This window comes from Saccopteryx leptura, chromosome 5, assembly GCF_036850995.1.
Source record: "Saccopteryx leptura isolate mSacLep1 chromosome 5, mSacLep1_pri_phased_curated, whole genome shotgun sequence".
Lineage (NCBI taxonomy): Eukaryota > Metazoa > Chordata > Mammalia > Chiroptera > Emballonuridae > Saccopteryx > Saccopteryx leptura.
Genome location: NC_089507.1, coordinates 107,533,259 through 107,674,531, shown reverse-complemented (window position 1 = coordinate 107,674,531; position 141,273 = coordinate 107,533,259). Strand labels below are relative to the sequence as shown.

At 38.1% G+C, this 141,273-nt stretch overlaps 1 protein-coding gene and 1 pseudogene across 1 annotated transcript; one reads left to right on the top strand and one right to left on the bottom strand.

Moving 5' to 3' along the window:
* Positions 1-14,281: 14,281 nt before the first annotated feature.
* LOC136405504 (bifunctional methylenetetrahydrofolate dehydrogenase/cyclohydrolase, mitochondrial pseudogene) lies at positions 14,282-15,567 on the top strand (annotated as a pseudogene).
* A 17,339-nt stretch (positions 15,568-32,906) lies between these two features.
* Positions 32,907-124,977, bottom strand: MRC1 (mannose receptor C-type 1). Its single transcript, XM_066384201.1, has 30 exons — positions 124,662-124,977; positions 111,694-112,095; positions 107,719-107,892; positions 103,138-103,302; positions 95,430-95,543; positions 92,340-92,486; positions 87,935-88,120; positions 83,627-83,784; positions 82,608-82,718; positions 75,457-75,572; positions 73,321-73,469; positions 71,173-71,372; positions 68,403-68,530; positions 68,011-68,098; positions 65,997-66,141; positions 64,397-64,438; positions 62,944-63,107; positions 61,845-61,912; positions 59,633-59,733; positions 58,526-58,668; positions 57,623-57,737; positions 54,553-54,719; positions 52,391-52,493; positions 47,781-48,013; positions 44,585-44,750; positions 43,213-43,362; positions 36,611-36,724; positions 35,717-35,881; positions 34,412-34,453; positions 32,907-33,571 (listed from the first exon to the last, which is right to left on the bottom strand). Exons 1-30 carry the CDS (start codon positions 124,720-124,722, stop codon positions 33,321-33,323), a joined length of 4,368 nt encoding a protein of 1,455 aa, XP_066240298.1. The 5' UTR covers positions 124,723-124,977; the 3' UTR covers positions 32,907-33,320.
* Positions 124,978-141,273: the final 16,296 nt, after the last annotated feature.

Below are 141,273 nucleotides of genomic sequence, written 5' to 3'. Positions count from 1 at the left end.
TCATGCAGGAGGGGGAGAGAGTTCCTCAAGGGGGTCGGTGAAGGAGGAAAGATCAGGAGTGGAGGGTTTAGCGAGGTTTCTCTGGTTAAAAGGACCTGTGCCATAGAGCAGGCGGCACAGAGATTAGGACGGGAGCACAAATACTTGAAGCCCTGAATGTAAGGGATCTCTGACCATTTCCCAGTTCTCTGGCAATAATTCTGTAAATTGGTGAGGTTGTTAAAGACGAAAGTCCCTTCAGGAAGCCACCTGGTCTGGTTATCCAGTGGGTACTGTGGCCAGGCCACAGTGCAGAAGATCAGTATCTTCTTTTTTAGGGAGGGATCTATGTTTGAGAGGTTTTGGATAAGGCACCCTAGGGGTGTTTTTGAGTCAGGTTTAGCCTTGGGGTGATTGGAGATGAGCATTGGCATCTCACAACTCAATCTCTGGCCACTGGACAGTCAGGCAGAGTGGGAGTGTCCAGGACATCTCCATGGGTACACACACACTCAGAAAGGGTAGGAAGTCCCTGACGTAGCTGCGATTATGGAGAGGGAGTCTCAGAGTCAGAAAAAACTGAGGGGAGGCTGGAGGCAGGGGACTTACCGCACCATATGCTGAAGGGGGTGGGAGGTTGGAGGTCCCTGGTCTTCCTCGGAAGGGAAGGGGAGAAGAGTGGCCCTTGCAGGCTCAAACTCCTCCCGGGTTTTGGCACCAAATGTAAGGTATTTTCTGCTGAGGAAGAAAGAAGGACATAGCCACCAAGTGTGGACAAGCAAAAGCTTTATTTAGAGTGCTCCCAGGTGAGGTTCACTTGCCCGCAAGACAGGGGCCAGGGAAGTTGTGCAGCTTCTCCCGCCCGGGAGTAATTTATAGTGTTGTTAGAGTGGTGGTGGGGGTGATAGATTGTGGTGGAATTTCATTGGCTGACAGACAGTTGTCTTTTTTCAAAATGTTTCTGGGCCATTTCTTTTGATGGTCATGGGCGTGGGTGGTTCCTCATGAGACCTTCCCCCATTGTAAACCAACCTTACAGATGGTAATGAAACAATGGAGCCAAGAACTGGTGGGCCATTACATTTAATCCTAGCTCACACTCAACGGGCAAGAAATACACACAGTGGGAAAACACTTCCCTTTCCATTCAGGGCTCCCAAAGCCACTGACTGATCCGACTTTCCTAGAATCAAAGGTTTCTACCTCGCCAGCCTTATTCACCTCTGTTCCCCATTTCCTTCTCTCTGCACAAACTCTGCAAAAACTGGCTTCTCCTTCAGCACTTTGCCATCTTGACTGCCTTTCCTATACAATGCTAATTTCAGGAACTGAGAGAGAGAGCAAGCCCCTGGTCTACCCCATTTTATAGTGTATAAATCAAAACCTTTAAGCCAATATACAAATAAGGAAGTCTCTGATACAAAGCCACCTATTTGAGGCATAATTGAGATTCCTCATAGGAGTGCACCACTTCACATCATGCAATAGTCAAGGATGTGGGGAAAAGCTTAGTTTTAAAAAAATCTTAGTATTAAAAGGGTGGGAAAGGCTTAGTCTTAAAACTAAGCTTTAGGCTATAATGACTTTGCCAGCTTACAGCCTGTCTCTCACACCCAATGCAAACTATAAGTGAGCAAATGTATATATCATATTTACAAACTTATTTGACTGACGTGGAGTTTAGATTTTGGGGGGCAGAGGTGTGGGGAATAGACTGTAAACTGACAGACTGCCCAAACCCCCACCTCACTTGCCTGATTAAGTTGCAAAGGCTGTTAAGCTGTGGTGCTGGATTTTTTACACTACACCCTATGTTCTCCGAAAAGATTGGAGGCAAGTTTCTTCTATCCTTTGTTTGGTGTAAAGTTAAGATGATATGTATGGTAGGGGTTTTCTACACTCAACACAATTAAGAGTAAAAAGAGAGAAATTCTTCAAGGTATTGATGAGGAAATGAGAGTTTGCTTTTCAAATATATGCCAAACATTGAAGAAATTGCTAGGATACATCAGGCACATGTTTCTCATAAACACAAGAATGAAAAACCTTAACACATTTGCACTGGGACCTGCTGAATTTACTAAATCTTACTAAAAATGTATCTATATATAAAAAAAGATAACTTTTTGTCATTTTAAAATTTTTAACCCCTCTTTATTACAAATTCTAAAAAGTATAACTCAAAAAATGTAACATAAAAATGTTTTTTTAATGTCAGAATAAATTTAATTTTGTCGTATTTATTTCATTTAATTATCATAAAAGCACGCTTGGACTTTATATTTTTTCCTTTAATATTTGACTTAATTATTATAACATATTTTTCAGAAATTTGTATATAGTGTACCTACAATTAATTATAGGATTTTATTTTATTTTTTTTATTTTTTGTATTTTTCCGAAGCTGGAAACGGGGAAACAGTCAGACAGACTCCCGCATGCGCCCGACCGGGATCCACCTGGCACACCCATCAGGGGGCAACGCTCTGCCCACCAGGGGGCAATGCTCTGCCCATCCGGGGTGTCGCTCTGTTGCGACCAGAGCCACTCTAGCGCCTGAGGCAGAGGCCACAGAGCCATCCCCAGTGCCCGGGCCATCTTTGCTCCAATGGAGCCTCGCTGCAGGAGGGGAAGAGAGAGACAGAGAGGAAGGAGAGGGGGAGGGGTAGAGAAGCAGATGGGCGCTTCTCCTGTGTGCCCTGGCCGGGAATCGAACCCGGGACTTCTGCACGCCAGGCCGACGCTCTACCACTGAGCCAACCAGCCAGGGCCAATTATAGGATTTTAAATGCACTCCGCTTCAAAAAGTTTGAGAACCATTGTATTAGAGTCTTGCAATGGCGGATGAGCAAGTAGTCAGGGAAAACCATTTCCCCTTTTCTCTCCAAACTTTCCAGCAAAACTGGCTGGGGTGGGGGATGGGGGAGAAATCCCTTTCCTGCCAAACAATTGCCCTTCCCAAGCAGGCAGGAAGTCTGCAATTTGCAATCTGCCACCCTTAGGGCAAGCACCCACAGCCTTACATGGACTGTACACACATGGTGCTGCCCTGTGCTCATGCTCCAATCAGAAAAAGTGCAAGAAAGCAAACTTGTTACATACTTGTTTGTCCAAAATTCTACCCCTTTAAGGTTGCTTGCTTCACAATCTATACCACAGGTATCTTCCTCAATGATCCCCGTGTGAGGTGTGAAGTACATTACACAAACAAAAGGACTATAGCAACAGCACAAGTTACACAATTACCATAATCACAAAGGTGCCCTTCACAATGTCTTCCTGAGCACTCTGCCCAAGGGTGCTAACTGGAGGCTCATCTCTAGCCCCCTACCTCATGGTAGGTGGAAAGGCTTATATAGTCCAGGGCTGTGTCAATGGAAACCTTAAAGTGTCCTTGGTGTGTCTCTGCCACTGGATGAGAGCAGCTTCCTGGGGCAGGAGGGTCTCCACCAGAGGTGGAGCTTCTCAATCAGGGTCTCTCATATTGTCCAAAAGCAGCATGTCCATCCAACAAGGGAGCTCGTGCCTCCCTCTCGTTGCAGTCCAAGAGTCCATTATACTGCTCAATAATCAGTCAATGGTAGACAGCCCAGCTGTCTGTGCAAATCACCAAGGTAAAGGTCCATTACAGGCAGCTAGGCATACAGCTTTTTATTAATGGACTTCAGCATCTTTCCATAAGCATTCTGTCTGTTAACACAATCCCCATCCCAACCCCTCAGCAAGCTCACAGGGTCTGGCGGGGTCAAACACATTCAAAGCCTGTGCCTCCTTGACAGTTCTCTTTGCTGCTGCTACAAAAGAGCACCTATTATCTTCTAATGCCAACACCTATTGCACATTAGAAGGAGACCAGTAAATTGTCAATTTCACATGTGGCCTCAGGCCTCCCCCCTCATCCCTGTGGCATGGCAGTTCTGAAAGAGAAGTGTGTGGTAATAACGGTCAATTTCTTCATCTCTGTTCCAGAGAGCATGATACCATCCACCCCCTATGTCCCACAACTGCAGCAACCAGGCTACCAGGGGCTCAGAGAGTTTCTGCCTGAATTGTGACCCCCACCTCCATCAGCTCTACCTGGGTTTTTACCTCCTGGATGACCAAGTGGACAACTGTGGAGCTAGAGGTGGCCAGGCTCTGAGTCTGCAGATGGCAGTTTCAGCCTGAGCCTCCTCATCCTCAGAAGAGGAGTTGGAAATGCCTGCTTCCCCTGACTCAAAGCCACTCCACGAGCATGGATGCTGCTGCTCCTTTACTGACCATTTCAGCTCCTGCAGGGGCCTGAAGCTGAGACTTGAGCTGTTGAAACTGCAGTTGTTTCTCCACCAAATGTTGGTGCCAATGTTCGGCTTCCAGAGCAAACTGCAACTCGCAAACCCGTAATTCCTTCTCCAGAGATTGCTCCAGTTCCAGGCACTGTTGGTGCTCAGCCTGCATCTCACACTGCGGCTCTCGAACCTGGTCAGCCTCCCTCTCCAGTGCTTGCTCCAGTTCATACCATTGCTGGTTCTAAGCCTATAGCCTGACTTGCAATTCTCTGAACTGCAGCTTTCACTGGAGCTTTTGATCTCGGGCAGCTTCTCGCACAGAACTCTCAGTTTCCTCTCTCAGGGCTGTTAAAAACAGCCAGCTGACAGTCTCTAAAAGGAGAGCCAAGAGGAACCATATGCGGGAGAGCGACAACTACTCCTCTACTCCACCACTCAAGGGTGGTGGTGGCTCCATACACCAATATGATCCAAATCCTGCTGGTTGCACCAGATGTAAGGCCAGTAGCCATGGCCATGTAGGTTCACATAGAATTCGGGCAGATGGTAAAGGAACTGTGGAGCCAGAGGATGGTGGGCCATTTCATTTGTTAGTCTTGCAACAGCATACAAGCAAGCAGGCAGGGAAAACTGTTTCCTTCTCTTTCGCCCGGACTCTCTAGCAAAACAAGCCAGGGGTAGGAGGACTCTTTCCCTGGAAAACAATGCAAACAATAGCCCCTCCTAAGCAGGCAGGAAATCAACAATTTGCAATCTGCTGCTCTAAGGGCAAGAACCCACAGCCTTACATAGACTGTACACACATAGTGCTACTCCATGCTCATGCACCAATTAGGCAATGTGCAAGCAAGCAAACCTAACACACTTGTTACACATTTGTTTGCCCAACAGATAGGCTCTTTGGAACCTTATTTGTTTTATAAGGTGCAGAGATTTAATGTGGTTATAAATTCATAAAGAGATATCTTCAACTGAGAAGAAAAGTATTTGTTGGAGGAATAAAGCCTTTCCTGGGAAGTGAGTGGATATGAATGGGGAACCTTAATTAGCTGTGTGTGTTGTGATCACAGGGTCTGTGGTAGAACTGATTACATAGAGCCCTTCAGGCTCTGTGAAACAAGCTCTCGATAAATTATTAGTGAATAAATGACTGAAATAACAAAGTGGTAAATTTTATAGGAGGTAAGAGAAGCTAAAATGCAAACTTTCAAAGTGAACAGAGTACACGTAAATGGCACATTGTACAGTGGTGCCTTCAGTTGCGAGTTTAACTCATTTTGTAACCAAGCTCATAAGTCAGTCAACTCGTATATCAAACAAGTTTTTCCCATTTAAAATATCTGAAATAGATTTAATCCATTCCATCTCCAAACCATCCTAAATTATGAAAAAAGACATGTTTTTAATTAAGAAACACACAGTATACTTTACCAATGCATAACAAAATATATGAAATAAAAGAAAAAAGTGTTATTTAGTACTGTATTCTTACTTGGAGACAGACAAGTGTGGCTAACGAAGGTGAAAGGCAGAGGAGGAGGGAGGGAGGAAGGGATGCAGGCACTGTAGACACGTAAACTAAAACTGCACTTTCTTAACACTAAACATAAACTAAAAATGCATTTTATTTACTTTAAACAAAACTAAAACTGCACTTTCTTTACTTAAAATAAAACCATAAAAACTTAATTGTAAAAAAATGCATTTTCTTAACTTTAAACTTAACCTAAGCTTAACATTATATATTTTTTTATTTAATCATCACCTGTTTTTGCCTTTTTGGCTGCACTTTCAGCACTTTCACTTGCAGGACTTTTGAATAAAAATCTATCCAAAGAGGTTTGCTTTTGCCTGCTTTTTGAAATGTTACAGAAATGTGACAAACAAGCGTCATTAAAAAGTGCTGAAGCACGACCAGTTGAAACTTTTTCTAGGTGTTTCTTTTCAATGAAACTTGAAAGCTTCTCCTACATTGCCAGCATGTCTTTAATTTCACTTGTAGAAATCACTTCCTCCGACTCTACCTCCTCCTCACTATTAATCTCTTGCAGAAGCTCCGTATGTTGCATCATCTGTAGCTACTTCAACTCCTCAGTTGAGAGTTCCTCCTCATGTTCCTTGATGAGCTCATTTACATCACCCTCATCTACCTCTGGACCCATTGACTTTCCGAGAGACACAATCTCCTCCAATGCTTCTACCTCAGTCTTGGTCTCTCCTTCAAACCCTTTGAAGTCCCTGTCAGCAACAACATCAGGCCATAATTTTTTCCATGCCAAGTTCAAGGTTCTTCTTGTAGCTTCTTTCCATGCTAAATCAATAATGCGTAAACATATCACGATGTTGTAGTGATCTTTCCAAAACTCTCGAAGGGTTAGAATTGTATTCTTAGTCACCTCAAAGCAGCGGCAGAACAAGTGCTTTGTGTAAAGCTTTTTAAAGTTGCACATGACCTGCTGCTCCATAGGTTGCAAGATTGAAGTCATGTTGGGTGGGAGGTAGAGGACTTTCACGAATTTGGACTCATTGAGAATGTCATCTTCAAGACCAGGTGGGTGGGCTGGAGCATTATCAAGGATTAGTAATGCTTTCATCAGGAGTTTATTTTCTTGAAGATATTTTTTCACTGCAGGACCAAAGACGAGATTTACCCATTCAATAAAAAACTGCTACGTAACCCATGCCCTAGCATTGGCGAGCCACTTAACCTGCAGTTTTTCTTTAAGAATCTTGTGAGTCTTAAAGGCTCAAGGATTTTTGGAATGATACACTAGCAGTGGCTTTACTTTACAGTCACCGCTAGCTTTTGCACACAATGCAAGGGTCAGACGGTCCTTTATGGGTTTATGGCCTGGCAGCTTCTTCTCCTTTGTGGTGATGAAAGTCCTCCAAGGCATTGTTTTCCCCAAAACAATCCTGTTTTGTCACAGTTGAACACTTGTTGGGGGATGTAACCTTCCTTTGTGATAAGTGCAGCAAAACGTGTGATGTAATCCTCAGCTGCCTTAACATCAGCACTCGCAGCTTCACCATGCCTCACCACCGAGTGGATGCCAGATCTCTCTTTGAAATTTTCAAACCAGCTGTGACTTGCCTTAAATGTATCTTCTGCTGCCTCTTGAGGTTGACGGTTCTTTCTTCTTCAAGTCACCTAAGTAATATGTGCCTTTTCACATATTATACAGTCTCTGTCACTATATCTCCTGCCATCTCTTTCTCTTTCACCCACACCAGCAGAAGTTTCTCCATTTCTTCATGAATATTTGTCTTTAATTGGGACAGAATTGTAGTTCCTTTTGCTGGATTTGCACTTTAGATGGCATCCTTTTGTTTAAGGATGGTACAAATTGTAGATGTATTGCAGTTGTACAGCCTTGCCAGTTCAATCACTCGTACACCACGCTCATGTTTTTCTATTATTTCTTGCTTTACTTCTATTGACATCATTCTCTTCTTCTTCTCACCACTGTCCTTTACACTAACTTTCTTTGGCCCCATGATAGCACACAAAAAAAGTTAGTAAAAAATGCAAAAATGATGCAAGAACAAGTACAGCACAAGAGATTCGACTTGATTCTGTGGGTAACATGTGAGAAAGAACAAGATGCTGGTGTTGTGCTGCCGATACTGGACCATGTGCCAATGCGCCAACTAGTGGCAGCTTCCCAAATCACGACTCGTATCTTGGAATTTCACTCAGATCTCGAACAAAAATATGGATCGAGTCATAGCTCGTATCTTAAAAAGAAAAAATTGTATGTTGGTCTGCTCGTATCTCAAGGTACCACTGTACATAGAAACACAAAGTGACTCTGCAAAATTGAACAAATGGATAGAAACTTCTAAGTTTAATTCCATAGCTGGTGAATAGGAAGGCATGTGGCTACTGTTGAGGAGACAGAAGAAATAAGAAGAGAAAAAAGTTGGGATAATTAGTTCCCTCCATCACTAATTGGATATAAAAATTGGGAACAAGAGGGTGAGATAATTTTAAAAGAATGCTGGTAATGTTACTGGTGGAAATAGAGTTCTTTTATGGAGTCACAGAAAAAGCTTTCTGCAGGACCCACATTTAGAGATTAGGCTTTCACAGTAAGATTTATTTGGGGTTAAAAGAGAAGGCTGTCCATAGGTGTCTCATTTCCATCTGTTCTGCCTGGGAAAAAGTCTAGTCTTCTCTGCATTAAGGCTGATGAAAGACAAAGTCCAGATATTCTGCACTAGGGTCTTTAGCCCATATCAAAGTTTAGTTCAGTCCAGGTACTGGTCAAAGCCTATACCTGGGAGACTTCTTGGTTGCAGGACCAGAGGTGGCTGCCAGCCAGTGCAGCCTGTCTGCTGCTAGGAGAAATAGAAAGTGAATGAATGGGGCAAGTTCCTTTCCAAGCAGGAAGAGAGAGAGAGAGAGAAAGAGAGAGAGAGCTTTGTTAAGCCTGTGTTTTTTATCTGTGGACTGGGAAGGAATAGCTTTTCTTTAAACCAATTAATCTATTTCTTAAAATTTTGTGGGATTCTCATAGTTCTTCCTACTAACCAGTTAGATCCTTCTTCTATGCTAGATTGACAGACCCATATAGCCACCATCTAGGCTTGCACTGCAAATGCCTGAAAGAAGAAGCACAGAAACACCTCCTCCATACCCTGGGGAGCTGGAAAAGTGGGTTCTTCCTCCTTCTTTGCAAGAAGGAGGGAGTGTCAATCTCCTGGGTTATTTGGAAATATAAATGCTACAGCTTCCTGTAAGTAAGCTTTTTCATTTTTGTAAAATTTTATGTCTAATTCCCTTTCCTTATTAATATCTAGCTATCAACCTGTGTCAACATTCCCCTCTGAGGCCCCTGGGCCATTTATAATCCTACAAGGGTAAATGGATGAAGGTCTCATCGTCTACAGGTACTTCTCGCTTTTGAGGGGCATAGTCCTGCCTATTCTTGGGCTCAGAGGCTCTCATTATCTGCTAAAGAAAGAAGGGAGTAAAAAGGGAGAGAGATTTTGCAAAGTCCCGGTCATTCTGGTGCTGTCCTTAGAAGGCAGGATACATGATTGTCTAGTGGATGATGCTGCTGGACTAGCTGGCATCCTTATTGCATTCTAGAGGTGACAAATTTGACAAGATTAAAAGACATGGTCTAAAAAGGAGAAAAAATATAGCAGTAATACTGACATAAATGCTCCCAGAAATTTTCTGACTTCTTTTTAATTCCATATCATGGAGTAGTTGGATTTATCTGAATTGTCAAGGGAAGGGCCTTGGTCTATTTCTCTTGGTTCTGTAGTGAGCTTAACTGGAGTTAGAGTTCAGAATGGACAGTCCAACAGAAGAGTGAGGAGTTGATCAAGACGTTTCAGCTGCAGATCCAGTGAGGAGGGAACAAGCTCAGGACCTTGTTTCTAGAAATAAACATTCACTTGCTGGCCCAGCTTCAATTAACAGGTCCTGAAACCAGCCATCCCTGCCCAAATCCCACTATATTACTTGCCCAGATGCCACAGAACTGGATCTTGACTTGCTCTGACCGATACTCACAGGACTGTGCCTCTGCTCAGACTTTCGGACATTTTTCCTATTGGCCTGTGCTGATGTCCAGCCTAGAAGTCTCATATTTCCTGGTCTCTGATTTCCTATGGCTATAGATTTACCCATAACAGGGCCCCAGAGAGTTATTGTCCCCAAGAATACTTGAACATCATTCATTAGTCTCAGGGGCTCCCAACACCTCCATCACCTTGTAGCAAGCCCCAAGCCTCCCAAAGTGAATTTCCTCTTATTGTCACAAACCAGTGCCAACTCTGTTTGCCCCCAAGGCTTGTTCTACCCTCACAGTCAAACCTACAATTCTGCCACCAACTGGGTTTTTATTCCTATTTCAGGGTGAGACAGCAGTATGAAAGTGTAGGGAGAAGCCTCGGATATAGGCTCAAAGCCACGAAGGGCTGGTCGGCAGATGACAAAAAACAGGAGTAAGAAGGAAACAAAACATTTAGCTGAATATGGTAACTCTGTATTCTTTGCTTGCCTTTGAGTTGTTGCACTGATTCCAAGCACCCAACTTGCCTGCTTCCCCAGCAAGCCTGAAATCAGCCCTTCTTAAACATTGTTATATTTGTAATCCAAATCAATTTTACATATTAACTCACCAGTTGTGTAAAGTAAGAGCTAGTTTACTCCTGATTAATACTCACAAGGTAGCCAGCACCTAGGTGGGAGCAGTCTCATGGGATGCTATATCCCTGATATGCAGACACTTACTTGTTCTATCACAGGAAGATAAGTGGCCAGAAGACAGGTCAGAAGAATGTAGGGAATCACCCATCTAACCTTGAACCCTTTATGACTTGAATTGGGAAACTTTAGTTGAAAAGCCCTGAGTAGGAGAAACAAAGATGGCTATGGAGTAGGCAGACATTCCAACTGACACCTCCCAGGACCAAATTGAATTACAACTTAATTTAATAACAATCATCTTGAAAAACCAATTTTGGACTAAACTAAGAGGAGTCTATAACCAAGGATCACTGAAGAAGCCACACCAAGACTGGTAGGAAGGGTAAAGACAGGGAAAGGGCTGCCCTGCTCCCAGGAGTGAGTGGCGGCTGAGGGTCTGGAGGGACTCTCACTGAGGGGAGATTCACCCTGAGAGGTGTGGGTGCTCAGCCCCAGGCCCAGAGACCTAACCTAGAGCCCCAGAGCCTAGAAGAGGTGCCCAGACAGCATTTAGCTATGAAAAGAGTCAGGTTTCTGTCTGCGAGAAAGAGACAAAGCTCTCAGAGACACAGGCTCTGTCTTAAAGGGCCAGTGAAAAAAAAAATCTCCACTTACCCAGGGCTCTGGAGGGGGAGAGCTGAGAGGACAGGAGTTGTATGAGGAGACTGTAAAGTTGGAGGCCCAGGGAGAGACACTGTGGGGGATGGCCACCGGAACCCCTGTGCTGAGTCATTTTCTAGTACTGCAGTCGCCATCTTTCTTAGGTGGAACAATTCCCTCTGAGTGGCATCAGCCTGGGGAAAAGCAGCTGCTCCGCCCCCGAGAGTCTGTCCTACCCCAATCATGGAGACAGATTGTTTTGAGAGGCCAGAAAGCAGCGGGCACGTCAGTGACTCAGTTTTCTGGTGTTGAGACCAAAGCTCTCCCCCCATACTCTGTCATATCTATGACTGGTGTTTCTACCTCACAGGAGACAGAGTTGAAACTGTCTGGAGAATGGGCAGACCACATTTCTGTGACTCAGAGGCAACAACCACCAGGCTCCTGAGGCTACCCCCTACTGAGGTCTGTAAAAAAGGTCTGGACAGACTAACACCTGGAGCCAAGAGGTGGAGCCACACCCACCATCCTTCCTGATCCCTGAATTGCCAAAGGATCTAGACTCTAGCAGAAGTTTTTTTTTTATTATTAATTTTAATGAGGTGACATTGATCAATCAGGGTACATAGGTTCAGAAAAAACATCTCCAGGTTAAAAAACAACAACATTTCCAGGTTATTTTGACGTTTGATTATGTTGCATACCCATCACCCAAAGTCAAATTGTCTTCCTTCACCTTCTATCTAGTTTTCTTTGTGCCCCTCCCTTCCCCCATCCCTCTCCCCCCACCCCTTGGTAACCACCACGCTCTTGTCCATGTCCCTGAGTCTCATTTGTATGTCTCACTTATGTACGGAATCATATAGTTCTTAGTTTTTTCTGATTTATTTATTTCACTCAGTATAATGTTGTCAGGGTTCATTCACGTTGTAAATGATCCGATGCAGTGGATGAGGTGGGAATGTAAAGTAGTATAACCATTATGGAAAAAAGTATGGTGGTTCCTCTAGCAGAGGTTTTTTTAGTGGCTGAATCCAACAAGCAGCCAGCAGAGGCTAAAGGAGGCGGAACTCAGGGAAACTTGGCCATTTGAACACACCTCCCCTCAGGCCCAGTGTGGGTAAAAGGCAGCCTAGGAGTGCATCTTGGTATTTCCATGTACACCTGGGCCCAGCAGAGGCAGCCACAAACTCTTAATTGCTTGTAGCTCCAAGAAGGTAGATGAAGGCCAGTCATGGGCATTGTCTTCCACTAATCTGCACCAGGTTCCTGCCAGGGAGGCCCAGGGCTGGCACATCTAGGGACCAGCCACAGAAAGCATCAGTTCAGGACCTAATACCCTTGCTAGAGTGGTATCCTAAAAAAGGGCTCCTCACACCTGGCCCAGCTGAGGCAAGTTCCACTCTCTGTGATCAGCACCGCAAAGCAGCTCGTGTGCATTGGATAGGGTGAAACTTCACAGTCAGACAGCCTGGGCAGTGGATATTTTGTCGTTCTAGGCTAGATTCCATAGGGGGGAGGGAGAGAGGTTTGGAGCATGAACATTTAACGTGTGGGTCCCTATGAATCTCTTGTTGGACTAGGTCAAAGGGCTTAGCCACCTTTGGGAGGGGCACAGTCAGCCCCAGAAGAGGACTTTCTCAGTCTTTCTCCCTGAGAACAGGGTCTCACCAGCAGAAAGAACTGAATGTGACTGTTGGCCACATTTGGTCTGAACTTGCTGCTCACCTTGTTGAGGAGAAATAAAATTTGAGTAGCCAGCAGTGGCTGAGGGATCAAGCTCTGAAGTAGGGGCCACATTCCCCATACTGAGCTCCTGACCAAGAGATCCCTGAAGTATAGGGTCCCACAAACATTGTATTTACAACTTCAGCTGCCCTAACCCACCAAGCATGCAACCTGTAGAGGGGTTGGTTGGGTGAGGCCAATCTGAGCCCACACTAGAGTTTTACTACAGAAGACTCTGTGGGAAGACCAGGCAGCTGCAAGAGGAAGAGGAGTAGCTGAAAAGTTGAGACAAATCTTAAAAACTTGGGGCTCTTACAGAGCTGTTGTCATCTCTAAGCAGAGGAAGCTAATCCTTAACAAAGGTTGGCTTCTCCCACACTACCAAGGCACAGAAAACTCAGACACAAATGGCAAAAACTGCAGTAGCTGCAGCCTGGTAGCCCACAGTGGGTTACAAAAAACAGCTGACACCAATCCAAGAAAAACTAGAGCCAACACTACTGGTAGTAGGTGGCATACAGCACCAACCCTAGACTCAACTACCTATACAAGCAGCACATCCAAAGTTGGAGTCTAGCAGGCACCAGACACCGTGGAGAATAAATACGTAAAACATGAGAGACATTGCACAGTGTGTAATACATATGACCAAGGTTGACCCTTAGAACTAGCTAGCCTGAAGGGATAACCATATACACGAAAGGACCAATACTCACATACAACAAAAGGAAAAATAGTACCCTCAAGAAGCATTCCTAGAACAAAGAAAACAAGTGGCCTGGAGGATGGTACCACTGAGTTCATCTTCTTCATAAAGACCACACAAAAATTTCAAAGTCAGACAGTGCTACCTAATATACAGACAAAATGGGCAGACAAAGAAATGTGACCTAAATGAATCAACAAGAGAAATCCCTAGAAAAAGAAATGAATGAGATAGAAGTAACCAAACTACCAGATACAGAGTTTAAAACAATAATTTTTAGGATGCTCAAGGATCTTAGAGCAACAATAGATGGACATAATGAGCACCTAAATAAAGAGATAGAAAGCACTAAAAAGGACATTAAAATCATAAAAAAGAAACAGACATAAATGACAAATACAATATCAGAAAGGAAGACTGCACTAGAAGGAATCAACAGCAGTCTTGATGAAGCAAAGGATCAAATCAACAATTTAGAGGACAAGATAAACGGAAGCAGAGCAGCAAAAAAAAAAAGAGGCTCAAAAAGTCTGAGGAAAATTTAAGAGAACTCTGTGACAAAATGAAGAGAAACAAACATCCGCATTATAGGGGTTCCTGAAGGAGAAGAGAATGAACAAAAGATAGAAAACTTGTTTCACGAACTCATAGCTGAAAACTTTCCTAAGGTAATGAAGGGAAAAGTCACACAAGTTCAAGAAGCACAGAGAGTTCCATTAAAGAGGAACTCAAGGAGGCCTACACCAAGACATATTATAATTAAAGTGCCAAAGTTGATCTACAATGGTGCAGGCCATGGCTTCCTCTTTCCTCATGTCCATGTTTGCCACCCTGCTTCTCTGGCCTGCACAGCACCACTGCTTCCGACATCATCCCCTCCACTTCTCGGCAGTTCGAAATGAAGCTGTTGTCATTACTGGAAGGAAGCTTGCCCAGCAGACCAAGGAGGAAGTGCGGCAGGAGGTAGAAGAATGGGTGGCTTCGGGCAACAAACGGCCATACCTGAGTGTGGTTCTGGTTGGCGAGAATCCTGCAAGTCACTCCTATGTCCTCAACAAAACCAGGGCCACTGCAGATGTGGGAATCAACAGTGAGACAATTGTGAAACCAGCTTCAATTTCAGAGGAAGAATTGTTGAATTTAATCAATAAACTAAATAATGATAATAATGTAGATGGCCTCCTTGTTCAGCTGCCTCTTCCAGAGCACATTGATGAGAGAAAGATCTGCAATGCTGTTTCTCCAGACAAGGATGTTGACGGCTTCCACGTAATTAATGTGGGGTGAATGTGTTTGGACCAGTATTCCATGTTACCAGCTACCCCATGGGGCGTGTGGGAAATAATTCAGCGAACTGGCATCACGACCCTAGGGAAGAATGTGGTTGTAGCTGGAAGGTCAAAAAATGTTGGAATGCCCATTGCAATGTTACTACACACAGACAGGGCACATGAACGTCCTGGAGGTGATGCCACTGTTACAATATCTCATCGGTACACTCCCAAGGAGCAGCTGAAGAAACACACAATTCTTGCAGACATTGTGATCTCTGCTGCAGGCATCCCAAATTTGATCACAGCAGATATGATCAAGGAAGGAGCAGCTATCATTGATGTGGGAATAAATAGAATTCAGGATCCTATCACTGCCAAACTCAAGTTGGTTGGAGATGTGGATTTTGAAGGCGTCCAGAAGAAAGCCAGTTATATCACTCCAGTCCCTGGGGGTGTTGGGCCCATGACAGTAGCAATGCTCATGAAGAATACCATTATTGCTGCAAAAACAGTGTTGAGGCTTGAAGAGTGAGAAGTCTTGAAGTCTAAAGAGCTTGGAGTGGCAACTAATTAATATGTCTTTATCATGAATAGTACTCCAGGTCAGTTCAAGAGGCAAAACAGGCCAATAGAAATGCAATATTTTTATTTATTCTACTGAATTGGTTTTAAATGATGCTTTGTAATTATTGAGAGCTTAGATAGTGGGTTTTAGGGCACATAACTCTGTAGTATCTCACCAGGGAGCACCCCATTATCATGCTGGGTCATGTGACCTAGCCATAAGTGAAGCCATAAACCTAGTGATTACCATGGGAACATTGTCACATTGAAAATGGCTGCTTAACTTTGTCAGAACACTTCAGCTACAATTTACCTTTTCTAGGATTGCATTTCCCAAGTGCTACTCCAATAAAAGTTGCTACTCACTTTAGGTTCCAACCTTTTGAGTTCAACTGGTCAAACCAAAGGAAAAATGTTTCTAGAGAAAATTAGGGTAAAGGTTAAAAGGAAGAAGTACTAGTAATTGAGTAGAAAAATTTACCCTAATTTTATACATACTGACTGATAACCAGAAAAAAAGCTGCACATAAATAGCATCCTGTCATTTTATATCTTAGTCATTGGGGAAATGTCTGCGGTTGTTCCATGTGCTGTTAGCCCTGTTTTATGTGTGTTACCATTCATGAGGTCTCCCCATTTTAGTTTTCTGGGATAAAAAGGCTTATTTTATAAATAATTCATGTGTATTGTCATATTTGGTCTTTCCTATATCCTTAAACTTCATTGTTAAATGTCTGTACTATTGGGGTGTCTGTATGAGATCTTGAAACCTATTTTTGAAAAATGAAACTTGGGCTTGATCATTGTTAGGGCAGCTTGTTTAAGTATGCCACTTACTTTTCCACCAAAGAATTGTCAGCAGCTGCCTGCTTCTTTCTGATGTACCTATTGGCTTTCCCCAGTAGGTTTCTGAGAGCTGCGTTAATATTTAATTTAATCAGACTTTCTGATTAAGGATTTTTTAAAATAAAACACTTCTGACTGGTATGTATTTTAATTTTTTTTTTTAAAAATATAAAGTGCCAAAGTTAAGAGACAAAGAAAGAATACTAAAAGCTACAAGAGAAAATCAGTTAATTACTTACAGAGGAGCTCCCATCAGAATGACATCTGACTTCTCAACAGAAACACTTAACGGTCAGAAGGGATTGGCAGGAAATATTTAAGGTGATATAACACAAGAACCTACAACCAAGACTTCTTTATCTAGTAAGGCTATTGTTTGAAATCGAAGGAGAAATAAAAAGCTCCCCAGACACACACACACATACACACACACACACACACAAAAAAAAAACCCTCAAGGAATTCATTGTAACCAAACCAGCACTGAAAAAAATGTTAAGAAGCCTGTTGTAAAGAAAGCAAAAGAAAAAATAATTGAGAAAAAGAGGATTGTTGATTTAAAGAATAAAATGGCAATAAACAACTACATATCAGTAATAACCTTAAATGTACATGGATTAAGTGCTCCAATCAATAAACATAGGGTAGCTGCATGGATAAAAAAACAGGACCCATACATATGCTGTCTACAAGAGACACACCTCAGAACAAAAGATACACATAGACTGAAAGTGAAGGGATGGAAAAAAATAGTTCACACAAATGGAAATGGAAAAAAAAATCTGTGGTAGCAACACTTATATCTGAAAAAATAACCTTTAAAACAAAGGCTATAATAAAGGATAAAGAAGGTCACCACATAGGCCCTGGACAGTTGGCTCAGCAATAGAGCATCGGCCCAGCCTGTGGATGCCCCGGGTTTAATTCCTGGTCAGGGCACACAGGAGAAGCACCCTTCTGCTTCTCCATCCTTCCCTCTCTATCTCTCTCTTCCCCAACTGTAGTCAAGGCTACATTGGAGCAGAGTTGGTCTGGGCACTGAGGACAGCTCTATGGCCTCCACCTCAGGTGCTAGAATGGCTTCAGCCCCAGATGGGCAGAGCATCGCTCCCTAGTGGGCATGCCAGATGGATCCTGGTCAGGCTCATGTGGGAGTCTGTCTGTCTGACTGCCTACCCCCACTTCTAACCTCAGAAAAATACAAAAAAAAAAAAAAAGAAAAGAAAAGAGTTACCACATAATGATAAAGGGATCAATCCAACAAGGGGATATAACCATTGTAAATATCTATGTGCTTAGTATGGGAGCACTTAAATATATAAAGCAGATTTTGATGGATATAAAGGGTGAGATCAATGGCAATATTATAATAGTAGAAAATTTTGATACCCCACAAACATCAATGTATAGATCCTCAAGAAAGAAAATTAACAAAGAAACAATGGCCTTAAATAACACACTAGATCAACTGAATTTAATAGATATCTTCAGAACCTTTCACCCTAAAGCAGCAGAATATACATTCTTTTCAAGTGCTCACAGTACATTCTCTAGGATAGACTACATGTTAGGACACAAAACAAGTCTCAATAAATTTAAGAAGATTGAAATCATATCAAGCATCTTCTCTGATCACAATGGCATAAAACTAGAAATCAACTACAATAGAAAAACTGAAAAACATTCAAACACTTGGAGGCTAAAAAACACTTGGAGCTAAATAATATTAAATAACGAATGGGTTAACAATGAGATCAAGGAAGATATAAAAAACTTCCTTGAAACAAATGAAAATGAACATACAACAACTCAAAACTTATGGGACACAGCAAAAGCAGTCCTGAGAGAAAAGTTCATAGCATTGCAGCCATACCTTAAGAAGCAAAAAAAAGCTCAAATAAACAATTTAACCCTCCATCTATAAGAACTGGAAAAAGAACAACAAATAAAGCCCAGAAGAAGTACAGGAAGAAAATAATAAAAATTGGAGTGGAAATAAATGACATAGAGGATGAAAAAAAATACAGAAGATCAATAAAACCAACAGCTGGTTCTTTGAAAAGGTAAACAAGATTTATAAACCTTTAACCAGATTTCGTCAAGAAAAAAAGAGAGAGGACTCAAAAAAATAAAATTAGAAATGAAAGTAGAGAAGTAACAACTGACACCGCAGAAATACAAAGGATTGTAAGAAAATACTATGAAGATCTGTATGCCAAAAAATTGGACAAGTGAGGTGAAATGGATAAATTCCTAGAAACATATAATCTTCCAAAACTCAATCTGGAAGAATCAGAAACCTAAACAGACTGATTACAATAAATGAGATAGGAACAGTTATCAAAAAACTCCCAGCAAACAAAAGTCCTGGACCAGATGGCATCACAGGCAAATTTTACCAAATATTCAAAAAAGAACTAATACCTATCCTTCTCAAGCTATTTCAAAAAATTCAAGAGGAGGGAAAACTTCCAAGCTCCTTTTATGAGGCAAGCATAATCCTCATTCCAAAACCAGGAAAAGACAGTACAAAGACAGAAAACTATAGGTCAATATTCCTGATGAACTTAGATGCTAAAATTTTCAACAAAATATTAGCAAACTGGATCCAACAATACATAAAAAAAAATCATGTATCATGATCAAGTGAGATTTATTCTGGGGAGGCAAGGCTGGTACACTATTTGCAAATCAATCAATGTGATTCATCAGGAAGGAGAAAAATCACATAATATCAACAGATGCAGAAAAAGCATTTGATAAAATCCAGCACCGATTTATGATCAAAACTCTCAACAAAGTGAGAATATAGGAAACATATTTCAACATGATAATGGCCATCTATGACAAACCCACAGACGATATCATACTCAATGGGCAAAAATTAAAAGTACTCCCCTTAAGATCAAGAACAAAGCAGGAGTGTTCCTTTTCACCACTCTAATTTGACATAGTTCTGGAAGTCCTAGCCACAGAAATCAAACAAGAAGAAGAAATAAAAGGCATCCAAATTGGAAAAGAAGAAGTGAAACTATCACTATTTGCTGATGACATGATACTGTACATAGAAAACCCTAAAATCTCAAAAAACTACTAGACCTGATAAATGAATTTGGCAAGATGGCAGGATATAAAATTAATATTCAGATATCAGTGGCATTTTTATACACCAACAACAAAAACTTTAATCCAATATACAAAATAGGGACGTCTCTAATACAAAGTCACTTATCTGGGGCATGATGGGATTGCACCACCCCACATCAAAAAGGGTGGGAAAGGTTTAGTCCTAAAACCAAGCCCAAGGCTACAAGGATCCTGCCTGCCCACAGCCTCCCCCCCAACACACATTAATATCACCTGGGCAATGGCTTCCATGTGGGCAGCACCATCTTTAACAAAGTGAGCATAATATATTTTATCTGCCCAACAATCTCACATATATGTGGAATCTAATGAACAAAGTGAACTTAGGAATGGAATTGAAGCAGAGGCAGGGTCACAGGAACTATATGGACAGCAGAGGGAAGGAGGATGAGGGGATGGGATCAGAGAAGGTAAAGGGATTAGTGAAATTATATATACATAACAGAGATATAGAAAACAGGACAGCAAATCCTACAGGGAAGGAGGGAGGGAGTTAGGGGGAGGGGGGGTAAAAGTGATATAAAGAGGGACACAGCAGTGGGGTGAGGGAGTTATATTCAGTGGGACACTTGAATCCATGCAATTATAATAAATTAAAATTTAATAAAAAGGCCTTAGTGAATGTAATGCCGGTGGCTAAGGCCAGGCATGTCCACATTGGATGCAGGCAGACGGTAGAGAAACTGCGGAGCTGGAAAGCGTTGGGGCCGTTCCATTTAATGAAGTCTCACAACGGTGGACAAGCACACAGGCAGGGGAAAACCTCTTTTCAGGCACACAAACAGCAAGAGTGGCCCCTCACTGTGGTGGACAGGCAATCCCCCATCTACAATCCTCCTGAGCGCAACCACCACCACCCACAGCCTTATACAGGCCATACGCACGCACGTGGTGCTGCCACACACTCACATACCAATCAGGCAAAGGGCTTGCAGCGGTAAACCCCCGAGCAAGCCTAACACAGCTGTCCCACAGTGAATGTCTCTTGGATGCAAACACCAAGAAGCTGTGTGAGTGAGTGAGCTTTGTGCAGACACAGAGGAATGCGTGTGAGTGGGCTTTAGAAAGTTAGCCTAGAGATTCTGGATTGCCCCTTCCTTTGTGCTTGTTAATTAGCAAAAGAAAAATTAGTCCTTTCGCCACCTCAGCAAAAAGTCTTTTTTTTTTAAATTAATTTTAATGGGGTGACATTGATAAATCAGGGTACACATGTTCAGAGAAAACATCTCTAGGTTATTTTGACATTTGATTATGCTGCATTCCCATCACCCAAAGTCCAGTTGTCTTTTGTCACCTTCTAACTGGTTTTCTTTGTGCCCCTCCCCTCCCCCAACCCCCTCCTTCTCCTCCCCCCCCACCCCATAACCCCCACACTCTTGTCCATGTCTCTTAGTCTCATTTAGTCATTCTTTCCCTTTATCACCTGATCTCCCTCCCTTGTAATCTTGTTACCTCTGTTCTGCTTCTGATAATAAAAGCTGAGGGAGACAGAGAATCAGGAGGTCACTCTTTGACTCCCTTGGCAGGCCTTCCCCTTTTTCTCTTTACATCAGTTTATGTCTTGAGTAAGTTTTTTCCATGCGACACTGGTAGTTCCCAGCAGGCTGAAGTAGTACAGAGGGAGGGGAACACTGACCAAACTGTCCTTCATTCAGTTTTGACTCTTTGCCTTTTGGTGTGGCCTGAGTTACAAACATCCTCATGTCAATAGAGTGATGTATTTACATATGTAACCTGCCTTCGAAGAACTTAAAGGGGCCCACCAGAAAACATGAAATACAAGATGGTGGCAACTGAAGAAGCGTCGGAAACAAGGGTAGAGTCATCTTTACGTAGTTCGGGGCCACCTGCCCTCTACGGTTTTGCAGGTTAAGCACCACACAAATCTGGTGATTGCCATTCACTTCTATAATCATCACAGATTTATGTATTGATTTTAATGACAATGTATTAAATTATATTATTAATTGATGTTCCAGAAAATATCCTGAAGAAAGGAGGCTTTGGGCTGGTGGCTCTGCCTCCTGCCTATGCCTGTGGGACCATCTCTGGCAGCAATATGAGGTTCTACAGTTCTGAGCCACCTCTGGGCCTAGCTTCTACCCATGTGTTTCTTCCCTCTCTTCCAAGATACTAACCTCTCTAAATAAGGGTTATAAAATATGTATTAACATTTTTGTGTGTCTTTTATGCTCAGGGGTGGTGCTAAGCAACTTTACGTATATTTTCTCATGTAATATCAGTTGAACCTATGGAACATCTCACTCTATATTTCAGAAGTACCCTGGGTCACACAGAGAGGTGACCCTGGAAATCCCAGCCAGTGAACATCAAAGTTGGTGCTTATTACTACTAAGGAGCTGTCGTTTGCTTGGATCCCATGTTTTCATTTGTAAGTTCAAGCCTCCTTTTACAATGCAGCCCAGGGGGATACAGAGAAATCTGCCAAGAGCCCATCAGCAAGGACATAATCTGCTACATTTTGTCTTTTGCTTTTTCCCAAAACTTCATCAGCCTAAAAATTTTCAGAGAGAAGAAAATTTCTGAAAAATGTAGAACTTTAAAACAAACAGAACTTCAGGCTACCCTCCTCCATGCTACTTATCAACAAGCTACTCACCAGACGTTTGAAACAAATGCTGCTCCTTCTCTAAATGATTTCTTAGAAGAGGCACAGTGTTCCCCTACAGAGGCAGCTCCTCCAGGCAAGGGCGGAGCTACTGACTCCCTGACATCTACTGATTCCGTGACACGGCCAACATCCCTGGATGTCCAACAATTAGAAAATGTCAATTGTTTTGAATTTTGACCTTTAGGTTGTGTGATTTGGAAGCTGATAGTAAAAATAATTTTTAAAAAATATTTGATGTGCAACTTTCAGACAATATTTTTCTTTTTATTAAAGCCATAAATGGTCACTAACTTAACTGCAGAAAATATCTAAGTATTAAAAAAAAAAGTGAACTCTCCACCAGAGGAAACAGATATTAATATCTATTGTATTATAGCATCTCTTGTTTTCTTTTTTCTAATCATTTGGGTCACTTTATATGCATTACTTTGAAGCTCATTGTTTTTACTCATATTGTCAGTCTTCCTAGAGATGGGTCTGTTATGAGTCATTTCAAAAATTCACCTTCCTGTTTGGTTTCAATAATCCTCATTATAGTTTGCTTTCCATGTCATTGATTTCTACTGTTTTTTGTTATTTTTCTCCCTTCATTTTTCTTCTTGCCTTGGTTCTTTCTGTGGTAGACTTTGTTAGATTTTACCCGACAGTCATTCCTCCTTATTCCATTCATTTGGGGTAGCCAAGTGCCCAACGAAAAACCCTTACTTTTGCACCCTCATTAAAAGTGAGCTTCATGTGGCACAGTTCTGAGACCCAAGTGAGGGGAAGTTTTCAGGAGACATCAAGAAAGGCCTCCTACCTGGAAAGTAGAGGTGACACCACATGTGGCCCCACTGAGGTAAGCAGCAAGAGAACAAGGTGCCTCCCCACTCAGGTTGAGGAGCAGGCAGACAGAAGAAGGAGCTGACAGTGTCATCCAAGGGACGACAGGAGTCCTGGCTGCCTGTGCTTAGAGCTTAGATTGAGTGAAATCAATATATTCCTGTCTTTTTTTTTTGTCCAGTTTTCTGTTCATTCACACCAAATGCAAACACTTGTATACCTTGAGACAGCAATGATATGTCTTGTAATCTTCACACATATTAAAGGTCATCCTAACAGTCCCCATGGTCTGCTTTTGTTCACCATCTCTGCTTTCCTACTCTGCATGTGGAGCTCTGAATCTTTGAGAAGACTGGTGTCTCAATTTTAGGCACTCCTCTCAAGTCTTGTCACCCTAGAGTACCACAGACGGTGAAATTTCTTTCTCTCTCTTCTCTCAGGGATGCTTCCTTCCCTCCTCTCATGATCTGGGGCTCCTGGCATATGTCTTGAAAGAAAGTTGGCTCGTGTCTTTCTAGACCGGAGAAGGCTTTGATGTCCTACAGTTCTGCCTTCTTGTGCCAAGGCCCTGACACAGTGGACCACTGAAATCTTAACTTCTGTTCCAGAATAAGGCAAGAAATACAGAGGTTTGGGTTTTTTTGTTTGTTTGTTTCATTTTTGTTTTAATAAATAATCCCAGAATAATGTTAGAATGTTAATGAAAGTTATCCTTACTGTTTATTAAACAGTTTTCTTAACAGTATATTTTCCAGAAAACATTTTACTTCATCAAATGACAACTTAATTCAGCCAGCACATGTTTCCAACCTGCTATGGACAAGTTATGGTCATAGCTTTTATGAAATACACAGGCCTATGGTGTGAACGCTCTGCTCTCCCAGGCACTTGGTCTAAGCGGACACCCCAGCTCATCCCAAACAAGCCCAACACAAAAGTGGTTGAAGATGTGTTCTGTGTGTTCTGATTGTGAAGAAAGGGTATTCGTTTTTAGTGGACAAAATCCAGTGAGAAAAATAACTCAATCCTTTTAATTAAACTTTGAAAAGCCAAAAGGAAAATAAAAAGATCATCTCAACAAGGGGTTTGTAAAGACTGGGAGTCAAGGAATCCGGCCGCCCCACCTTTAGCAGTGGCTTTCATCTCTGGCACGCTGTGCCGTGTGGCCTTCACGCCTTTTCCTCACCACTGTTCTGAGACACTCCCCAAGCCTCCAGTGAGCCATTTTCTAACCTTGCTCTCAGTTTTCTCAACTATGAAGTAAGGATAACAACAGAAACTTGCCTATTTGGAGTTGTTGTGAGGAGTGACAGAAATTCAACAGTAATGGTTTTTATACAGTACACAGGAAGTGCTTGGTGAGGGATGAGCCTGACATATATTTTCATGGCATCATACTCAGGTATTTATTTAGCATCTTCCTCTGTTACTATATGTTAGTGACATAGTGATGAATGGGCCATGATCACTGCCCACAATCACACATGTCAGAGGAAGAAAGCCTGGCAAACAGTCCACCAGAATGCAACAGAGTAAGTACTGTGATAAGAGGATGAACAGCATGTGCTACGTGAGTCCCCGTTCACATGTTGGAGCTGTGAGGGCTGATGGCATGCATCTTCAGCATCTTTGTAAGCTCAGCCAACACGGTATGTACTGAGAGTGTCTTCAAACCTAGATTTATTTTTCTGTCATCAATAACTTGCATAGTATTAATACATAGTATTAATACCTTGTTGAAAGTTGTAAGGTTTTGATGGTCTCCATGGGAAATCGGGTGTAGCCTTCACCTGCATGGTCAGTATGGGGGGTACATTTGCTGTAACTCTTCATGCCCGTGTAGTGATCACTGATGCCTTAGACATGAATCCTTAGGGGTGATGGTGTTGATCATCCCTGTGATAGTGGTTTTGGCCTCTAAGCTCAACCAAATAATTGTTGTTCTGCTTTCTGTGCTAACTATGAAATAGCCTGCTTGCATCTTCAGGATGACATCTTTTGCAGACGTATCAAATTTTGTGATGTTATGAGCGGTATGTTCAGAAGAACAGAGTGTGTGTATCTAACCACTTACCGTTGGCTAGGTGCCAGCAACAGCTTTTGAGTTTGTAACTAACTTGGTTTCAATTTTCTGTTTTGGTTTTTCACAGAATTTTACAACTTGACACTGCGATCAATAACAGTTACAGTGGAAAAGAAAATGCCATTAGTAGAATAGAACAGAATTAGAGCTTAAAAATGCATCAATTATAGTTGTTGATAGCTACCCAGGTGTTGTATCTATATAGTCATTGAAATACCACATTTTTTTACTATTTTTTCTATGACTTCCTTAGGGTTGATGGCAACTATCAACTTTCCCTTGGTTGGTTGATAATGGGAATTGTCAGAGGTGGAATGACTGTGGCTATTTCCACCAAGAACACATTCTCATTCCCTTTAGAATTTTTTTCGGTTTTTGTCTCAGCCTATGTGATATATGTTGGCAGAGATGCCCTCTTGGCTACATCATTGTTTCTCATGAGAGAGAGAATGTTTTATAAGTGGCTCTTTGATACCCTGAGGCTTGGCACTGGGGAATACACTTGGTTGAAGGTAGTCCAAAAGAACGCAGTGGCTTGGATTCTCTGAAGATCGACCTCAGGAAGGGTTACCTGATACTGCCTGGCTTCCCCACATTTATTCCCCTGCTCTTCTCTGCCTCACAGAAACTTTAGAGCAGTGAGATTTTGCTGATTTTCAAGGGAGAAATCTGGCTTTTGAATAAGAAGAAAGAGGAATCAAAACAAGCATAATGACTAGACACATCTTGAGGGATGTTTAGAGGAAAGCTGTAGCTCCAGAGGTCTGCTGGCTGAGACCCGAGAAGACTGGGCAGACTCTGTTGCTTGGCAGTGACTTGAGTCTGTGTCAGCTACTCAGGTAAAGGTCCTAAACTGTGTCTGCTTCCATCATGCTCTGCAGGGTTGGTTTTGGGGTCCACACTGGGTGAGGAGTGGCCCTGGGGATAGTTAAAGAAAGAGCCCCAGCACCTGCTTTGTGATGCACACACCAGAGGTGCTTGAGACCAACACAGACGCATCAGCCAGACTGCAGTCTGTAGATGGAGTGCAGAGTGCATTCCTAGCTGCTGCGGCTGATGCAATGCTGTGAGAACACTCCAGCACCTGAAACCCTCCTGGGAGTACCCAGGAAGGGATCTCGCCTGCTATAAGAAAGTGACTCAGCACCAACCACTCAGCTCCCTGATCTTTTCAGCCATTGGCTATGAAGGACACGTTGTAACATCCTATTGACTAAGCCCATGTATATAAGCTAGTTTACTTCCTGAATAAAGTGGATCTGCGTCACTGAACCTGGTCCCCGGTGTCGGGTCTTTGCTAGTCCGTTGTCCTCACCCCCGGCAGGACTTGTCCACAACTGGTGCCCAACGTGGGGCAGGGACCTAACCGTCATCCAAGGGACAGGTGAGTGACCCTCTGCAATGGGAAACCTTCTCCCCCACTCTCAAGCCCCGCAGGCTCGAGCCCTGCACACCCTATTGCAGAGTAGGCGAGTTAAAGTTTGTGAAAAGGATCTTTGTACCTACTGGGAGATCCTCTCAGGTTTCAACCCTTGGCTCTGGGATGCGCCTCTCTGGGACCCAGATACTTGGGCCCAAGCTTTCTGGAGTGTCCGTTTGGCCGAGGTACATGGGGGACAAACCTTCCCTCTCGGCCTCATTCTTGCCCTGCTAGCGATACATGCCTGCCTGACCATTGCTCCTGCTGGGGACCCTCCACCAGTGCCAAGGATATTGCAGGCTGCCCCTCTCTCTGAGGAGCCCCTACCTCCCTATTTGCCCCCCTCCACTGAGGAGGAAAGTAGTTTAGCCTTCGAGTTTGACAAAACCGCAGCTGAGCGCGCAGAAACTGCACCATCAGCTCTGCTGCCAGAAAAAGGGGAAGTCACTACTTCCACATTCCCTGCCAAGGCCCAATGCCCCACCCCAGCCTCTCAGACACCATTTTCTATCCCAGCTTTAACTCCAACACGTGTTCCTGCTGCAGACCCATGGGCCAACCTATACAACCCCATGTGTCATACGGTAACCATAATCAGAATAATCAGGCCTTTTTCTTTCTTTCTCTCTGTCTTGTCTATTTTTCTGTATCTCTCATTCTCTCTCCCCCCATCCCTCTCTCTGAAATGACACTGGAAGGACCCAGCCATGGCACAGTGGCAGGGATCACACCGTCTTCTAACACAAGGGAGAGGTTATGCTTGTGTTTTTCAGCCAATTTGGATCCCAGGAACCCCCCAACCTGCTTGATAGGGTTTCTTGGGCACCCACTAAGTGGTTCAGTCTTCACCCATCCAAAGCAACAGCCCTGGCCTTCTCCACACCGACTACGCCTGAGGGGAGGAGGTCCTTAGTGCTCCATAAGAACACCTTGAAGCTGGCATGAGCACCCCATCACCTGGGGGGGTGTGGGGGCTTTGGCAGGACGGGCCTAGAGAATTGCCGCTGATGGGCCCCCAGGCCCTGGTGCTCTGTTCTTGCTTATGTGTGCTATAGTAACTGCTGACTCCCAGACGCAGGCGGTGGCAGCCTGGGGCTCAAGCCTGGCAGCGCGAGCTGGTATTTTCAGTTCATCTTTGGAGGATGAGGAGAATTGGGCCAGAGTTGTGATTCACAGACTCCAGAAAGTAAAGGTGGCAGCTGCAGCGGGAGGATGAACGGAAGCCAGGCTTGCATCGCTGAGTGGCTGCTGGAATGGCAGGGAGTGCCTGCTAAGCCGCTGGTGGGTTCGCTGACATTTTGGGATCTAGGGGTGGATGCCACCATGCTCTCCAGAGCAGAGATGGAAATGCTGACTGCCATTGCCATGTGCTTCTCTTTGGGACAATGTAAGACCTGCCAGGATGGCAGGGATGAGGGGGGTGGCTGGGGCCTCATGTGCATGGACTGATTTCCTGGACTACAACCCAAGTGAGCACTGGCTCCTTTGTTAGATGGACTTATGGATTTTGGACAATGTGAAATACCCTAATGGAGTTGGGGGGCAGCCTTGCTGGAAGCTTATTCTATGGCTAGAAAGAAGGTCAAGGACATTTTGCGCTTTTGGCAAAGTACTCAGAGACTGGTGAAGTGTACCTCTGTAATTGTTGAAATTGTATAATTTGTCATGTTGTTGTAATTTGTGTAATGTGCCTTGGAACCATATGCAGTATGCAGCTCACAGCAAGCCAACTGTTCTGTGTTTGGACGCTGGGACCTTTGTGGGTAGGGGGCATGCATGGACCTTTGTCCATTTTTTACAATCAAAATGGAACTGTGTTTAACAGCACCTAGAAGGTCTCTGTAACACAATGGGAGGGAAATGACATACCGATCCCTAGGAGGAATCCCCTGTTTAAGACCCTCATTCTATTTCCTAACTAGTCAAACATTACAGAAGCTTGCCTCATTGTTTAATCTAGCTAATCTATTAGCATATAGTATAATAGGTATTATAGTTGTTTTAGTTCTACCAGGGTTCTGTTGCATAATGCATAGCATTCAAAAGCTACAACAACAGCAAGCTGTCATTCATCAAGTCCAATTGGCCTTAATTAAAAGGGAAGGGGGAGATGTGGGTGGAGTGCAGAGTGCATTCCTAGCAGCTGTGGCTGATACAATGCTGTGAGAATACTCCAGCTCCCAGTACCCTCTTGGGCATACCCAGAAAGGGAGCTTGCCTGCTATAAGGAAGTGGATCAGCACCAACCACGCAGCTCCCTGATCTTTTCAGCCATTGGCTATGAAGGACACACTGTAACATCCTATTGGCTGAACACATGTATATAAACTAGTTTACTTCCTGGATAAAGTGTATCTGCATCACTGAACCTGGTCCCTGGAGTTGGGTCTTTGCGTCTCCATCGTGTTCACCCCCAGCAGGATTTGTCCACAGCAGTCAACATGGGGAGGTGGCTCACAGGAAAGGTAAGGGTCTGGCAGAGTACACAGAATATGGAAACAGACTCTTCTGACCAACACAACTCATATGGTATCTATCTCAGGTTACAACCTCTTGACACATGACAGCACAGACACCCAAGAGAAGCCTAGGCACATCTGGAGAATAATCAGGCCTTTTTAATTATGAGACCCAAATCAATAATAAAAAACATGTGGAGCCTGCAGGAGGTTATCCCATCTCTCAACCTAGTTTCTCCTAGAGAGACTCAACACTTGCCAGATGGACAGTCATATTCAGAAAAGCAGGTTTCTGAGGCGATTGATCTCAGACCCTCCCTTCTCTCCCACCAGAAGCTTCAAGCCCCCCACCAGCTAAAGAGCCAGCACCTCTAAGTTTTGGAATAAACCCCGAGGGTAGCACATGGCAGTCAGCAGAACATACTTTGGGACCATCTGGAATTCATTTGAATATGTGCCACTGTGCCTGGTATATGGTAGGTACTTAATCAGTTTCCCTACTACCTTTATAACCAAGTTTGATTCTTGATTTCCAGAAAGTTGAGGAAATGTGAGACAATTATTTTTGAAGTATTTATTACAATCTTTCTCAAATAAGGTGATGAGGTTTCTTCTGCTCTTTCACTTCTCAAGAGAATAAAACTGAATTACAGAGTTAGGAGGGTCATGAGCATTAGAAGGTTTCCATTTGCTCCCTTTTATGAAATGAGCCAACTCTAACCCAGAGAAACTGACATTTTTATGAGATGGACGTCTCTACGGAGACAAACCATTTTCTGTTATGACCCACAGCATGGAGAAATGGGTTCTTTTTCACAAAGATCTAGGGTTATTCCCAGAACCATATAATTTCAGACCTTCCCCCTCCTGGAGTAAAATTTCTATTCTAAGATTACATAAGAGAAGCAAATCTTCAACTCACACATACGTATTAATGGTGATTATAAAGAGGATGTAGGAACAGTACAACATTGGAAGACTGTCTAGTCCATTCAGGATGCGAAACAAAATGCCACAGACATTATAAACAGTAGGACTTTGTCATATTTCTGGAGGCTGGGAAGTCCAACTCAAGGAGTCAGCAGATTCAGTGTGTGGTGAGGACTCATTTACTTGGTTTATAGACAGCCGTCTTCTCCCTGTGTCCTCACATAGTGGAAGGGGTGAAGGAGCTCTCTGGGGTGCTTTTTATAATGACTCCAATCCTACTCATGAAGGTTCCATTGCCCTGACCTGGTCACCTCCCAAAGGCCCCTCTGGCTAAGACCATCACACTGGGGGCATAGGTCTTGACATAGAAATTTGAGGGATCACAAACATTCAGTGCATAGCAGAATACAAGGGAGACCAGGAAAGAAGTGCATAACTATATTTGAGCCTCTACAGTTCCTGGTTAATTAAGAGACAGAATGGAAAAACTGCAGCTTTCATTAACGCCCTTGCTATTTGACTATACTGCTTTTACCCCATGAATTATGTAAGATTTCTAACAGCTTTGAGGAAATGCTATCTTAATGCAAACTGATTCCAAAACAGAGCACTCATCAAGTCAGAGCCTGGCTGACTCTCCCAGGCTGCTTGTTGAAATGTGCTTCCCAGGACTCTGACTGAGCTCTGCTTAATCAGAATCAGAACCTTGAGCCCTAAAGACTCTGTGTTTTCAATAAGCTCTCCATGTGGCTCTCAGTCCTCATCAAAGTTTGAGAATCTGTGACAAAACCCCAATTCAGGAGCAAGCCCAGAAAGTCTTGAACTTTTTTGCCCTTAAAGAAAAAAGGATTAAGTTAATAAAAAGGAGAGCCTGCTTGCTCTGCACAGTTGTTTGAATCTCCTAGAGAACTCTGTGGACAGGGGCTCTAATCAAACCCATAAGGAGAAAGCTGTGATAGGAAAGGTTTGCACTCAACCCATAGAGCTAGTTGAAAGAGATCAATAATCTTTGCCAAAACCTAGTAGTGCAGGGCTGCCATGAATAACTTTAATATTTTAAAGCCCCCACAGTGCAGCCAGGACCTCCAGCCAATTCAGGGAGACTTTCCAATGTCAGTGTCAACTGAAGTCGTGAAGATACTCTCAGTTTACACTGCAACTTAGTTTACGTTGCAAGAGAAAAAAGAAAAGTGAGTCATATAAACATACTAGAAAAAGATAAACAATTTTAGCTGATTTGACACAAAATAGCAACCTCACCAAAAAAATCGTAATATTGCATTATAAAAAGTGTCAACAAACTAATTAGTGAGTATTATCTAATTCAATAGTACTTAATTCATTGCACATACAAAAACAAAAACAAAAAAACTCAGTGTCTTGAAGTATTAGTAATTGTATGTGAATGAAATTTAATAAAAGTTTTTCCATATTTCATCATAATCTTAAAAATTTGCACCATATTATCAATAACGAGTTATATAGTTGAATGGACCTCTTCTAAACTATCAAAGATGTTTTTAAAAGTCTGATTAATCATGATATAAAGATTACATTATCCTTCTATTCCCTTTATAAAAAATAATCATAAAACCATTGCCATCTAAAGGTAAAGGGGGTATGATATTGAGTCACAGTGCCCAGATATTTGGTCAAGGATTATTCTGGGTGTTTTGAAGGTAGATGAGATTAACATTTTAATTAGCGGACACTGAGTAAAGTAAATTACCCACCAGACAAGTGTGAGTGAGTGTGGGGCAGCTGTGTTGGGCTTGCTTGCTGGTTTCCCGGCTGCAAGCACTTTGCCTGATTGGTGCACAAATGTGTGGCAGCGCCACGTGTGCATAGCCTATGTAAGGCTATGGGTGCTTGTGCTCGGAGGATTGTGGATGGGGGTGCCTGCCCGCCACTGTGAGGGGCCATCGGGCCATTCTTGTTGTTTGTCTGCCTGAGAAACGGTTCCCCCTGCCTGTGTGCTTGTCTGCCACTGTGAGACTCTATTAAACGAAATGGCCCAACCCTTTCTGGCTCCACAGTTTCTCTACCATCTGCCCGAATCCAATGTGAACCTGCCTGGCCTCGGCCACTGGCATTACAGTGAGCCTCATCTAACCAGTTGAAGACCTTTAATAGAACAAAAAACCAGAAGAATTTTGACAAAGACGGCCTTTGGGCTCAAACTGCAGCACTTCTCTGAGTCTTCTCCCTGCTGTCCTATCTTGTATATTTTGTACTTACCAAGTCTTCACAATAGCATGAGCCAAGTTTTTAAAAATAAATAGATGCATAGATAAATTATACAGATGATAGATAGATAGATAGATAGATAGATAGATAGATAGATAGATAGATAGACAGACAAACAGATGAACCATCCCTTGGGAAAGGTGCAGGGTAAGCAGGCAATATGGTACATATGTGAGGTGTGAAACCACCCAGGGCCTGACCTGTGGTGGAGCAGTGGATAAAGCATCAACCTGGAACGCTAAGGTCACAGGTTTGAAGCCTCTGGTTTCCCTGGTCAAGGCACATACAGGAGTTGATGCTTCTTGCCCCTCCCGCCTTCTCTCTGTCTCTGCACCCTCACTCAAAAATGAATAATTAAAAAAGAGAAACCGCCAACATATTTCACAATGTACATGAAACTTTTACAAGACAAAATTTTTAAACAAAAAGGATTTGTTAAAGTGAGAATAAGATATTTAGAGATCTAATTTCTAATAACAGTTCTTTGTTGAATTCTAAACTGGGTCAATGTTATAAGGGAAGATCTGGGGAAACTATGCTAGTCATTATGATAAAATTCATTTTATACTTAGTGTTTTAGCAACCTATCTGTTCCAAAGAGATGAAGAGTTTAACTTAAAGAATTCCTCTACTAATAATATTATTTATTTTAAGAGTAAACAAATGTAAAGAAAATGGATAAATAAATTTCATTTTTTTAAAATTTACACTTACCAAAATCACAAAAATACAAATCTATTAAAAATATACCTTGTATTTGATGTTTATGTCACATTATCTAAGTACATCTAGGTATGTAAATTTACATTTTTATTTCACATCTTTGCATTTCTGATATACATATAACAGGACAGTGAACATCTTTGCAATATTCAACCTTAAATCCCTGCTTCAGGGAAACAAAATTCTCAGTTGCCTCATTCTTTCTACACATGTACGAATACAACTCTAAATAACAAGAGTGAAAATCAAGGTTGGTAAAAAAAAAAAAGTGACTAAATTTTTGTACCATCTGAGTTTATTTCTACTTAATATTTAAATAATTACCAAATTATTATTCAATAGGTAACATTTCTTTGGGAGCTCCTTAAACTTTTAAAGAAGCTTACTTAGTTGTTTCTGGGTTTCTTAAAATCTTCATGCAGCTGACAATAGTTACACACCAATGATTGTGCTATGTATTCACCTAAGATATATTTTTTAAAATGGTAGTCAATATTATCTATCTCTTGTGAAAATATCTTGCCAGGCTAAAAAATGAGAAATTATTTCTTCAATTAGGCAAAGGAAAAGGACAGCCCAGTGCAACACAGTCCTAATTTTAAACAAAATAATCAGATTGAATGAAAGACGTTAGCATTTTAGTTATAATCTTATGAATTTCAAATATACCTAAATTACATTGTAATACTAGATGACTGCTTGTTCATTATGTTCAATGTTGCCCATGAGAACTTTTGTATCACTAATTCCTGCATTTGACCTACTGTTAAAATAGAGAGTGTTTTCAAAAGTATTCTCTTGAGGTAAATGCATACGTCTCTTCTTATAAAACAAATATGCAGCCGTGCCCGCACCCATTGCAATTAGAAGGATCACAACGACGATCCCTCCTGCCACACCAGAGGACGATTTAGTAGGGGTCATCTTCCTTGACTGAGCTAGAGATAAACAAAACCATTAGGGACAAGGAGAGAGATGGAGGGTCGAATGCTATGGACAATAATATAACTTCTTTTTTTGAAAAATTAAAATGCATAAATATTCATTCCAGTAACATTCGTCAAACAGAATTGCAGGGCATGAAAACAGAATAGAGGATTATTTTAGATTATTTTTCACTTGCAAAACTACTATTTCATTTATCTATTGTAGCATAGAGCTACATAGAGAATCAATGTTTTAAAATAGTTATACCTATTTCAAAATAATTTAAGGCTGCCTACCATACATTATATTAAGATAAGTAGAATAGTAATAGTAATAATGATGACAATAAAAAGCAAGTATTAGGAAAAAGAGAAAACAGTTGTAGAAACCAGGGTTCGTGAGTGTAATTAGTTCACAAATAGCACCTATGAGGTTAATAAGGGAGTTAGTTGCTGGAAGCCATAAATCTCACTGAGTTTTTTTAGCAGCCAACCAAATGAGTGAAATAAGATGGTAAGTTATGCATAAAATTAAAATTAAAGCTATTGCTGACAAAAGAAAAAACCTTTTGGGAGAAATTTCTTCTCTGTGTTCTTATAAGGCAACTCTTTGTAACAAAGCAGTCAATGTCTTTAAAAACATAAATAGTAAAACCACCAGCCTGATTCTAAAGCCTGCTTTTCTAGAGCATAAATCAAGGGAGACAGATAACATAATGGCAAAGGCTAGTTAGTAGCTCAAGCAATTCTACTGAGAGTATAGTGGGCATAGGAAGGGATCATGATGGTTTTCTAAACAAACTATATTGTTACATTACGAATAAGAAACTTGAAATTGTATAATGGTCTTACCTCTTGTTGTCATTAATGTGTGGGTAGGGGCAGCATCAACAACTGTAAAATAATAAATGTATTAAATATTTATTAAAGTTCAAAATAATTGCATATAGATAATATTACTTGATTCACAGATACATCGAATCCTCCATGTTTGGATTATGTAATATGATATGTTATATAATATAGATGTTAGGTAGATAGATTTGATATACAAATAGATCTATCTATCTATCTACTCTATAACAGCACTCTACAGTTGTCTGCTGAATTTGAATATATCAGAATATTTGAAAATAGAAGGGTGGGCAAATGTAGGTTTACAGTTATAATACAAATGAATAATACAATAATTAATAAAAATAATACAAAAATAAACTGTTTTGTGTACTCACAACTACTGTAAACTTATTTTTGCTCTTCCTTTTATACAATTCTCCAACTTTCATTTGAACCATTGAAACTCACCCTCAAAAATCTAACCACTCTACCCATAAATAATACATTTTAGTCTAGCAGTTTTGAAACTGTCCCATGAAAGCCTCTTGTATTACAAGGCATTTAAATGAAAGTGAAATAAGATCCCAACACTGAACCAAAGGGTATGTGATATCTTCAAACAGAGTTTTAAAAGACTAAAGAACTACAAAATTCTAATATAATAAAATATACAGGGGTAGCGTATTAATTTATCTAATTCATTTATTTAAATATGTTATCTAATTAATAGTGTTATCTATAGAAGAGGAGATATGTGAAGTGGAATGCATAAAAATATCATTGAAGTTCAGATAGTAACACATCGTGGGTAAATAACACTATTAATTCACCCAATCCTCCATATTCTTCCATAGTCTGCCACTCAATCTAAGAAGGAGGCTTAATTGGTCTTAAAAGACTTATTCCTTACATCTTACATGACTTATTCTTACATGGTTTATTGAATAAATTCTGATTCCCTTCCAGAACCTGCCCCTTCTAGTCTGCCAAGGTGACTGTCCACCCCTTTATTCTCATGCCATAGGCTTTGTAGGCCGGCTCTCCACACTGCAATTTCACAAATCCGTATGAACAGAAATCCCTTTATAAATAGATTGATAAATCAAAACTACTACATTAGATAAGCATCCAGGGAGTGTTTTGTGCTCACATAGAGCTGCAGACAGCAACTGATTACTGTAGTAGACTGAATTTTTCACTTACGCAAGAAGACCTTGCAAGGAATCTGTAATCACATTACAATCCCACACCTGACACCTTAATATTAGAAAGCAATGGAGGCCTGTAAACATACATACCACAGGGCAAATCCTTACTTACTTTTTGGTCGTTTACAAATATATCCTTTGTAGGAAGAACAGTGGATATTATTCCAAAGTCCAGAAGATGCAGCTAAAGCTACACATTCATTTCGTTCACCAGAGGGGTCTCCTGAGTTCCAGTTGACATAGGACACTGGATTTTGGTTTATCCATAGCCACTTTCCTGATTATCAAATATAGCCAATAAAAACACAAATTAAAATAATCTATCTTAAAATAAGTTCAACTCATTTATTTAAAACTTCTAAGCATATTATTTTATGCTACAATCAACACTTGTTTACAGCTAGACTTTTAATAGGCAAGATTATAATGACTAATTATTATAAGGAAGAAAACTCAGAATATGTTTCTGATATGGCGTTAGTTGAAGATTTATTCTTAATTAATACAAATATGTACACTTATCCTTCTCTAAGTTTTTTTCTGGAAAAAGACAGACAATATTTTTGAAGCTTCTTAAACTAATTTAGCTACAGAAGCGATTATTTTAATTAGCAACTTTCAGGATAATATAATATATAGGTCATTTAAAATTTCAGATCTTATTTCAAATGATAATGTAAGTTTGAATTTTCAAACTATTCACAAATTAACCATTATTTAAAGCAAGACTTTCTGGAACTGAAACTTTGTTTAACATACTGAAATATAACAAATATAACAAATATTTGTGATTAAATCATCATCCTGCAAAAATTAGCTTAGGCTCTGGCCAGGTGGCACACCAGAGATTGCAGGTTCGACCCCCAGTCATGGCACATACAAAAGGCACTCAATGAGCGCAAAACTAAATGAAACAACTAAGTGAAACCAATTGATGCTTCTCTCTCTCTCTCTCTCTCATTCATCCCACATAAAAAAAAAAAATGGAAAAAAAAATTTTAATTACCTTCAACATTTCTGAATAATCCTATCCAAAAATTGGTTTTGCCTTGAAGTGGCTCAACTCGATATGACAGAAAACTTGATTCAGCAGCACTTTCAATGGAAACCAAAGAGGAATCTGCAAAATATTTTATTAAGTGAAAATGCTTTTTTTAATGACAGTATTTATAGTAAGAGCAATATAAATCATTCTTATGTGCCCACTTAAGGGGAAAAATTATATTGTATTTTTTATTTTTTAGCGAGTTTATAGGGGTGACATTGGTTAGTAAAATTATATAGGATTCAGGTGTACAATTCTATAATATATCATCTGTATATTGTATTGTGTGTTCACCACCTCAAGTCAAATCTCCTTCCATCATCATTTACTCCCTAAGAGGAAGAATTTTAAGGAGTGGATATTTGTCCTTTCAGAATTTCAGTATCTATTCTGAAATAAGCATCATTTCTGTATAAGCACTAAATGAGTTGCTCCAGGATATGCAAAGTTGAGTAAGATATAGAATGTCTTAAGCAGGTAATAATAACGTACATAGTTATCAGCAGAAAGTATAAAAAAATCTTAGAAAATAAAGTAAGTACAACATACTATGGACATGTCAAACAGGGAAAGGATTTGTTTTAGGTGAAGCAACTAAAAGGGAGCATGTAGGAAATAAAATTTAAGATACTAAGGAGCATAAGATGTCAAGTATAAAGAATAAAAAATAATCCCAGGATGAAGAACAAGAGAGAAGATAAGGAAAGCATAGAGCTTCTTCGGGAACAGAGATGGTTCACTGATACATGAAATCCTTTGTATTGTTTAATGGTGATAAGATGTAGACAGAAGACCAACAGACAGATAGATCTATTGGGAGGAATTAATAATGTAAATAGATACTGAAGTTTGGCTGGACTGATACGGTGAATGGGTGGAAAAGACTTGGGTTTTGGATTAGACTCACTGCAGTTGTGAGGAGATTGGTATTTCGGGCAATGTGGTGATAAAGAACACTTGTTTTTTTCAACAGAACAATGCAAAGCATCACAGGAATATTAATCGAGCTATTATGCATAGGACTGTACAAAGTAAGAAGAGACAAAACTGAAATACTGGTTCAATGACTATGTTATTGAGAACACACATTAGATTAAGTCTGATTCAGTGTCAGCATTAGATTTTATAGCAAATAACTATAGCTTTTTAATAACAACTAATAATAACTAATATACTTTAAGCACTTTGTACCATTTTGCTTTGGGATTTATAAGCATGATGTCACTAAAATTCTCATCACTTTTATTTGTCATCACTAATAACAACCTTATTAAATGGGTACTATTGGTACCCCATTTTATAGTTAAGTATAATATAAAATACAGAAGGTAAATAATTTGCCGTGATTTTAATGATAGTAGAAGACAAAGTCACGGCATGATCCAGGCATTCTGAATCTTGAGGGCTTCTGCTTAACCATATGCCCACATCCCATGTAACTGGGTCCTGGATTATCCCCTTGATGTTTGCACTGCATGATTACATAGTATATTAGGGAATATATTTCATAGACAATAGCCATTTCAAAATAATTGTGACCTATTTCAATAATTGATAATTATTCAAATTATTTACAGAAAAATATAATTTAAAACTAAGTTTCTACATAGTCATTGCAAATATTTTAAAAACATTTTAATTTAAAAAGTCCCAAAGTAGAATTCAGATGAAATCATAAGGAATCACATAGTAAGGACCCCTGAAAATCCTGTGCTTCATGAAAGCGATAAGAACATTAACAAATTTGTCAAACTCAAATTTTTTCAGAACCCTGAAAATTAGCCAATGGCTTATAACCATCCAGAAAGCATTTATTCAAAATAAAGATTAAATTTTGGTAGGAACAGTGAGCTTCATGGTGTTATAACTCACCCTAATCTCATCATTTTATCTTTAGCTCTGTGGTTGCCTTAAAAACCAACAGTCCCAAGTCAAATTGAAAACCAGCAGCCTAGAAGACATTGGAAAAATCCAAATGGTGTTGGAGTTTTTCCAAAGTCCCATTCTCAAAGGATTTCTATTATTTGATCTCTTTGACAGTTCTCTGGAAAACGTCACTTGAAAAACTTGCCTTTACTTGACCTGACTCAGGGCTCATCCAGTGTAAACAGCCTTTCCCTGGGGAGTGTTTGCCCAAAACTATCAGTGGCAATTGTGTAGCATCTCAGCTGCCTGAGTTAGTGATAACAGTTGAGGGAAACAACAAGCTAACCAAAAAATTTAAAAGGAAAAACTGAAGAATGAGATGTATACAAGGAGCTTAAAAAAGCACTGACCTATTCCTGGGAATCCATAAGCGACAGATATGTATTGGGGTGTGCACATGCCCAGGATTATGTTAATTCTCATGAAAAATCTGGGAAGTCCCTAAGCGCTCACCTCTGGCTTACCCCAAAGCAGTGCACAAATGTGAAGTGAAGGCTAAGGCAGAGTTTTAAACTATCTTCTTTTTGTTTATAATTCTTTTTTAAATCTTATCTGATCTAAAAACCCTGCATAAAGCAATAATTAAAAATCTGTGCTAATGAGCATACAATGTATAAAATACATTTGTATGACAACAATATCACAAAGAATTGCAGAAGAAATAGAGCTATAGAAGAGAAAAAGTTTTGTATACCTTTAAGTTGAATTGATATTAATCTTAACTAGATTGTTGCATATTATTAAGATGTTACTTGTCATTATGAAGGTAAACATGAAGAAAATAACTAAAGAAAACAGTAAAATACAAAACAAGAAAATTAAAATGGTACACTAGAAAGTATATATTTAACATAAAAGAAGGCATAATTGAAATAATAGAGGAACCAAAAGATGTAAGACATACAGAAAACAAAAGGCAAAATGACAGCTATAAATCCTAACTTATCAGTAGATACATTAAAGATAAATGGTGGTTTAGCATTCCAGTCAAAAGACAGGTTGCAGAATAAATTTAAAATTAAAAATAAATAAAAATAAAATTTAAAATGATTCAATTACATGCTGTCTATAAAAGACACACTTGAGATTCAAAGACACAAGTATGTTGAAAGTAAGAGCGTGGAAAAGATAAGCAATGCAAATAGTAACTTAAAGGCAGCTGGAGTGGCTACTCTGATATTACATAAAATAAACTTTTAAATAAAACTTGTTGCTAGAAAATAAATTCCAAACAAAAGAACAAGATAAATCTCCAAATGATGTTAATAAAACAGAGATAAGTGATTACTTGATAGAGAGTAAATTACAGAGCTAAAGAATACAATCACTAAAATATTCAATAGAAGGGCTCAACAGTTAACTAGATAAATTGAAAGAAAAGGAACAGTGAACTCAAAGAAAGCGCAGTCAAATACATCAAGGGGAACAAAAGGAAAAAAAGAATGAGAAAGAGTGACTTGTAAAACAACAAATGAACCAATATATGCATTATAGTAATCACAGGAGGAGAAGAAAAAGAGAATAGGACAGAAAGTTTATTTGAAGAAATAATGGCTGAAAACTTCCCTAACCTGGAGGAAAAAGATAATTTAAATCCAGGAAGTTCATAGAGTACTAAATACAATGAATCTAAAAAGACCCCTATCTAAACATAGTATATATAATTAAATTGTAAAAAGTTAAAAAAAGAGACAGTCTCAAAAATAGTAACAAATGCTATTTGTTACATATACGAGAACCCCTATAAGACTGTAAGTCAGGGGGCCTGATCTGTGGTGGCGCAGTGGATCAAGTGTCAACCTGGAATGCTGAGGTCACTGGTTCAAAACCCTGGGCTTGCCCAGTCAAAGCACATATGGAAGTTGATGCTTCCTGTTCCTCTCCCCCTTCTCTCTCTCTCTCTCTGTCTCTCTTCTCTAAAATGAATAATTTTTTAAAAAAGACTGTAAGTCGGTTTTTCAACTGAAACTTTGCTGGCCAGAATGGAGTGGGATAATATATTTTAACCACTGAAAGAAAAAACTGCCAACCAAGAATACTCAACCTAGCAAAATTTTCCTTCAGAATTAAAGGAGAGTTTTTTTCAGACAAAGAAAAACTAAAAGAGTTAATCTATAATAAAACAGCCTTATAAGAAATGTTTAAAAAAGTTCTTTAAGCTGAAATAAAATAATTAGTAAAACAGAAACATTTAAAAATACAAAACTCATCGATAAAAGTAAATATACGGTAAATTCAGAATATTCTGATATTGTAATGGTGGTGGATAAATCCCTTATAACTGTAGTATAAAAGTTAAAAAAGACAAAACTACTAAAAATAACAATAAATACAATACTCTTAAGGGATATACAATATAAAAAATGTAAATCGTGACATAAAAAAACAAAATGGGGGATATAAAATGTAAGGCTTTTGTATGCATTCATAGTTAAGTTATTATCAGCTTTAAATAGACTGTTATAACTATAAAATATTTTATGCAAGCCTTATAGTTAACTACAAAGCAAAAACCTAGAGTAGATACACAAAAGATAAAGAAAAGGAAGCTGAGCATACCACTATAGGAAATCATCAACTCACAAAGGAAGTGAATAAGAGAGGAAGAAAGGAAAAAAGAAACTACAAAACATCCAGAAAACAATTAAAATGTCAACACTAAGTCCATACCTATTAATCCCTACTGTGAATAAAAATTTACTGAATTCTCCAAATAACATAGAGTGAATGAATGAATTAAAAGGTACAAGATCCAACTACATGCTGTCTATAAGTAATTTATTTCAGCTTTATGAATACCTGTAAACTCAAAGTAAAGGGATGGAAAAAATTATTCCATATAATTGGGAAGCAAAAGAAAGCAGGTTTGATACTTTTATCAGACAAAATAGACTTTACTAAAAACTATAATCAGAGACAAGAAGGTCATTACATAATGCTAAAGGGGTCAATTTAATCAAAATATATAACAACTTTAAATATATATGTACCCAACTTTGAAGCACCTTCATATATAAAGTAAATATTAACAAATATAAAGGAATAAAGAGACATAAAAACAATAATAGTAAAATACTTCAATACCCACTTTCAACAGTGGATAGGTAATCCAGACAAAAACAAAATCACTAAAGAAACAATGGACTTAAACTACCCATTAAACCAGATGCACCTAACAGATATATACAAAACATTTCATACAACAACTGAAGAATACATGCCTGTCTTCTCAGGCACACATAGAACAATCTCAGGTTGGAAAACATGTTAGGCCACAAAAATGTCTCAATAAATTTAAGATTGAAATCATATCAAGCATCTTTTCTAACTACAGTGTTATAAAACTATAAATCAATTACAAGAAATAAAAAAATTACACATATATAGAGATTAAGCAATGTGCTTTTGAACATTCAAGGAGGGTGTAATATATATGTAATGGAATATTACTTAGCCTTTAAACAGACAGGAAACCTGTCATTTGCAACAGTGAAAGGCATTATGCTAAATGAAATAAGCCTGATAGAGAGAGACAAATACCTCACGATAGCAGAGTTATATGCAGAACTTAAAAAAAAAAGTCAAAGTCACAGAAACAGAAAGTAGAATGGTGGTTGGTGCAGGTGTAGGGGCAGGGGAAACGGGGAGAGGCTGGTAAAAGGGTACAAACTTTCAATTATAAGATGAATAAGGGCTGAGGATTTAATGCATGACATTGTGACTACAGTTGATAACACTGTATTTTATTACTGAAATTTGCTGAGAGTAGAACTTAAGTGTTCTCACCAAAAAATAAAAAAAAGGTAAATATGTGAGGTGATGACGTACTAATTAACTTGGTGGGGTCAGTTCTCTCACAATGTTATATATTGCAAATTATCATGTTGCAGGTTTTAAATGTATTATACTTTTATGTTAATTTTACTTCAGTAAAGCTGAAAAAATATAAATATAAAAGTAAAAAGTCAAAGCTCAAGGTTAACTTTTAAATGGGCCTGAAGGAAATGAGACTAGAACTCTTGTACACCACTGTTGGATGAAGAACTTTGATGTAGGGCATAATCAAAATTAAGTAAAAAAAAAAAAGAAAGAAAAGAAAAAATCAGTGCAATTTAATTCAATGAATTTTTAAATATATCCTAAACAATTAACTTTATTTGACATATTTGATATTTTTATTTTGGGAGAAAATTATACATTTATGTCAGGTCTATCTGAGTTTTCTTCTGTCTTTCTTCATAAATGAGATAACCAGATATAAACACTTTTCCATCACTGGTAAAGCAAAATGGTTCTTGGGCACTTGTGAAATCCAAGCTTCTCGGTGATAAGACATGAACAAAATACTCTAAATAACTAAGAATGAGAATCCTAACAACTTAGTATATTATAACCAAAAGTAAGAAAATAATAATTTGTTCAGTAAATGATTATTTTCTACCAAATTCTTGAAGATTTTTGAGGCTACAATCTCGGTGGGGGGGAGGCATAATCATGACCATTCTGTTACAACATAAACTATTAAGCAAAATAAACAGGTATTTTTATGTTCCTTGTTTTTAATGACAATATTATTAGTATCATGGTAATCCAGAATGGATGACTGTGGGTTTTCTTACAGTAAATGTGGTACTTACCCATTCGAAGACATTCCAGAGATGCCTGGCCCCAGTTCCTTGTATATGAAGACTCAATATAGTAGCAGTCACCATGGAAAGGAATCCACGCTGAGAGCTCTGAGTCCGGGCATCTGCCAGGCAGTTGTGGAGGCTCAGTGGCAGGGATATCTGTGAAAGAAACACATTAAAATAAAGTAAAACCTGAAGTTTCTGTAGTATATAGAATAATATATTAGAATAACATATTAATAACATTAATAAAAATTTTAAAGTTCTAATGCTAATCATTTAAATATGCCATTTTTATTATTGGGTTTACTTTTTTTTTCATTTTAAATACATTTTAATAGGATGTACTAAGTTATTATGGCAATTAATCACACTCATAATTAAGAATGTAGATCTATAGATACCCGTACAATGTTAAGTTCCAAAAAACAAAGCCACCCAAAAACAATTTTTTTTTTTTTTTCTGAAGCTGGAAACGGGGAGAGACAGTCAGACAGACTCCCGCATGCGCCCGACCGGGATCTACCCGGCACGCCCAACAGGTGGCAATGCTCTGCCCCTCCGGGGCATCGCTCTGTCGCGACCAGAGCCACTCCAGCGCCTGGGGCAGAGGCCAAGTAGCCATCCCCAGCGCCCGGGCCATCTTTGCTCCAATGGAGCCTTGGCTGCAGGAGGGGAAGAGAGAAACGGAGAGGAAGGAGGGGGGTGTGGAGAAGCAAATGGGCGCTTCTCCTATGTGCCCTGGCCGGGAATCGAACCCGGGTCCCCCGCACGCCAGGCCGACACTCTACCGCTGAGCCAACCGGCCAGGGCCCAAAAACAATTTGTTAAAGACAGTCCTCCTTCAAGACATGCTTTGTTTTATTATTATTTGCCTGGATAAAAGTGTTGGTAAATTCTAATCCGTCTTAACCCTTCTTAGCAATGGGTGATATCTGTGATATAACTAAATATTAGTATAGGTAGAAGTATAGGACATTATCACTGTCCAACTCTAAGATTGCATTCTAAAACACTATCATCATAATATCACTGACTGATGAATGTACATGCATTCTGATAAAATTATTTTGACATTGTTATGCTATCAACATCAAAACTAATCATAACTTCTTAGGGATCTAACATAGATTCAGAGAATAACCTCAATAATAAAAATTCTTACAAAGAACAAAATAACTCTTGCAATGAAAAAAATTTCTATCTCTAATATCTATGTATATTTATTGATTACCAAGTCAGTCGTTTGTTAGGTAAAGGAATATGTGTTATCTTATTCTTAAATTCCCCAAGACATTTCTGGTTTAATATCTACAGTAGTATGGTATTTGCTTATTGAGAAAATTGCAAATCTCTGGGTTGTTTTTGTATACTTAATTACCCCTTGATCTTTTGCAGAGAGAATAAAAACTTTCATTGCAATGTGCTGTCTTCCAGTAGCCATCAAGATCCAGATAAACACATGCTGACTTCAGTTTGGGCTCATCAATGCCCCAATTAGTGTATCTCACCCTCCATTTATCAATCCAAACATATTCACCATTGGTCTGCAAAAACGAAAACAGCCATTACCACGGAGTCTTGCTTCATCTGGAAAATTCCAGAAGGACCGAATGAAGAGTTAAGAATATATTTAAGACTATGATTTGACAAAGGACCTTCAACATTCAGGAATTTTAAAAAACATCATGAATCATTTCCACCAAATCAAATTCAGTAAATGCAGCCTTTCTTAAGAAGACTACAATAAATACATCTTTTTTTTTATTTTGTATTTTTCTGAAGTTGGAAACAGGGAGGCAGTCAGACAGACTCCCGCATGCGCCTGGCCAGGATCCACCTGGCATGCCCACCAGGGGGCGATGCTCCGCCCATCTGGGGCATTGCTCTGCTGCAACCAGAGCCATTCTAGTGCCTGAGGCAGAGGCCTAGAGCCATCCTCAGTGCCCGGGCCAGCTTTGCTCCAATGGAGCCTTGGCTGCAGGAGGGGAAGAGAGAGACAGAGAGGAAGGAGAGGGGGAGGGGTGGAGAAGCAGATGGGTGCTTCTCCTGTGTGCCCTGGCCGGGAATCGAACCTGGGACTCCTGCATGCCAGGCTGACACTCTACCACTGAGCCAGGGCAATAAATACATCTTTAAAAGACAATTTGAAGACTGGCTTTAAAATCTATGTCAGATTCTATAAAACTCTTATCTGTAAACTTTTAGTGCAAAATGAAAGTTTTATTTTCCAAACAGATAAAATACTTATTATATCGCCACTGAAATAATAAAATTTAAGTAATTTTCATTGAACTCATGGACCCTGGAAACACATTTCTTCTAATCTTACAGTTCGGTGGTTGACATAGGCTAGTGATAAATGACTCAGGTAAGGTTCCACAGGTGAAGAACAGAGGGGGATAGGCCTTGCCTTCGGGATCTTCCAACTACAACCGATCATGATGGTGTTTTTTTAAAAGCTGATTGTCTTATTCAATTTGCACACTTAATATCTTATTAAACTTAGTCAAATTCATGGCCACATAAAAATTAATATATAATGTGAAAAGTATAACTTAATAAAAATACCTTTTAACAGTATAAAAGAGATTTTATATATAGGTGAGGCCTAAGAACACATGATATATAACATTAACTTGAGAAACTGAATCTTTTAAACAATTAAAACAATTGCCTATTTTAACTGCATTATTTAATTTATCAAGCCAATTACTATAGATTTAATGATATAATCAAAAGCACATGGTATCTCAAGTTAGGATTTTGTAGTATTCTCCATGTTCAATCAAATAATGCTTATATAATCATGAACTCCATAGATGTAAGGAAAATAATAGCACTGTTTTAGTTATAAATGTATAGTAGAAAGTCACTTAAGATTTCTAAAAAATAACAAAAGCATATTTCAAACTCATGAAAGAATTGTGACCATGTCTGTGGGAAGAAAATGAATGAATTATCATGCCAAGTAATTTCTAAAAATAGAGTCAACACAGACATAAAATCACAGAAATCATTATAGGACTATTGACATTTAAATGCTCACTTTCCTAATTAGGAAGTACTCATCGCATGAAGTGTAAATTTCAATTTCTGCCTTAATGGTATTAGAAGCCCTATAAAATCTGACACCAACCTACTTTCCAGTTTTATCCCCTTCCATCCTTTTCTCTCTTTTTCGTACTCTTTCCTTAAGTTTCACCATCCCACATTACATTTTAAAGTTTGACTTCCTCTAAGAAGCTCTCCTGGTCCTCTCCTGTGGCACAATTGATCCCTTTTCTCTCTTCTTGTAGCACTTTGTATAACCTCTCTTTGATACCTCTTATATTATCTATTAATTATTTGTTGACATCTCCGGTTCTTCTACTAGGAAGTTTGCTAGTTGACTCGCTAGGTGAATAGATGTATAGATGGAAGATAGATGGATCCCTGGGCATCAGAAAAGACTCATTTTAGAAATATTTTGTCAACTCATCACTACTCTTAGTTCTGTAACTCAACTCTCACTCCACCCCATTCTCTGCCAACATGGAACACAGGGAATTGACTGCAATAAAATCTCACAGAGAGAAGCACCACAACTTCAGGACTGAAAACAACTCTGGAATGGCTTGCCACAAAAAATAAAAAGTATTCTCATCATCCAGAAACTATATCCCTGACCTGCTTTCCTAATTCCCACGGCATATTTGTAATCATGACACTAGAAAGAAATGTCAATGAACAAAACTGCTTAGATGCCAAATTAAATTTTAATATTCAAAAGCAACGTGAAAGTTGTTCATCAATAGGTGAATGAGTAAAGCAGATGTGGTACATATATATTGATACAATAGAATATAACTCAGCCATAAAAAAAAAGAAATGAAAACTTACTATTTGCAATGACAAAGATAGACCTAAAGGGTATTATGCTAACTTATGAAGTAAGTCAGTCAGAGAAACACAAATATTATATGATTTCACTTACTTCTATGTGTAATGTAATTAGCAATACAAATAAACGAACAAAAAACAGAAACAAACTCATGGATACAAAGATCAAACTGATGGCTGCCAGAGGGGAGAAGGTGCAGGGGTGGGTGGAAAGGGGAAGAGAATTAAGAAGTACAAACTTCCAGTTATAAAATAAGTCACAGGGATTAAATGTACAGCATAGGGAAGAAAGTCAATATTGTAATAACTCTGTATGGTAACACATGGTTACTAGACTTATTGTGGGGATGACTCTGTAAGGTACACATAAATGCTGAATCACTGTGTCATACATCTGAAACTAACATAATATTTTATGTCAACTCTAAGTAAAAATAAATTTTAAAAAAGCAACATGAGAGCTAATATAAGTTAGATAAGTCTTCATTTGATTTCTGACCTACATCACTAGCTTACTAGATCTTTGAAAGCACTGGATACGTGAAGTACTGGGTCTTATTAATGTTGGTATCATTCATATACCCCAGCACAGTTTCTTACAAATAACAGTTGTTCAACAGGAGGAACAGAAAGGGAATCATATTCAATCACATTTTTATCGATTGTCTCCGGTCAGACATATTTACACATCTTACCAAGTTACTGTTCAGGCCGATCCACACAGGTTCATTAGATGTTTGTATCTGCATCACTGCAAATGCATTATCATAGGGATCTAGAATGCTAGCTACTGAAGAATCGTGAAGCGTGCAGTAATTCTTTGCATCATACCATGATAACTTTAACTTCATGAGAGAATAGCTACTGTTACCATGTCTAATAAAGCCATCTGTTGGGACTGTTGCTGGAGAATGGGGCACCTTAGGGTCTGGAATACAAAAATTATTTTCATTAGCATTATCAATAATCATTACTTTAGTGCCATCAGCACACAACTACTATATTTCATACATCATAAAAATAATCAGAATAGCACAAATGCAAACTCTCAAGTGTTAAAAATATCTTTCTGAGCCATTTCGTACCTGAAAATAAAGTTCTATTTTTAATCAATATGCCTGATTGAATGAAATAATTTCCAAACTGTATTTAGAATACTAAGGTTATTATATAATATGATCAAATCTTTAAGCTTAAAAAAAAATGCTTGCAAGTTCAGTGGGATCTAGTGTCCGGATAAAAGAAGTGACATAACTTAATCCCATAAATTAAAAAACATCTATCATTCTATCATTCCTAATCTTTATTTTTCCATCTCAGTCAAATTTCAAGGTCAAGAACAGTCTTCCTCTCCCTTCCCCCATCTGGTCTAAATTCTGGACAAAGCCATACACGAGTCCCTGGTTCATTTACCCTTGATCTCAGGGTCAAGCTGTCCTCTTACACATGATTTCCTATGCCCTTCACTAGGCAGCCCATATCTTATCCAAAATGACTCAGGGGTTGAAGCCCTTGTAAGCCAGAGTCATTTTGGCTTTCTGATCTTCCTTCTTTAATCTCCCAAGTTGAATAGTTGCAGCTTAGATTGTATGTCCTGCAAAGCCTATAATATTTACAGTTTGCCTCTTTACAGAAAAAGATTACCAACCCCTGGTCTACAGTTCTAGATATCCTTGCCTACCAATTTTGTCTTGACCAGTTGTCTGCTTATACTACTATATACCAGCCCAATCCACCATCTGCCTTTAGCTCTCACTACACAAATACCAGACACCCTTCTGACTTTACTGGGAAGACAACAAACAAGTCTAATTCATCAAGTGGAGGCAGCCCTGGCTTTCTTCTGCTATTGCTGCCACCTGCTGTTGGTAGAGTACCAAGAGGCTCAGGCCAGGGTCCTTAAAATGTTACATTTTCCATTTGGGTTTGTCTTAAACATCTTGGGAAAGTTTCTGGCCCTCTAAAAGTGGCAAATGAGGCTTGAGGATAAAGCTAAAAAACAACAGGCAACTTAGCTCATCTATCTAATTTGCTTTTTTATGAAAACATGCATAGAAAAACTAATAGAGAAAAACTAAAATAATGAGAGGTTAGATTGTGGGTAATAATTTCTCTTCTATATATGCTTTTGTATTTCCTAAATTTTCAACAAAGACTGTATTATTTTAAATCGTTTTTGCATTTACATATACAGTAAGTCCTCAAGTTACAAACAGCCGACTTCCACACAACTTGTACTTATCAACAGAGCGTCATAAGGGCTATTGGTAATTAACTGTAATTGGACATCAGTGAAAATGATATCATAGTTATTAGACTCCCACGACAAAGAACTAACCAGTGAAGACCTTATGGAACTAGACAGCAGATGGTAGCTGGTAGCATTTAGAGAAGAAAAAAAGGATCTAGAAACTCCAGAACTGAAAAAGTTTTCTACAGAAGAGTTAGCTGATGTTTTCATCTAATTCAAGCAGGAATGGCAAAGTTAGGGCAGTAAGATCCTGATACAAGAGGTTCACCAAAGTTTACCATACAGTTACTGAAGGCCTGACATGCTACAGGATCGTTCATTGTGGGAAAAAGAAAAGCTCTGCACAAACCTCCCTTGATGCTACTTCAAGAAACTGACTCCAGCTGCAGAATCAAACCCTGACTGTCTAACACCAGTCCCATCCTCTCCAACAAGTCCTTCATCTTCTGCATCATCCAAGATTGTTCAAGGTTGCACTTGAAAATGTTTAAGTATTTATATGCACAGAAATGTAGAAATGAATACTATGTTAAGACAAACATCTGCCTAAGTTGCATTTAATAGGTAAACGTACCTCTTTCAACTTACACACAAATTCAACCAAAGAACAAACCTATAGAAACTACCTTGTTCATAACCCAGGATGGCCTGTATTTTATATATATTTTTATTCATATATTTGTATATATAGGAAGAGATTTTGAAAAATATGACAAATGAAGGCACTAGAAATCACCCTTAATCCCCTTTTCCACATATAACCACTATTCTAATTTTGAGCATTTCATTGTCTTTTTTTTTCTTAAAGCGAAATCATAGTGTTATTTGCATAATTGATGGTTTATAAAATGTTATAGTCTGCCTTTTTTATTTTAATACATATCTTTTTTAAATTTTTTCACAGAGACAGAGAGAGAGTCAGAGAGAGGGACAGATAGGAACAGAAAGACAGGAAGGGAGAGAGATGAGAATCATCAACTCTTCGTTAGGGCACCTTAGTTGTTCACATATGCTTACTCATATGTGCCTTGACCAGGGGGCTACAGCAGAGTGAGTGACCCCTTCCTCAAGCCAGCGATCTTGGGCTCAAGCCAGCAACTCTGCACTTAAACTGGTGAGCCTGTGCTCAAGCCAGATAAGCCCACGCTCAAGCTGATGACTTCAGGGTTTTGAACCTGGGTTCTCCAGTTCCCAGTCTGACACTCTATTCACTGCACCACTGTATGGTCAGGCTGCCTTTCTTATTTTAACACATTAATGCCTTTCTTTAGAACTAAAGTCATTAAAAACCTTCAAAACATTTTCACTGGTGGCAAACACTATATTACTTACATTTATAATAATAAAAAAGGTTTAAATATGTTTATGAATCATCATTCACTCTTAAAAGGAGCCTCCCACTTTGTCCAGAGAATAGAGGCACAGATGGCATTACTGGGCCTAAATTCTTATCCTGTGGGGTATAGTATAGAGCAGCAACCTTCAACTGGTGTGCTGCAAGAATTTTAAAAACATGAAATATCTGACTATTTAGTCCGGGGCACTAATGTCTTTTCCCTTAGATTGTCAATTAAAAAAAAATAGCTAACATGACAATAGCCGTCCATTGTGAATTCATCAAAATTATACCTATTTTATTTGTCATATTGGCAAAAAAGATATTTTTTGGTGTGCTGTAGAATGTTAGTAGTTTAGGTGTACCATGAGATGAAAAATAGAAAGGTTGAAAAGGTTGAAAATCGCTACTCTAGAGAGAGAAGTGACATGGCCTGTACCAGCTTTGGGATTAATAGGTTAGAATGTCTGCAACACTTCTCAATCATCTGCAAGTATCTTAAGTGATTTTCAGTCACCACTGCCATTAGTCATAAGCTGGCATTAGTTCCCGATTCCCCAGAAAGTAGAAAAATTGTTTCGCTCTGGAAGAAGTACTTGCTAACTCAAACTCATCCTCTAAAAGCTGTACTCCGTATGACAGCAACCTACCCCACGTTCAACCCTAGTCTCTAATTGATTTTCTTAAATTCTAATATTTTTGTTGTGTAGCTAGACATTTTTATTCTAGCTGTACCAGAAACCCAAATGAGTACAACCATAGTTTTGACTCTCAATAAATATCCACATACTCTGTTCCATTTTTATTTTATTTGTTTGTTTATTTATTTAGTCTTTGAAGTGAGAAGTGGGGAGGCAGAAAGACAGACTCCCACATGTTCCTGACCAGGATCCACCTGGCATGCCCACCAAGGGGTGATGCTTTGCCTATCTGGGGCGTTGCTCCATTGCATCTGGAGCCATTTTAGCACCTGAGGCAGAGGCCATGGAGCCTCCCTCAGCACCCGGGCCAACTTTGCTCCAATGGAGCCTTGGCTGTGGGAGGGGAAGAGAGAGATAAAGAGAGAAAGGAGAGGGAGAAGAGAGGAGAAGCAGATGGGCACTTCTCCTGTGTACCCTGACTGGAAATCGAACCCAGAACTTCCACACACCAGGCCAACACTCTACCACTGAGCCAACCAGCCAGGGCCTCTGTTTTATTTTCATTTAATGATAGTCAAGCTTCCTAAGCTGAAGAAAGAAACACTAATCACATAGCTACATTTTTTTTAAGACACAGAACACAGAACAAATAACGTGGTATATGTGATGTTTTATGCCAATGGTTCTCAAATTACGCAAGTTGAACTGAAATATTCTTACTCTTACATTTTTTTAAACTATAGATAGTTAAACACCCCACATTTTTAACAAAATTAGAAAAAAGTTGCAACTTCAAGTTTGCTCTGCACAAAACTTTCTGGTAATGGATAAAGGCACACTTATGAATAAATTAAGGGAAAATGTCACCCATTTTGTTGTCTGTCATAGGCATACATGAATTAAAAGTGAGAATCAAACTTGTTGATATATTAAAAAAACACTTTAAAAACTAATGCTTTATTTTATTTTATTTTATTTTTTAGAGAATTATAAGGTTCACAGAGGAGACCATTTAAAAAATATACATGTTTACAAGCTCCAGCTCCTTAGAGGCCAGTGAGGTGTGGTAGAACTTACCGGGATGCACAGAGCATATATAGCCTCGCTTATTGTCACAGATGTCATCCATCCATTTTCCTGCCTCTTTTGACTTCCCTCCAATAAGAACAACACAGTCAGCCTGTATATTTAGGGTGTGGGGGAAAGATTAATCAACAATCACTTAAATCAATTCAGCAATAAGCCAATAACATCCCCATCCCTAACCTCCAAGTTTAGATTGTCCTCATTCATTTACAGTGTGTTCAACTCCTTCCACTTTCCATGCACTGCACCAAACTTCCATGCGGATCCCTTACAATAAACTCTTGTTATTTAACTGAAAACGAAATAGAGTTGGATACATTTTGAAGTGGGGTCTGAGCAATTTTGCTGTCAGAAATCCCATTAATTTCCTGATCCACAGATAATCCAGCTACCATTGTCTTCTCAGCCCCCCTGTCTCTAACCTCATTATCCCATGAGCTTCAACAATTAGGAACCCCCAATCCTACATTTTAAAGATTCTTCACTCATCTCTCTTTCTAGTTGTTTTTATTATCCATGGTCCTGACTCAAAGTCTCTGTTCAAGTCCCAAAAACCTATATACAATAAGTATGTTTCCACCACAAAATGCACATGAACAGTTCTCTTTCACTGTCTTTATCAAACTGTGTTTAATCTTTCCATTTTCAAGTCTCAAATTGTAACAATACCTATAAGTGTTTTTATTCTATTTTTTTTTAAATATGAACTTTATATTTTTACACACACTGAAAAAAAGTATAAGAATAAAATCAAGAAACAACTAACAGCATTTTTTTCTTGATGGGTAAGATTACAAATTTTGTTTATTTCAATTGTTTCTGCTTTTCTTTATGTTCTAAAAACAAAACACTTATGCCATAACAATTCTTTTCTTTATATAAAATTCACCCCTCATCCCTAAAATGTTTCAAAGCAAAACCTATCTCACTCTCTTCTACTTTAACTTCTTCAATAACTTTTCAGCCCTCATTGATGCAAAGAGAAGTCAAAAAATTTGTCTACAGGAAATCACTTAACCATCATCAAAATAGATGCACTCTGCTTATATCTACTAGATTAATTCTCATAAAGATGTCATTTTGATCAGATCATTTTCCTGCTCAAACCTTTTTTCACTGTCTATCTGACAAAGTCCAAATCCTTTTATAGGGCATCTAAATTTCTCTAAATTCTGCTTTCTACCTTTTAAAGCTTACTCATATTTCTTTTTGCATAAAACTCCTGTTATATCCAAAGCCATTTATTTCTGACCAAACCTACCTTGTGCCTTTTTCTGCAAAACTTTATTCACTTTGCTCACATAACAGCGCCTTCTCCATCCTCTTGCCAAGTTTCCCTGACCATTATGTTTTAAACTTCTTGAAAAAAAGACCTTTAGTAAATCTTTTTCATAGTCCTTCACCCAGTGAAGGTCCCTATGGGTATGTGTTGACTAATTAGATCACTCCATTGCAAATTAAGTTTCTTTCCTCCTATCTACCACATGTTTTATAGCTGATGCTAATTATGCACTTCATTTCTTTACTGTTTTCTTTCTTCTGTAATACTTGTGGTCTAGACTAAGTGTGAGCTTCTTTAAGGTAAGAACAAAATCTTATGTTTTTCACAATGCTTAGTACAGTGTTTAACACTGATTAGTTTACTGTTCAATGATCTGCGATTGAGTGTAGTAAAATAAAGACGCAATCATCCATCTCTTAGGTGAATGTACTGTAAAGCACTTAGTGTTTGGCACACAATGAGCGTTCTACAAATGTTAGCTCAATAATGATGAAGATGATGATGACATACATCTTTAGAAGTAGTAGTAGTTCCCAGACCTACACCCCGAACACTACAACAGCTTCAAGAGTTTAGGGGCAAAGAATGTTGATAGCTCTGGGTTCCAGTGTGCCTCCTGACTACATATAGGCCCACAGTGGGGTTAGCTTTCTCTGTCCCTCACTGCTGCCACAACCCACCCCCAAGCCGAAGAGTTCTCAACTGAATGTGTATCACTTCCTTCAAGACTGGCTCGGTTTGACACAGTTAAAATCTACAAGAATGAATCAGACCAAGAAGTACTCGGGTTGATTTTTCACAGAAGATTAATTGCTAATATGATGACTTTAAGCAAACTGATATAGAGAGCTGACTGAAAAGTGATATTTACATCTTCATAAGAAAGACTGCTCCTTCTTCCACCAGGGTAACCTTTGCCCCAGTTAGTATAGTGAACTCCCGCCCCATCTGTCCAAAGGAATGTGTGCTCTGCATTGCGGTCATTCAGCCCGATCCAGGCATTAAAAGTGGAGTCCTTCATACGATAGGTAAGAAATGCTGAAAGAAAGTATCACAAGATAATTTTTAACTCTGGGGTAAATTACTGCAAATATGAAAAACATTCAAAATACATTGATTTTAAAATATAAAGCATGTAATTACTGTCTTTATTATTATATTTAAAAGCACTTACCAAGTAAACACACACATTTTAACCTCGCATTGTGTTACTCTTTAGCTTTGGACTTTGAAAAGTTTTGTACAGTAAAAGTCTAGGTTCTATCTGACTACAGACAGTTCTACAGGTTGTCCCCTGGCCAAGGGCACTGGGACACTGGGACAAGAGAGCCTGAAGTCCACACCATGCTCTGCTCTGAGCTATGGCTGCAGAGAATCCTAAAGAAGAGGTACAGTTCTCTAATTCATGCACCGTCATCCTAGGAGTTAGCAGGCACACTGACGCTATAAATAAAATAATCTGATTAGAGTAACTCGGAGGCAGAGAGGTCCCTTCATCCAGAAAAGTTTTAAAAATGGACACTAGCTATCAAAACAAGATGTTTTAGGCTGGAAAATTATCACAACCTTGGTTTGCCAAACCAAAAGGAGCCGTTCATTTGGAACTCCCCCTGGACAGCCAACTCCTAGGGGTTAGCAGCTGTCCACTGAGTGTGCTTGGACCCAGGGGACACCCTGATGCTAAGTGCTCACATCATTAAGAAAAATGATCTAGAAAAATTCAGAGAATGTAGAACAAATAAGAAGCCTCTTGCTTCCTTATCAATTCCATGGCAGAGAGGATGGTAGGAAATATCCAGAAAATATCCAGATGTACACGCGCCCATCCCCTCCGTCAGCCTGTCCCCAAGGCGCCCACAGCAGCTGTCTTCTGCGGCACCTGTGGGAGCCCAGGCAGATAAGCACCAATTCTACAGAACAACAGTTTCTAAATATTTATGCTTAAACACGGCTCCTGAGTACAAATAGAAACCTGAATGACTAAAAGCACTTAGGTTACTAATAGGAAATGCAAAATACAGAGAAGCCTGCAGAGACACCAGTATGTTTACTCAAGAACACAGAGATGCACTGCTACGTGCTTCCTTCTTCCGCAGAGTAGAAGCCGCAACCACCCAGCCCAGAGACTCGCTTTTCTCTCAATCAACTAGGTTAAAAAAATTTGCTTTGTCTTCTCATATTTTTCAGAGAGAGAGAAGAGCATGAGTACATATTTATTTTAGTTTTATTTTCTAAAGAAGACCATAACTTCTACGCTATCCCCAACTCAAAATGAAATGTGGAAAAGCTCCACCTGCCAATATTTCAGCACTGAGGGTTTTTTTTTTCTGCCAAAAACCACAATAAGAATTCAACAACGTGTGCCTGTTTTGCCAGGAATAATGTTATTTTATGTGAAAATTGTTTCCTTCTGCACATCTCTATTACCCAGGTTCTAATTTTGTTATGCCAGGAATCAGCCTTTTGTGGTTAAGAGAGGGATCAACTATTGTGTCTCTCTGAGGGGTAGCTAAGCCCAAAATGTAGTAGGCTAGTTATAGAAATGTGGATATTATACTTTTAAAAATATTTTTATTGTATGCTATGGTTTGACCCTCTTCTCTCAGTGTCTGGCAAATTGCTGAACTTGTCAAGGGCTCTGAGTGAAAGCTTGGTCATTTCCTCATACAATAGCAGCATTGAGGGAGTGAAACAAACATTTGGGAGAGTGCCATATAGTGGTTTAGGGTCTTTCTTTTTAAAAAATATTTTTTGAGATATGCCATTTTTCCCAGTGATTTTAGACATTAAAGAATCTTGGAACCAAAAAGGAACTTGGAAATTATCTGGACCACATCTCTCACCTGCACCAATTTTGTATCAATTCATATGTACAACAAACATTTATTGAGCAACTTACACACTCCAGACTAGTCCATAGATGGAACTCTATAGCACCTCTTTGAATACCTTCCAGTTTAAGCATCTTCACAGCCCTTTAGAAAACTCAAGATGCAGCCCATCCAATCAATTCTAATTGCTAGAATGACCTCCTAATTTTAAGCCTAAATCCATTTCCCTATAACTGCCATTCATTGGTTCTAGGTCTTCCTTCTGGAGCCACACAGGATGACCCTTGAAAGTCTACATCTTTTCTAGGCTGTGAAACCTGAGGGGACTTTCAAACATTCCTCAACTGTCACTTGCTATGGTTGCCAAACCCTTCATATCCGTTTATTCACTTTCATCTGAATCACTGACAGCTGGGCAACATCCTCCTTAAAGTGACAAGTCATAAACTTAACCTACTATCTATTTCAGATAAGGTGGCCTGGAAAAGTCTATGCAAAAGTGGCCAAGCACCTATTACCTGAGAGCAACATAAAAAATTTTATAATCTGCTATATGGCTATAGCGAGTTCTCTTCCTCCGTGCGCTCTTCTTCGGACCTCTGTCTGGCTTGTCCTTACATTTTATCAAAACACTTTTCTCAATATGTTGTTCAAAGTTTATATTTAAAAATCAGTTTTCTTATATTATAAATTATGTTGGTAACATGACTAGAAGAGAAGTAAATGGGAAATGAGCAAGTCCTTACTTCATTGCTAACCCTACTCTACTTTTTGCCTCAATGGGGAGCAATCTGGTTTGCTGGAAACAGAATGGAATGTCAACTGGGAGACCTAACTTATTCCCAGCCCTACTGTTTACTCTGCAAGGTCCTCAACTCGAGGCCTCTCTGAACACCACACTCCCACTGGTAGTTCTGATAATGAAAAGGAATTTTATATGTGAAATGCCCAGTGGATGCCTACAACTGAGTAAAATAGTTCCCAGTATGTGCTTGATTTCTTTTCCCCCTTTCTACTTTTTTCCTCTGGAAAACAAACAAACAAAAACAACTTACTATTACAATATCCCACCATTTTCTGAGGAAAATTACATGTACAATGCCTGCATACCTTGCTCTTTTTCATTGCGTATGGATACCAGATTTCCATTAAGATTTTTGCAAGCTTCTCGTGCATTGTGCCATGTTTTTCTTTCTTCTTCTACAAATCCAAAGATTTTGAGACACTGGGGTGAAAGAAAAAAAAATCCACAATGATTAACTAATGATAATAGCAAAAAGACTATAGAAAGACATCAAAATCATTTATGAAGATTAGAGCTACCTATGAATTTCCTCACAATCAAATATAAATATAAAAAATTAAGTCCGTTTTATTACAAACTTTCTTTACAAAGCTCCTTTCTCTTGAGACAAAGGGTACAACTATTTGGATAATATCTTCATATATACTTTTCATTTCCATAGAGAATTTGACATGGGAATCTCCACCTCTTCTTGCCTAAAATTTTCTAAAGTGATGAAGTGAGCCAAAATTAACTATAAGCTGAAAGATCTGCATTGTCATTCTCCATATAAGGATCAATATCTCCCTGATCAGGCAGAGGCGCAGTGAATAGAGCATGAACTGGGATGCAGAGAACCCATGTTTGAAACCCCGAGGTTGCCAGCTTGAGCGCGGGCTCACCAGCTTGAGCGTGGGGTTGCTGGCTTGAGCATAGGATCATAGACATGATCCCATGGTCACTGGCTTGAGCCCAAAGGCCGCTGGCTTGTGACCAAGGTTGCTGGCTTGAGCAAGGGGTCACTCGCTGTGCCCCCAGTCAAGGCACATATGAGAAAGCAATCAATGAACAACTAAGGAGCCACAGTAAAGAATTGATGCTTCTCATCTGTCTCCCTTCCTGTCTGTCTGTCCCTATCTGTTCCTCTCTCTGTCTCTCTATCTCTATCTCACACACACACACACACACACACGGATCAATGTCAAGGTTGCAGCTCATTTTCTTCTCACCTTGTTGTTGTAGAAACTCCAGCCTTCCTTACAGCCTCCTGGGACTGGGGGCATGGTTGGGGTAGCTGTGGTGTTGATGCTGTTGTTGTGTCGCTGGCAGATGAAGGGATTTGGATAACCACAATTGATGTCATTCCAAAACCCTGGCAAAGAGAAAAATAGCTAAATCAGATTTGCATGTTTATGTTTTAAAACACTCGTTTTCAAAAAATGCATTTATATATTGTAAGGGTTCTCAAAAATGGTTTAGACTACAATCAATCTTCAATTTACACAAATGATTCAAAAAATAACCAATGCCATACTCTTTCACGTAAACTAATAACAGTTCAACTTTATAGAGAGCTTCCTATAAGCCATGTAAGTACTTGGAATTGCAGTTATAGCAGATGATAGTAATCTTATAATAGAGTTTATATATATGAAGTTTTTTCTTAGTGTTTTAGATGTATTATCTTGTTTAATATTCTCAAGAGATGAGGTTTCATCATTATTCCCATTTTACAGATAAAGACAGGAGAAAGAGATAGAAGAAACACACATTCTGGATATTTCTCTCCAATCAGAACACAAAACAGGCGGTGGTGCAGTGGATAGAGCATCAGACTGGGATGCAGAGGACCCAGGTTCGAGACCCCGAGGTTGCCAGCTTGAGCACGGGCTCATCTTGTTTGAGCAGAGCTCACCAGCTTGGACCCAAGGTCACTGGCTCTAGCACAGGGTTACTCGGTCTGCTGTAGCCCCACAGTCAAGGCACATATTAGAAAGCAATCAATGAACAACTAAGGTGTCACAATGAAAAACTAATGATTGATGCTTCTCATCTCTCTCCATTCCTGTCTGTCTGTCCCTATCTCTCCCTCTCTCTGACTCTCTCTCTCTGTCTCTGTAAATTAAAAAAAAAGACCAAAAAAATGAGAAGTGAGAAGACTGTGTCATTTATTAAAGTAAATGTTAATCATCCTTCCTTCTTAAAATCTGATGATTACACTCCCAAAATTAGAATTCTCCTTTATTATCTCTTTTCTTGCCTGATTTAAGTCTACAACTTAAGGAGGTAGCTAATGACACACATTGCACCAAATTGAAGATTTGTACATTGTTTACCTGAATTTGAATACATGACTGCACAGTTTTCATCGTCATTTGCAAAATTGGGTTCACCTGAGGCCCAGGCAACATATTGCACCTTCCTTCCATCCATCCAACTGGAAAGGAAAAGTAAGTCATTTAGCAACCATATAATCGTTACAATAATTGACTACAGCCTAGTGGTGGGAAAAGGCAAGTCAATCAAGAGGAAGGATCATAGGACCCTAAGATAACAGAAGAGGGGGTTCTGGAGAGCAGTTCTAGAGTGAAGGTTTTAGAGAGAGGTCCTAGAGAGATTAGCAGGGAAATCTCAAAGACTGTCGGTGCTGCTGGTGCTCTGGTGCATCGTGCTCCCTTGCAGCAACCCAATGCTCTGGCCAGTCTGTTCCCCTTTCCCTCCCTGGAGGAAGCTGCCTTTAGTCTAGAAGTGGGAGAAGAAATGGAGATGACAATTACTCTGGAAGTGGGCCAGAGCAAAAGGCCTCTCATAGTATTTCTTAGGCTTCATTTCCACAAAACACAGCCATCCTTAGAGAGGCTGAGAATATAAATTCTCTCGTGAAGCCCGTTCTCTGAATTTCATGTTTACTCTGGTTTTTCTTAAGTTGTGCAGACCAATATTTATTTTAACGAATTATAGTAATTCAGAAACAATGAGTTGGAAAAGGACCAAGAGATCATTGAAGAGATCTCTCATTTTAGAAATGATTACAACAGGTGCTTGTCCAAAGAAGCATCAAATGTTTCTGATCTTTAAAAATACTGAGGGTGAGTTTAGGTCTCATTGCACAAAAAATGGCAATCTATAAAAGTTACAGGAAATATATGTGGCTAAAACATCTGTGCAAGGAAGACATATCTGCTCTCCAAACTTAGAAGAACTTGTATATTAATTATCAAAGAGAGAACCCCCCCCCAATTTACTAACTTCCTCCCTCCCGAAGCTTTTGCTGGCCCCTGCATCCAATGGAAAACAGTACAGTATTCCTTTGAAGGGAAAGCGTCTTGTGCAGTTAAAAGTCTTTCAAAGTTGTGATGGGAAAGCAGTGAGTGGGGCAACATAAAAGGGCCCTTTGGGTCTGTGCACAAGGAGTCCAAGTGGGAACCATAATTTTAAGAATAAATTCAGTATTCATATATATGAATACATCTTCTTAGTAGAGATGATTTACTACTTTACAACAGGTGATGACATTCAAAACAAAGATACGTGAAGTTTTGCAAGATTAAACCAGAATCTGAGTTGAAAAATAGAATGCTGAAAATATGTAAGAGAATTATTTTTAATTCTTTGTTTTTTTAATAATGCTTTTTATTTTATTTTTTAAAATACTTTTTTATTTTAGAGAGAGAAGAAAAGAGAGAGAGAGAGAGACAGAGAGAGAGAGAGAAACATCAATTTGTTGTTCCACTTATTTATACATTCATTGGTTGATTGTTGTATGTGTCTTCACCAGGGATCAAACCCACAACCTTGGCAGGTGGTGACAATGCTCTCACCCAGTGCTTTTCAAATCCTGGTCTATGGACCGGTCGGCCAGAAGTTTTGTGCCAATCCATGAAAGAGTTGACTGCTATGATGTTGTATGAAGATTACAGACCCAATGATCTCAGTCAAATTTGCTTATGCTCAGGGTGATTTCTGCCTTAACAGTCCCCAAAATAATTCTCCTATTTCCACTGGTCTCCAAGAGTAAAAAGGCTGAAAACCACTGCTCTAACAAATTGAGCTACTCAGCTAGGGCTAAAGAAAGTGTTTAGATTGAGAAGCCTGGAGTTGTTCTGTTTTGTTTTTTAAGAAAGACAGAGACAGACAGAAAGGGAGAGAGATATGAGAAGCATCAACTCATAGTTGCGGCACCTGTTCATTGACTGCTTTCTCATGTGTGCCTTAACATGGGGGCTACAGCTGAGCCAGTGACCCCTTGCTCAAGCCAGCGACTTTGGGCTCCAGACAGCGACCATGAGGTCATGACTATGATCCCATGCTCAAGCCAGTGACTGACACTCAAGCCAGATGAGCCTGTGCTCAAGCCAGTGACCTCAAGGTTTTGAACCTGGGTCCTTAGCATCCCAGCCCACGCACTATCTGGTGCACCAACACATGGTCAGACGAGAAGCCTTAAGTATTTTTTAAAATGCATTCAGCAAAATAAAAGCCTCAAAATAACATAGGTGTTATCAAATAACTATCTTAGGTAAAGTTGTTTTATTTTGATTTACTTACACAAACTTTTTATCCAAGCTGATCAATAAACCAATAAAATATGCTGGTTGTGCATCATTCTTGTTTACCTAAAACATGAAAGTTTATATATAGTTCAATCTATACTTACGTAAGGAAATTCTTAAGTAAAACCTATACATTAGTGAGGCAGCCTCTTTGGGACTTTTTCTAAGAAAGAATTCTTGTAGAAATTTTATGGTAAATTCATTATGTTTTTCATAAAAATAAAAAGAAAAATATGCACATTATATAACCTGAATTTATAAAGCAAATATCTAAAGTTACTTTATAATAACAAATACCTATAGTAATTAGGTGGTTGAAGACCATTTTCAAAACAAAGTTGCCATTTGGGATTAGGCCTCTAAGGAGACTTCTTCATTCACATATATATTTGTATAATATTAGGAAATATCCTGAGAATTTTAAACCAAGGTATAACTATAAAGATGAAAGTAAGTCAGACTATACCTTACTACTACCTTTGCAATCAAATTAATTTTATTTCTTCATTATCGTTCAACATTTTTTCTGTTCCCTCTCTTTCTTTTTTCCAGCAAGAAACAAAACAAAAAAGAAACAAAAAACAAGGATGCCATGAAGTTTCAAGCACTCTTGAAACAAATACCTTTACGGTTAGCTGACAATTTTGGTAAAACCAAGGAAAATTATATGAATTATCAAGCTGTACTATCTGTTAACCAACAATTTGGTCCCACTAAATTAGATTTTTATATGAACAATCAACCTGCACTATACACAAAGGATTGCTATAAACAACTAGTTAGGAATTACAATCTTTGAAATCAAATTAGTGAACTCAAAGCCATGAAGTAGGGATCCTCAAAGAGTCCAGACCATAAACTGTGTCTAGTTCTGTGAGTCCACACTGAATATTCAAGCAGTTAGGTCATTCCCTTCTATGATGGCCAACACCTCCCCACACCACCTCCCCTGTGGCATTTACAACTGTACCCCTGACCTTAGAAGGTGCAAATTCAGCACATAATTTGAAATTGCACCACAGGGTACCAATTATAGACATTATCTTTGCTTATAACATGTCACTGGTCCATTCTTAAATTAATCATTTTCTTACATATTTCCACAGGAACTTCCTTTCACTTTCCTTTTCAATCGTAACCAGATCCCCATAATGATCCTTGCAGTATTTCCGTGCGTTGTCCATGGTTTCCTTCTCTTTGCTAATATAATACTGGTAGTCTTTGAAAATAACCCACCCATCGTCAGTGACTGGTGGATCTGAAAAATTCATGGAAAAAAAGGTGATGAATTTTACTTTGGTAATTTCAAGAATCTGGTATGTATGGTATAAAAAAATGAAAAGGGCGGAGGAACTATATCTGAGGTATCAACAACTCTGAGAGCCCAGAATAAGCAGGATGCTTACTTATAGAGACTGAATTACTTAAGGCCAAACTGCCACTTCCCACCAACTCTGTAAAAACTCACTCCTATCTCTTCGCAACTGAGTTCCATGTACCTCTACTGGATAAAAGAACTCCCAGCATTACTTTCATCAGTAGGCTTGCATAGCTGGAAGAATTTGCATCCATGCACCCACGATGTTCAAGGTTTAAGGAGTGGAGGCTGTGACAAAGCAGCCTTCAGCTAATTACAGCAAAGAATTTGTAATAAATGGGCTAGGGTGCTTCAGCATATAATGGGAGAATCAAAGAATTCACATACTAGGAGGGTTCCTAAGGCTCTGTCAAAGAATTCTGTGAGCCTGTGCTGAATAGTAGCCACCAAAGATATCTAGATATCTAGATCCTAATCTCTGGAATCTGTGAACATTTTTTATACAGAAAAAGCCACTTGGTAGGTGTGGTTGAGTTGAGGCTCTTGAGATGGAGAGGTTATCCCAGATTATGTGGGTGGGCCCTAAGTGCAATCACAAGCACCCTGTCAGAGGGAGGCCGAGACTTGACTACAGAATAAGGAAGCAACATAACAAATGAAGCAAGACGCCACATTTTGGTTCTGAAGATGGAGAAAGGGGCCATGAAACGACTAATGCGGGAATGCAGTTCTAGAAGCTGGTAAAGGTAAGGAAATTGATTGTCCCTTTGAGCTTCTGGAGGGAGCAGGTCTCGCTGACACCTTGATTTCAGTTCAATGAAACTGAGTTCATGTATCTGACCTCCAGAACTGTAAGAGAATAAATGGCTGTTACTTTAAGCCACCAAGTTTGTGGAAATTTGTTACTGCAGCCACAGGAAACTAATACATTTGCTGTCGGATTGGATTCATTAACCCTTGAGAAATTGTACAAACAACTGTCTGTGCTCATGAGCATCTGTCTGGGGACAGATCCAAACTCTCATGAGATTCTCAAAGATACTAAGAACTTCTGCTCTCTGTTTTCTTAGGGCAGTATTTTATTTTATTGTTTTCACTGTAAGAAGAAAGAGAGGGGAAAGGCTATCAATACAGAGATCAGAAAATATGGGTTTATACTGAGTTGTACACTTGAAACCCATGTGGCTTGGCAAACCATGTCATGATAGTAAAAAAAAAAAACCACCTACTGTCTTCAGCAGCTGGTGTGGGCTCGGGTTTTGGTGTTTGTCCTGGAAGACAAAAAAGAAATTCATACAAAATTTGCTGCACTTCTACTGTGACACAGTCTCCTAGTTTCACTATTTTCATTGGTCAATATAGCTAAAATCTTAGTTGTCCTCTCTTTCCCCCCTCCCACCCTTCCACTCTCCAATTCTCCTATCATACCGTGGAGGAGAAGAATGAAAGAAAACAGAAGTAGGGGGTTAAGAGATAAACAAAGTAGGTATAGTAATAGCCACCAGAAATCGAGAGAGTTTTCAGACACAAAATGTCATAAAGGAGAGAAAAGAACACAAGTTTCAGAATCAGAAAGCTTAGGTTCAAATCTCAGACCTGAATTTAAAATGTTTACCCTTAATTTTTTCAACTGTAAACAGGAGTTTGTAGTACGAGTAAATAGGTGCGGTAAAATATGTGAGTTATTGGTATTTAGAAGATGTTCAGTAGATGTCAGTTTTAATCACACATCTTATATATAATTAGCTGTGAAATTACTTAAAATTTTATTATTTAAAATAATTAAATATGAGCTATTTATAAAATATACTTTCTTCAAAGAATCTATTTTAAATGTACTTTTAACTAAAAGTTAAATAAAATAAGTTTCTTTTCAAGTAGTTACTGATATCTCTGGACACGGTTGGAATCTGATAAAATGACTCGGGTTACCTACCTTTTGGTGTAATATATTCAACATCCAAAAGAACAGAGGCACTAATGATACATAAGGAAACTTAAGACATAATATATATTATCTTTAGCTACAACTTTACAGAAAAGCTGGCCACTACTTACTCCTCCATTCTGAAAACTTTGAAAGCACTAATCTAAGCAGAAGGAGTCCAGAAAGTAAGCGGACAGCAATAGAGTCTCTTGCAGTCAAGTTGAGACAGTGATCAAGGTTTCTTGACAGCAGAGGGCAATGTGGTTCCATTTATCTGTTTACAAAGACAAGTTGATGTATATTTTGGTTCAAGGGAGGGTCTTTTTTTTTTTTTTCAAACGTGAGAGACTGGATCCCTGACCTCCATGTCTGACTCGGATGTGTAGACCTTCCTGAGTCAAGATCGTGACAGCACACACTGCTGCTTTCTGACCATTAGTAACATGGTGAGTCCTCCATATGCTGTTTGTTCTTTGTGTTGAACATTTCCTGGAGAAATCAATACTTAGAATATTCAGCTTAGGAAATTTTTCACCTATTGGATGACTGATGGAGGTCAAAGGGTGACAACTCCAAAAATGAAATGGCATAGTCATTGCTCTGCTCACGGAATAGAACATCCACTTCTACCATTATGCAAACTGAGCCAGAAATCACAGCTCATGGGAACTGTTTTGGAGGACATGACTTGGGTCTAGAATCCCCGGGTAACCTTTTGATCTTCTGTTCCTCTGGAATATTTATCTGTGTTCAGAGACTTCACTCTCATCCTGTGAAATAATGGCTCCTGCAGTTTATTTAGTTTTTATTTTGTTTGTTTGGTCCTGATAATAAGGAAGATACTGGGATGTCAAGAGGTTAGTTCTTTGAGCTCAGATAAAGGAAAGAACAGGTTACCATACCTTTACGTATCTGGCAAATCCAATTCTTAAGTTGTTCACAGTTAATATCATTCCAGGACATACTAGGGTCACCTTTCAACTCTCCACAGAATTCAGTGTTTCCATAATTATTAGGTTCTCCAAATGCCCAGTTTTCATAAGAAACCTATGTTAGAAACATCACAAAGCAACCATTTACATCAGGCCAATGCCAATCATTCACTCAAACAGGAAAGGAAAACTAGATTTACATTTTTAAATCCATTTTTTTTCCCACCGTACCTTCGCTTTGAAAGCAAGATTTATAAACACCAGTGGGAAAGAGCTTCCATCAAATGAGAACTTGAAGTTGAATAGACTACGCTATTATTATAAAATTTTCTTTAATCTCATTAAGTAGAATGGCTGTAGGACGCCTCAAAAGTAGGATTTGTATATAGGAAAAACTTGGCAAAGAGCTCCACTTATCAGTACTGGGAGTTCCTACATTTATAAGCCATTCTTGCCTGACCAGGTGGTGGAGCAGTGGATAGAGCATCAGACTAGGATGCTCCAGGTTCGAGACCCCGAGGTCGCCAGCTTGAGCACAGGCACATCTGGTTTGAGCAAAGTTCACCAGCTTGGACCCAAGGTCGCTGGCTTGAGCAAGGGGTTACTCAGTCTGCTGAAGGCCCACGGTCAAGGCACATATGAGAAAGCAATCAATGAACAGCTAAGGTGTCGCAATGCACAATGAAAAACTAATGATTGATGCTTCTCATCTCTCTGTCCCTGTATATCCCTCTCTCTGACTCTCTCTCTCTGTCTCTGTAAAAAAAAAAAAAAAAGCCATTCTTAAGGAACAACATTTCAGTGTAAAGTTGGAAACTTTCTCTTTATTAGATGAGTTGCATGAAGATGAAGATATGCATTAGTTTTTTTTACGAAAGAAACTTTTGACATGTTGCTAATAAAGCTATCAAATTTACCAAAATTGACAGTAGAAATAAATGGGCCACTATGTTTAAGTCCCCTCTGGGGTTTTCAATGTAGAATCATAGTCCATAGAGTTTTGGACTAAGCATTATGACGCACTTTCCAAAGATATAAAACTGAAATATCAATGGAGCCATTGAATGTACTATCTTACTGAAATTCCTTGAAAAGTTGCTGGTGGGTTGCAAAAGGAGGTAGAACTGAAATCACACAAGATCATTTTCTGCAATGACTAGCACCCAAAATGTCAACAAGTACCAAGCCACTCACTCAGGAATTCCTGAGAATGGAGAAGTCTGACAAAGCCCAATGGTTATTAATGGAATATCAGAAGTTGTTTCTAGAGCTCCTGATCCATAAGAGGCTATAGCACAATTTTTTTTAGAACTATTAATTTATTGTGTTTACATAGATTCTAGTGTTGCCCCGAATGCATCCCCCCTCCCCCATATACCCCTTAACATCTTCCTTGCCCCCTTCTCAACATCACCCTCTCCCCTTCCCTTCAGGTTTATTCCATCCTATCATCCCCTTTCCCTCTGTCCACTTTCCCTCTGGTCCCTTTGATCCCTCCTCTGTCTCAATTCCATTCCTCAGTTCACATTGTTTCTTGGATTCCTCAAATGAGTGAGGTCATATGATATTTTTCTTTCTCTGCCTGGCTTATTTCACTTAACATAGTAGTTTCCAGGTCCATCCATGTTGTTGCAAAAGGTAATATTTCCTTCTTTTTCATTGTAGAACATTCAATTTTTAAGAAGTTTACTTGCATGCCAATTTTGCATGATAGAATAAAGATATTATTTTGTGTAAGCCAGTAGAATGAGCTTTCAATTTTTTTTTTCATCTGGTCAACATGGTATGTTTTTGGTGAATAGAACTCTACTGGGGCAGGGTCAGAATAATGACTCTAAAGTAGCATTTATTTTTCATAGAAAAATGTCTCTAGCTATCATAATAACCAGTCTTACAAAAAAATGTGGACTAAGTCAAAAGATAACATTAAAATAAATACTACACAATAAAGTAAGAAAATGATCTATTAAATTGAATCACTCACAGGAGAACCATCACTCCAAGTAAACCCTTCTGAAGGACTTCCATATGTCAACCCCAACCAAAACAGTTCGTGGTAGTTTCCAGCAGATCTGCAACACACAAGACACAAAGAAAGCTTATGCATGAAACAAAGTTTGGTTGCCTATGAGGACTAATCAAATTTGAAAGTTACCTTCAAAATAAAAACTAGAGTCATTTATTGCGGGATTTATACTTGTAAGATTAAGGCATTTAGAAGTGAAACTAGATTAAAAAGGCCCATGGATTTGGAATTGGATATATGAACTCAAAGCAGCACCATGAGGCAACAATTCTGGAAACATAAAAATTCCCTCTACATCATTAAGACCAAACCAGCAAAAGAAAGGAGCATTATGTAGAAAATCTACTTACGTTATTAATCGCCATATTGTTAGCTGTTCCTCTTTATTATTGATACTGGCTAGATCTCCACCCAGTGCTTTACAGAAATCTCGAGATTCAAACCATGTTTTTTTCTCATGTATTCCTTTTGTAAACAGCTAAAGATGATATGGTTACAGAAGTTATTTTATACTGCATATCTTATCAATTCAAGAAAAATAATTATTTACTTTTAATGCAATTTCCTTTATAGAAAACCAAGACATTGCAATGGCTAGAAACAATGTAATTCTTTTGGTTAATAATCAATTTATGTGTGAATAGCTGGGTAAAAAAATTGGGGGGATGATTTTTCTGAAAAAAAAAAACTTAAAAAATAAAATTATTTGATAGCATCAGAGAAATCAAATTAAAATCTTAAAAGCTATAGGTATAGGGGTTAAGCATACAGCTCATTGCAGAAGACAGGATTAATTTGGTTATATATGAAAAGTAACAATGAAATGAAAAAGAATTGAAAAAACCTTTTGGTAGAGAAAAAAGTAAAGATGAATAAAGAAAATTTTAACACCCTGGCAGGAAAGCTCAGTTGATTAGAGCATCATCATGCAGCACAGAAGTTGCCTGTTGGATTGCTGGTCAGGGCACATACAGGAACAGATGGACGTTCCTGTCTTTCTCTTTCTCTCTTCCTTCCTCTCTTGCTAAGGTCAATAAATAAATATTTTTTTAAGAAAGTAAAAAAAAATTAAAAGAAATAACCTCCTAACATTGTGCCACAGGTTGCTGTTAGGCTTACACAATGAAACCTGGCAGTCTTTTCAACACTTCATGGGTCATGTCCTTCAAAACTGTCTTGTCTTTTTCCCTTAAAGATACATATTTTCACTACTACTGCAGCACATGCACTGACATTCACCTGTCAGAACATCTAAAAAGATGGGTCATAAGCTAAACTCGATTCAAAAGATGGATAACTTAGGGAATACATCATATTATCAAGAGGATTGCAGTAAAATTGAATCTACAGTGATAGTCTGGCAAACACCTATCAGACTGAACACAGTATAGGAGTTCATCATCTCCACCAACTTTTATAGTTTTCATTTGTTATTTTTCATGAGTCATGGCCCCATCGTCCAAGGCTTGTGAGAAAAGGAATTTGCTTCCAACAGACTGTGGCTGCCCAGCTGTCGTCATGCAACCCAAGATAACCTTTACCTTGACCCTAACTTGAGCTGTCTGGGCAAAGGTGTCTTGAGCAAGTTTCCACTTAAGTAACCCCAAGACTCCTGTGACTGCTTCAGCTTCCTAGACTGTGATGTAAGGTTTTACTTTATTAAATCAACTTACTATCAGCTGAACTGTATTAATAATTTCCATATTTTAATTTATACAAAGATGGTCGATATATTTCCAAACAAACGCTATCCCACACACCTCTAAAACCACAGACTCTTTAGTGAAGCACAGCTGTGGATTTTTTGCACACACACCTGGATAACATCTCCTGGAATTTTGGTTCACTTCCCAGCTCTGGAGAATTCTGCTGCTTCTCTCAAAATCCTGCAACAAATCTCCATAACTTACCACCCCTTGGGTGAATGGCTGTGTATAAAATAAACCTGGTCTTTGTTCGGTAACTGTAAAGTTTCCCGGCAGCAATAAGAAATACCTCATCTTTTTTGTGTTTGTCCTCAATTAATCAATTTACAAAATCCTCTCCTGATTTAGCACAATACATTCCCTTTTCTAAAAATATGCTTTTAGCCTAGATTTGCTAACCTGTATTGAATAGTTCATGAGTTTCTATTGTTACTAATGGGAGTTTCCCAGCCAACTAGCCATACCCCTCAAGTTAGAAAAGATTAAGCAACATCATTCTGACACATGCTGATAATTCAAGTTCTCCATCAATGCTGCTTGTCTTACAAAGCATGCCATGGCCATATGCCACTCACAGGATTGAATAACAGAGGTCCCGAGGACAAAACTTTAGAGAATAATATCGATAAACAGTAGATAAGTACATTTCTGCATTTGGCTAAACCTAACCTCTCATAGAAAGGATAAAACTTATCAGAGAGAAAAAGAAAGACCTGAATAAATACACTGGGTCTTTTGTTTGCTTATTTTGGGGTGGGGAGGTGAACTTGATTTCATAAGGAGAAAATGGATAATCCAACTCAAGATTGTATAAAATAATAGAATAAAATGAAATTGTTATTTACAGGGCACCGAACACCCCTGTGCTCCTACCCAGTAATGCCTCCATCTTCTGGAGGCATAATAACCAGGGGCTAAAGCAGAACAATGGAGCATTATCTACAAGATACCCACGTGCCATTATTATAGAGTCACTTATCAATTTGGTTAACTAAAAGCTTGGTCTCTAAGAACGGGCAGAAATGAGACACAATGGGAAAGAAAGAAGGGGAGCAAAATCCTTTCATTACAATGAAATGGATACGAGCTCAGACTAGGACCAGAAATGATGGGAGACAGGAAGGAGGCAGAGAAAGGGGTGTGAAGGCAAAGCATGAGAGGAAAGGCTGCTGGGACCTGTGTTTGTGCTGTCAGTTATTTTTGTTGGTCTAAATGCAACTGGTCATTAGCACTGATCCAACGAGAGCTCTTTAAAAATAAATCATGCCAGGTCCCCCTTCCAGATCAATAAAATCAGAATTTCTACAGGTGAAGCCTCAGCATGGTGGTTTTTGGTTTTGTTTCCATTTCTTTGCTCATTCTTTAGGCTGAAGCATATTCAAAATTCTTACTTAGCTCTGCAATTGTGACTCACCTTGAAACACAAGCTTGTTTTACCGGAGGTGCTCCAACCCTCTGGACATTTGGGTTCAGGTGTTGTTGTGGGCTCTGGTGGGCGAGTTACTCCTTCTGCCCAGTGTTTGCACACAAATTTTGCCTTTTCTTCACATTTCAAAACATCCCACAAGCCCCCTGTAAACCCAGTTCTCATGGCAACGCACCCTGATTTTCTCCCTGCATTAAACACATAAAGTTCACTTAGCAGGTGCTGCTGAAAGCCGGCCGTGTTCACAGAAGACAGTTCAAACCTGTATGTCAGATTGTGTGGGCAAACCTAACATGATGAGGAAATGAAGAGGAAAGATGCTGTGGCTTTAGGCAATTTTTTTATGCTCTTCTGAATAGTTATTTACCTTATATTTGTGTGTCCTATGCCCCCAATTGAATTATGATCTCAAAGGTCAAGGTTTTGATACCATTTTATATTTCCAACATCTGGCAGGGGTGCCCACCTTTATAGACATTTAACAATACAAGCATTTCAGCATTATAGAATTTACTATAATGACAAAAATAGTAGTTTAACATATTTCTTTAAAAAAAAAAGATTCTTTAAGATTCCTGTTTTCCTAGGGTTCATGTAGGTTTCCAGAAGTTCATTACAGACTTTAAAATGAAATACGTTGGAGCTAGAGACTTTAGTTTAGTCAATCACTCTGAACTTGTCACCTCATCTTAAAATGCAAATATCACTACCTACTGTACAGATTTGTAATGATTTTTTTATGGATAAAAAAGTATGCAAAATAAAATGAGGGCTATTTCAAGATTAATAGCTCATAATTCTGTCGCACAGTTGTATTTCCAAATAGTAATTAATTAAGACAGAACTTTGAAAACATTAGGATTCTTTCTGCTGAGATGAGGTCATCTTTCATGATAATTCTTTTAAAGAGAATTAAGTGTTTAGAGTAACTCTCAAAGCTCTGGGCAGGTACATCTATTCCAAAATATTTTCTTCCAGATTGCTGATTCCCTATGGTTCCAGTTTCATCTATTTTTATTCCCCAAGGACGTTCCAGAATTAATTTAAATCCTGCAGCTGAATGAACACCACCAGCAAAATCAAGGAGTTTGTCCTAGAATAAGTATTACCACTCCTACCAATATTTTTTTAAAGTGTGCACTTTAAAAAAAAATATTGTTCTTAATAGATTGCCCCATTTAAAATGAACTGAAATTTTACAATTTTTCAGAACATTCAATAATTAAACAAGAATCACACTATCCAAATACTGATCTCTCTACTTTGTTGAGAGCTGAGAATACAAATTAAAAGAACTCCTCAAGAGTAGGATTTGTTAGGCTAAGTAGTAATTCATACACTTGAATTACTTTTCCTCCTTTATCTCTTTGTCCAGGCACAATGAAAAACTGGTGATAAAGGATGTTGAGTTTCCTGGGGGTTGACACAATGAGTAAGGTCATATGCTATGATATCAGTGTATAAAGAGGGCAAAGAATCTTTCAAAGGCTATTTCAGAAACTACTTACTAAGGAAGCAACTCAACACTTATATGGAGGCAGGTGGTGTTGGTGCCAACAGCACAGATTTGTGAATTACATAGATTAGTCTAAATTCATGGTCAGAAGCTTTCTAGACACATAAATTGTCTGAGTCCCAGTTTCTATACCTTTGAAATAAAGATATTTAAACTTACCTTAAAGGTGTCTCATAAGGACAAAATAAAATCCAACATATATATAAAGGACTAAGCAGGGTAGCACATGCAAGATGCAGAAATGAGTTCCACATAAGTGTGACCTTTTGCTCCACCCACTCAAGCACACGAATATTTCTATTGATAGTTGCACTGAAGTGGTTCATATCCCTTTAGTAGAGTTTAAAGCTCTCAGAAATAAGTTAACCATTTGGACCACTTGTGACCATTTAAGATTTCATTAAATAGGTTTCCAATAAAGTGCTACCCGGTAATCTAGCAGTATTCCTTGTTTTCTTAGACCATTGAAAACTAATTAGAATTTTTTTTAAAAAAAACAAAAGCCGAAACTAGAACGGAATATAAAATACTGAAACACAATTAATTTGCATTGTCCATTTGGACAGGTACATAAGGAAATAACAGACTTTGCCTGATGGTTGTGCACAATGAATACACACCTGGCATTTCTGAGTTCCAATGAGTGAACTGAACTTCCTCCCCAATGGTCCACTGGAAGTTCCCTTTGTGTTGTACATCTGAAAGCCCTGTCCAAAAATACTTATCAGGCCTCAATCCAATCAAACTGGTTAGAAAGGCTTGCTCATATCTAAAAAGCAATAATAATAAATAAATAAATGTTAAGTAATTAAACTACATTTTAGAAATATTTATGTAAATTCTTAAAATTATCAGTAGGATATATATATCATTTCTATGAGCTATGATTTAGTTGATAACTCCAACGTATTTCCTTATATTTATGTATCATTATATTATGCAGTGTTCACTAAGGAAATGTGATCTTATGAGGGAAAAATACAACACAGCAGAATGAATACATTTATTTAAATATACTCAAATCACTCCTCTCTATTCTCACCAACTCCTCTGCCCTTCTCAACATATAAGAGAATGCTGAAAAGCCAAAGGATAAAACCATAGCATTTGCAAATACATTGTTTAAAAATGAGTCCACTTTTCAAACATTTCTAATATTCTGCACGATTTTTGGTTTAGTAAGCTGAAAGGTCATAATATTATCAAGGATGATACAAATAGAAACATCTGGGTGGATTTTCCCCTCAATTTCATTCTTATATCTACACTCAGAAACAGAAAACTATCCAGAAATATAGAGGAGCAGACATTCAATCTCTAGATAAAACTGGGAGCAGATCACAAATTTCAACATTTTCTTTCTTTTTGAATCTCATCTATGTATCTGGCATAATATGCTAATAATACAATTTGGTTAGTAAAGGAACCAAGGTTGGTCTTAGTTGACAACACTAGACAATGAGGCAGCAATGAAGGCAAAACTCTCTCTCTGGGGCAAAGGAGAAGTAATGCCCAACGTTTCCAGGAACACAGGAAGGTCGGGATAACTCCAGAGAGCAGAGAGGGAAACACAGAGAAAGCCACAGAAACGGAACATTTGTTTGACCCTAGACTGAATAATTCCATGTCCTAAACCAAACAAGCCAAAAAAATTTAAGGTTCCAAACTCAATTTGTCTTAAATGTCTAAAAAAACAAATTTAACCACAGAGTTAGTGAGCTCCTGAATATAAACACCATAGAAATCACAAAGAAAAACAAACCTAAAATATAAAATATAAGGTAATCTCTGCTCCAACAGACCAAAGGATCAACTACAGTGCAGAGCAGAACATGCCTGCACCTTACATGAAGGTGTGTAGCTCATCTTGTCACAAGATAAAAAGTATCTATGTTCTCATTTTCAGGGGCTCCCATTATATCATTGGACTACATTGTATTAGACATTTAATTGTCCATGAAAGAAGGATGTGGGTAGAAATACAAGTTCTTTGTAAAGACTATACAAATTCTATGACATCTTTCATGTTTATAAAAGGATTGGGTTAATACCAATAGCATCCACATTTTAGTGAGTCTGTCTTAAAAGGCCAATAAATACAACTTATTGTACTAAAACTCAATAATAATTTACTTTTCTACTGCAAATGACATGGACATTTTAAATTTTCTTTTAAGTTTCTCCTGGACTTATTCCAGTCCTTTGCAAACAGTAGAGGAAAACAAATAAACACTGAATGAAATCTTTAAAATTGATGGGACTTTAGAGGTCAAAAGTTACATAAAATCCATATGCCTTTTTTGACCTATAAGTCCAGTAAACTTACCAAAAAGAGAAAAAAAGAAAAAAACATGAAGGAAAGGGAAAAATGAATAAAATATTTAGTAAACCCTCTGATCTCTTTTTTGGTGGAAAAAGTGGTAAATATAGAAAGTGGGATTTTTGAGCAGAAAATGTTTACTTATTTGTTCTGCTTCAAAAAAGTGACATATCAGGAAAAGTTAGATCAATAAATTACATTTACTAGAGTATTAGTATCAGTCTGAATATTGTTTTATAGTACTAAAGCAGCAAAATATTTTATAATGTTAGCAATGAAGAATTCAAATAAGAATATGTTTTTGAATTTGCTTTTGCAAACCATGACTCACGATCTTATGTAATTTACTCAGAAATTAGAGCACATTGATACTTGGGTTTTTCTGATAACTTTTCATCATTTGACATTTAAAAATAAAATTAAAATTATTGCATACCTGTCTTCAACAGTTGTTAGGTAAGCCAACTCATTCACACAGGTTTGGTTTGCTTCTGCAAATGTTACAAGTTTGTTTCCAATCATATAGCAGTAGAAGCCATATCTTTTCCAGCCCTATAAATGTTATCAAGCAGATATTCACACATATTTATTAGGTAATATTTTAATGATCCCTTTATCATGAAACATAAATTGATAAATAAGAGAACTAAAAGAACACAAACCTGAATAATTTGAAATGCAATGAAAATCATTTATAAATAAAGGAAACAGTAGTATGTTATCCCTCACATGACAAATTATGACATAAAATGGGGGGACAGTCATTCTCTCAACTTCTGAGGCATCCTCCAACAAAATGATTTGCGAAATGTTTACTAATGCAACTGAACAGAATGGTTAAGATTTTGGTTTTAGAATAAATAACCACAGGAAATAATTCGCAAATGAGCAAGTTTTGTTACCTGTTGAGACTGACCGTAGGTAGTGAGTGCAAAGCCTATCATCTGGTCCTAGGAGAATACTCAACAAATTTCTGGCAACATGATTTAGCGTGGTTCCCCTCCCATACTTCAACCACAGAGAAAGGTTAAATAAAAGCATAACAAATAAACAAAAAATCCACACTAGAGTTTGAGAAATAGAAGGCGAAATTTCCAGGTACCAAAACATAGTAGAAAGCTAAAAGCTGGAATGGAAAATGCATCAGCTGAGACTGAGTGTTGTCTAGAGTGTATCAAACCTAGATCAAGGCGCTAAGGTCTAGGGTCTGGGGTTTTAATGCCACACAGACAAGAACCTTGGCCATCAGTCCAGCTAAGGCAGGAGATGAAACTGGAATTTTTGCATAAAGGTGATACCCATTAAGTAGTCCTTTGTGAAAGGAAAGTGAAAAAACTGCCCACAGAACCGAGAAATAATAGATTCTTGTCATCGGCCTGGGCTGCTGGGCACAGGGAAAAAAATCTTCTGTTTGGAAATGAATACCATCTCTGTGCCACAGATGGGTGCTGGTCCCCACTTTACAATATTCACACTGGATGAGAATTCACAGCCAAAGCAAAAAGTAAAACTTGGTTTACAAAAAAGAGGATTCTCTAGTCACTCGGAGAAATAAATGCAAAACTACACAACAGAAATATATCTACAACACCGGTCATGTGAAATTATGACATTGAGGATTGGGGTAGAGATGGGTAGGGGCTAATAAAAAAATACAAATCATGTAAGAAAATCTGTCATTTTAAGGAAGAGTTAATAATTAAACATAAAACATTTGGAAAAATATAAAAATAAGTATGATTGAGATGTCTTATGTGCAAAAGAAGGAATAAAATCAATAATAAAATATCAAAATGCTATAAAGAAAAAACAAAACTATTTGAAAACACAAAATACAGAATTTGAAGAAAACAAAAATCTAAAGTTAAAAAGTAAAACTCCTCCTGACCAGGCAATGGTGCAGTGGATAGAGCATTGGACTGGGACAGCAGAGGACCCAGGTTCAAAAACCCAAGGTCGCAGCTTGAGTGCAGGCTCATCCAGGGGTAGTCAACCTTTTTATAAAAACCTCCCATTTTTGCAATGCTGGTCAACCTGGTCCCTAACGCCCACTAGTGGGCATTCCAGCTTTCATGGTGGGCAGTAGCGGAGCAACCAACCTGGTAGGGACCAGGTTGACCAGCACTGCAAAAGTGGTTGGTTTTTATAAAAAGGTTGACTACCCCTGTAAAGACAGGCTCACCAGTTTGAAGCTCAAGGTCACTGGCTTGAGCAAGGGGTCACTCACTCTGTTGTAACCCCCCCCCCCCCGCAATCAAGGCACATATGAGAAAGCAATCAATGAACAACTAAGGAGACTAATGAGCCTCAATGAAGAATTGATGCTTCTCATCTCTCTCCCTTCCTGTCTGTTTGTGCCCCCGCCCAGACTCCGTCACACAAAAAAGTAAAACTCCAAAATTGAAGACAAATCAAATTTTAGAAATTAAAATAAAATAAAAATAGCTTTTCTTTTCAGATGATTTTCAAACTGATTAATAAGAAAAGGAAAGAAATTAACAAGCTTATAATGCATTTCATACAAGACATACTCAAACTTCTGCCTTATACTGTACAATATAGCTAGAGAATTATAGTTCACTGTGGCCATTCTCTACATAAACTACATGAAAATGAAATATCCCTCAAAAAAACAAACAAAAAAAAAAAAACACCTAATGGCCAGATTAAATGTGGAAAATAGGGTTTCAGAAAATTGGAGAAATGTAGCAGAGAAATTAAAATATTAAAAGAGGTTAGAAGACATATTGATTGAAAGTAGAATAAGAACATCCTAGATAAGCTTCAGAAGTACTGAATAAAATTAATGACATAAATAAAGACAGTTTTTAAGAATTGAAAAATAGGTACAAGTCCCTCAGATGAAGAGGCATACTGAGTAGCAAACAGAACCAATAAAATCCAAATCTACCATATTTCCCCATGTATAAGACACACCTTAATTTGGGGGCCCAAAATTTGGGGAAAAAAATGTATTACATAAAATTATCAAATTCAAGTTTTATTCATCATAAAATTCATATAACTCCTCATCTGCATGAAAAAGTAGAAAATGCAAGTTTAAAAATCTACAACCACTGTATAAGACACACCCAGTTTCCAGACCCCAAATTTTTTGAAAAAGGGTGGGTCTATTTTTGGTGGGTGACAGAGACAGAGAGGGACAGAGAGAGGAACAGAGAGAGAGACAGACTGAAAGGGAGAGTGATGAGAAGTGCCTCAATTCTTTGTTGAGGCACCTTAGTTTTTCAATGATTGCTTTCTCATATGTGCCTTGACCGAGGGGGGGGGGGGGCGGGCACTACAGCAGACCACGTGAACCCTGGCTCAATTCAGCAACCTTGGGTTCAAGCTGGTGAGCCTTGCTCAAACCAGATGAGCCCGTGTTCAAGCTGGCGACCTTCGGGTTTCGAACCCAGGTCCTCCATGTCCTAGACCGATGCTTCATCCACTGCGCCACCACCTGGTCAGGCAGGGTGGGTCTTATACATAGGGGCATATGGTAGATACATTGTCCTAAGCCTGTGGAATGACAAAAACAATGAGATCTTAAAATCTATTAGAAAGAAAATATAGAGGACCCATTTTTTGAAAAGGAAGGACTAGTCTAATAATAGAAATTTCACTGGAAAAAAATAAAGGCCAGGAGAAAAAGAATATATAAAGTACTGTCAGAAAACAGCTGTCAACTGGGAATTCTAAAATAACCTATTTCAATTATTATGCAGAGCGAGGATAAATTCACATTTTCAGACAAAGACAGTGAGTTTTCCTCTCCCAGACTACCAGTGAAAGAACTCCTGAAATATTTCCTTTGGCAAGAGCAATTCTAAATCTGGAGGAGTGAATGGGCTAAAAGTCTACACTGAGCATAGAAATCAATAAATGTCTTAGTAAATCCAGTTCTAATTGCCTGTACAAATAGCTAAGATAATTAATTGGGTGTGAGAAGTTAAATCATGGAATATGAATAAGATATGTGTTTTAGTTAATAGTGTTGTATGCATGTCAATTATCTGGTTGTGATTAAGTACACTAGTTAGATGAAATGTTATCATTGGAGGAAGCAAAGTAGATGATAGAGAGATTTTAAGTGCTCGTTTTTTTTTCAATTTCTTGTGAGTTTAACATTTTTTCAAATTAAATTTCTTTAAGTTTAAATATAATAATAATTTTCACTTTTTTTCAGCAAGCTGAGAGAGATTACTGAATAACTTTAACTTCAAGTCTGGAATGCATGCTAAAAATGTAAGTTTAACCATTAAAAAAAAAAGGGGGAATGTATGAATCCTAAATGTGTAGAAAAGAAAAATGGGATAAAGAGATTTAATAGAACCAATGGGATGAGGAAAAGAGAAAAAAGAAAATGGAATGGTCAACAAAATAAAGTACAAAATAAGATGGTAGAGGTTAATTTAGATATATAATACATAAGTAAAATAAATTTAAACTCATGTTTGCCAGTTAAAAGCCAGAATTCCTCAAATTAGATTAAAAATAAAAATGCAGGTATATATTTACAAGAATTGCTCTTAAAATAGAATGATTAAAAACAATTAGTTGGGCCCGACCAGGTGGTGGCACAGTGGATAGAGCATTGGACTGGGATGCGGAGGACCCAAGTTCGAAACCCTGAGGTTGCTGGCCCGAGCATGGGCTCATCCAGCTTGAGTGAGGGGTCATTGGCTTGAGTGTGGGATCATAGACATGACCCCAGGGTTGCTGGCTTGAGCCCAAAGGTCACTGGCTTGAAGCCCAAGGTTATTGGCTTGAGCAAGGAGTCACTCGCTCTGATATAGCCCCCCTGGTCAAGGCACATATGTGAAAGCAATCAATGAACAACTAAGGAGCTACAACAAAGAATTGATGCTTCTCATCTCTCTCCTTTCCTGTCTGTCCCCGTCTGTCCCTCTCTCTGTCTCTGTCAAAAAACAAACAAAAAAGTTAGTTGAAAAAAGAGATTCTAGGGAAACATCAAGCAAAAAAATTTTCTCCAGTAATATTAATATTATTTAAAATTAACTTTATAATTGAAAAGCATTATTATGAATAAAATAATTATATAATTAAAGAGTGATTTATCAGGAAGATATAACACAGACCAAAGTACATAAAGTAAAAATTGACAGAACTACAAGGAGAATATTTTGTCAAGCAGAAAAAATATTAGAAATATAGAATATCTAGATAAGATAATTGCTAAATTTAATCTAGTAAAAATATATATACCCCTGAACCCAGTTATCAAAGATCATCCTGTTCAGCACATATAAAATATTTACAAAAATTGACTATGAACTAGAATCTTAACAAATAACAAAAATACTACGCCCTGGCCATTGGCTCAGTGGATAGAGCTCCGGCCCAGCATATGGATGTCCCTGACACTGAGGAAAGTTCCATTGGAGTGCATCAGCCTCAGGCACTAAAAATAGCTTGGTACTCAAGCATTGACCCTAGATGGGGTTGCCAGGTGGATCCTGGTCAGGGCACATGTGGGAGTCTGCCTCACTATTTCCCCTCCTCTCATCATTAGAAAATATCCTGTATTTTCACAATGCAAGAAAATTAATATCAACAGTACCTGCCAATTATTTAGAAACTAAAAAACAAACAAAACCCCCATCACTATCAACATACACATGCATATGCACACACAGAGACACTTCTAAATCATTCTTAGGTCAAAGAAATCTTAATGGAAATAAAAAATATTTAGAATCAAATCGTAATAAAATACTACATAACAAAACTCGGTAGCTGTTTCATGCCTTCTGTTACACCTTTTATTTCTGTAAGCTTTTTACAAAACATTCATTCTAATATCCATTAAATTCTATCATTTAATGTCCTGGTGGTATATCTTATATTTTTGAATTTTAAACTCATCTGTGAGATTCCTAGTCAACCTGGAAAAAGAAAATTCATATATGTATCAGTCTGACATCCTGGAATATAAGCAACTCAGGACCACTTTATGTTGATTTCTTAGCTCAGTGTTTCCTGCACATGTAAGCAATGAACTGAAAGCTGAATTCCAAATCAGTATCACAACAGGCCTATGAGTCTGGAAGTCTGAATTTTCAAAAAGATCCCTACACCACCCAGTGTCCAGGCCCAGACACACATACACACACATACACACACACACACACACATACACACACACACACACACACACACACACACAGCTGTCTTGGCTGGTGAGGGGATTTTTTTCTAGTGTTCTCAGCTTTTTGAGGAAGTCATTGTCTAAAGCAGGTGTTTTTAAACTGGCCAAAATTATTTAATATCTCTGAGCTTCAGTGTCCTATTCTATCTAATTAGGAATATAACATTTATCCTTTAAAATCAATGAGAGCATAATAACTGTATTTGGCAAATAGTTGCCTTATTAAAATATTTTCCTATTTTTCTATTGGTATCTTAATGATTAAATTGGATTATATCAGATTATAGATATAACAATTAATAGACTGTACATATAACTTAGATTGATTATATGGAAGTAATAAAATTTAAAGATTGTTTATTTTTTTATAAAAAGTTACAATAACATATGTGAGGCAAACGAGTTTGTAAAAATTGTATTTTTTAAGTTCGCTCACTTTTAGTGTTAAAAAAATGGCACTGTGCAGTGCCAGGTATGTGATCTGTGAAATTGCAAATAACCTTCCTGCTTGGGAAAGGCCATTGTCTTGTTAATGTTTGCTGGAGGAGAGGTTTTTGTGCTAGAAAGTATTGAAAAGAGAAAGAAGGAGAGGCAGAAGGAAGCCATTTTTGCAGTTTGGAGAGAGAAGGTGTGCAGATGGGGAACCAGAGGTGAGAGGCTTTTGCGAGCTCCACTGAGACTGGTGAAGCCTTGGATTCCAGGAGAAACCGGAGAAGAGTCTGTGGAACTGGATAATGTGTCAGTGGCTTTGGGAGCCCTGTGTATTTCCTCGCCGGCCATTGGGAGATTTGAATGAAGGAATGGCCCACCGTTTTTTGGCTCTACTGTTTCTTTACTGTCTGCCTGAATTCAATGAGAACCTGCACATGAATGGCCGTGATGGTCGTGACTGCTGGCCATACAACACACAATCTCCTATATATACATATGATTAAGCAAAGAATATATGTTAATCAGAAAATTATAAATGGAAATATTTATCAGAAATATTATAAATGGAAAAGTGACTAAGGATTGTTTGCTATCTGCACCTTAAGGTTATCTACTGGAAATGTCCTTGACAACTCGTAGGGTCATATCAATATCTCAATGACATTTTGTCCAATGACTTGCCTTAATCTTGCTACCCTCTGTAGACCCCATTTGTTGTGTCATTTTATCCCTGTTCTCTTTTCTCCAATTCCTATGACATTCTGAAAGGAGCTACTGACCACACATACCCCATGTAATCTGTCAATAACACCTGCACAAGACTTTAGAAAGAACAAAACACTAACAATAAACTATTGAATTTTAAGCAGCTGAAACATTTGGCTATCTATGACAGTAATAAAGTACTTTCTCAGGCAAAAATAAAACCAAGTGTATCATATACTATCAGCTGATGTGAAGTCATTATATAGGTCTGTACTCACTTTCCCGCAGCCTGTGTTTTCTTCCTCTCTTCCTGGTGTTTCAGCTAGAGATTTTTTCTTACAGATGTAGCCAAGAGGATGCTCGCAGGTTCGATCTGCCCAGTAACCATCCTGCAGAAAGCAAAGAGGAAAAACTTACTGATTATCGGTTGTTTGACTTTGATGCTATTTTCTTGTAATTGTGCATCAAAAAAGGAAAACAAAGGATTTGAAGTTACTAAGATAAAATGACATATACACAAAGGAAAGGTTTTACAAACTGACAGCAAATTTGACTGTGGCCACAAAGATTGGAGCCTCAATGTTTTAATATCTTATTAGCTGTTTGACCCACTGTTAAGAGGAATATTTTAATACTTGGCACCTACATGTAACCATAACACACACACACACACACACACACACACACACACACACACACACACTCATGTAGCTCTCTGAGCACAGACTCCAGGCTATATGACCCAGACTTGATCTAAGTAGTCAGAGCAACCTGTTGAAATAACCAAAGCTGCGAATTTAGTCTGGATACAGAGGGGGGCAAAAGTAGGCTTAAAGTTGTGAGTTTATTCCTATATTATTACTTATTTATTATTTATTTGGGCACTTATGAGACTGTACCTAAGTGCACTGTGCCTTTGTGACATTCTTTGAAGTTGATAAAACTATTGTAATAATCATAACTGGCATGTCTTTTTTTCATGCAAATAACAGTAAAACTGCTTTTGTCCACCCCCTATATGGCTCCATTTAGAACCCAGCACAGGAATATATCTGAGCATTAGTTACTGGTGAATTTCAACCTTGACCCAAAAGTTTCTGTTGGTTTCTTTTCTGGGCCTCTTGAAAATTAGACTGCTAAACAATTGAGAGAAATTCAAAAAATTTAATCTGAATTTTGGTTTAGCCTTGACCTATGTCAAATAACCTAGACTAGACACAATCTAAACAACAGTGAGTAGTAAATGAGAAAAACTCCTTGTGGCTTTTGCTAATATGAGTCACGAAAGTCGCCTCACCTTGCCTTTCATCACAACGCAATCATCCTGCCTGTTGTATTCATGGCTTGGTTCTCCAAGAAGCCACCTGGTAAAAGTTACTGGGGAGTGATCAATCCATTCAAAGTACATTTGAATCTTGCTATCACTTAAGCCAATCCATAACTCATCATTTGGCTCTAAACAAGAAGAAAAACACAGAAGTAATTTACACAATTTTTATTTCAAAGATCAGAAGGTGATCAAGGGGGTTATCAGGAAAGGAAGGCCCTCTGCTATCAACAATAGTTCTACTCTGTTGATACTGTAAACAACTGTGAGCTATACTTTATGTCGTCAATTTTAGTTTAACTGTGTAATATACTCTTTACATCATCAATGTGATTGTAATCTTTTGTTGTGCTTTGCAAGTACATCTCATGAGAGTTGTAAAAATGAAATTGAGGTGGGTCTATCATTACCCTCTATCTTGTGAAACTACTTTTTTTTTTGTTATAAATAACTTTCCATAACAACCACACTCATTATGTTGGAAACATGACATTTCTGTATAAATCTGTTTGACTATTATTAAATCTTATGTGTGTTTCAAAGTAAGTATTAAAAACCTCTCCTATTTTACTGACTGTGTTGTTATCAAGTGGAAAGTGATCAATACAGTAAAAAAAAAAAAAAGCAAAAATGCAGACCTGGGCTGGGTCCCAACATTTGGCACTTATTTATTTGTTTGTAAATATAAATGAATCTGAAATTATTTTCACCAGGAAATATCAGAAGAATCCAAATAGCAAATAAAGGTTAAAACAGAAACCACCAGGTCTAGATACAAAATGTGATCATTTTGTTTTAAAACTCTATCATTTTTATTATGATTTTATCAGTAATTATAGTTCCAAAAATTCTAAATATCATAACTAAAGTGGGACAATGTTGAAGGCCTGGGACTTCATGGCTTAAAAACATATACAATTCCAAATTTTAAAAAAATGAATGAATACACATGCAATATTTACTTAATTGCACTAATGTGAATTTCATCATGAATGCTTGATTTACATTCTTTAAACCGTAAGATAAAATTACCTGCCAAAGGATTTTAAAGATGATTTTGTAGTAGAAAATGAGAGAAATGCCACATCACATAGGAATTTCCCTAAAAGGTTCAGTCTCCTCCTCCAAAAGTTGTGACTCAGCTCTGCTTTTGGAGAAGTCCCTGACTGGCCCAGCGCCAGCCCCACAGATGTTTCCAGTGCAGAAAGCGTGACTGACATTGCCAGAATGATCCCTTTCCTTTCACTTAATTTGGCAGATCATAATCTTTTTGAGCAGCCAATATAGGCTTCAAAATGACCCCTCAAGGATTAGTTTCAAGACTAATGAAAACCTAATTCCCAAGTCCTACAATTACAATAAAGTATTAAGCATTTTCTATAAACATTTTTCTCACTAAATTGTTCTCCCCCTCTAGCTTTGGTCATTTTGAAGCACAGCCTTGATCCCACAAAAATATATAATAAAGAATGTAAAGTTGTTAGGCTGAATTCTATAAATCAGTTAAGAAAGCCATCTAAGTTTAGTCATAATTTATGTGTGCAAGTCCCAATTTTTTCACTGTCTTTCCATGATTAACATATAAGATACTTCGATTAGCTAAAAAAAGGTTTCCTGGGCTTTTGATTTAGGAACTATTCTTTTAATTTTATAACTATTCTTTACTTTTATCAATATCATTTTCATTGTTTTAACCCTTTGAGTAGCACGAACGTTCATGTACGTCCTCATGCCTCCTGACCATCCAGAGTAGGATTGTAACAAAAATTTTTATTTTAAAACTGTGTAAGGCAACATTAAAAAAAGAGACAAATGTATGTTCTTCTTGTTTCCATAAATTGTTTATCAAACAAACATGATTTTAATTTAACAAAACTAGAACTGGAATTGATTTCATTTTTTGAAAAAAAAACAAAACTCACTCTCAGGGGTCAACAAGCATGAAGAAAACTCACTACTCAAAAAGTTAATGAAATCCTTATCAATAATAAAAAAGAGAAGGCTTCCTTAGTGAAAATTTATGAATTCTAAAGCTGAATAAGCTCAAACTTTGTCATGCAACTTCCCAAAATAACTATAGCTATAAACATATAAAGTTCTGCTATTACATAAAATAGAGCAAAAATTGCATATTACCCCTTACAGCATCTTCACTGATTCATTTGCAAACTTTATTACCTATTATAAGTATCATAACTTACATGTCATGATATTGTTCAGATACATCTGTTTTGATTACATAATTATCATGCGGTCAATATAGAATAAGTAAACACAGAATAATCAGAAAATTAGTTATAGGCTGCAGCAGGCTATTATCACAGCCTACTAAGCTCTGTGAGGTAAGCAGAGGAGAAAGGGTTCCATCTGGCACAAGTACCAGGAGTAATACTGCTGGGGATCTTTTAAATCCTTCTTTGAAACTGCTCTATTTTTCTATTTGCCAATTGCTTTTCCCTCTTCCCTCCCCCTGCTCCTGCCAGTCGTCAGGCAGTGTCAGGAAGCAGTCCCCACCATGGCCACCATCCGTTTCCTCTTGTTTTGTTGTCTGGAAATGAGCAGCTGCAGCAATTCAAAAGTCTCTTCAGTAAAGGAGGCAGCAAATGATAATCATTTAATCAGCAAGTACTGAGGAGCGCTCATTATCATTAGGTTATTCCACACTCTCCTCTTCGAGATAAGCATTCCCAACTCATTCTACCCATCTTTATATACATATCTATAGATATCTATACCTATATATATCTATATCTAGCTTTGGTCATTTTGAAGCACAGCCTTGATCCCACAAAAATATATAATAAAGAATGTAAAGTTGTTAGGCTGCATTCTATAAATCAGTTATGAAAGCCATCTGAGTGAATCAGTCCCATTTTCTCTAGATATAGATATAGGTATCTATATCTATATAGATAGATAGATAATTTTTTAATTTTTGAAAACTTTACAATATTTCAACTATATGACATTTTCTGTACATTTCTTAAATGATGTAGCTAAAATAGAGACATAAATTTCTTTAACAGATGGAGGCCAGCATCTAGTACTCCAATAAAGTATCCTATTCTTTCACTGCTCAATATTCTAGGAGCATTAGCTTGGTCAATAAAGAATGAAATCCAAAGTATTAAATGCTTCATTTAGAGAGCATTCTTGTGAGATAAAATATACACCTTCAAAAAGAAACCTTCCCCCACACACAAATAATTACTAAAGAAATGTAAAACTGTTGACAAATTTAAGGTAGACTGCTCTGAATTCAGATTAGTATATATGGGAAAGTAATATTTAAAAATATCCATAAATGAGTTACATATTTATTTTATTTTATTTTGCAATTTTTGTGAAGAGAGAAGCAGGGAGGCAGAGAGACAGACTCCATGCATCCAAACGGGATCCACCTGGCAAGCTCACCAGGGGGCAATGCTCCGCCCATCTGGTTGCTCTGTTGCAACCAGAGCCATTCTAGCACCTGAGGTGAAGGCTGTGGAGCCATCCTTCACTCCTGGGCCAACTTTGCTCCAGTGGAGCCTTGGCTGCAGGAGGGGAAGGGAGAGATAGAGAGAAAGGAGAGGGGGAAGGGTGGAGAAGCAGATGGGTGCTTCTCCTGCGTACCCTGACCGGAAATCGAACCTGGACATCCACATGCACCAGGCCGATGCTCTACCACTGAGCCAACCAGCCAGGGCCTAAATGGGTTACATATATAAAAACATAAATGAAATTAGCTTTTAGTGATAAAAATTCTTTAAAATACTATACAATTTTATATTTTAGGCAGGATTTGTATTTATTATTAAATTTGTTAAACTGATAATTGAATTATTAATTCAAATTTATTAAATTTAATATTTATGGCCCTGGCTGGTTTGTTCAGTGGATAGAGCATTGGCCCAGCATTCAGACATCCTGGGTTTGATCCCTGGTCAGAGCACACATGAGAAGCAACCATCTGCTTCTCTTCCTCTCCTTCTCCCTTTCTCTTCCTCTCGCAGCCAGTGATTTGATTGGTTCGAACATTGGCCCTAGATGCTGAGGATAGCTCAGTTTGTCTGAGCATCAGCCCCAGTCAATAAAATTGCCTGGTTGATTGGAGCCGTGGCTCCAGACTGGGGTTGCCACGTGGATTCCAGTCAGGGTGCATGTGGGAATTGGTCTCTCTCTCTCATCTTTTTACTTTCAAAAAAAAAAAAATTAACACTTATGATGAAATTTTCCAGAGATGAGCAGCAAGTGGGGAATACTCCAGTCGAGTATATTATTGATGTAAATTCTTACCATAACCAAGCTGGGAGATGATAAAGTCAAATTCCTCGATGGTGTGGATACTTGCTAGTTCACCACCATCCAACTTACAGGCAAATGAGGCCTGGCTCTGGATTTTCTTCTCTTCTCTGTAAATCCTGTAACAGTAACCTGCATATGCCCCCCACTGAGCTGGACAGTTGGTAGGCACGTCACTTTCTAGGGAAAAAAAAGTTTGGAAACCATTTAGAAGACTTTTTAAAAAAAATTGTAACATTTTCTACCATTCTATATAGAAAACAGTTCATAGTTATGGGAAAATAAAGGTAAGGTTATTTTTTACTTCCTGGCATTCACAAAAGGCTAATTGTGTTTACTTTTAGAATAAAAAGCATGCAAATGCATCTTTCACTTTAAAATAAAGCTAAATGAAAAATCTCTTTCTAAAAAATAATTGTACTTACAACAAGGTCACATGAAGATACAATAGACTATCTGATTTTATCTGTTTTGCCATCAGCAAAGCTGTACTAAGCATGTTCTATAAATGCTGGAGGCACAAAAGGTTTGACATAGAATACACTGCCTAAAAGATTTCAGTTTATCTTTATTCTATGGATATCCGGGAGCCAGTCATTCCTCAGAGGAGGTAGGGCAAGACTATTAGGCAGCCATGAGAAAGAACTATTAAAAGAGGAAATTGAATGGGTGACCAAAAAGCATCTGAAATCTTAGCAGCATTAGACAGCTACCTAAACCCTGCACCAGCACGACCATTGACTTGCTCTCAAGAGATGACTTGTGACAGTGTGGAAATCACAAGGATTGGATTCAGAGGTCTTTCAAGCAAAACTCGGATTTCACAAGTTGTGTACAATCTTGGGAAAGTCACATCACATGAACCAAAGTATCCGTATACGTTAAACATTTCTAATAATATTACTACTAACACTAATATTAAACTACCCATTCTCACTGTATTCTGAACTAGAAAACATCTGAGATAATGTGACTGTAAATTATAAACACTGCACATTTACTATTTAACCAAAGCAGAAATAATGGCCAACATCTTAATTATTGCTACTAATAATTCTGGTTAAGATTCATAATCTGGGTTATACATTACAAAAATATATTATAATGGTAAGGAGCTGGGGCAGGTAATGACCTAGGAAGGCAGAGACTCACTGTATTCATCCCCATAGGCCCATAGGGCCTGGTACATGGTGAGTGTAGTGAATGTTGGTAGAGAAAAGGAACTGGAGTTATACTTGACATACAGCAGTTTACAATTACCATTTCACAGATACTATTTCAAACAGCAATTTAACATTATACCTTACTTAAAGAGAAATGTTACCAAGTGAATGTCAATTTATATATTTAAGTTAATATTGTGTATTGTGTTCTTAAGTGTGCAGCCTTAGAAAATGTTCTTTCTAGGGCACATCTATTATGCGTTCAATGGATCAGTCCCATTTTCTCTTAAAGATTGGGACTATCTGCAACATCTTTGTTTATGCCCAGGATTCTGCACACAGTCATCACTCAAGTAAATCCATAGTCATAGTGACCAAACATCGTATTGTTGTAAAATCCCTCAACGCAATTTACTTTTACACACTTGCAGTAGTTACCAAAAAAAAAAAAAAAAGTTAGTATACCTCTGGAGCCCTCTGGTGGGATATTTTAATTTTGCTGTTTAGGAAGTTGAAAATAATGTCAGCAAATGCTCAGGACTTCAAAACCTGAACAGATAAACTTTTAGAATATTTCAATATATGCAAACAGCCAGTGAAGCAGAGTTCTGTGGGGCTGCCACAGAAGATGGCTCATTCTTCTAGGGCAGAACTGTCAATAGATTCATAATGTGAACTACATACTTAATTATAAATCCCCCAGTGCTGTTCAATAAAAGTAAAAAGGAACAAGTACATTTAATTTTAGTAATATATTTTACTTAACCCAATTTATCCAAAATATTCATTTTAACATGTAATTGATTAAAAATAAATAAATAATGAGCTCTTTTACTTTTTTTTTTTTTTTTTTTTTTGGCAAAGTGTTGGAAGTCTTGTATGTATTCGACACTTTCAGCGTGCCTCAGTTGGAACTAGCCACATTTCAGTGCTCAGTGGCCACAGGTAATTAAGAGGCGATTTATTGAACTGGACAGTAAAGGTCTAGGGACCCAGGAATTATGAACAAATAGGGTAATGTTGGAAGGCCCAACTGGGTCTGAGCTGGAATTCTTGCTCAAGAGGTCACCAGTCATATATGTTGTACAATTTAATCTCTGATATGATTTTCCAAGATCTGGTTTATTTGATAAATAAGATAGAATGGTTAACCCAGGAAGAATACAGAGAAATTCAAAAGCCAATAAGAAATGGAGGGTGAGTAAGTGATATAAGGTGAGGAATAGTAGAGAAATAAGAATAATTTACTGAGTGCTTGAAATAGAAACAAAATGTTTACAGGAAGACTGGGTTTAAGTACTCCCACTTCAGAGATGAGAAACTTAAAACTGGAGGACTAAGTAACAAGGTCAAGTTACAGAGTTCAGTCTCCTGCACCAAGGAAACTATAAAACAACCATTCTCCTCTTCCCCAAAGTGGCAGCTCCAAATCTGCTGAAGGAGACTAGGAAAAGCTCTTCCAAGAAGGAAGAATGATAGTAATTCTTTCAGGGGAGCAATAAAGGAGATAAAATCCAGTGTCCCTGAGGCAAGTTGCCGTCACGATGATGATCCTGTGAAGTATGATCAGACCCAATAACCGAGACCCTCATCTATGTCCATCAGAGACTGTGGCCTTGTCTCCATTTAATAAAGTTGCAAACACAACTACTCTTTGATCTACAACTTCATTTCTAGGAATTATCACACATATGAAATGACAGGTATATGAAGTTATTCACTGCAGGATTTCTTGTAATAATAAAAATAGGAAGCAAACTAAAGCACTAATTAATAGGAGGCTTGTCAAAAAATAAAAAGTGGTCTCTCTCTGTGATGGCTACTGTACAGCTATAAAAATTAACACGGAAGTTATTTATGGCCTGACCAGGCGGTGGCGCAGTGGATAGAGTGTCAGACTGGGATGCCGAAGACCCAGATTGGTGACCCCGAGGTCGCCACCTTGAGCGCAGGCTCATCTGGTTTGAGCAAAAGCTCACCAGCTTGGACCCAAGGTCGCTGGCTCGAGCAAGGGGTTACTTGGTTTGCTGAAGGCCCGTGGTCAAGGCACATATGAGAAAGGAATCAATGAACAACTAAGGTGTCGCAACAAAAAACTGATAATCGATGCTTCTCATCTCTCTCTGTTCCTATCTGTTTGTCTCTATCTCTCTCTCTCTCTGACTCTCTCTGTCTCTGTAAAAAAAAAAAAGAAAACGATAAAAAAGAAGTTATTTATGTACTGTATAAAATGATGTCCAAAATTGTTATTAAGTGAAAAAGTCAAGAACATATGTATAGTATGCTTCCATTCATATGAAACAGATAAAAATAATGATAAACATATTTGTTTATATGTTCATAGAACATCCAGAAATACTTTATTCAGAAAGAGGACCTGGGAGTTAGAAGAGGTTGGAAGAAAATATTACTATTTATCATTTTTACTTTTTGACTTTCTAGCCATAGCAATCCTATTTTAAAATAAAGAATTGCTTTTAAAACTCAAGGAGAAAAAAGTTAAGAATGACAGACTGTCAGATTTCTGAACCACAAAATATACATACATATATACATATATACACACATAAATTTCTTTAAAGTATGAAGCATTCCTTCAAAAAAACTGATGGTGAAAATAACGCAGTTTGTTTGTTCTTTACCAATTTGTAGAAAGAATGCAGTCTTGCCTTAGTAGTTTAATTCTTCTGTAAAATTTTAACAGAGAGAATAATTGAATGTTGTTTCTCAGGTCTAGCCTATATATAAAATTCAATTATTACTTTTGGGATGTTTCATTGCATTTCTGTGAAGACTTCTGGGTACTATGTTAAGTTGAATAGCATTAGAGCCCAAACAGATCCTAAACAATAAGGACATTTTAAAAATCTCTTTTAGATATTTATTTCCGAGCTTGGATTCCAATTTTGTCACATGTGCAGGATTTATATAGCCTTTGACGATCTTATTCCTCATCTAGAATGTGTGAATAATAATGTCTACCTCATAGGGTTTCTGTGAAGATAAAATTCTAATGTATGTTCAGTCAAAGGCGTGTCACATCCCCAAATACCACAACCCACTCAGGAAATGGTAGTGACTAGCAGTAGTAACAACAAAAACAAATTTTGTAGGAATGCCATTAAGTTTACTCCATAAAATATCCACCAAACCTATCATTTCTTACAGTTAAGGCTGTTAACTTTATTGTTAAAGTATGATATTTTATACACTTCAGAGCGAATAGATTTGCTTACCTGAGGGAATAAGAAAAGGATTCAAAGTTGTGTTGCCCTTCTTACAAATGTAGCCTAGTCTCTGAGCACAATTTAGATTTTCCCATTTAGCATTCTTCCCAGGATTTAGGGACACACAGCTTTTTCCAGGTTCTGCTGATGGACTTCCTTTGGGGAAAAAAAATTAAGTGGGACTATTATAGGTGTTACAAGTAGAGAGCCCCTTGGCCTTACATTTTCTCCTTGGGGTTTAATGGATCCCTATTCCATCTTTTGTTACACACTCACAAATAAATATTCACTAACTGTAGAGAAAAAGTCACGTTGCACATCTGTTTTCTTGTTGTTGGATCATTCCAGTGCCTAAAATTTTGATTATACAAGTTTACTTCTTTGAAATAACTTTTTTCCCCCCAACATCAAATAATAAAGCTAGACCTTACACTCTGAACAATCTTCACGCTGGGTTATGTTATTGTATAACAGAGAGGTACCTAACCAAAGAACACATGGTGGTCCAAACCAGCTCTGTTGAACATTGTCAATACCTCCCAAGACAGTGAAGTCAAGCTAATTATGGGACCAAATGAAAGAGTTTCTGGACATGGGGCAACTTTCTCCAATTAGAGGAGACAGAAAAGAAAGACAGCGGAGAGAACAACAACAAGGGAAAGGGAGGCTGGAAGCAGCAACGTGCTGGATGAATGCTGAGAAAGTACACCCAGAACTCGGACTCAGGACTTGCAACTCAACTTACAAGGGGTTTTTTTAACAGCTAAACCCTCATCCCATTTTTTAAGAAAAAACTGATTAAAGATCCAAATAAAGTCAACTTTGCTAACACAAATAGATGCATGCTAGTCCCATTTCACACCTGCAGACAGGGCGAATGAGCCACATTTGGTTAATGACTGCTTTGTGACTTTTGACAGGTATATAACCTGGACCTGGACCTCACATTCCCTTCCTGTGAGATGTAAGCCTGATAAAAAGCCTTTGTCAAAATCTTTTGAAAGTTGCTTGAATAGCACACAAAGGATAAAACTGGTAGCAATAAGGATAAGGATGTTTTTAAAACATGTTGATATTGCCTGACCTGTGGTGGCACAGTGGATAAAGCGTCGACCTGGAAATGCTGAGGTCGCCGGTTCAAAACCCTGGGCTTGCCTGGTCAAGGCACATATGGGAGTTGATGCTTCCAGCTCCTCCCCCCTTCTCTCTCTCTCTCTCTCTCTCTCTCTCTCTCTCTCTGTCTCTCTCTCTCCCTCTCTCTCTCCTCTCTAAAATGAATAAAAAAAAAAAAAATGTTGATATTGCAGCCAAACTCACAATGTAACTGAACTCACAATATAACAGATAAGGTATCAGTGTCAGTACCAGATAAAAAATTTCAAAAAACAATAATGAATTTTACAGCTATTGGTTATTAATATATTGACTAAGAAATCATGTTATACATTTATCTATTAATACAACATGACTACCAACACTAACATATCAATTAGTTGTCTTTAAATAGTTACCATGATTATGTATTTGAATTTATACTTTTATATAATTTCTGTAAAATAGCCTTACTTCAAATGTAAATGTATTTAAATAAATGTATTGTTTGGTAATAAGTATTCAATCCAGTGCTTGACTGAGCAATTTACACAATAACAGCTGCTAATATCTCACAAAATTTCTAATTTTAGTTTGAAGAAACTCTCATACTATTTCATAAGATGATTTAATTTGTACTTACTTCTCAGGAACTTAATTTAATTTAAAAAAGTTCACTTCTTTTTCTTTCTTATTAATATCTCAACTTCATTTTTCACCCTTCACTGAAGTTACCCTCCAAATTTTCTCATCAAACTCTTAAAATGCAGTTGGTTAAATATTACAATCATCACCCCCAAAACAGTAATAAATAAACTGACCTGCCTAATGGTACACAATAAAATAATTAAGCAATGAAGAAGAATAAATTGGTCCTTCAGGAATGATTCTTCTTGCCTAGTGAGCGGAGCGACCTCACCTGGCATTCTCCAGTCTGATCTGACAGAGTAGGCAGACAACTCACATCTTCACCCATGACAAAGGACATCTTATGTTCCTTTGCAGCAATGTTTACTTCCCATGTTCCAGAGGAAAATCGAGCTAACAGTATAAGACTCTAGTGGCAGCCTTGTGACCATTATGCACTGAAGGAGATATTTCATAGTTAAATCTACTCAATTTAAACCATATCTTCTAAAAATTCCCTCTCAAGTTTCAGCATCTATTCTAAATATGATTTTACTGAAGTCTTTTTTTTAATAGCATACATCAATAATATAAAAAAATGGAGAGCTTAATTATCTAAACCAAGTGAGAAAACCAGTCAATAGTTTTAAAAAATAAGTCTCACCATATGAAAAAAATGCCACATCAGCGTTTTCCATTGCAGAACCGGTAAATGAGGATGCGGCCTAGAGGCTGTTTCCTTCCTACGCGCATGGCAACATCACTAATTGTTCTTTGAACTCTTTCTTAATAAACCAAGATTGGTATGGAAGTGGGGGAGAGGTGGAGGTCAGAACCATATTCAGTTGAGTGTCTCAAGCAGCTACTAACACCAGTTGGTAATGGTGAATAAGCTAAAAGAAATGTTGTCATTGTTGGTCTTTCTGTTTTCTCGGAATAATTGCTGTGTGTGTTGAGCATACCTCCTATTTAGTCACCTTTTTTGTTCTGTTACCTGTATGATTTGACAATGGAGAAATTAGTTCAGAGCATTTCCTGGCCTCCAGAAAATTAACAAACTGTGGAAGCTCCAGCTGTCCCACAACTGTTTTATACTCAGCAAATCAAGAATATTCTAATCATCTATATTGTAACAGAGACTTGTATTGGTCTGTGTGATAATCCTGCCTGACAAGTCCTCATCTCAGGAAGCTGGTCTAACCTTACAGTTTTAGTGTATTCAAATCTAGTTGGCAGATTTCAAATCAAGGTGAGAAATGGACTGTATCTGATGCTCTCCCAACTCTTCTCTGAGATCTGCACGTGAGATGATAAAGGTCTGCATGGTATCAAGAAAGATTCAGTTTAGATGAATTCAACCACAGACAAGCTTTACCCTACCTGGTAACCAGTTCAAGTAGCGGAATGGACTGCCACTACTCCACTGCCATCCACGGTTCACGCTCAGGCTGTTCAGTCCAATCCAGAGTCCTGAGGTCAAGGAATTGGTTAATCCTATGTAACAAACACAAAAATAGAAACAAAACTCACCTTCAGAAAGGACAGTGAAATTACATTCAAAATCAAGTGCTTGATCCTGGCCAGTTGGTTCAGCAGTAAGAGCATCAGCCCAGCATGTGGAAGTTCCAGGTTTGATTCCCAGTCAGGGCACACAAGAAAAGCACCCATCTGTTTCTCCACCCTTCCCCCTCTCCTTTCTCTCTGTGTCTCTCTTCCCCTCCCGCAGCCAAGGTTCCATTGGAACAAAGTTGGCCCAGGCCCTAAGGATGGCTCCATTGCCTCCGCCTCATGTGCTAGAATGGCTCCGGCCACAATGGAGCAATGCCCCAGATGGGCACAGTATCACCCCCTGATGGGCATGCCGGGTGAATTCCAGTCAGTTGCATGCGGGAGTCTGTCTGACTGCCTCCCCACTTCTAACTTCGGGGAAAAAAAATGAAGTGCTCTTTATGGGAAATATCTATTCTTTGGCATTCTTCATTTGCTTTTAGGCACTTCTAGACTTGTTTTGAAGAATTAAGTTAATTATTAAAATAGAGGCTGACAGATAGTATGTGTCCAAAAATGTAAGCTACTGCCATTATTATTATTATTACTATTAATTATTATTATTTGTTATTCTATGTGGAAGTCAGATTGGCATAAAAGTGTGATTTAAAAGCAAAATTCAAACTCTGTGTCAAACATGTTACTTTAAGCAGATGAGCAGTAGTCACAATTTTTCCTCTGATATGCTTTTGTAAGTTTAGAAAAGACCAAGTTTTTTTATTGTAACACTTTTTCTATGATATTACTATAGAAAGCATCAACCTGACATGCTAAATATTTTAATTGTTCGTTTTTCTGCAGGTATTATCTGGAATGGTTATATACCCACTTTTGAACTTAGTTATAATAGAGGATGGATTCATGTGCAATATTATGCTGGTAATTTTGTTTCTATATTGAGGTCCAATTTGTTTTCCAGCCAGCTACAAAAGAAACCGGCAAAAACAATCAGAGGACCAAGCCAAATTTCACTTCCTATATCTTATTTCAGTTCTGTAAATCCTAATCATGCACATATGTACTTATAAATCTGATTCAGGAATTGAGGATTAAATATAGTGTGCCAACATTTCTGAGGTTAGTAAAAGAAGTGAACATTATGAAATGAAGGTGGATAATATAAGAATGGACTGCTTGGGCAGAAGCAGTTAGTCTTGCAAATATTGTGAAATCAGATGGCCAGTTTAAAATATGTTGACATCTTAATTAAGGGTTCTATTCAGTGGTGGGATTCAGCCGGTTTGCACCAGTTCGACATAACCGCTACCTAATTTTTTATTGAGCTCGGCAAACCAGTTGTTAAAATGGCACTTGTAATCAGGGTTCTCTCTAAGGTGAGTGCCCTGGGCAGCCACCCAATGTGGAAATCACAAATTTACGTTCCTTACTCTTTTTTAACGTTCATCTGCACAACAGCATATTCTAAGCACCCGTAGTATAATGTTCATTCCATCCATAGGTGGAAAAAAATTGCAAGTGAGGATGCCAATCAAGAAGCAATATGGAAATACCTAAATAATAGTTTTGTTTTTTGTCAGGTATTATTTAATTCTTTCTATTAATATTTTAAAACTCTTATAACATAGTCTAGTTTAGTGTACCTCTGTGTTATTCTTTTTAATTCCTCATGAGAACAGAGAGCAGCTGTCAGAGGGGGTTGGGAAGCAGGGTGTAAAAAGTGGTGGGATTAAGCAAAGAAGAAAAAGCTAATGGACCCAGGCAACAGTGTGGGGACTGCAGGAGGGAAAGTGGGTGGGACAGATGGGGGGTAGATAGGGGGTAAATGGTGATGGAGGGAGACTTGGGATAGAAAACACACCATGCAATATACAGACGATATATTATAGAATGGTGCATTTGAAATGTGTACAATTTTATTAACCAATGTCACCCCCAATAAATTCAATTTTTTAAAAAAGAAAACACACACACACAAAATTCCTCTTCAGACTTTTTCCCACTAATGCATTATACTGTTGACTTACAGAAAAGCCGGAAATACTAAAAATATGCTGACTAAAATTCTAGAGGCTTGGATAAGATTTAAATAAGAATCTGAGGTGAACTCAGCCTTGGGGTCTCTCAGGGTTTGTTTGCTGTCCTGAGGGATACAACAATAGCCCCTGTTGATTAGGGAAGCACTTCCTGCCGCTGGAGCCTGATAGTAAGCCGGGACGGAAATGAGTCCAGAGCTGGGCAGCCTGTTGTCCTGCCCATATCACCACCTTCCTCTGCGAGACTGGGGGAGAGAGTTAAAAAGTAACCTGTGTTCTGTCCTCTGGCTTCCAGAACGCCAGAAAACAAGTAAAACTCCTAAGAGACAAGATAACGCATCTCAAAAACAAATTTCTTAAAAAAAAAAGCCTATTGAAATCATTTCAACTCTGATAGATTTTTCTCTCACTCATGCAAGTGTGCACAAGTAACACCAGGAATGTCTTAAATCATCTACTCTCTTCCTTAATCATCTACATGAATTTAGTTTTGTCTCTTTCTGTGCTTTCTTTCCCTTCTTACTTTATACATGGTTATAAATATTAATCGCTCTGATACTTTGTCCCAATACTAGAAAGACCCCAAAAAACAACCCAGTATAGAACTACTGAGCAGACTGAGAAACAATCTCCTCTCTTGAGTTTTTGAATGCATACAAGCGAAGTCAGGTTGCTTTTCTACCATCAATCTCCTTGATAATAACGGAAAAGAAAATGGTGAGCTGCTGCCTATACTGAAAGGAGAAAATTAATATATCTTAAGCTTGGTGCCCAACTATTTCAATAAATATCTCATTACTGTGCAGTTCACAGATTAGTCCTCAAAAATGGACTAGGAATAGAAAAATACTTCTTAAGCAGATATGCTTTGTTAATGTACATATTTCACAAAGTTGTACTAAATAAATGTATGTCAATTTTATCCACCAAAATTAGAATGCAATAAATATCTTTAAGTTCAATTAAAAACTAATGACTTATGGGAGAAATGTGTTCCCACTGATGTAAAGTATCATCTGAAAAGAGTTGGAGAAAGTGGAATCCTGGAAAATAAGGTCAAGCTGGGGACATGTTCTGTCCCTTATATTGACCGACATTCCCTTTGCCCTGTAACAAAAGAAGTCACCGAGGCATGGAAACCTTGGGCGGACCAGGGCCACCCGGCTTCTCAGTGCTGGGACCTAGACAGTCTGGCTCTTCCTCCAGTCCCTGCTCTTTCCTCCGGCATTCTGCTGTCTGGTGTGTTGTCAAATGGAATTTCCAGGCATTGCTGATGTAGGGGTACTAACTATGGATGAAAAGGGGGCCACATGCTGAACCTGACCAGCTCCGGTAGGCCAGCATGGCAGCCTTGCGGATATAGAGACCTAAAGGAACCACACATTATGGTCTGAAATTAATTCTAACTAAAAGCAGTTCATGGTGGGTAGTCATGCCTCAGAGAGGTATTTATCTCTAAACAAAGGCCAGTGCTTACCTCAGTGGAGTCTATCTATTGTCTTTTGCGTAAACCACCCTACCCCTTCCCCACGTTGTTATTATCCATGTTAATTAACTATTAACTGTCTTATTCCTACCTATGTAAAAGAAGTTTCGGTATACACATTTTTACTTTTTATCCAATCCCGGAGATTTCCCAGTTTTTCTTTCTCCTTCCTCCCTAATCTATCACCAATCACCTTCATGTGACCCCTTACATTTTCCACTTTGAGTCTGATGTAAAATATGTGGTGAAACCACCAGTTTCAGGAGCATTTTCTCAATTCATTGAGATTTTGCTTCTGGCAATTGTCTACAGTTTGGCTCAAATAAACTCAAAAAAATTCTTACATGTTTAGACATTTCTTACCTTTTTTTGTAACAGAGACAGAGAGAGAGACAGAGAGAGGGACAGATAGGGACAGACAGACAGGAAGGGAAAGAGATGAGAAGCATCAATACTTTGTTGCAGCACCTTAGTTGTGCATTGATTGCTTTCTCAAATGTGCCTTGATCTGTGGCCTACAACAGAGCAAGTGACCCCTTGCTCAAGCTAGCAATATTGGGCTCAAGACAGTAACCTTTGGGCTCAAGCTGGTGACCATGGGGTCATGTCTATGATTCCACGTTCAAGCTAGTGAGCTTGCGCTCAAGCCGGCAATCTCGGGGTTTCGAACCTGGGTCCTCCATGTCCCAGTTCGACACTCTATCCACTGTGCCACCGCCTGGTCAGGCTGGATGTTTCTTACCTTGAAATAGTGAAGTGTTCTGCCAAGTGTGGTCCTCCAACCACGTGCCCCATAACCACCTGGAAGGTTGATAATATGCATATTCTTTGGCTCCATGGCACACCTAATGATCTAGAATGTCTAGAGTTTGTACCCAAACATCATCACTTTAACAAAATTCTCTAGTGATTAATAAGCAACTTCACATTTAAGAACTACTGCTCTTACTGTCCTCTTGCCATAAATTGACGATTTATCCAAATATGATGCTAGTTTGCTAAACAATTATTTTGATTGTGCTGCATCATCATTTGTTGGTCAGCAACATTTATTGAAACTGCTAGGTTTGGGTCCAAGACTCTTTACTAAAAACCTCTATTAAACCATGTTAAACTGTAAGTAATTTGGCGCCAGGGCAGTTCCTGTAACTCCCCATTTGAGCAAACCTGACTGATAACCGCTTCCCCTCACCCAACCTCCCACTGGGACAACTTCCTCAGTTGCAGATCCCTTCACTCAACCTCCCGATTGAGCAGATCCCCAAAATTTCCTGTCAAAACTAACCTCCTGACTAGGCCTGGCTCACTAACCCTGTAAAAGTTTAAATCCCCAGACCCTTGGGGCTGATGCCACAAGGGTCTCAGCCCATCTGTTCACAGAGGCATGAATAAATTTCTCATAAAACTCATCAGGCCTTGTGTGTCCCTCCTTTGGTGACCTAACGGATTTCTTCATAACACTATCTATAACTTGTATTTATTTGTTGGTTTGTTTTCTTATTTGTATGTGCTTTTCCCATTGTACTTTAAGCTCCATGTGGACAAGACACATCTGGCATTGGTCACCACTTTGTCACTAGGACCTAGTATAATCTAGTATAATGCCTTGGACACAGATACCACCCATCTCATTGAATAAATGAATGAATAAAAATAACAAATGAATGTATTTCTACCCTTGTAGGGAAAGTAGAACATATTTATAACTAATTGTTATGAAAGTGCTAAACCAATGATACAAACACAGATGGAAATGTAGAAGAATTGTGTTTCAACCATGTAAGATGTAAAATTCTAGGTATAAGAAATGGCATGGGAAAAGAAGGGGGGGGTTGAGAGAGTATGACACTGGGTGGGGAATCCAAAGCTTTCCTTTTATGAAGGCTGAGAAATGCATGAAGGGAATAGTACTCAGTAGACAGGTGACAACCATTGAATGTCAGGCACAAGTGTTTGTGAATTATTTGACAAAAAGAAAGAAGCCACTAAGGCAGTGGTTCTCAACCTGTGGGTCGCGACCCCAGCGGGGGTCGAAAGACCAAAACACAGGGGTTGCCTAAAGCCATCGGAAAATACATATTTATTATACAATACACTTTTAGTTTTTGCTCAGCAAGAGAAACTGATAACAAAATAAACAGAAAGCCAACTAAATGGGAAATGATATTTTCAAACAATAGCTCAGATAAGGGCCTAATATCCAAAATATACAAAGAACTCATAAAACTCAACAACAAACAAACAAACAATCCAATAAAAAAAATGGGAAGAGGATATGAATAGACACTTCACCCAGGAAGAAATACAAATGGCCAACAGATATATGAAAAGATGCTCATCTTCTTTAGCTATTAGAGAAATGCAAATCAAAACGGCAATGAGATACCACCTCACACCTGTTCGATTAGCTGTTATTAGCAAGACAGGTAATAGCAAATGTTGGAGAGGCTGTGGAGAAAAAGGAACCCTCATACACTGTTGGTGGGAATGTAAAGTAGTACAACCATTATGGAAGAAAGTATGGTGGTTCCTCAAAAAACTGAAAATAGAACTACCTTATGACCCAGCAATCCCTCTACTGGGTATATATCCCCAAAACTCAGAAACATTGATACGTAAAGACACATGCAGCCCCATGTTTATTGCAGCATTGTTCACAGTGGCCAGGACATGGAAACAACCAAAAAGCCCATCAATAGATGACTGGATAAAGAAGATGTGGCACATATACACTATGGAATACTACTCAGCCATAAGAAATGATGACATCGGAACATTTACAGCAAAATGGTGGGATCTTGATAACATGATACGAAGCGAAATAAGTAAATCAGAAAAAACCAGGAACTGTATTATTCCATACGTAGGCAGGACATAATAGTGAAACTAAGAGACATTGATAAGAGCGTGGTGGTTATGGGGGGGAGGGGGGAATGGGAGAGGGAAAGGGGGTGAGGAGGGGCACAAAGAAAACAAGATAGAAGGTGACAGAGGACAATCTGACTTTGGGTGATGGGTATGCAACATAATTGAACGACAAGATAACCTGGACTTGTTATCTTTGAATATATGTATCCTGATTTATTGATGTCACCCCATTAAAAAAATGAAATTATTATAAAAAAAAACAAAAAACAAAACAAAACAAAAAAACAATACACTTTTAAATAAAATATGTATTTCCGATGGCTTTAGGCGACCCCTGTGTTAATAAAATATGTATTTCCGATGGCTTTAGGCGACCCCTGTGTTTTGGTCGTTCGACCCCCACCGGAGTCGCGACCCACAGGTTGAGAACCACTGCACTAAGGGTTTTTGAAATGTGGTAGTCACAGGATCAGAGATATGTTAATCTAGTATCAGTGTCAGGGTGAACTGGAGGGAGGGAAGTATTCTGGAACAAGGAATTGGGGATGCTTTTTCTCCCACATTCATTTCTGGTCCTAACCTCTCTGTTCCCCAAGTGTGGATTGTAGAAGCAAAAAAAATACTCCCATTTCAAGCAAACATTGGCTCTTTTAACCTTCACAATCCTATAAAAACAGAAGCTTTAAAAATAAACACCACATTGTGGAAAGAGTGTCAATAGGACCTGAAAACCATTAGAAAGCCTGGAAGTTTTGAGACAGGAGACAAAATGGACTGTTTCAGAGTAGCTCTTGACTTGTGGTGCCAGCATTTCATGTTAGTGTTGTGAACTCCATGATGCTAATGGAAGATCTTTGGTTTCAGGTTTGACTAGCAAGACACTCCTACTTATGTCCAAGAATTACATCACTAATTAGTTGTGCCATCTTCTACTCTGAGCCCAGATTCACTCAGAATTCTTATCCGCACAGGTTCTAGAGACTGTGGCAACAGAGAACAAAGTTGGCCCATGAGACCAGACCTATGTGCCATCTTAGTATCTTTTCAAGAGGTAAATTTGTCATACCATCTGCTGAGGGGCTGATTCTATCATGATGCTTATAGTCAATTGTACTGTCTGCTTTGAAGTTAAGCTATACAGAAAGAAAATAATCACAATCTTACTTTCAACTTTCGCTCTTCAAGTCATTACCTGTCAGGTATGTTTGCTGATGTATTTCTGTGATGCTCAGGAGTTCGGCGCCCTGCTGCTGGCAGCTCTTCCTTGCCTGGTGCCAATTTAGAGCAGATTTGGAGTTGATCTGGTAGGAAACGCCACTCAGTGGATCATTAGTCCATAAGCTTTCGCTCCCCTGAACTGTAAAAGAAGTCAAATGGAATTGGCTGTTATGCCTAGAAAAGACTTTCAGTGAACAATGTTCTTTAAACAATCCTCGAAGTATTATTGCCTTAAACCTTAGAGATCTTTTCCTTTCTTTTTTTTTTTCCTTTTACTTATTTTTAAAGTGCCTATGAGATTTTCTTTATTCCTGAAATGAAGAGGGGGAGTTTTCAAAAGATGAACCACACATCCAATCCCATTCATGTGCCTAAAGAAAGAAAGGGGGGGAGGCATCATCTCCCTATTTTTCCATTAGGACGTTTGGGATCTATTGAGTTGGGAAGTGAAGCAATTACAAAAACTAACAATAGAGACACCAGCCCAACTTCCTTCATCTAGAAAAAAGTAAAGGGAGAAGAGAAAATAAGTATATGTCTTCTTGCAGCAAGTGAATATTTTGCCTGCACATTCAAGTTTGGTCATTTAGACCACAGACACAGTCATTAGAAGGAAGGTAATGGATTCCATAAATCAACTGACCTAGACTTGCACTCCACCCTGTCACTCAGCAATGGTTTGACCTGAGTTAAACTTTGAGAGCCTGACTTTCTTATCTCTACAATACATTTACTATAAAGGCCCTGATCAGTGGCTCAGTGGATAGCAACCCAGCATATGGTTCGATTCCCAGTCAGTGCACACAGGAAAAGCAAATATCTGCTTCTCCTCCTCCCCTCTTCTCCTTCTCTCCCTTTTCGCCTCCCACAGCCAGTGGCTCAATTGGTTTGAGCATGGCCCAGGGCGTTGAGGATAGCTTTGTGGTTCTGAGTGCAACAGACTCAGGTGCTAAAAATAGCTTGGTACTGGAGCATCAGTTCGAGAAGGGGTTGCTGGGTGGATCCTGATCGAAGTGCATGTGGGAGTCTGCCTCACTATCTCTCCTCCTCTCACCTAAAAAAAAAATTATATATATGTGTGTGTGTATCTGTGTAGCTCCCAGCAAAAGTAGATGCTAATTGTTAGTTTTTCTTCCCTCAGAGTAAAAAATAAATATTTTAGCTTATTTTTCTTATGTCATTTTGTGATTCCCAATATATTTTATAAACTTGGTTATACTCTTTGAAGCACCGATAATACAGGTAGATAAATTGTATTTATTGCCTTTTACTAATCTTTGGGAAATTAGTCAACAAATGAAACATTCATATGTGCTTTATGTTATGAAAATTTCTCTTCTGTCTTTTGAATAATATAACATTCTACTTACAAATCATGTGAAGTAATAACCTTTTCATTTATTTGCAAGGAAGAGAAAAAGGATCATTTTACTTTTCAAATTTGAGAAGTATTCAATTTGCTAAGAAACTGGGCAACTTCTCGTAAGCATATATATACCTTATGCTGCTCTGATTATTTTTATCTGACAAGGAAGTGACCTTTATCATACACATACCACATATTATAATATAAAACTTGCAGTCCCCATGGCACACCAAAGAGGAAGAAAACTATCAAAATGTCATTCAGGCAACAGCATAGAAATTTTTTTTTTAACTTTTTTTTTTTTTTTTTTTTGTGACAGAGAGTCAGATAGGGACAGACAGGAAGGGAGAGAGATGAGAAGCATCAATTCTTCCTCGCGGCTCCTTAGTTGTTCATTGATTGCTTTCTCATATGTGCCTTGACCGTGGGGCTACAGCAGACCCAGTGACCCCTTGTTCAAGCCAGCGACCTTGGGTTCAAGCTGATGAGCTTTGCTCAAACCAGATGAGCCCGCACAAGATGCTTTAAGTGTAAAATCAATACATATACTTATGTTAAAAAATAAATTTGAATTACTGATATTAAATTTAAATTATTGTGATCTGAGGCCCTATTAGTTTAAATGTCTCAATGCATTCTTCTCCACATGAGATCATTCAAATGAGATTGTTTCAGGTTTATTTGAAGATGGAAATGTTTTGATTAAGATTTTTTAGAAAATTAGAGGTTTTGCTTATAATATAATATTTTAAGTAAGATTATATATATATATATATATGAGGGGATTATTTTTCTATCTATGAATAGAAGAAAGGGATATAAAAACTCTTCTTGTCATTTAAAGAAAGTGTATGTTGCACTTTAAATCAAGAAATAAAAACTTATTTGTCATTGAATGTATAGGTTTGCTGCTATACATCTCCCCAAATTGTTCAAATTCTTGCAGTAAACAGCACAATGATCTCGAAAGCTATAGTTGCCAGCTACAAAGAATCGAGAGAAAGGGGTCTTTTTCTTTTCCTATTCTTATAATGTTTGAAAATAAATGTCTAAATTGAAAGCCAACATTACCATAAACAATGCAAATGCAAAGGACATTTATCAACTGTTACTACATCAATAGCTGGTACATCATCTTCCTATAAGGAATCTGTTCGTTTAAGACTAATATAAAATAAAATATTCTTTTGTAAGGAACACAAAGCAAGGAAAATGAAATACATTGAGAAATTGCAGCCTAACCGGTGGTGACGCAGTGGATAAAGCAACGACCTGGATGGAATGCTAAGGTTCGAAACCCTGAGGTTGCTGGCTCTGAGTGTGCACTCATCCACGTGGGATCTCTGGCTTGAGCAGGGGAATCATCCACATGATCCCAAAGCTTTCCAGCTTGAGCCCAAAGGTCATTGGCATGAAAATCCCAAGGTTGCAGGCTTGAGCAAGGGGATACTGGCTCAGCCCTGGTCAAGGCATGTAGAAGAAGACCCACCCTCTCCCTTCCTGTCTTGCTCTCACTTTCTCTCTCTCAAAAGAAAAAAGAAAAAGAAAATAGATGTTTAAATAGAGAGAGAAATTGCAAAGTTCTTTTAAAAAGGCATGGAATGTACAAAATGTGCTTTAGATTATTGATGCATATTGAAATCAAACATTTTTTTAATTTCCAAAGTTATTTTAGTTTTACATTTAATAGGAAAAAATACATAATTTGGTTTGGAAGACATAAATTACAAGTAACAAGACTTAAAAGTTATTCTAGAACATACTCAGGATGTGCCTCCAAAACACATCTACCCTAGATGGTGAGTTTTCTTTGTGATTAATGACTGGCTACTTGTCCTCCATTTAAAGATTAATTAAATCATACTTGCACCAAACAACTCCTTTGTCAATGCCGCTTATGTGCACGATGCTATAGTTAGACCCATGAAATCCACACCCCTAAGAAATTCAATAATAATAGATTTAGAAAATACTATTCCTATTCAGTAAAGGAGAAATACACCCTTCAATCACTGAAAAATGAGTATTGCGCTATCTTTAAGGAAAAAATAGTTCAATTTTGCCTGCACACAAAAATATTCCTAATACAGAGGTTAGGTAGCTATAAACCTTTCATGGTAAGCAAAACCTTTAATGTTGCTAGTAAGAGAGGTGAATATATTTACCTCCCTCATGAATGAGAGAGCATTGTCACTATGAATAGATGCCTGTGAATTTTGTTTGGACTTCAGCCAGAAGAGAGGGACTAGACACAGAAGGGAATCAAAATATATAGAGCTGACAAATTGAATTTATTTTTAGTGAAATATTCAGGGACTATAAATCAAAAGAGACAAATAAGCATGATTCTTGAAATTCTGACTATCAGTTGACAAACTAAAATATTTTTATAAATCTGGCTGCCTCACAATAATGTTTGGAATAATGTGATTATGTGTAGAGATGTGTGGTCCCAAAAGTTGAGTTGTAAGTAATGCTATTTTAGTGCAGATGGCTTCACAACTATCCCAGATCACAGCTGATGTTCTTCCTCTGTCCCCGCCCTTTTATAGGACAGCAGTAGAGAGAATTCTGAATAATAGTAGAAATCAGGAGCTGCCCTGATTTATAAAACCTGAAGTAGCAAGGGGGCAGGGGGAAGAATTGGAAAGGACTATCTGGCAGCAGGAGGAGGATGTGTGGTGATAGGGAAGGTAAAACAAAGAGCTCTTGTTTTTCACCCTTCTTCAGCCCCACCCCTGCCTCCTAATATAATGTTCTCCTCCACCCCACCCCAAACCAGCTGCACTCTGTCTTTGTAGATTCTTGAGCATGGAAAGAACACAAAGAATTCTTATGTTCTAGCCCCTTCCCATCAATATAATGCAATACCATTTATTTTGCATTTCTGCAATACTACTTAAATTTTCATTTTAAGAACGCTTCAAGCATAGAAATAACCAATCTCCATTTGATTCATTGATGTGTTAAACTACACACACTTTAGTTAAGTTTAAGGAGAGTATCATTACTATCATTTTTACAGTGAAGAGTGGAACAGTGACAGCTATAATGGTTTGTGGTAGGGCATGATGCCATAATAAATATGAAATAACTTTTGGCGGAAAATACTCTAACTAAATGCAAGGTGTTATCACTACGTTGCCATACTAAATGTGCCAAAATTTTCATGATGATAAAGTTACTTACATTTCAATGGACAATATCCAAATAGCTTATCTGTGTTATAATCTGTAGTGGTTCCACACCAGAGCCATCCATGTGATGATCCATCACTTGTGCAATCTGCATACCACTTGTTTTCATACTTGAATGGAAAGGCACAGGGTTGTCCATTTGCATTGCCCTCTAGTGTGTACATGGCTGAAAGAAACATATTGACTTAGAATGTAAGTGATGCTTCTGAATATTGACTCTTTAATAAAAACCATGCCGAAAGATTGGTCTTACTCTTCTGATCACTCTTGATGTCCCCATGCAGGGGATTTCTTCCTATTTCTCTTCTCTCTCCACCCCAGCCTTTGCTGGGCATGTACAATAGTTTGTTCTCAGCAATGACTCCAGCACTTCATTTCTGCTCTCCTTTGGAACAAACAGATTTTCCCCTCTCCTCTTATAACGCAAAAGTGGTCAGCTCAGTCAACACTAGCTTTGACCTCGGCATATCCTTCAAAGTAGAGAATAGGCCATCCTTCCTCATGGTTGGAAGCACAGAATTATGAAATCTTTAGATTGAAAATTATCTTATAGTGTAACCCAAACACTCAATAAATACTTAAACTCCTTATAATCACTTCCTGTCCAACCAGCCTTCACTTGAATCCCTCAATAGTAGCTGTGGGGAAGGGTAGGAATTTGCACAAAACTTTAATCCATATCGTGGAAGAAAATCACTCAAACCATTAGATACCATGAATAATTAATATTGCCCTTTTTAAAAATTGAATTCAAGTGGATCAAACCAAAAAGCTCTGGGTTTATCTGGAAGGAAAATTTTAAATATATAAAATCATTGTTATGGTTTGGCTTAGCCAAAAGGTTTAGAGAAGCTCAAATCTCCCTTGACAACCAAACCACTCACATCACTAAGTTCTCTAGTATGTTTAAAGTTTCTATATTTGTAGGGAGACTTTTTAGGAGATACTGACCCTCTACATTAAAGAATTTAGCCTCTTTCCACCAGATGATATTCAAAATTTGTCCCATGTAAGCACCTTTCTTAATTAAATCTTGCAGAGTCTATGATTTCAGAAAGTTCTTGAAAGACAAGTCTAAAAGTCATTTACATAATATAAAGTATGTAAAGCACATAGCACAGCACTTAACATATATTAAGAGTAAAATAAATGTAAATTTCTTACCTTTTTTCTTTTTCCTTTACTCTTAATACTTCTCTAGCACTTCTTAAACACTAGGTTTATTTTCAAATACCTCAAAATTACTTTTTTTGTCAATTAGTTAGATCAGGGGTTGGAAACCTTTTTGGCTGAGAGAGCCATGAACACCATGTATTTTAGAATATAATTCCATGAGAGCCATACAATGACCCATGTATGTTACACATTATCCAATAAAAATTTGGTGTTGTCCCGGAGGACAGCTGTGATCGGCTCCAGCCACCCACAACCATGAACATGAGTGATAGGAAATGAATGGATTGTAATACATGAAAATGTTTTATATTTTTAACATTATTTTTTTTAAGATTTTTAAAAAAATATTTTTATTCATTTTAGAGAGGAGAGAGAAAGAGAGAGGGGGGGGGCGAGAGAGAGAGGAGAGAGAAACAGAGAGAGAGAAGGTGGGAGGAGCTGGAAGCATCAACTCCCATATGTGCTTTGACCAGGCAAGCCCAGGGTTTCGAACCGGCGACCTCAGCATTTCCAGGTCAATGCTTTATCCACTGTGCCACCACAGGTCAGGCCATTATTTTTTTATTAAAGATTTATCTGCGAGCCAGATGCAGCCATCAAAAGAGCTACATCTGGCTCGTGAGCCATAGGTTCTAGCTTTTTTTCTACTAAGTTACAGGACTAATTTTCCAAATCGCATATTGTACAAGGAACATGCTTGCTTCAAAAACAATGATGCCATTCTTAAGCTTTGGGGTACATGTTTCTTCATATGAAGAAAGCCTGTGAAGATACCTCAAAGCAGGTTATACTGTTCACTAGATTAGCCACAGGATTGTCAGTGCTAGATTTATACATGCCAATCAAAAATGATCCATTCAGGAGTAACTTGATTTATTTAACAAAGCACTGATGAGTCCAAGAGAACTGCACTGCAGTAGGGGCACTTCATTGACAAATCACATAACTGCATGGAATTTACTCTTCCCTCTGTGTTCCAAAGTTCTAGACAACGTAGATCCTTCGAAGTCTATAGTTCTAACTTTCTTATTCTAAAATAACCCCTGGTCTCTGCAATTTTCTTTAGAGACTCAACATATACTCATTCTGCATTGTCTTTAGTTTTTATGTATATTTTAATGAATGGATTCTAAGATCACTCTGAAGGGCTAGAGGTTCTAGCAAGAATATACTACACAATGGGAGAGAGTTGGAGAGTAAGCAAAGTGTAGTCAGTAGACCATCTACATCCAACCATCTAGGTATTTATAAGAATAATTCAGCAGATTCCTAGGCTCTTCCCCCATATGTTAATTTAGAATCTTGATGAGAGGAGGGCCTCAGAATCCACATTTTTAACAAGCTTTTCAGATCATTTTTAAGTATATTGAAAGTTAAGAACCATTATCTTAAACCCTATGCATATTTTTCTCAAAGCAAAGAGAATAGAAAGAGAAGGGGGCTACAGAACTTCAATGCATTTTAAAATAAAATAAGAAGTCCAATATCTTAGTGCCATTTTACGTTGTACTGAATCTTTCAATTAGGACTATTGTACTGTATATGGAATTTGACTCAGTCAAGAAAAATTCACACTTACCATGTCCTGTAATTTTCCATCAAGTTTCTTCTGAAAGGTTATACTAACTTAGGTTGTCTCTCATGTAATTTCTAAGCCCATATTGTGTTCAATAAATTTCTCTGAACCCTTCTTCTCACTCTTCTTCATTTTCTACTCTCCCTTCTCTTTATTTAGAAGAAAAATGGAAATCTGATAAATTATCACCTTACAAAGATCTGAACTCCTCTGCCCTGCTCAGTGACAATAGCTAGATTCAACTTTACAGCCTTAGTAACATAGTAATTTTGGAAACAGGTAATCTTTTTCCCAAAAAGCAAGGGCCTTGTCTAATCTTGAGGTCATTATAGATAACACTTCACAATAACCATGTGCCTTGGTTCACAAGAACCAATTTCACAATAACTGGAATGTAGTTTAACACCATCTGACTCAGGAAGCCTTTCTAAAGGGCTTCAGATTCATTATGTTTGTTTGTTTGTTTAGGCTTTTTTTTTCTATGTGGCCACCAGAGAATGAAATTTGGCCAAGAGAAGAGAAACTAAATACTCTGATTTTTATTTAACTTTCAAGAGCTTAAGGAACCAATTACACATAAAATTATTTCTTGCCCCACTGATGCTACCACTTGATAAAATAGCTGACTAAATATGCTATTAATTTACAAATTAATTCCTTAGCTTTCCAAATCTTCAATTATTATAGTCTATAAATACACATAAAGTGACTAATCAGAAATATTCTGAAAACCAAACTGTCAAGGAATGCCAAGATTCCATTTTAGGCAATCTGACTTGGTAAAGAACATTGCTCCATGGGTCATTTCTCCAGGGATAACTCAAACCAAAGGAAAAGAAACATGGCTACATTCATTTATCACTACAACTGTACAGTGTCCAATGGGAAGCTTTCAATCAAAGACTACAGGGAAAATGAATTTCTAAAAATTGTGACCCATAGTTTTAACAAAAATATCAGCTAAAGTTTAAAAAAAACAAAAATAAAACATGGTTTTTCTATTAATTACAATTAGCTGAAGTGTCACTGAGGACTTTTTACCAAATTTATTGTGTCATGGTCTCATAGAACATAAAATAGTTCAAAACACAAAGGTGATCAATTAGCATTTCTATTAGAAATTAAACAAGAATATGCTTATTTTCTTGAATCAGTTTCCAAGTAAGAAGATAAAAAAAATTTGACAGAAAGATGAGAAAACTTTGTGCTTCTTACCTTCATAAGCTCTAGCACATAAATCATCTGTAGTCCCATAGATCTTCCATCTGCTCCATAAACCTGATCCCTTGTAAAGCATCATATTCTTTTCTTGTCTATTGCCATAGTTAAAAAATAAATCATGTCCGTGGATCCCCAAAAGTGTGTCATTTCTGCACTCCCATTTCTGCAAGTCGCTTTTCAAGTCGCAGGTATAAAGAGTGACAGGAACCCAATCCGACGGTGATGGCACGCCCAAGCATAATTTAAAGGCAACACTCATAATCTGGAATTCAGACACCCACTGGAATTTCTGTGCTTCGTTCTCCGGGTTGCAAAGTGCTGTTTGGACTGCACTGGGGCTTATTGCTTCCACACAGCGCTTATGATCGTCATTATATATTAAAAACTGCCTATTGTCTGTTTAAAAAAAAAAAAAGAGAGAAAAAGAATGTTTAAGTGGATACATGCAAGAAAGACAATATTTAAAGCAAAAGATCCCACCTTTCCATTTCCCTCAAGACTTAAGATCACAGGAAGAGGGGTGAAGTTGGCTCTGCCTGAACCAACTGGGCTCCCTCTGGGGAATCCCTGAGGCTAGAGAAACTGGGTTGAGGGGGCATGTGGCTACCAGCAACCATTCATTATAAGGAGCATTAGGAAAAGGACTGCCTTCTATGCACACCAATTGTAATGGAGTAAACATAAACAGTACATAATAAGAAAAGAAATAATACCCATCAGAGAAAAGAGAATCTGAATGTGCATACAATAACCAATAAAATTAAATACATGTATATCCTGAAATAAAATTTTAAAGTCTGACTCACCCCTTCCTTCCTTGAGATAGATGAAACTTACACGTAATTATTCTAATTATAACAGTAGGGAGGTTTTCATAACTTAAAAAAAGTTATTTTAGGAAACTGTACTTTCATTTTATGTCCAGCAAATTTTTGAACTAAGTGCTTTCTGGATAGCCTAGGTCTGGCCTACAAGGGAAATTGTTTGGTTTCCCTTCCAGGGATCTACTACTAGAGATAAGTTAGTACCTGTATATACTTTTACCTGTGATTTATGGGCATATACTCAATCTTACCAATGTACAACAAAAAGATACAACAATAAATTTAAAAGTATAATCATTTGTGAAGTTTGAATACAGGTTAAATAATTTTTTTATATTATGATATTTAACGTAATACTTCTAAAACTAACTTTCTAAATAATGGCTTTTTTATGCTTTTGATTTGGGGTTAATGATTTAAATAAATATGTATAGATGGTTTATGCTTATAATACATAGCTGCTGGCTGGCAAAATTCAACTTCCTCCTGATGAAAAGGAGAAAAAAAGTATCTGGTAAGCATATTTTTTTCCTTAAATCACAACTGAATTCATGTAAAAGTTCTTTCTTTTTTAAAAAAAACTAGACAAATGAAAGACACTGTTTTAATTTTGTGACATAAATGTAAATTAAATACTTCTAGTGAAATTTTATTAAATTCTTTCTACTTAAACGGTTCTTTCAAAATGAACCGGTAGTATTGCAGACTCTTGAGGATCTGACTAAATGAACTTATTATTTTAAATCAAATTAACCTAGTGAAATATAACAAGGTAATAACAGTACCACTAGCAGTCCTTCACTGTTTACAAAGCGCAGTCCTTTACTGTTTACAAAGCACTTTCTCAGCCATATTCTATTTACTGTCTTCAGCACCCTTCTGAGATTAGCACCACTTAAACGCTGAGGTCAGTTCTTGGACCATCAACTCAGACCTTATAATGAATCTTTGCCTCAAAAGATTATTTTCTCTCACCACACTTCTGTATCTGCTCTTGCCCCACACTTGTTAGGGACCTTTTGCCTCTATCTTGTCTGAAGTTCCTAATTCGGTGCTACTTCCTGGGATGGGTTCCTCATTTCTGCTGGTATGATTTCTTGTAATCGGCATTCAATAGAGACTGAATTCAGAACATATGCTTCTGTTGGCTTCCTTGGAATTGACATCTGTCAACCCTACATGCAATGCCAGACTGAATCTCCTCCCATCTAGCTGAACTGCTGCCCAGGCTTGATCTAATTTTGTTACTGCCCTTGTCCTAGCAAAGTGGTTTTCATCCTTTTCATCTCATGGAACATACAAACTAAAAAAAAAAAAAGGTATAATTTTGATTGATTTACAAAAACAGACAAACAAACAAGCAAAAAATAATAGTGATTACCTATCTTTTTTGCTCCAAAGTGACTTTTTGAAAAATCAGGTGCCTATATAAGGATTTCTGGTACCAAGAACTAACCAGTCAGACTCAACCTTATTATGCAACATGATCAATAAGATTCAACTCTATTACATGACCTATATATCTATGGTTCAAGACAACATATTCACATCAAATAGCTATTGTGTTGATTGTTGTCATTTTTTAACTTGACAATCTAAGGAAAAGAGGTCAGTACCCCTGACTAAATCATCAGATATTGCATGTTTTAAAAATTCTTGCAGGTACTAGGCCAGTTGGCTCAGTGGTAGAGTGTTGGCCTGGCATGTGGAAGTCCCAGGTTTGATTCCCAGTCAGGGCACACAGTCAGAAGAAGTGACCATCTGCTTCTCCATCCCTTCCCACCCCCCTCTTCTCCTCTTGCAGCCATGGCTCGAATGGTTCAAGCAAGTTGGCCCCGTGCACTGAAGATGGTTCCATAAACTTGCCTCAGGTGCTAAAAATAGCTCAGTTGCTCGAGCAATGGAGTTGTGGCCCAGATGGGCAGAGCATCACCCCATAGGGGGGCTTGCTTGGGTGGATCCCAGTTGGGGCACATGTAGGAGTCTGTCGGTCTGCCTCCTACTTTTCACTTAATAAAAAAAATTCTTGCAGCACATTGGTCGATGATTGCTATCTTAGCATAAGAAAATGAGTACTGCACTGGCATTAAAATTAAAATTTTAGTAATATACTGTTTTGTTCACAATAAAACATGGGAAACCAGAAAATAAAAAGTTTTTTTAAATTACTATAATAATTTACCACACACAAATGTAAATCTAAGCTTCTTTAATCTAAAAAGGTAATAAATTCTGAAAACTTTGTCATATACATCTAAAACTCAACTATACTACCTTTACATTAAATCTGTGTTTGCTGTCCACATACAAAAACACTACCTGGACTTACCTTCCACTTTTCAGAGAATTTACTTAGTAATATCTCATCATCAATAATAAATATATCTTCTATGCATCAATCATTTGATTGTATTGTCAAGTACCCAACACTTACTAACTGCCCAAATTCAGTCAACCAGCTAGCTAGTAACCAATCATTAAGGAAAGGTGCTTGAAAGTCTTTATGCACAAATAGTGTTCCTCTTTCAGAGGTTTTTATACTTATTTGACTTCTATTTCATGTACTTAGTTTTCATCTGTAATTTCATCTTAATTTTGTTCTAAATATGATGCTATTTGATGTACAAACATTCAGTCTTCTCTTTTTCATTAATGGCACCATCATTCTCCTATAAGCCAAAACTTTAGGATCATTCTGGATTCTCAGTTTTCCTTTACTTTCTGGGACAAAAGCAGACTCTACTGGCTCTACCCCAAAATATACTGTTAATTTTTCATGTCAATGTGGCTAGGTCACAGTACACACGTGTTTGGTCAAATTCCAGTCTAGATGTTGCTGTAAATTTTTTTAAAGATAAGATTAACATTTAAATAAATAGACTTTGAGTAAAGTAGATTATCTTCCATACTGTGGGTGGGGTCTCATCCAATTAGTTAAGGCCTTCAGGGAAAACGGACTGAGGTCCCTAAAGAAGAGGAAATTCTACCTCTGGATTGCTTTTGGACTTGAACTGAAATATCAACTCTTTCTTGAGTTTCCAGCATGCCAATCTACCCCTGTAGATTTTCGACTTGGCAGCCTCCATGATTGCATAAGCCAATTTCTTAAAATAATTATTTCTTGAATGAAAGGAAGGAAGGAAGGAAGGAAGGAAGGAAGGAAGGAAGGAAGGAAGGAAGGAAGGAAGGAAGGAAGGAGGGAAGACATATAGATACACACACACACATTCTATTTCTCTGGAGAACTATATACCCTAATCTATCCTTTATTCACCATGTCTATTGCCACCACCCTAGACCAACCCACCATGGTCTTGCTCTGTTCTTCCTTTCTTTGAAATGGAATCATCAAAGAAGATAATGCCTGATCTCCCAGTTTCCTGGACAAGACTGATCTAACTTGTCATTTGATTCCAAACAATAAAACAACTGACAAAACAAACTAATGTAATTAGTGTCTCTCACTAGCTATACTTAACTTTTGGTTTATTCAATCTCTTTAGAAGATTATGATGTGAATATCTAAGAATAAATTTGTTTTCTTTTTCTTCTACCTTTGTGGAGGAGTTTTCTAGGTTGGGAGGAGATTTAATTTTTAACTACATTGCTCCAATAATTTATTTATTTTTATTGGTTTTAGAGAGAGGAAGAGAGAGAAAGAGAGAAAGAGAGAGAGAGAGAGAGAGAGAGAGAGAGAAACATCAACTTGCTACTCCACCCATTTATATGCATTCATTGGTTGATTTTGTATGTGCCCTGACCCGGGATCAAACCCATAACTTTGGTGTATGAGGATGACACTCTAACCAACTGAGCTACCCAGTCAGCATTGCCCCAATGATTTAAACCCTTCAGAAGTATGCTACTGGCCCTGGCCAGATAGCCCACTTGGTTTGAGCGTCATTGGAACCTGCCGATATTGCAGGTTCAATACCTCGTCAGGGCACATACACAAATCAACCAATGACAACATGAAATGAGTGGCACAATGAATTGATGTCTCTCTCTCTCTCTCTCTCTTTCTTTCCTCTCTCTCTAAAACCTTTTCTTAAAATATTTTAAAGAGTGTATTCCTGTACACAGGAAGAAATTACCAGGCGACCCCTCTGTCCTAGCCTCCGCCTTGTCTTGCTCTCCCCACCAGCTCCAGCCACAGCCTCTTCACACCTCGAGCTCATTTTCACTTTAGAAGTTTTATATTTCAAGTTTCCTCTTCATGTGAGGCTCATTAAGGACCCAGCTAATGTTATTCTTTCACAAGCTGACTATTCTCATTTTAATTTTATTCTCTAAACAATATTCATAATCATCTTAAAAAAATTCTTCTTTAAAATTTTTATTTACTTATGTTTTGTCTGTGTCTTCCTCCTGGAGTATAAATTCCATGAGTAGAAAGACTTTCTGGCTCAATGTTATAGTCTCTTTTTTTGTAGCATAATAGTCTCTCAGCAAATAACAGTCAATAAATGGAAGAATATTTATTAAATCTGAAGCATCTTCCCTAGCAACCTAGATACATTATTTTCTTTAATAATTCATTACTGATAATAGGTCTACTGAATATTACTTTCCCCCTGGAAGTTTATATGTACCGAAGAGCAATTTATAACTGTTTACGCTTATGAAAGAACTACTTGGAAATGAAAAGCTTCTTTTTCAATATAAACTTATCTCTTCTTGTTTCCTTTATTTATCTTTGACACTAGGAAGCAGTGCAGGTTTGATATTGCCTTTGCCAGACAATACAAGGAAATGTAAAATTATCATTTTATGGTCTTACATTCATACATCATTCTTCTCCCCAACTAGTCAACACGTAGTTTTGCTTTTATCATTGTTTCTGTGCAGTGTCTCTGATTTAAAATGTCATGCTTCTTCCTTTTAAACTGATTCAAGGCCTTGACCAAAAAGCAGCCTTTGGTATTTTTGCCACTTATGAACCACACTAATGTTTCATAGCAACATGTATAAATAGTCTACCTTTTTTTTTTTTAATTTTTTTTTTAAGATTTTATTCATTCATTATAGAGAGGGGAGAGAGAGAGAGAGAAGGGGGAAGAGCAAGAAGCATCAACTCCCATATGTGCCTTGACCAGGCAAGCCCAGGGTTTTGAACCAGCAACCTCAGCGTTTCCAGGTTAACACTTTATCCACTGCGCCACCACAGGTCAGGCCTAGTCTACCTTTTTTGTTTAGACTAATTATGTTATCAAAGAAACACTGCAAAGAAGCTCAGCAAATAACAGTTGGGTAGCTAGAGTGATTTATCTGCAATCTTGTGTATGGACTCGAATGTATGTTTCCTCTTTTGTTTAGTACCCATCCGAAATTTATTTACAGAATTAAAGAGATCTTCCTTCCAACTTAACTCTATCTTAACTAATCTCACATCCAGTTTTCAATAAGTATGTGCCAGGTACCATGACCCTCTCCTCTTCCATGATTTCCTGGGATGGCCTTCCAAATAAACTACTTCATTCAAATCACTGTCAGAGGTCAGCATCTTAAGTAACCCAAGCTAAGAAATCTATGAGCCTGTCAATAAATGTAAAATCTACATATATGTCCCTAAAGAACTGAAATTAAGTGAAAAACAAATATTTACCATGCAGATAATGTGTGTGTGTGTGCAAAAAACAACAACAAAAACAAAAACAAAATCCACTGTGCCAAGTGCTGGGGGCAGGGAAGACTAGGACCACAGTGCTAAGTCTTGCAATGATGAACAAAAGATTAAAGGTAAAACACAATTATTTTATTTTTCACTTCAGTCCTTCATTCATTCATCAAATATTCAGAGAACCTGCTATTTTAAGTCACTGCAATTGGCAATTCGGGGAGATACAAATATGAATTAATATGGATGTGACCTCAAGGAGAAAAATAGAAGCCGCAAGTAAGAAACTGCCAATTTCTTAACCAGATAGAAGGTGACAGAAGACAATTTAACTTTGGGGGAGAGGTATACAGCACAATCAAATGTCAAAATAATCTAGAGATGTTTTCTCTCAACATATGTACCCTGATTTATCAATGTCACTGCATTAAATTTAATAAATAAATTAAAAAAAAAACTGCCAATTTCTTGCCTTCCTCTCTAAAGATATGAATACCTACCCCCTTCCCGGGTTTATTCACACCCATCGCAGTAGGTCTCCCTCAGCCTGCTGATGTCTCCTTTCCTGAGCCCTGGACTCCATGCCCTCCTGCTTCTCCACCCACTGTCCTTTCCTCTATCTCCTACATCTTCAACCTCAAAATGCCAGCTTCTCTCCTAATTTTAAGACTGACATACAAAGCTTGTAGGTGATAAATTGACACTACACCACTCTTTTTTCTTCCACTCATATCCATGCTAACTAATTAATCTTCATGTATCATGTCAACCTGATCATGACATAATCAGAGCTTCACTGTTCACTGGCTGTGTGAACTTGGTCAAGTTTCTACACTACTCTGTTCTTCCTTTTGCTCACGTGAAAAAATAAAGGTGAAATAACAGGACCTGCTGGTAGTTGTGAGAATTAAATGATATCATCTAAATAAACCTCTTAGAACAGTTCTAACAGAAGGAAATAGCTTGATACATGTTAGCTCACCAATATCATTAATTAGGGGAAGACAGTGTGAAACAGTTCAGGATAAGATGAGACCAGAGAAAACAGAGCTGCTGCAGCAGCCCAAACAGAGAGACGGAAGGACAAAGACAATGGAGACCCAGAGTTTCCATCCTCAGGACACAGGTGATGTGAGGGGGGAAGTATGTTCTTTGGGGTCAGCAAACTTGCAATCAAATCCTAGCTTCACCAGTTACCAGCTGTGTTACCTTAGTTAAACCAAACATTCTGGCCACAGTTTCTTCATCTGTAAAATGGGGATTATGACGTTTTCTGACAAATTGCTGTGAACTTTTAAAGGAGATGATTTATGTAAAGTACCCAACATGGTATTTGCATATAATAAACATTCAAATGTTAATGCCCTCTCTTCCCCTCTCCATGTGAAAGGTCTAAACAATCAATACAAACAGAATGACTAAGCCCTTCTTCCACATACTGCAGTTTTGAAGCACATTAGTCTTTCTTGGTCAACACACTCCAGCTGGTAAATTATATCTGATTCATAGCCTCAGAGCCAGAAGACCCTAGTCAAGAATCAGCTCTGGCCTATTACTGGCTAGTTGTAAGAAAACCTCTAAGTTTTCTCACGTACTAAAAGGTGGCTAGTAACACCTACCCATCCTTCAGGGGCTGTTGTAAGGATCCAATTAAGGATTTGAAAGTGATTGATTAATTGATTAAGGTTCTGAAAGTGCTCTGTGATTTTTATTTGGTTTCTAATTGGAAGACTTTGTCTTCAAATTCTTTCTTCTTTTAATGTCACTTTTAATCCTTTTTGAAAGGGCCCTTGTCCTCTTATCTCCTCCTACTCTCACTTTTATTCCACCTAATTTTCACTATTTTCTCCCAAGGGCCAACCTAACCATAAGATTTTTTCATCTACCAGTGCTTGATGGTAGCCAAGAGGTAAGAAATCATTACCGTTCTCATTTTGACATCAGTTTTACTTCCTCTCTGCTATGCACTACTTCAGAAGCTACACGTTCCTTGATTCAACTCTTCTTGTGGCCTCTGTGACCTAGTTCTCCCGTAGTCACTCAAGGTTCAGTCTCAGAGGCAAGGTTATTGGTTGCAAGCGTTGAAGGATACCTACGATCCCCAGAGCTCCCTTGTCTTTAACTAAGATTGAGCACTTTTCATTAAAATTCACATTTAACCTGTGATGACTCTTCCTACTTAGAAATTACATCCAACACCCTTAGAAGACATTGAAACATCATGAAATTGTATTTTTACCTATATCTGAAATATTTCTTCATACACAGATTTCGCATCTCTGACTATAGAAAAATCAGATGTAGCCTGACCTGTGGTGGCACTGTGGATAAAGCATCAACCTAGAATGCTGAGGTCACCAGTTCAAAACCCTGGGCTTGCCCAGTCAAGGCACATATGGGAGTTGATGCTTCCTGCTCCTCTCCCCTTCTCTCTCTCTCTCTCCTCTCTAAAATGAATAAAGTCTTAAATAAATTTTTAAAAAATCAAATGTAGTTTGCAACAATAACAAGAAAAATAGACAAATCTAAGAGCAATCCAAAAAGAAAAACAAGAACTTGGTTTTGCTCAACAACTGCAAAAAGATAGAAGACTGGCAATAAAGAAAAATTGGAATATTATAAGAAAAAGCTTGTGAAAACTAGTAAGGGAATGGTAGTGGGGAACTGTTCTTTGAAGTAATCCTAGATTAATATTAAAACAATCAATTATTCATTCAGCAAATAAGCATTGCTTCTTTTTAATAGAACTTCCCGTTGAAAGTTAGGAATTCTGAGCACTAAAAAGGTTGTTCCACTAACTAGTTGTAATACCCTGGAAAGATTACTTAACCAGCCAGGACCTCAGTTTTTCTACCCATAAACCAAGAAGGCTGAGTGCAACATGGGCTGATACAAAGATTTTTAAAAAATGTTTCTTTCCACTCTCACTGGCTAGTACGAACATTTTGTGGCAACTCTTCCCAACTCTGCCCCCAGGGGCATCACACTGGTAGTTTGAAATCAACCTTGTTGGGAGTGTTATACTATGGAAATCAGTAAATGCCACAAATCAGTGCTTTTATTTTCCTTCTGAGATCCAACTGTTCAGTTTATCAACACAACCTTGACAGTGAGCCGAACCATCCCATTTCAAGCTAAACTTCTCTGCTGTGGCCGGTCCCTGTGTATAAACAACTCTCACTGTATCTCTACTTAGACTGTCCCCTCTGAGGTATGAATGCAGTTCTTCCTGCTAAAAGTATAGCAGGGCAAGAAGAAGATTCGGAAGGGAGAGTGGTTCCCTGTGTTAAACTTGGCCTCCTGGCTGTGACATGGACGCTTGTGGTGCTGATGAGGTAGGAAGCTCTCGGGAAGGGGAGAGGAAGGGTTCTGGGTGGAAAAGAAATAAACTTCGAGGAAGAAGGGAGATCTTTCCATGGATCTTCTCAATACATCTAGAGCCAGGGCAGGGGATTCTGAGGATTCACACATCTTTCTAAGCAGGTACTCTGCTTTTATTCAGACATGTCTGATCATGTACCACTTAAGCCCCCCCCCCCCCAAAAAAAAAAGGACAGAAAAAAACCAATAAAATAAGAATTATAGGCTCAAAAAATAAAAAAGATACTGGAAGGGGCCCCCTTACCCACGTTTTTGTTTTGTTTTGTGACAGAGACAGAGTAACAGATAGGGACAGACAGGAAGGGAGAGAGATGAGAAGCATCAATTCTTTGTTGAGGCATCTTAATTGTTCACTGATTGCTTTCTCATATGTGTCTTGACTAGGGGGCTACAGAAGAGCAAGTGACCCCTTGCTCAAGCCAGTGACCAGTGGGGTCATGGCTATGATCCCACTCTCAAGCCAGCGACCCCATGCTCGAACTGGTGAGCCTGAGATCCAGCCGGTTTTCCTCAGGGTTTCAAACCTGGGTCCTCTGCATCCCAGTCTGATGCTCTCTCCACTGCACCACTGCCTGCTCAGGCTGTTTGTTTGTTTGTCTGTTTGTTTTTTATTCTCTAAACAAATCTGCGGCCCCTCCCTGTTTCTCCCATATTTGTACCTATCAAGAGGAAGACATTCACCAGACTAAGGTATCCTGCTCTCTGAAGGAGGGAAAAATTCTTAAGGAAACTGAGAAACACTTTTTTTCCACAAAGCATTAACAGTTAGTTTAAAGAAAATTAGGAGCTGTATTTGTGCCACCCATCCTGGTACCCATAGCCCTGGTCTACAACACACTTGATAGAAGACCAAACTTAATTGAGATGCTCTCTAAATATAGAATGCACTCTGGGTTTTGAAATTTTAATTTTTAATATTCACTAAAAATATTTTGGATATATTGGATTAGATAAAATACATTCATAAAAACCAGTGTCACCTCTTTTTTTTTTTTTCCTAATGTGGCAACATAATGTGGCCTATTATGTTTCTGTTGTGCTAAGCTGACATAACCCTTGAACTAGTCACCCAGCGTCTATTTGAAGATCTTTAGTGACAGGGAACTTTCTCCTAAGCAAACTATTCTATCTGAGACAACACACCCTTACAAGATTTTCTCTGCTTTTAGTCTTAACCTATGGGGTCATGAAGAAAATCCTCTTGCGCAGAACAGACTTTCACGACCGACGCAGCGGCCATGTCTAAGCCCAGCTGCTGCCTTCCCACCCGCTCCACGCAGCCCCACTTCCGGTTGACTTGGTAAGGAGCTCTGTAGCCAAGACTACGGTGAAATTGCTCCTCAGGCTCCAGGATCTTTCCTTAGCGTTGTTTCCTGAGAAAAGTCTCCTTAAACATTTAATATATTGCTTTCATTGGACAATTAATTACTACTATGGAAAACAATTCACTGCTTTAAATAGTTAACATTGATGAAGGCAATACCATGGGCTGTACTATCTTCTAAACATTTACTCATTGAAGCATCGCAACCACGGGTGGGGCAGGTAATACTAAGCTCCCCATTTTATAGAGAAACCGAAGCACAAAGAAATGAAGTAGCTTCGTAGCAGGATGTAACCCATACTGCCTTCGCTTGCGTTTCTATAATCGGTACTACTTCATGCTCATTACGATTTTCTGCGATCCAACACTCTCTCCCTGAAAAACTTCCCGATTATATGAGAGCTTCGGTCTCACCCGGGTCCCCGCAGCCCTGCCCCCACCATTTGAGCCGTGCGTGGAGGGCCATTGGCACGGTGGCCGTGTTTGGGGATCTGGGAGAAATGAGGAGGGATGGGGAACCAAATGTTCAAAGTTGACATCCCTTAACTCAAAAGAGCTGGGAGCTTTCTAACATTATTTTTTTTAAATAACTAAATAGCATGAACTGATAAAATAACAGAAAGTTACCATAAATTACAGGGGGAAATGGCACATCCAGGCAATGAGTCTGGAAAGTTATCTTTAATCCTTAAAGCCTTTGTTTTCTAAAATGAGACAAATATCTACTAAATGTCTGTTTACTTTTTATTGTGACAATTTTAAATAAAACACTTTCATATCAATTTTTAGGAATATAATTCTTTTAAAATATTTGATTTTGAATCACAAGACTATGCATTCTTTAATAAAGGTTCTTTATAATCAGAAAAGAGAGGGAGAGAGGGAACTGGGAATAAAAATTCTCCCAGGCACTCTTTATTCTGAAGTTTAAACAGGTTAAGCGATTTTAAACCGGTGTGCTGCAAATATTTTTAAAACATGCAACATTTAGACTATTTAGACTTCTTTTCCCTTAATTGTCAAAGAAAAAAAAATTACAACAGCCAACACAACAATAGCCATTTGGTGTGATTAATCAAAATTATACCTAATTATTTGTCAGATCTGAAAAAAAAATATTTTCAGGGTGCCACAGTATTTTAGTAATTAGTTTATGTGTGCCATGAGATGAAAAAGGTTAAAAATCACTAGTCTAGATAAACAGCAAAGAGACGCAATGATGTCTTTGAGGACCTGAAAAGCTCTGAATCTGTTCTTCATGAGTATTCTCCAGTCTCAAAAAAAGAAACAAAAAAAAAAAAAGAGAAAAATGAAATAAAAAGAATCAGTTTGAACAACTTAGACTACAGGTAAGGATGAACTTTCTAGCAATAAAGACTATGAATGATTAAAATGGTTCACAGGGGAAAAAAAAGACAAATTGTGGAAATCACAAGGATATATATGTTGGGGGTTAGCTAGAAATACTGTGAAATGAAAATGAGAATGCACAAACCATAGGAGAACTCCCTCAGAGAATAAGCAGGGAAGGATCAATGGAATATGACAGGTGTCAGGAAGACACGGGTTCCTTGGGGCTCAGGGCCCCCCTGACTGAAGAAGCAGTGCCCCCCCCCCTCGCCCAGCGCAGCCTTCAGGCCTGTTGTTCAGGTAGAGGCAGCAAGTGTCCTCCCAAGAGCTGGTGGGACAGAGGAGTTTTCTTTTCTCCTCACCACAGATATTAAAAGGAATCTATTTACACTGACCCCCAAAAAAGAAGGTGTGCCAGAGACCCCAGGCCCCAAATCAGAAAGCTTCTACCCCAGGGCTGACTTACCCAACAGCTGCACTGCAAGTGGAATGAGAGACAGGAAAACCAGGAGCAGGGACAGCCGCATGGCCCAGAGTTTATCCTTTGCTTCCAGGGATGGAGAGGAAGGGGTAGAAAAGATCCAAAACCAGGAGGGCGCTGGCTGCCCCCTTCCCCTACTCAGTTCTCAGAGCAGCCCTGCTGAAAAGAAGGGTGGAGGAAGCTCTCGCTTTTAAAGGGCTTCTGAAATTAGGGAATCCAATAAGGAGATATCCTGTCACATGAGGGTGGTTGGAAAAACAGGAATTCAAAGTTACAACTTTGCTTGGTAAGCTAACTTCTGAAAAGAGCAGACACAGAGAGAGGGGAGAAGGGGACACATGTGGAAGAAGGGTAAGGAAGGGGGGAGGGGAGAGGGCGATGCTGAGAGAGGAGGAGCAGGGTTGGCCTGCTGGGAGGGCAGAAGTGAAACAGTTTGGGACCTCACATCCTTCTCAGATGGGGCTGTGTGGGGAGCAAGCTGGAGGCCATTACCTGGGCAGGAATGCTGAGGCGGCTCCAGGAAGCAGCTGAATCTAGGGTCCCTGAGCAGACAGCTCCCACTCCACAAGGACAGAAGTGGCAGTTGCTAAAAAGGACAATTTATGGTAGAAACATCTTAACTGTTGAAATCAATCACCATCAGTCTCTGTATTCAGTGCTTATAGTATCTTTTTTTCTTAGAAAGCTTCAGAAGAAACTGTTCACATGAGTTTTGTTACTTTCACTAGCAGACTAGTGTAGCAAAGGCTAAGACCTAAGGGAATTACTGTAAGGCCAAGAGAAAGAAAGATCTAGAAGTCTTTCTTTTGTAAGTTCTGGAGGAAGCCAGAGAAAACATCAACAAAAGATGTACAATAAAGTTTTGCTGCCCAGCCTCACTCATAGTCATAGTGATTCTCATTGAATCAAAAAAGACAGATGAAATACTTTCTTTAAAAAAATTTTTAAGAAGTAACAAAAGATAACAAATCTATCATTAAGCACAGTATTAACCCCTAAACATCTATTTTGTTATTTTTCGGAAGTAAAACATGAATTAAGAATATTTGGAATAAGATATTAGTAATTAGATAGGAAACCCACAATTGGAACAATGGAGAATGTTAGCAATTCAAAAAGAAGCTGCTAAAAATGTATTTTTTTAGAATTTTACTGGATAGTTTATCTTCAAGCAGAAAGCTCCAAGATTCACTATCTTTGTGATAAAATTATAAACTTTTCTTCCTAATAAATGTGTTATCATCCTCTCACTGGTTTGTTTTTGTTTTTAACATTCTAAATTTAAGATTATTCTGACAGAAGGGAAAAGACAGTGAAAATGTAGAACACAAGATAAATTGTTTCTTTTTTATTAAGCTTATGCTTAGCTGACAAAAAAGGTTGGTTACAAAACATCAAAGTTTCTTTCTAAAACATTGCTTCACTGATTTCTCATGAAAAAAAGTATTTCAAATGAGTCATTCACAGCTTTTAAAGGTAAATTCATTCTATAAGTTCAAAAATTTTGGCTTAACTTGGATTTATGTCAATTTCAGAAGCAACTAAAAATGTATTTGAATTCTCTACACTCACATTCAGGGTGTTTTTGTTTTTGTATTGCATAAATGTGTCACAGGGCCAAGTAGAATCAGGGTTAAAATCCATGACTTCAAAACAAAAGAAAGCCAACTATCTAACAAAAACAAAAACAAATTTACTCGCAAACTTGACTTCACTGAAACAAAGATTTCTCAGGCTAGAAGAGTGGCAACCAGTTTATTCCACCTAAACAACGATTGACCTGACGGGAACTGCCTGAAGTAACTATTTGGGACTCTGGGCTCTGGTAGGAAACTTGGAGCATCCAGTGGAGAGCTTGATGAAGAGGCCGGACATGTTGGTGATTTTCAACCTCTCCCTGTGGTAGCAGCTGCCATCTTCCATTCCCCAGCTGTGGCAGGTGGCGGTGAGGGTGGCGGACTGAGTTTCTGGTACATCTGGCTGGAAATAGGGGGCAAAATAAAGGCCTTGTCCTCCAAATATCAGAGTTGTGTGTTCTGGAAGACCTAAAAATGATAAAACTTTTAGAAGAAACCATCAGGAAATATCTTTATGAGACAGCATTTGGTAATTTTTTATTTTGTATCAGTGATCCCCAATCCCCGGGCCACGGACCAGTATCGGTCTGTGGGCCATTTGGTACTGGTCAACAGAGAAAGAATAAATAACTTACATTATTTCCGTTTTATTTATATTTAAGTCTGAATGATGTTTTATTTTTTTAAAATGACCAGATTCCCTCTGTTACATCCATGTAAGACTCACTCTTGATGCTTGTCTCGTAAGTTTGACAATTATATTTAAAAATACCACAGTTTTTACGCTGGTCGCATAATTTTATTTTGTGCATTTATCTGTCCCACCCTAAAGGCCGGTTCATGAAAATATTTTCTGACATTAAACTGGTCCGTGGCTCAAAAATGGCTGGGGACTACTGTTTTATATGACATCAGAAGCACAAGAAACAAAACAAAAAAAAAAGATAAATTGAGCTTTATTCAAATTAAGAGTCTGTGCATCAAGAGCCACTATCAAGAGAGTGAAAAGACAATCCACAGAATGAGAGAAAATATTTGTAAATCATAAAGAAGGTCAACTCAACAGCGCAACAGCAACAAAAAAACCCTTGTGCATTGCTGATGGGAATGTAAAATGGTAGAGCCACAGTGGAAGACAGTTCGGCAGATCCACAGAAAGTTAAACAGAGCTGCCATATGACCCAGCAATTCCCCCCTTCTAGGTATATACCCAGTAGAAATGAAAACAGGAGACTCAAACAGATATTTGTACACCAATGTTCATAGTGGCATTTATTTATTGTAGCCAGAAGATAGAAGCAACCCAAGTGTCTATCAACCAATGAATGGATAAACAATTTGTATAGTATATAAATGGATGGGTGGATGGATATGTATACTGGGATATTATGTAGCTATGAAAGGCATTCTGATACCTGCTATATAACATGTACAACCTTGAAAATATTATGTGAAGTGAAAGAATTCAAACACAAAAGAACAAATAGTCTATGATTCCATTTATATGATGTATGTAGAATAGGCAAATTCATAGAGACAGAAAGAATAGAAGTTATCAGGATCTGGTGGGGGAAGGAAGAATAATGTTATTGTTTAATGGTACAAAATTTCTGTTTGGGATAATAAGTTCTGAAAAAGAATAGTGGTGGCAGTTCATACATTTTGAAATACTTAAAGCCACTGAATTGTTCATGTAAAAATGGTAAGTTTTATGCAATGTATATTTTACCATAATAAAAATAAAATCCAACTCCTACCATCCTCTTTATACACTTCTGCTAAGTTTCAGTTCTGAATTTTGCTTAGTTATTGATGAGGAAGGTTGTTTTTATCTAGTATTTTCTTCAAGCTAAAGAAGTATTTCTATAAAATAAAGAAAACCCTCATCTTTTAAATGTACAAGGCACTTACTAAACTTTCATTTCCTCTTAGACATTCTCTTTCGCAAATGTTGTACACCTCACACCCACTCAATTCCATGTAAGATGAATTTAGTGAATCTTTTGCCCTGAAATAGTTCCAAACAAATTACCACAACAAATTCAATCTTTTAAAACTGGTAAACTGGTGATGGATGCAGAAGTTTGTTTTGCTCACGCCTATTTTTTAGTGGGCAAATTTGCACAAATGGTGTCAAGATCATTTTGACTCAGAAGGAAGAAGATATAAGGAGGCAGCTAAGTAAAATTTTAAAAACTTAAAAGATGGAATTTGTTCTAATTCTTTGCATTTTCCAGTTCTTACCAAAATATATCTAAACACCTATAAGGCACTTGCAGTTCTATGGAACTGCAAACCTTTGTGTTGGATTATTTATCTAAACTTTGTCTTTAATTATAATTTTCTTCAAATAATATATTTAGGTCTATTGCAGTCTCCTGTATTTGTATCAAGACAATTTGAAGGGCCTGTGAGTTTTGTGGTTTTATAATCAGTGTTGCATTTCTTTTGGCATGGCACATATCTTTATAACATACTTATTTATCTTTACAAAATGATTTAATTAGAATGTTATTTGACCCATTTACTATTTGAAAAAACTTTAGGGTTAGGATAAAATATATATGTATATATTGTGATCTGAAAATTACCTAAGCTTCATAGAAATCAAGACACAACAAAAGTCAGGCTGCTCCTTCAGAACTACACTAAATATGTAATGTTACCTATAATTTTAAGCAATTTAGGGAGTAAATTTAGCATTTATTCACTTAAATATTCTTGAAAATATATTCTTTTTTAAAAGAAGAACTACAACCCTGGCCAGACAGCTCAGTTGGTTAGAACATCACCTGGAAGCTTAGAGGTTGCTGGTTTGATCCCCAGACAGAGCAATACAGGGTCAGATTAATGTTCTTGTCTCTCTCTCTTTCTCTCTCCCTTCCTCTCTCGCTAAAATCAATAAAAATAAAAAAAATATAGCCACAAATTTAAAAAAAAATACATTGTACAGAAAAAAGGCATTTCCTAAAAATCCATTAATATTCCTATTTCAATACAAGATTATGAGGTTTTTAATAGGCACATACTGAAAATTAAGATTTTTGTATGTATAAATGTAAAGTTTCACAGCAAATATTGCTATAGTAAATATTATCCTCAAAAACCATATAAAATTACATTGTGATATAGTTAGGGCAATATTACTTTTTAAAAAGTCTTTATATTTAGAGCAGTTTTACATTTACAATAAATTGAGAAGCCACAGAAAGTTTTCATATCCTCCTTGCTCCCAAATATGCAGAGCCCCCCCATTATCAGCATCCTCTTGTCCTCTGCCTCTTCTTCCCTCCCTGCCACATCCCCACCACTGATATTTGTATCTGTAGAGTTTTGCCTTTTACAGGATCATATTGTTTGAATCATATCATGTGCAACTTTTTCATATTGGCTTCTTTCATTTAGTGATGTGCAGTTAAGTTTCCTCCATGTCTTTCATAGCTTGATTGCTCATTTCTTTTTAGCTCTGAATAATATTCCACCGTCGAAATGACCAGTTTATTTATCCATTCACCTACTAAAGGACATCTGGCTTGCTTCCAAGTTTTGGCAATTATTTTTTGTTGTTGTTCTTTTCTGAAGCTGGAAATGGGGAGAGACAGTCAGACAGACTCCCGCATGCGCCCGACTGGGATCCACCCAGCACGCCCACCAGGGGCGACGCTCTGCCCACCAGGGGGCGATACTCTGCCCCTCAGGGGCATCGCTCTGCCGCGACCAGAGCCACTCTAGCGCCTGGGGCAGAGGCCAAGGAGCCATCCCCAGCACCCGCCCGGGCCATCTTTACTCCAATAGAGCCTTGGCTGCGGGAGGGGAAGAGAGAAACAGAGAGGAAGGAGGGGGCGGGGGTGGAGAAGCAAATGGGCGCTTCTCCTATGTGCCCTGGCCGGGAATCGAACCCGGGTGCCCCGCACACCAGGCCGACCCTCTACCGCTGAGCCAACCGGCCAGGGCCTTGGCAATTATTAATAAATCTGCTAAAAACATCCATGTTCATTCAGGTTTTTGTGTGCACTTCAGTTGCCACTTCCTTTGGGTAAATACTGTGGAGTCTCATTGCTAGATGGCACGGTTAAGAGTATGTTAGTTTTGCAATAAACTGTCAAGCTGTCTTCCAAATTAGCTGTGCGGTTTTGCATTCCCACCAGCAATGAATGAGAGTTCCTGTTCTTCCTCATCGGCATTTGGTGGTGTGTGTGTTTTGGTTTTGACCATACTAATTGGTATGTAATGATGTCTCATTGTTTTAATTTACATTCTCCTCATCACATATGTATAGAGCAACTTTTTGTATTCTATTTGATGGTTTTCTGTTTAGATCTTTTGCCCATTTTTAAATTGGGTTGCTTGTCTTTTTATTGTTGAGTTTTAAGAGTTTTTTGTGTTTGCATACAGTATCAAATATGTCTTTTGCAAATATTTTCTCCCAGTCTGTAGTTTCTTCTAATTCTTTTGTTATTGTCTTTCACAAAGCAGGTTTTTAATTTGAATGATGTCCATTTATCAGTTACTTCTTTTATAAATCATGCCTTTGTATTATATCTAAAAAGACATCACCATAACCAAGGTTATCTAGGTTTTCTCCTATGTTTTCTTCTAAGGAGTTTTGTGTTTTCCACTTATATCTAAGATCCATCTTGATGGCCCTGGCCGGTTGGCTCAGTGGTAGAGCGTCGGCCTGGCGTGCAGAAGTCCTGAGTTCGATTCCGGCCAGGGCACACAGGAGAAGCGCCCATCTGCTTCTCCACCCCTCCCCCTCTCCTTCCTCTCTGTCTCTCTCTTCCCCTCCCGCAGCGAGGCTCCATTGGAGCAAAGATGGCCCCGGTGCTGGGGATGGCTCCTTGGCCTCTGCCCCAGGCGCTGGAGTGGCTCTGGTCAGCCCCCTGGTGGGTGTGCCGGGTGGATCCCGGTCGGGCGCATGCGGGAGTCTGACTGTCTCTCCCCGTTTCTAGCTTCAGAAAAATACAAAAAAAAAAAAAAAAAAAGATCCATCTTGACTTAATTTTGTGAAGGGTTTATCACCTGTCTATAGATTCATGTATTTTGCTGGATACAAATATCCAGTAATTCCAAAAATATTTGTTAAAAGATTATCTTTTCTACATTTTGTTAATTTTTTTTTTTTAAATAATTTTATTTTTTTAATGGGGTGACATCAGTAAATCAGGATACATATATTCAAAGATAACAAGTCCAGGTTATCTTGTCGTTCAATTATGTTACATACCCACCACCCAATGTCAGATTGTCCTCTGTCACCTTCTATCTTGTTTTCTTTGTGCCCCTCCCCACCCCCTATCCCTCTCCCATTCCCCCCTCCCCCCCGTAACCACCACACTCTTATCAATGTCTCTTAGTTTCACTATTATGTCCCACCTACGTATGGAATAATACAGATCCAGTTTTTTTCTGATTTACTTATTTCGCTTCGTATCATGTTATCAAGATCCCACCATTTTGCTGTAAATGTACTGATGTCATCATTTCTTATGGCTGAGTAGTATTCCATAGTGTATATGTGCCACATCTTCTTTATCCAGTCATCTATTGATGGGTTTTTAGGTTGTTTCCATGTCCTGGCCACTGTGAACAATGCTGCAATAAACATGGGGCTGCATGTGTCTTTACGTATCAATGTTTCTGAGTTTTGGGGATATATACCCAGTAGAGGGATTGCTGGGTCATAAGGTAGTTCTATTTTCAGTTTTTTGAGGAACCACCATACTTTCTTCCATAATGGTTGTACTACTTTACATTCCCACCAACAGTGTATGAGGGTTCCTTTTTCTCCACAGCCTCTCCAACATTTGCTATTACCTGACTTGCTAATAACAGCTAATCGAACAGGTGTGAGGTGGTATCTCATTGCCGTTTTGATTTGCATTTCTCTAATAGCTAAAGAAGATGAGCATCTTTTCATATATCTGTTGGCCATTTGTATTTCTTCCTGGGAGAAGTGTCTATTCATATCCTCTTCCCATTTTTTTATTGGATTGTTTGTTTGTTTGTTGTTGAGTTTTATGAGTTTTTGTATATTTTGGATATTAGGCCCTTATCTGAGCTGTTGTTTGAAAAAATCATTTCCCATTTAGTTGGCTTTCTGTTTATTTTGTTATCAGTTTCTCTTGCTGAGCAAAAACTTCTTAGTCTGATGTAGTCCCATTCATTAATTTTTGCCTTCACTTCTCTTGCCATTGGAGTCAAATTCATAAAATGCTCTTTAAAACCCAGGTCCCTGAGTTGAGTACCTATGTCTTCTTCTATGTACTTAATTGTTTCAGGTCTTATGTTTAGATCTTTGATCCATTTTGAGTTAATTTTTGTACAGGGGGAGAGACTGTAGTCCAGTTTCATTCTTTTGCATGTGGCTTTCCAGTTTTCCCAGCACCATTTATTGAAGAGACTTTCTTTTCTCCATTGTGTGTTGTTGGCCCCTTTATCAAAAATTATTTGACTATATATGTGTGGTTTTATTTCTGGACTCTCTATTCTGTTCCATTGGTCTGAGTGTCTATTTTTCTGCCAATACCATGCTGTTTTGATTGTCGTGGCCCTATAATAGAGTTTGAAGTCAGGTATTGAAATGCCCCCAACTTCATTCTTTTTCTTTAGGATTGCTTTGGCTATTCGGGGTTTTTTATAGTTCCATATAAATCTGATGATTTTTTGCTCTATTTCTTTAAAAAATGTCATTGGAAGTTTGATGGGAATTGCATTAAATTTGTATATTGCTTTGGGTAATATAGCCATCTTGATTATATTTATTCTTCCTAGCCAAGAACAAGGTATATTCTTCCATCTCATTATATCTTTTTCGATTTCCCTTAACAATGTTTATAGTTTTCATTATATAAGTCCTTTACATTCTTTGTTATGTTTATTCCTAAGTATTTTATTTTTTTTGTTGCAATCGTGAAGGGGATTATTCTTTTGAGTTCTTTCTCAGTTGTTTCATTGTTGGCATATAGAAAGGCTATTGACTTCTGTATGTTAATTTTGTATCCTGCGACCTTACTGTATTGGCTTATTGTTTCTAGTAGTCTTTTTGTGGATTCTTTGGGGTTTTCGATGTATAGGATCATATCATCTGCAAAAAGTGATACCTTTACTTCTTCTTTTCCGATATGGATGCCTTTTATTTCTTTGTCTTGTCTGATTGCTCTGGCTAGAACCTCTAGTACCACATTAAATAAGAGTGGAGAGAGTGGACAACCCTGTCTTGTTCCTGATTTAAGGGGGAAAGCCTTCAGTTTAGTGCCATTTAATATGATGTTAGCTGATGGTTTATCATCTATGGCCTTTATCATGTTGAGATATTTTCCTTCTATACCCATTTTGTTGAGAGTCTTAAACATAAAATTGTGTTGTATTTTATCAAAAGCCTTTTCTGCGTCTATTGATAAGATCATGTGGTTTTTGTTCTTTGTTTTGTTGATATGGTGTATTACATTAACCGTTTTACGTATGTTGAACCATCCTTGAGATTCTGGATGAATCCCACTTGATCATGATGTATTATTTTTTTAATATGTTGTTGTATTCGATTTGCTAGTATTTTGTTTAGTATTTTAGCATCTGTATTCATTAGAGATATTGGTCTGTAGTTTTCTTTTTTTGTGCCATCCTTGCCTGGTTTTGGTATGAGGGTTATGTTGGCCTCATAAAATGTGTTTGGAAGTATTGCTTCTTCTTCAATTTTTTGGAAGACTTTGAGTAGAATAGGAACCAAGTCTTCTTTGAATGTTTGATAAAATTCGCTGGTATAGCCGTCAGGGCCTGGACTTTTATTTTTGGGGAGGTTTTTAATGGTTTTTTCTATTTCTTCTCTACTGATAGGTCTGTTTAGGCTTTCTGCTTCTTCTTGACTCAGTCTAGGAAGGTTACATTTTTCTAGGAATTTATCCATTTCTTCTAGGTTGTTGAATTTAGTGGCATAAAGTTTTTCATAGTATTCTACAATAATTCTTTGTATATCTATGGTGTCCGTGGTGATTTCTCCTCTTTCATTTTGGATTTTGTTTATATGAGTTCTTTCTCTTTTTTCCTTGGTAAGTCTTGCCAAGGGTTTGTCAATTTTGTTGATCTTTTCAAAGAACCAGCTCCTTGTTCTATTAATTTTTTCTATAGTTTTTCTGTTCTCTAATTCATTTATTTCTGCTCTGATTTTTATTATCTCCTTTCTTCGGCTGGTTTTGGGTTGTCTTTGTTCTTCTTTTTCTAGTTCCTTAAGGTGGGAAGTTAAGTGGTTCACTTGGGCTCTCTCTTGTTTGTTCATATATGCCTGAAGTGATATGAACTTCCCTCTTATCACTGCTTTTGCTGCATCCCATAGATTCTGATATGTCGTATTGTCATTTTCATTAGTCTGTATATATCTTTTGATCTCTGCACTTATTTCTTCTTTGACCCATTCATTTTTTAAAAGTATGTTGTTTAGTTTCCACATTTTGGGGGGAATTTTTTCCTCTTTTTTGCAGTTGAATTCTAGTTTCAAGGCTTTATGATCAGAAAATATGCTTGGTACAACTTCAATTTTTCTGAATTTGCTGATGTTGTTTTTGTGGCCCAACATATGGTCAATTCTTGAGAATGATCCATGTACACTGGAGAAAAATGTATACTCAGTCACTTTGGGATGAAATGTCCAGGTAGATGTCTATCATATCCAGGTGCTCTAGTGTTTTGTTTAAGGCCACTATGTCTTTGTTGATTCTCTGTTTGGATGACCGATCTAGAGCCGTCAGCGGTGTATTGAGGTCTCCAAGTATGATTGTGTTTTTGTTAGTTTTTGTTTTAAGATCAATAAGTAGCTGTCTTATATATTTTGGTGCTCCTTGGTTCGGTGCATATATATTAAGAATTGTTATGTCTTCTTGATTCAGTGTCCCCTTAGCCATTATGAAATGGCCATTTTTGTCTCTGAGTACTTTTCCTGTCTTGTAGTCAGCATTATCCGATATGAGTATTGCTACACCTGCTTTTTTTTGGATGTTATTTGCTTGGAGTATTGTTTTCCAGCCTTTCACTTTGAATTTGTTTTTATCCTTGTTACTTAGATGAGTTTCCTGTAGGCAGCATACAGTTGGATTTTCTTTTTTAATCCATTCTGCTACTCTGTGCCTTTTTATTGGTGAGTTTAATCTGTTTACATTTAGTGTAATTATTGATACTTGTGAGTTCCCTATTGCCATTTTATATCTTGCTTTCTGTTAGTTTTGTGTCTTGTTTGATCCTTCTCTTTTGTTTTTCTATCTTTTGTTTTTATTTGGTTGTATTCCATACATCTTTCCTCTGTTGCTATCTTTTTTATCTCATGTGCTTCTGTGGTGGTTTTTTCAATGGGGGTTACCTTTGAGTAATGAAAAGGGTCCCTACCCTGTTCATTGTAGCGAACTATTTTGTGAGTACTTTTGCACTCCATCGTCCTTTGCTACTGTTAATCTCCATCTTCTCCCCCTCTTTCTTTTTGTTGTTGTCACAGTTTAAATTTGGTTTTATTGTGTTCTTCTTGGAGCTTTTACTTGTGGCTCTGGTTTTTTTTTGTTCTTTGTATCTGATTGGAGAACCCCCTTTAGTAATTCCTGGAGTGGGGGTTTTCTGATGATAAATTCCCTCATCTTTTCTGTATCTGTGAATGTTTTTATTTCTCCTTCATATTTGAAGGATAGCTTTGATGGGTATAGTATTCGTGGCTGAAAGTTCCTCTCTTTCAGGACTTTAAATATTGGGGTCCACTCTCTTCTAGCTTGTAGAGTTTCTGCTGAGAAATCTGATGATAATCTAATGGGCCTTCCTTTATATGTTGTATTCTTCTTTTCCCTGGCTGCCTTGAGAATTTTTTCTTTGCTGTTGGTTTGTGTCAATTTCATTATGATATGCCTTGGAGTAGGTTTGTTGGGGTTAAGAAAACTTGGAGTTCTGTTTGCTTCCTGAACTTGAGGCTTTAGTTCTTTCCACAGGCTTGGGAAGTTCTCATCTATTATTTGTTTGAGTATGTTCTCCATTCCATTTTCTCTCTCTTCTCCCTCTGATATACCTATTATTCTTATGTTATTCTTTTTGATGGAGTCAGATAATTCTTGTAGGGCTATCTCATTTTTTTTAATTTTTGAGTCTCTTTCTTCTTCTCTCTGTTGTGCCTCAAGTTGCTTGTCTTCTATTTCACTAATCCTCTCTTCTATCTGACCTGTTCTATTAGCTAAGCTTGTTACTTCGTTTTTCAGCTCGTGAATTGAGTTTTTCATCTCTGTTTGATTTGTTTTTATAGTTTCAATTTCCTTGGACATATATTCTTTGTGTTCATTGAGTTGTTTTCTGAGCTCCCTAAATTGCCTTTCTGTGTTTTCTTGTATATCTCGGAGGATTTTTAGGATTTCTATCTTGAATTCTCTGTCATTTAGCTCCAAGGTTTCCAATATATTAATTTTTTTCTCCATAGATTTTTCCTCATCTAGCTGTGTTACCTCTCTTTCTTTTGTATCCATGATATTCGATTTTCTCTTCCTTAATGGCATCTGAGGGTGGTTTTGTTGATAGTATTAATGAGATTTAATAAAGAATAAAAAGTTTAAAAAAAATTATGAAAAAAATAAAAAATCGAAAAGTTTTTTTTTAAAAAAATTAATAATGAAATAAAGAAAAATAAAATAAAATAAAAATTTTTTAAAAAAAGGAAATTATTCCCCCCCTCCTTTTTTCCTCTCCTCTCCTCTCCCCTCTTTCTTGAGAAAATCTTGTGGTGGACTGTAAATTATAAGAAACAATGCCTGTGATGGAGGGCCTGAATTGGGGAAAAGTAATAAAGGGGCAAAAAAAAAAAAAAAAAAAAAAAAAGCGTATGGACCCACAAAAAGCAAATAAGGAAAAAATTTGGGTCAAGAATAAAATTATTTGCTTTTAGGTGTTGGTTGTCTAAGAGTTATGATGAGAGGATTAAGAGGAAAACGGAAAAATGGGAGGACAAATTAAAAAATTACTATTGTATTTAGTGGAACAAGAACTAGATAATATGGAGAGCCAGGGATGGGAGCACTGCTAGTGAGTTAAAAAGGTGAAGTAAAAACCCCCCAAAATGCCAAAAACATAAGTTTGAGTCCCAGATAAGATAATTTGTTTGTTATTGAGGTATGAATGAGAGGAGATGTAAAGGAGAAAGGAAGAAACTAATATAGAGGGAGAAAAGAAAGAGAGAGAGAGAGAAAAAAGAGGGAACCACTAAAAGAAGAAAAAAGAAAGGAGAGAGAGAGAGAGTTAAGGGTTTTGGAGTGCAACCCTCATAGAGAGAAAGGAAGAGAAGAGAAAAGATAATGGGAGATGTAACACTTATGGGTAGTGTAGTTCAAGGAGAGGAGAGAGTAAGACCGGTAGAGAGTTAATCAGCCAAATTGGAGGAGGAAAAAAAAAAGTATCAAGAATGAAGATAAGAGAAACAAACGAACAAATATAATAAAATGGGATAGGTTATAAAGTCTGCAGATTATTCTTGATTTTGAGAGGGTATCTTCTTGCTTTTTCTTTTCTCTCCCTCTTCCTGGTCGGTGACTCTGTACCCCGGGTTTTGCCCCATTGGCACGCTCAGGTGGAGGTTTGCAGTTGATAAGTCTCTATGGCAATGTCATGTATTGTGCTTTAGTCTCGTCAGCAGTCGAAGCTAATTAGCATTTATAGGCTCCGACAGTGAGAGAGTCCGTGTTCCTGGAGCCTTTCTCCTGGTCTTTCCTTCCTCAATTAGTAGCCTGATAATCCAGCTATGGGGTTGCTGCTGCCTCTGCCTGGATAGTAAGAGGCTCAAAGAGCTGGCAACTCCCCACTCTATTTCCACTCAGCACAGGGCTCTGGGTAAGGCTCAGTCAGTCAGAGCTGCTAGCATAATCAGGCGGGCTTTCCGCCCACTCAAAGACCTCTGGTTCTGCCTGCCACTCTGTCCGGTAACACAGGCGGGCGCTCACTTCCGGGGCGCTTGGAGGAAACTCACTCACTGGCTGCGCGCGCAGACCAGGATATCCGGCCAGCAGTCTCACGCTCTGAGTGAAACCCCCAACCGCAGGGAAAAGTTGCAGCGTTGGAATTGAGTCTCGCTCCGTCCCCGTGCGCGGCTTTTGCAAGGCGCTGGGGCGGCCCGAGATTCTGCTTTGGCCCACACAAAGGCCCCTGACTCTGCCCCTCTGTGCGATAACTCAGGCGCGCACTGCCGAGGTACTCGAAGGAATCGCTCACTCCTTATCTGCGCGCGCAAACCAGGATATGAGGCCGGCTGCGTTTCCCTCTGAGTGAAACACCCTCCAGTACGGAAAATCTCCACCGTTGGAATTAGTTCTCACTCCCTCCCGTGCATGGCTTTCCCAGGGCGCTGGGGCTGCCCAGAGACTCTGCCCTCAGCCCACAGAAAGGCCTCTGACCCTGCCTCTCTGTGGGGCAACACGGGCGCCCACTCTCGGGGCCTAGGAAGAAATTCTCGCCCACTAACTGCGCAGCGACCAGGAGACCGGGTAAAATGGCCGCGCCGCTTGTCTTTCTTTGTTTGGGTTTGGCGCGAGTGTTAGCTTGTATTGCCCGGGTTGCAACAGGATCAGATTTTCCTCGGCTTGGATCTCCGTGCCACAGCCTGGTTCGGCCGTTTGTGTCGCAGCCTGGATGTATTCACCCCCTTTGCCCGCCTCAGTTTCTATATTCACAGTTACCATAGAAAGCCGCCCTGTTTAGGTTAGTGAGGAAGGCGGAGCATTTCTTACTCCCTATTTCCTTCGGGGTTTGGTTATATATTTAGCCAATTTTTCACTCAATCATACCTTTGGGTGTATTGCGAAGCATCTGGAAGCTCCAAGTATAGGTTTTTCTGTTTCTGGTTGAAGATCTTGTTGAGTTTTGGGGGAGATTTATCGGTATCGCTTCCTACCCCGCCATTACTCTGACGTCATCCGCCGCAAAGTCCATTTTGTTAATTTTGCTCCTTTATCGAAGATCATTTGCTATATTTACATGGGTCTATTTCTGGTTTCTCTATTATGTTTCATTGACCTGTTTGCCTACTCTTTTGCCAATACCATACTGTCGTTAGCTTTATAATACCATTCCTGTGGCTTTATAATAAGTCTTAAAGTCAAATAGTATCAATTCTCCAACTTGTCCTTCTCCTTCAATGTTGTGTTAACTATTCCAGATCTTTTGTCTCTCCATACACACTGTAGAATCAGTTTATCAAAATTCAGACAAACAAACACTCAGATTTTGATAAGGATTTCGTTAAATCTGTAGATCAAATTGTGAAATCCTGACCATATTTAGTTTCCTTATCTATAAACATGGAATGTCTCTCCATTTATTGAGTAATCCTTTGATGTCTTTCATCTGAGTTTTGTGGTTTTCTTCATATAGATCTTTACACATTTTGTTAAATTTATATTTAAGTATTTCATTTTGAGGTTTTTATTTCAAATTTCACTTGTTTATTTTTGGAATATAGGAAGACAAATTCACTTTTGTATATTAATCTTGTATCCTGAAACCTTGCTGTAATCCCTTATTAGTTTCAGGAGGTTTTTTGTTAATTCTTATGTTAATTCTACATAGACAATCATGTCATCTGTAAACAAAGACAGGATAATGCCTTTTTCTAATCTGTATGTTTTTTATTTCTTTTACTTGCCTTATTGAATTATGAAGAACTTCCAATATGATGTTTTAAAGTAGTGTGGTGAGAGGGGATGTCCTTGCCATGTACTTGATCTTAGTGAAAAAACTTTAAATTTATCACCATTATGTATGATGTTAGCTGTAGGGTTTTTGTCAATAGTTTTTATTCATTTAAGAAAGTTCCTCTCTAGTTTCCTGGGATATATAATTTTTAATCATTAATGGGTGTTGGATTTTTTCAAATGTATTTTTCTGCATCAATTGATATAATCATGTCATTTTTCTCTTTTCACCTGTTGATGTGTTAGATTACATTAACTGATTTTCAGATGTTGAACAAGATTTGCATCTATGAGATAAATCTCACAATTAAGTGAGATATAATCCTTTTTATATTTTTTTGGATTTCATTTGCTAATATTTTGGTGAGGATTTTTGCATAATGTTCATGAAAGATAAGGGTCTGTAGTTTTCTTTACTTGTAATGTGCTTGCCTGATTTAGTATTAGGGTAATGTTGGTCTCATGGAATGAATTAAGATATATTCCCTCCTCCTCTGTCCTCTTAAAGAGAAATTGAAAAAATTTGTATAATTTCTTCTTTAAATGTTTGGTAGAATTCACCGTTAATACCGTCTGGGCTTAGTGCCTTCCATTTTGAAAGATTATTAATTGTTGATTCAATTTCTTTAATAGGTATAGACCTATTCAGATAATCTATTTCTTCTTGTGTGAGTTTTGACACATTGTGTCTTTCAAGGATTTGGTCTATTTCATCTAGTTTATCAAATGTATAGGTATAGAGTGGTTCATGTTATTTATTATTGTTTTACTTTAAAGGAGATCTTTAGTGATCTCATTTCTAATATTACTAAGTTGTGTCTTCTCTCTTTCTTAGCCTGGCTTGAGCCTTATCAACTTTATTAGTCTTTTCAAATAAACACTTTTTGTTTCATTGATTTTTTCTATTGATTTTTTGTTTTCAATTTTATTGGTTTTTGCTCTAATACCTTTTATTACTTTTCTTCTCTTATTGATACTTGGTATTTAATTTCCTCTTCTTTTTCTAATTCTATAAGATGAAAACTTAGGATATTGATTTTACATCTTCTTTCTTTTCTAATATATGCAATGGATACTATAAATATTTCTCTAAACACATCTTTTATTGTTTCCCCCAAATTTTGATGTTTTTAATTTTCACATACTCCAAAATATATTCTAATTATTTTGAAATTTCTTCTTCAACACTTGTGTTATTTAAAAGTGTATTGTTTAATCTTCATGTATTTTGGTATATTTCTGTTCTTTTGGTTATGGATTCCTAGTTTAATTCTATTACAAAAGCAAGCATTGTGTGATTCCTACTTATTTAAAGTTGTTAAAGTG

What these genes read in the sequence shown, in the direction of transcription:
- MRC1 (XM_066384201.1), bottom strand. Translation starts at nt 124,722, where the DNA reads ATGCGGCTGTCCCTGCTCCTGGTTTTCCTGTCTCTCATTCCACTTGCA. An exon ending in GCGTTGTGATGAAAGGCAAG is followed by an intron (nt 82,719 to 83,626) that starts GTGAGGCGACTT and finishes TGCTTTCTGCAG; the next exon opens with GATGGTTACTGGGCAGATCG. An exon ending in AAAACACAGGCTGCGGGAAA is followed by an intron (nt 75,573 to 82,607) that starts GTGAGTACAGAC and finishes TAACATTTATAG; the next exon opens with GGCTGGAAAAGATATGGCTT.